The sequence below is a fragment of the Pleurodeles waltl genome, chromosome 11 (assembly GCF_031143425.1).
Source record: "Pleurodeles waltl isolate 20211129_DDA chromosome 11, aPleWal1.hap1.20221129, whole genome shotgun sequence".
NCBI classification, from domain to species: domain Eukaryota; kingdom Metazoa; phylum Chordata; class Amphibia; order Caudata; family Salamandridae; genus Pleurodeles; species Pleurodeles waltl.
Genome location: NC_090450.1, coordinates 27,579,450 through 27,690,141, shown reverse-complemented (window position 1 = coordinate 27,690,141; position 110,692 = coordinate 27,579,450). Strand labels below are relative to the sequence as shown.

General features: G+C 42.6%; 1 protein-coding gene across 1 annotated transcript; it reads right to left on the bottom strand.

The window, feature by feature from the left end:
- Nucleotides 1–28,935: 28,935 nt before the first annotated feature.
- CHRNG (cholinergic receptor nicotinic gamma subunit) lies at nt 28,936–84,307 on the bottom strand. Its single transcript, XM_069212884.1, has 12 exons — nt 84,031–84,307; nt 79,946–80,085; nt 63,596–63,640; nt 59,717–59,826; nt 56,434–56,589; nt 51,921–52,018; nt 44,053–44,253; nt 43,227–43,341; nt 39,359–39,473; nt 36,383–36,596; nt 29,815–29,948; nt 28,936–29,326 (listed from the first exon to the last, which is right to left on the bottom strand). The coding sequence occupies exons 1-12, from the start codon at nt 84,080–84,082 to the stop codon at nt 29,162–29,164; spliced, it is 1,545 nt and encodes a 514-aa protein (XP_069068985.1). The 5' UTR covers nt 84,083–84,307; the 3' UTR covers nt 28,936–29,161.
- Nucleotides 84,308–110,692: the final 26,385 nt, after the last annotated feature.

The window sequence follows — 110,692 nt, the reverse complement described above, 5'->3', positions numbered from 1 at the left end:
TTTAGCTGCCCTCTGGTATGCCAATGTTGATTACTTTTCACCCATCCTAAACAGCTCATTGTAACAAAGGTTGCGGTGTATCTGGTTTAGATCAACAAAGTCTTCCAAGGAGCACAGGAAGCCTCTTTGGCAGGTTGGGACTGGCCTACAGGGCAATCAGACAGTGCCTGAGGGACTGTTCTGATAGATCAGTTGTGGACCAGTTTTTTGGAGGTTTATGGGCCTGTTTTATGGCCTGGCAGGCCAGTTTTTACAGGTGACTTGGCTAATATCACCACAATTACTGCCTTTAGCAAGCACACATGCACAAAGTCTCTCATATCTTGCAAACCAGCTATACAAACAAACGGGACTTTAGAAGATCAAAACTGCCCTGTTTGTGAATGTAGGTCACTTTTTAGTTGTCTGATTTGCTGATGGGGGAGCTTTTATTTTAGCACCTGGGCCTATATTCTGTCCTACTCCGACCCTGCTCTTTGGGTACCACGACTGCCCTGAGCAAGTTAAAGCAGAGCAGCCTGTGGCCTGCAAGGGGTAACACTTCATCAAAGACAGAGGACAGAGGCATGGAAGTTTGCTTTCAGTTGTGACTAACGGATGAGCTGTGTGTTCATCTCTTGTATCCATTATTCACCTGTGACAAGAGAGATGAAGCCCAAAAACTAGCCACTGCATTATGCAATGTCGGCCATCACCATGGATTCTGGGATGCTGTGACCAGTAGGGGATTCCTAGGCTATTAACAAAAAAAGATACCCTTGAATTTTGTTTTCTCCCTCTTACAAGAGTGGCTCAAGATCTGAGGGGCTCAGTGGCCTAGTACCACCGCACTAACACTGGACATCAGCACTTGAGACTTAACACCTGGTACTTGAGGTCAGAATATGAGCTCATCTTGTGGCTGAGTACCTTTGAACTTCAGCATAGGAGAAAGGATTGGACCAGGAGCACGTCGCTGTCCCTCCCTAAGAATCGGGCATTGACTCTGGGACTAAGGAAGACAGTCCTGCGGATCTGGTGACCTGTGGGTACCTTCTGGGAGAACTAGGCCTGGAACAACTTTTGTCTACGATGGAGAAGTTCATGTCACTGCTGATACTTTGCATAATGTACAATTCCAGAAAGTACTTTACATGTTTGCAGACTTTTTGCACAAATACGAGAATTGTTCACAAGGAAAGCATCTTGCAAACAAACAATTTTTTCTCAAACCATTTTCCTGCCGTTGTCTCCAAAACATTTTTTTACCCAAATTGTGCAGTCACGTGAACAAGTCATTCAAGATACTGGCACATCACATTTTGCTGTGAAAATGTAATATTGTGATTTTTTAAATAGAAGTTTGTGAAATTTTAGAAGGAAACAGTGATGCGAAGTTACCCACCATTAGTGAGAAGCGAAACAGTCATATTTCTGCCTACTGCAAAGGGTTCCCTGCTCGGAGCTCTGCAGAGAGAGCTTACTGCCTGTGTCTGGGGTCATCCTGCAGCTGTAAAACAGAAGCCATGTTGTATGGTGTTTTTATAGAAAGATACCTGGATGGTCTCATACAACTAGGCACAAGTCAGCCTCCAGAACACTGTGAAGGTGATCAGATGTAATGGCGAACTTTACACCTCCAGATATTTGGTGGCAGAGGAAGGAGAACGAGGAAGCCGCCCATGTTTATCTGGGAAAAGCTGCCAACATTCCTGCATAAAGTTCTGTTTGGGGATCTCAGTACTAAAGGGGGCAATGAATGACTGTCACTGTGAGTCCGGGCATCTCTCTGGCTGTGAAGGTCTGAGGATAAAGGAATAAAAAAGGCACAAGGAACTGGACATGAGATGGGAAATTCCTTTAGAAGAAGATTAGATTTTTATACATTAGGACTAAGTCAGATACATTTTTCTGGATCAAGCCCCTGTTAACTTTGAGTTGCTATGAACAATGTTAGAGGAAAGATGATGGACCTGTCCTTGGCTAACCTCCAGGAAAAGGACTCCAGAATCCAAACAACTAGAAAAATAAATCTGGAAACTGCAATCCTTGCACCTATCAACTGCCTTAGACTGCGTGACAATAGGCAAAATAGAGAAGGATTTACAAGTCTGCAAGGCAAGGTGGCATGATAAACAAGTATTTGCAATGCAAAGGGTCTCACGTTTGCTCGAGATAGAGCTATGAGCATTGTAAACTCCTAACTGGACCTTTCTTGCCACATAAATTGAAAATGAAAAGTAAAACAGTTGACATAAGTGAGCCGATCCAAAGCGCCACAGCCGCCATGACCATGAGCGCAAAGGAGAGGCACAAACAATAAAAGAAGTTTGCTCGCAGCCATACGTATCGTATTGATGTAACAGGGTCAATAGCCAAGGGGGTAACAATACTGCCTAAAGGAGGGACAAACGTAAAGCATTTACCAATGATTCCAAACAATTTCTGAAAGGCAAGCCCATGAAAGAGTGTTAGTGATGGGTGTGCAGTGGGCGTGGTTAAAAGCCCACAGATAGTTTACAACACGTCAGAGCGCTTGAAGTCTTGGAAAGCTACCGACCGGAAAGAGTTCAAAGATAGTGAACAATTGTGAAGTGGTAGAAATTGGGTCTTTGGTTGGCAGTCAGGTTACCCCCTGTCTAAGCAAGGAGCCTCACTCTAGTCAGGGTAAAGGAGAATCACCCTTGGTTAACCCCCACTGCCCCTGTGGTAGCTTGGCACAAGCAGGCAGGCTTAACTTCAGAAGCAATGTGTAAAGTATTTGTACCAACAACACAGTAACTCAGTGAAAACACTACAAAGTGACACAACACAGATTTAGAAAAATAGGAAATATTTATCTAAACAAAACAAGAGCAAAACAACAAAAATCCAACATACACAAGTCAAGTTATGAATTTTTAAAGATTAAACTCAAAATAGCTCTTAGAAACACAAAATGCTTTGATGAGGTGATAACACGACGTTGTGACGGAGTCGTTCCCAGCAATCCGACACCAACGGCGCCTGGTATGGAGTCACGCAGACCCACAGGTACAGTACCTTAGTAAAGTGTGAGAAATAAGCTTGTGCGCAAAGTCGGGGATCACAGCATGGGTGGATCCGAGGCCGCATCGGTTCCGGTGTTGAGGGGCGAAGGAGCGGAGGCGTCTCGAACAGGCATCGGGTCCTTGTTGCGGAGCGGTGGAGGTGAGGCGGCGTCTGTGCGAAGCGTTGAATCCGCGCACTTTGGTCGGGGTCGGTCACAACGTGTTGCAGTGACTTCCACGGAGTTGCGGACTTTGGTGGGGCTGCAGCGATTTTGGGGCTGCGAGTGTTGTCACACTCTAGCGAGGACCACAGAGTCGGTTGCAGGCGGTGTCAAGGGATTTGGCAGCGGCGTCGGTCTGGAGTCGTTCAAAGTTAGTTTTCTTGGATTTTCACCAGCTTCTCCTTCCAAGGGCCCAGGGACTGGATACGGCACCACTTGTCAGGGCAGGAGTCTCAGCAGAGAGTCCAGGTGCTGGTAGGGGAAGTCTTTGATGACCCTGAGATTTCAGAACAGGGGACAAGCTCAGTCCAAGCCCTTGGAGATTCTTCTTAGGCAGGAATGCACAACAAAATCTAGTCTTTGTCCCCTTTCACAGGCAGAAGCAGCAACTGCAGGAGAGCTCCACAAAGCACAGTCACAGGCAGGGCAGCACTTCTCCTCAACTCTTCTCCTTGTAGAGGTTCCTCTTGATTCCAGAAGGGATCTAATTTTCAGGAGGTTTTTGTGCTCTTTTTATACCCCTTTCTGCCTTTGAAGTAGGTCTACTTCAAAGGGAAGTCTCTCTTGTTTGGGAAATTCTGCCTTGCCCAGGCCAGGCCCCAGACACACACCAGGGGGTTGGAGACTGCATTGTGTGAGGGCAGGCACAGCCCTTTCAGGTGTGAGTGACCACTCCTCCTCTCCCTCCTAGCACAGATGGCTCATCAGGATATGCAGGCTACATCCCAGCTCCCTGTCCCTGTCCCTGTCACTGTCTAGAGAGAGGTGCAAACAGCCCGACTGTCAAACTGACCCAGACAGGGAATTCACAAACAGGCAGAGTCACAGAATGTTTTAAGCAAGAAAATGCCTACTTTCTAAAAGTGGCATTTTCAAACACACAATCCAAAAATCAACTTCACTGAAAGATGTATTTTTAAATTGTGAGCTCAGAGACTCTAAACTCCATAATTCTATCTGGTCCCAAAGGGAATCTGTGCTTTAATAATATTTAAAGGCAGCCCCAATGTTAACCTATGAAAGAAATAGGCCTTGCGACAGTGAAAACCGAATTTGGCAGTAGTTCACTGTTAGGACATGTAAAACACTTAAGTACATGTCCCGACTTTAACATACACTGCACCCTGCTGATGGGGCTGCCTACGGCCCACCTTAGGGGTACCTTACTTGTATAAAAAGGGAAGGTTTAGGCCTGGCAAGTGGGTACACTTACCAAGTCGAATTGGCAGTTTAAAACTGCACACACACACACTGCAGTGGCAGGTCTGAGCCATGACTACAGGGCTACTTAAGTGGGTGGCACACTCAGTGCTGCAGGCCCACTAGTAGCATTTGATTTACAGGCCCTGGGCACTTCTAGTGAACTTTACTAGGGACTTACTAGTAAATCGAATATGCCAATCATGACTAAACCAATCAACAATACAATTTACACAGAGAGCATATGCACTTTAGCACTGGTTAGCAGTGGTAAGGTGCCTAGAGTCCTAAAGCCAACAACAACAGGCCAGAAACAAAATAGGAGGAAGGAGACAAAAAGATTGGGGATGACCCTGCAAAAAGGACCAACTGCAACATCATGGAAACTAAAAAACTAAATAAATTTGAATTATACTAAAAACATTACCATAATACCTGGTTGTGCCCTTCATAATTCAACCGCTGAGATGAAATAGGCTTTCTATTGTGTTTTAAGATATTCCAATAAGACACTTCTCAAATTACATGGTCATTGATCAGGGCTTGCTGCCATCAATCTGAGATTCGACTTTCAGAATATTTTTGGACTATTCAAATAAAAAAGGTGGGATCCCTAGTAGACTAGCCTCTGAGTACACAATCTCTTTGAAGATATTATTTAACCTACGGAAAATGGGGATTCCTATGTAAATTCAGCTGCCCAAGTCAGATTACCTGGTGAGGTCTACAACTTGCTCCGATGCCATGACTTGGCTGTCCGTATAGAGGACATTTCCCTGCCAATATGATTCCTATTTTCAACTACGATGGGATTCACCACCTGGTCTCCTTTACTCCACTAGAGCTTGCTGGGCAATGCACTCTGAAGACGTGCTTAACGTGCTTGCAGGGTACAGGAATCAGATCTTTGCAGTATGTGTTACTAACAGCCGTATGAATGTTGTCAGAGTTAAAGTATCTACGGGGTTCGGCATCGATGTCAAGTCTAAGGATCGAAATGAGCAAGATTTCTGCTGCCACCTGCATAGAGCTACACAACCTTTCTGAAATAAGGCTAGAGGTCACTAGAATCTACCAAGCTTTGTTGAGCTGGGAGATCTGGTCATGCAACAATCCAAACAAGCATGGAAGCCTTGGTTGGACAGGCTGTGAGATGCAGAGGTGGTTATCGCATGGTAAGAAACCTTGAAATTACTTCCTTCTGGTATGAAGTTAGGGAAAGTGAGAATTCACTCTTTCCTAGGAAACTTTTGCTTTGGATCCTTAAAAAAAGGTCTAAACCGAGAAACATCTGAAGAAATGAAAGACAATGCTCACCATACGTTGTAGAGGTTGAATATTCTACAGCTGCCGAATTTGCTGGATATTGCCTTGTTTTCTTGGGTCACACGCATGTCAGAAAAGGATGAATTCTCCAAGATATTGCACACAATACCATTCTGGGTGAGGGGAAGACTTCCTCTAGCTTCAAAGGCTCATTAGGATTATGTATGGGCAGGAGAGAAGCTGAGATTAAGAATAATAGGAAACACCAGGAAGGGGGCCTAGGAATACCTAACATCACCACATACGGCCACACATTTAAACTCAAGCACCTGACTGCTGATTGGATGAAAGAAGAAACAGGAACGGGGTGGCACATGCTGGATCACACATAGGCAAAGAGGCAGTTATGGGAGTTGCCCTGGATACGAAGCAACAAGGTCATGGAAATCTTTACATATCCCCTGTGCAAGCCACATTAATAAGAATAAGAGACCCTTTGAGTAAAAAGGTTGGGATCACTTCATACCCGTCATCGTTCACCCTGTAATGGGACTACGCTCCAGGAATACAACAGGGTTTATTTAAGAAATAGAAAGAGGCTGACTGTTTCTGACTGTGCGACATGTTCAATAAAGATCTGGTGAACATCTTTGAGGAACTACAGCAAGAATATGTGCTGGCGTAGAGGAAGCGCTTTATGTTCATACAGATCAGACCCTAGGTGCTGCAACAGCAGATAAAACGGGGGCAGCTATGATCCCCCTTGACACAGTGAACTGCCTAAGAAACCAAAACACCATTGAACACGCCATTACCAGCTCCAATCAGGTCTTGTAAGCGAAACACAGGATGCACAAAGCTACAGTTCAGATTGCTTAGAAATGGAAGCAGGCGTTCCACTCGATGCCAAGAGTAGAGGTGGGCGGAACTCATGGAGCTGGACTCCACATAATTCCGCGGAATTACATAAATACTCTGAGAGGTTCAGCAGAGTTCCACCTATGGGCAGAATTAGGCTTGTTGCACTACTTGCACTGTGATTTAGTGCCGGGAGAGTGTTCTGCACTGAAAAATCAGCATGGATGGCACCTCGCAGTGCACCAGAGGGCTCAGCTATTCGAATTGATTTTACTGTTGCTTAAATAGATTTTCTACTCGAGCGACAGCCATGTGACAACGAACGGTCACGACTGTCCGCAACTACCTGCGTTCGAAAAATCTCACAAGATGTCCACTTAGGGCCATATGTACGAACACATTTTCCCATTGACACAGAATGGGAAAAACCCTTTGCTACATCTGGCCCTTAATGACAGAAAATGATGCTAGGGGACACCAAATCTCACTCGCCAACTTACTGTTCTGAAGCAGTGTACGAGATAAAAAGTCATCCATTTGGCCAGAACTGTTTGTTACAAGAGTAACGTGTAGTCGCCAATATTCCACCAATTCCTCCCATGGAATGGAATATTTTGCCCACCCCTAGTCAGGACGTAGTCATTAGATACACGATTCATCAAAAACATGCCAAGAGTGGAGAATTCTCGTTCAAATCTTATAGTGGTGGCATTTAACACCCATCAAATTGCAACTGATAGATCCGTACAGAAAAGATAAGAGCATGGGGGCTTTGGGAGTACATCCCACATAACCCAAATATTATGGTACGGCCCCCACAATAGAAGATTTCTGGAAGAAAGGTCTAGGAACCACTGTAGAGGTCACTGTATTAAATGTCCCGGTGCCTAGCACCAAGGATGTGCAGTCCTGAATCCACCTGAGGCCTCCTTAATTCTCTGCCAGACTCTCCCTGCCCCTTCATCTCACTCTTGCATGTTCCTGTTCTATTCCTTGATGAGGGAGAAGCACTGATGGCTCCAGGTTACAATTTTATGACCTGTGGTAGCGGGTTGTTTGAAGCCGATGGCATAAAAGGACTAAAAAAATACAGAAAAAATCGAAGATCGATAGCAAGTGTATCCAATAAAATCTGAATCCCTAGAATCCCTCAGAGATGCAGCAGCCAATAAGGAAACAGGGGAGGCCGTACACACTTGCAGCCAAACACACCATAAACGCACGGGCCTGCCACAGCTGCCGTGCCACGGAAAAAGATCTGGGCTACGAAGATGGGAATATTCTGTCAATTGACTGGAGCTCCCAGCCGCCCACTGACAGTTCTTTCCGTCTTGGGAAAGTTTGAGTCTCCAAACCCCTCTTCCTCAGATAAATCACCAGGCCTGCTGCGCCGCACAAGCCCCATCTTTACGAGCAGGCCGTCTCGTGCGCCCATTGAGTCGAGGCCATCACTCCGCCGTGCATCATGGCGTGCTTGGCAGAGTGACAGAGAGCAAAGCCCGCCGCTGGTGCCAGCGCGAGCCTGACGCCATGTTTGTCTATCCTCTTCATCCGACTGGGGTTCGTCACGCGTCATTGTGCTAGTGTCCTGGATTCCGACGGCGTATCCTGGATGCAAACCATCACCATGGTGACCAAAAACACATCCCTGGAAGTACCCAGGGCCGACTGGGAACCGAAGGCAGCCCTGGCACATCGTGTCAGAGCGGCCCCCGCACTGCGGGCCTGACCACTGCCAGGAGGGGTTGGGAAGTCTCTCCATTCCGAAATTTTGGTAACAAATTGTAGAGCATGTTGCTTTTTAGAGCACAGTCGTGTTTATTCAAACCTTGTCCGATCATTGGATGGATGAAATGAGCTGGGAGACAGATCTGCGTGGCTCAGTGGCTGGATAATTGGATGGTGAGAAGTGGGTGGATGAATTAATTCAAAAATGGATGACAATGAATAAAGACTTTTAACTCACCAGAGCAAAAGGTTGTAATGCACTGACCAAGTGTGTGTGTGTTGGGGGGGGGGGGGAGGGGGAGATTGGGTCCTCGTAGCGTGGGTAAACACTGTCAGTTCCAGACAAGCACTATTCTTGTGAGGACCGGTGTGTTTTGAGGACCAGTTCCCGCATAGTGTTTAGGTAGTTTCAAACGAGTGCATCAAAAAACTGAAAGTGCAGTTATATTTGCCTTGGTCCACTTTGTAACCGTCCCTACTATCAAAGCGTGAGTGAAGTTAGAATAGTAAATACACACTTCATTGCGGTCAATCGCCGGTCCTCATAATTATCGATATGTCTTGGGTTTGTCCCCTCCAAACACTTTTATTACAAATCCATTTGAAACACTCATAGCCTGGTTGTATTTAACACACTGCACTGATTATGCGTCTGAAAGAGTTGAAATTAATGCTTTGCTCTACAGTGGAGTGGGAACCAGATTACCACATAGTGGCTGAGGTGCGGAAACACCTTGCATCAATCCTGACTTCCTCTTCACCACATTGTGTGATTCTAGGCAACAGCGCCTCCTTTTCCTTCATCATCACGAGAGCACTTTAAATATATCAGTTCGTTGTGTGCGTTTTACAAAAGCAAAATATTCCAAAGTTACTCCATCTACAGTAAGACACTAGGCCACGCGTAGTGGACAATAGACAACTTTCCTCAGGCTTCACTAACAGGATGCTCGTCATGGAATTTGGGGGTGGGAGCATGAATGTTTCTAAGTTCATGACCAGAATCTTTCACTTCTACCAACCCCAATAACAATTGTAACTCAATGTAATGGTGAAATGCCAAAAAGTGATGCAAAGATGACATTTTAGACATAACCTGGAATTTTGAAGACCGATTCACATTAGTCCTGGGCTCCCTGAGTCAGGCAGGTGCAGTCACTCCTCAACCTTCCTCTTTCACCGCCAAAGCCCTGTAGGTTAACGGTGATTCTGCTGACCCTGTAGGAGAGAGAAACAACCCAAATGCCAAAACAAACAGTTTTGACAATGTTGCAGACAGAAATTGCGACCGGCCAGTACACAGCAACACAACTGGCCCCAACTGGCATTGAAATCGCCCCCACCATGCAAGCACACCGGGAGGTGCATGGCAAAACGGTAAAGGGAAGCTTTGTGTCTGTCTGTCTTCCATGCCCAAGGAAACATCATTCATTCATTCATAATGTCATAGCTCACATACCATTTGGTCAAATTAAAAATAATGCAGTAATGTGGCTCCGTGCATTGATACTGTGTTTGACTGTATTCCAGGTTGTCATTTAGACCTTCTACCCAATGTTCTAATGTTTGTCCTTTTTGTTTTTTTTTGCAATTAATTTAGAAAATGGTCAATGGATCTGATGTTCTCAGTGCTTGAAATGGAAATACAAAAGTGCCAGTACTCACTATCCTATAGCACCTGTCTGCTCCTGAGAAATGCTGCTATGTCATCAGAGTATGACACAGCTGCCGAGAAATGCTGCTGTGCTCCCTTTTAGATTGAAGAAGGGCATCTTCACTGTACCTTTCAGTCTCCATCCCTACTCTTATGAGATAGGTTGCCTGGGATAAAGTGCATGTTAATGCCTCCCCTCAGCATTTCCCCTCATCTGTGACTTGGACCTTTAAATAAGGTGTAAACATATTGAATGGAAGGAGGAATGAAGGAGTAGAGTTGCACATGCAGGCTTACTTCCTTGAAAAAACTGGGTCAACAGGGAGTTCCACCTCCCTGCTACCGCGGGGTCCTTATCTCCAACCAAAGAATTACCTTGGTTTTGCAAAACTTTGAGAGTTTTACTGTCACTTTATTTTTCTTCCATTCAATACAAAATAGGTAGAGTCAGGGGCATTTATAGGCATCATCAGTCCTGGTGAAAGCCACTGCCCCTCGGGCATAGGTGTGCCTGAAACATGTTGACAATAGATGTTGGAATCAATGCTATTCCAGGACACCCTTTCAGTGATATATTTAATGTTACCAGGGACATCTTTAATAAAGATTCCTTTAGGTGATTCCCTGACAAATGTATGTACTCGTGTAGGAGGCTGGCCTGGCTTATAGTGGGTACCTGATGGTACTTACACCTTGTGCCAGGTCCAGTTATCCCTTATTATTAGATTAGAAGTGCTCTAGCAGCTTAGGCTGATAGAGGTAGCTATAGCAGAGCAGCTTAGGCTGAACTAGGAGAAATGCAAAGCTCCTACTATACCACTTATATCATATAGCACTATATCACAAGAATCACAATACTCAGAGTTACACATAATAAAGGCACTTTATTTTAGTGACAATGTGCCAAAAATATCTCAGAGGATATACTCCCTTAGGAGGTAAGTAAAATACACAAAATATATACACAAACCAAAATCAGGTAAGTAAACAGTCAAAAAAGTAGTGCAAACACCGTAGAATACAATAGGATGCAATAGGCCTAGGGGCAACACAAACCATATACTAAGAAAGTGGAATGCGAACCACTCAGGGGCCCCTGGCTTAGTGTAGTGTGTAGAGGGTCGCTGGGAGTGTAAGAAAACACTAAGGGTGTCCAAGATACCCCACACCAAGACCCTGAAAAGTAGGAGTAAAGTGACCTTACTTTCCCAGAAACACACTAAAGTCGTGATAGGAGATTCTGCAAAGACCACAACAGACTACAAAGCACTGAAGACAGATTCTTGGACCCGAGGACCTTTAAAGGAAGGGGACTAAGTCCAAGAGTCACGAAAGTGTCCAGGGGGGCAGGAGCCCACTAAACCCCAGATGAAGGTGCACAATGGCTGCCCCCGGGTGGAAGAAGCTAAAGATTCGGCAACAACAGAAGGTGCCAGGAACTTCTCCTTTGCACAGAAGATGTTCCATGGCGTGCTGGAGGATGCAGAGTTGTTTCCATGCAGAAAGACCATAAACAAGCCTTGCTAGCTGCAAAGGTCGCAGTGGAAGAAAAGGGGTGCTCCCCGGGCCCAGGAAGGACCAGGAGGTTGCCACGTGGATGAGGAGACAGAGGGGACACTCACCCACACAGAGAGCCCATGCAGAAGCAGGCAGCACCCGCAGAAGCACTTGAATACAGGTTCAAGAGAACTGAGCACAGTGGTTGTCTCAACACTACAAAGGAGGGTCCCACGAAGCTGGTGGTCAACTCAGCGAGTTGAGCAAAGCAGGACAGAGTGCTGGGGACCTGGGATGTGCCGTGCACAAATGATTCCTTGCAAAAGTGCACAGAAGCCCTAGCAGCTGAAGTTCACAGTACACAGGATTACTGTCTAGCGTGGGGAGGCAAGGACTTACATCCAACAAATTTGGACAGATGGACCACTGGACTGTTGGGGTCACTTGGATCCAGCTCCTGTGTTTCAGGGACCATGCTCATCACAACGAGAGGGGACCCAGAGGACTGGTGAAGCAGAAGTTTGGTGCCTGCGTTAGCAGGGGGAAGATTCTGTCGACCCACGGGAGATTTCTTCTTGGCTTCCAGTGAAGGCAGACAGCCCCCAGAGCATGTACCACCAGTCAAGAAAGCCAGCAGGATTAGACGCTACAATGTTGCTGGTAGTCTTCCTGCCAAATTTGTTGGGGTTTTGCAGGCGTCCTGGAGCAGTCAGCGGTCGATCCTTGGCAGAAGTCGAAGATGGACATGCAGAGGAACTCTGGTGAGCTCTTGCATTTGTTATCTGAAGAGAAACCCACAGGAGAGACCCTAAATAGCCCTCAAAGGAGAATTGGCCACCTAGTCAAGTAAGCACCAATCAGGAGGGGTCTCTGACGTCACCTGCTGGCACTTGCCACTCAGAGGCCTTCACTGTGCCCACACACCTCTGTATTCAAGATGGCAGAGGTCTGGGACACAGTGGAGCAGCTCTGGGCACCACCCCTGGGGTGGTGATGGACAGGGGAGTGGTCACTTCCCTATCCTTTGTCTAGTTTCACACCAGAGCAGGGGCTGTGGGATCCCTGAACTGGTGTAGACTGGTTTATGCAAGGAGGGCACCATATGTGCCTTTGAGAGCATTTCCAGAGGCCAGGAGAAGCTACTCCTCTCGGGCCCTTAACACCTATTTCCAAGAGGAGAGGGTGTAACACCCTCTCTTAGAGGAAATCCTTTGTTCTGGCTCCCTGGAACTGGGCTGCCCAGACCCCAGGAGGGCAGAAGCCTCTCTGTGGGTTGGCAGCAGCGGTAGCTGCAGTGAAAACCCCAGAGAGCTAGTTTGGCAGTACCAGGGGTCCATGCTGGAGCCCCGGGGATGCATGGGATTGGCACCCCAATACCAGATTTGGCATGGGGGGACAATTCCATGATCTTAGACATGTTACATGGCCATATTCAGAGTTACCATTGTGAAGCTACATATAGGTATTGACCTATATGTAGTGCACACGTGTAATGGTGTCCCCGCACTCACAAAGTCTGGGGAAATTGCCCTGAACTATGTGGGGGCACCTTGGCTAGTGCCAGGGTGCCCTCACAATTAGTAACTTTGCACCTAACCTTCACTAAGTGAGGGTTAGACATATAAGTGACTTATAAGTTACTTAAGTGCAGTGTAAAATGGCTGTGAAATAACGTGGACGTTATTTCACTCAGGCTGCTGTGGCAGTCCTGTGTAATATTGGTCTGAGCTCCCTATAGGTGGCAATAGAAATGCTGCAGCCCATAGGGATCTCCTGGAACCCCAATACCCTGGGTGCCTAGGAACTATATACTAGGGGATCATAAGGGTGTTCCGGTGTGCCAATCAGATTTGGAAAAAATGGTCACTAGCCTGCAGTGACAATTTTAAAATTAGAGAGAGCATAAGCACTGATGTTCTGGTTAGCAGAGCCTCAGTGACACAGTTAGGCACCACACAGGGAACACATTCAGGCCACAACTATGAGCACCGGGGTCCTGGCTAGCAGGATCCCAGTGAGACAGGCAAAAACAAACTGACACACAAGTAAAAATTGGGGGTAACATGTCAGGCAAGATGGTACTTTCCTACAACTTGATTCCAAGGAATTATTCTAAATCTACAATTTATAATCTCCCTGTTGGTGGTGAACCAGAGCAGGCGATATACAGTTCTGCAAGTGGACAGGGCCAGAGAATGAAGCAGGCCAGAAAATGTGGGTGAGGGACCTCTGCTCAAAGAACCAGATGATTAGGATTACTCATTGGTAGTATCATATGGTAAAGTATTAGTCCATCAAACTAAGATGTGGGCAGCAATTAACACCTCATATTAGTACCTATAGACCAGACAAATGGTAGTGTGTGATATAGAAGTGTAGTGGTTATTGAAATTCACTGACCTAAGTGGTAGCCCCTCACCTCCACCACACCTTCTGTTCGTCTGCCATGTGTTCAGAAATCTCCGCACATATAGGTCTCCATTTAATAGTAAATGTGGGAAGGGCTGTGGGAGAGACTGGAAAATGGGCAATGCTTACACCTAAATTGGAAGGATTTAAGAAGGGGAAGAAGTGGTTTTGGGGGGACATTGAAAAATAAATAGTCACCCAGAAAAGAGTAAGACTATTGCTATTTATAGTGTGCAATACAATACCCTAAAAGGTCACAAAACAAAAGTAAATGTACTCCAGCAGAGCCCTGGAGTAAGCCCAAGTGTACACTGTCACAGTAACAGCGCCACACTCTCATAAAACTTGTAAACTATTGTTAACAAGCTGTTAATAGGTAAATTAATTCTTTAGAAAACATTTAATGCATTTTAATATAACCTTGTAACCCTCCGTAACAGGCTACACTTGCCATTAATAGCCCGCTCCAGCTTTAAAGGCCCGAGTCGATCCCAGAGCACTCCATTATCTTCAATGGAGCTTCCAAAATTCCAATGTTCCAATTTATGTTAAATAAAAATTAAACATGTACAGCACATTTTATTTGATTAATTCTAGGTTGAAAAGATGTGTAAATATATACATACATATATATATATATATATATATATATATATATATATACACATATATAATATATATATATATATATATATTACATTTTTACATTGATAATATTTCTTAACATATTTTATTTGTATTTTATTTCAATGATGAATCAACTTTAATAATTTCCCACGTACTTTCCCAGATAGCGATCTCCGTCACAGTGGCGGAGGTCTGCACCAACCTGTCAGACGTTATGAGTAGTATCTTTACACTCATAAATCCTAACCATGGAGGGGTCACTGGTGTGGAGAAATGGAAGTCTGCACCTGGGACTAACTTTATTCTCCAAAATTGTGAACAGTCAAATGTAAAGTTAGTTCTGCGAGCAGTTGTAGATTTGGATGTGAATAGTCCCAATTAATTGCTTCTGTCAGAGAGGAGAAAGCTGGAAATTAATGTCCTGGAGCACGGCACTCGTTTGAGGGAGGAATCTCATTTCTGTAGGTTTTATGTGAATCATGGATTAAATTGTTTCAAAAATATAGAAAAAAATGAATCAACTCAAAGAAACGAAAACTTTACATTAAAGACCCTATAAAGAAAATACTGTATTAACGTAATGTACCCATTAACAACTTAGAGTACATAAACCATAGACATAAGATTCACATAACAGTTTGTCTCTTAAAAGCTCATTTTCTGTGATTGATCAATTTGTAAAACAATTTGGTGCAAACTATGTATGTGTAATGTTTAGTTTTCTGTAATCAAAATGATTTATTAAAATTGATGGTTGGTAAAATTAAAATGTATTAGGAGATATATTGCGAGGGGGCCCTGAAATTTTGACTACCCAGGGTCCTCCACAGGAGTGGTTCCCAACCCGTGGTTCGGGGACCCCTCGGGGTCCGCAAAGCCTCCTCAGGGGGTCCGCGACTGCTTTGAAAATTAAATAATATTAACAGACTAGATCTTCAGCTTTTGGTAATGACTCAGTGGGGGGGTCCCCGGATTCCAATAATAATTCAGTGGTGGTCCCTGCGTTCCAGTAATAATAAAGTGGGGGTCCACAGAAGTCAAAAGGTTGGGAACCACTGCTTCACAGGGTTTAATCCGGCACTGCTGCCAAGCACTGGGTCAGTTCTTAAAGCATTGCCAGGAACTGCCGAAACAATCCTTCCTGTCAGTGCTTTTTGAAGTTTGGACAACTCTGTCAACTTGAGGAAGCAGTGCACCAAACTGCTTTCTTTCGAGGCGGGATTTATGTTTTGAAAATACAAAAGAAAATGCTCCACTTCCCATGGGAGTCCTCTCCCATGATGAGGAGCGCACTCAGCTCTTTTCACTACACTTTAATACCAGGGATTTCCTGGCAGGGACAGACAGTGAAATATGACCTCTAAATCTGCTCATCTAAATCAGATCTGCCTCTGAGGGCCTTTTCTCTGTGGGCTGTTGGAGGGGTTTAATCATGGCGGAGACAGAGGGTCCATCCGCATCTACATCAGGTGGTCCGACAGACCACATTCTTGGCAGTACGCATACTTTGTAGTCGGTGCGCACACACATACACACACACAGACACAAATATATCTTAATATTAACTTGCATAGGTGTAATTAGTCAAACTCACCAACCCAATGGGGTGTGATGTGGTTGAGATAGTAACAATCAGTAGTAGTGTTCATGTGTTGCGCGCCACCATATGGCGGTGTCATTTTCAGATTTGTCTAATACAAGACAATGGAAGTGATGGGCATCGCTCCGCTCCCCAGAATCATGCTCTAGTGGGGACAGGAACACTGGGAGTCACAATAGGGGCACCACCACATGTGGCACTGGGGGATTCCTAAGAATGTCTGGCCAGAGGCCTGACCCTAGTGCCCTTCCCCCAGTAAATAATTCTCATATAATACCTATGATTGTAATGTTTTTTGCGTAGCGTATTCCAAGCATCTTGGGAGTCATTATGTGATTTCAGGGTGGTCTGAATGCAATATTTGCATAGCGCTTCTTGCCCCTCGCAAGGTTGTAAAGCGCTTCGAATTATATTATGTTCTTCACGCCCTTCGGAGTCAATGGTGAGCTTATTTTGTGGTACGCCCACATCCTTTCAAATGACAGAACTAATGGATATCATTACTCCATAAACTCATTTCACCGACTTTGGAAGAATGAAAGGTGGAGTAAGCCCTTTTAGATTTTGACCAGGCGTGTTAAACAGATATATCTCTGTTTCAGGTACTTAAAATGGGGAATTCATTTCGTAGCTGGCGGAAGTAGAGAAATGTTCAATGAAAGGGGAGGTGTACAGAGCTCAAGGGTTACGATTTCCTGCACTTGTGGGAACAAATCAAATAGATCATTGCATCTGTTCAAAGTTCTGCACTACAGCGGGGCCTGTGTGAGCTCAGCTCTCAGTCAATATAAACAGCCAGACTGAAAGGAAGGTCCCAGTGTGTCCACAGCTGGAGGCGACAGCCGAGGGGAGGGGGGCTGCAGAAGATGGATGTCTCCCCCTCTCAGACTTTACCCTCTGTTTGGTAACACTTTTCCAGGAAATTAAAAAAGTATTTTTGAGACTCGGCAAACTTCTCTGCAGGGCGGCACAATGACGAAGGCAAGGACGCATCAGAATCCAAATGTAAGCACAGTTTTGTGGTTTTTCACGTGGCCTTAGCGTACGTAGTAAACCCTTTTGCAAAATGACTATTCTTTCTTCACGATCTATCACCAAACTCTTGGAACATTTTATACATCCCTTGGGTGCAAGCTTTTGTATATACTCTCATCAGCACCAGTAATCTGCTGTTCATCATTGCTGCACCCTGGCTTCAGTCTGTCGCCAGCTGATGCTGACATAACATTTCTCCCTGAAACTATCAGACCAACGAGCCTTTCCACAAGGCACTCAGTAGCTATACAATATTAATTACAAATATGTACAAAATTATAGTTGTCAACTTAATTTAGAATCCCTCCTACAAGATTATCAATGTACAAATTCCTGTCCCCAGGATGTGATTGAGAGGCTCACCAAAATCCTTGCCTGTTACCGTAATCTGCCTCCGTGGAACAAAATCCACTGCTTTAAATGGAAATATAGAAGTGCAGGTACTCACTGTTTAGAGCATCTGTTTGCTCCCAAGAAGTGTAGGCACTCTTCCATTACATGTATTATAGCAGTGCTGAGAAGTGCCTGTTTTCTCCCATGAGTGATGAGAAGTGCCAGTAATCTCCCATTTAATGTATTACAGAAGTGATGAGAGGTGCAGGTTCTCTCCATTAAATGAATTATAGCAGTGCTGAGAAGTGCTGTACTCTCTCTTAACTGTATTTTAGCAGTGCTGAGAAGTGCCAGTACTCTCCCATTAAACATATTATAGCAGTGCTGAGAAGTTCCTGTGTTCTCCCATTAAATGTATTACAGTATTGCTGAGAAGTCCAGTATACTCCAATTAAATGTATTATAGCAGTGCTGAGAAGTGCCTGTATTCTCCCATTAGTGATGAGAAGTGGCAGTAATCTCCCATTTGATGTATTACAGAAGTGATGAGAGGTGCAGGTACTCTCCATTAAAGCATTATAGCAGTGCTGAGAAGTGCTGGTACTCTCCCATTAAACATATTAAAGCAGTGCTGAGAAGTTCCTGTGCTCTCCCATTAAATGTATTACAGCATTGCTGAGAAGTCCAGTATACTCCCATTAAATGTATTATAGCATTGCTGAGAAGTGCTAGTACTTTCTCATCAAATGTATTATAGCATTGCAGAGAAGTGCCTGTGCTCTTCCAATAAATGTGTTATAGCAGTGCTAAGAATTTCCGGTACTCTCCCATTAAATGTACTATAGCAGTGCTGAGAAGTGCCTGTGCTCTCCCATTAAATGTATTATAGCAGTGCTGAGAAGTCCAGTGTACTCTGATTAAATGTATTGTAGCAGTGCTGTGAAGTACTTGTTTTCTCCCATTAGTAATGTGCTGATATTCTCCCATTAATTGTATTATAGTAGTAGTGAGGAGTGTCTGTGCTCTCCCATTAAATGTATAATAGAAGTGCTGAGAATTGCTGGTGCTCTTCCATTAAATGTATTATAGCAGTGCTGAAAAGCACCTGTGCTCTCCCAATAAATGTATTATAGCAGTGATGAGAAGTGCAAGTACTCTCCCATTAAATGTATTATAGCAGTACTGAAAAGTGTTCCCCCATTAAATGTATTACAGCAGTGCTGAGAAGTTCTGGCACTCTCCCATTAAATATATTATAGCAGTGCTGAGAAGTTCCTGTGCTCTTCCATTAAATGTATTATAGCAGTGCTGAGAAGTTCCTGTGCTCTTCCATTAAATGTATTATAGCAGTGCTGAGAAGTGCCGTACTCTCCCATTAAATGTATTGTAGCGGTGCTGAGAAGTGCCGGTACTCTCCCATTAAATCTATTGTAGCAGTGCTGAGAAGTGCTGTTGCTCTCCCATTAAATGTATGATAGCGGTGCTGAAAAGGTCATGTGCTCTCCCAATAAATGTAATGCAACAGTGCTGACAATATATCATAGCAGTGCTGAGAAGTTCCTGTGCTCTCCCATTAAATGTATTATAGCAGTGCTGAGAAGTGCTGTACTCTCCCATTAAATGTATTGTAGCAGTGCTGAGAAGTGCCAGTACTCTCCCATTAAATGTATTGTAGCAGTGCTGAGAAGTGCTGTTGCTCTCCCATTAAATGTATGATAGCGGTGCTGAAAAGGTCCTGTGCTCTCCCAATAAATGTAATGCAACAGTGCTGACAAGTTCAGGGACTCTTCCTTTCAAATTGAAGAAGTTTGGGTACTCAGCAATGGACAGTACCTGTCCATTTAAAGCATCTGAAAATACCTGTCTGTAGGCTTTAGGACAGAGTAGTAACGATCCATCCATGGAAGGCTATTGCCTTTAACACATGCTTTTCAAAATAAGTAGGTCAGGCCTGCTGGCTTTGTCATAATTTTACTTAACAACAGACCTAACCTATGGGATCTGACATAACTCTTGGAGGTGAACCAACATGTTCTGCAAACTTCACCATTGGCTTATCACCAAAAACCAACGGTTTCCTCCTGAATTCCACATAAACCAGCAACCATCAGGGATGCAGTTATAAAATTACAAATATGTATACGATTACAGCTTCTTAAAAATATAAAATCCTTCTCAAAAAGGCCTAAAAAGGAGTACAGTGAAAATCTTCTACCACAATGGCTTGTCAAAGCGGGTGAACAACAATTAATCCATTGTCTACTGCGGAAATCTGTGTTTTTATGTTATAAAAAGCCCATAGCAAAGAGCACTAGTAATCTACTGTTAAAGGCCTATTGAATTTAACAAATGAATTTCACACTAAAGAAGTTAGGACCACTGTCTTTTTCATAACTTTTCATAAAAAAGAGATCACACCTGTGGCATTGGATGTAACCTTTTTCACAATAAATCATTCAGGCATCTAGCCTTTATAGCTGGCTTGTCACTACACTGAACTCAGGCATACTGTATTGAGTGTAGTTTTCCACAAAACAAATATCAGGCATGCAGTCATCAAATTAATTGTTTTACAAAATTACAGTACAAGAGATAAATACTATTTCTCCTAAGAGGGCCTAGCAAAGATAATCAGAGTGCAAATCTGTCCCCACAGTAATCCTCACCAACACCCTTACCTACTAAAGTAATCTATGAGATTCCCTATTACAAAATACCTCTCTATGGTGTTAGTTCGAGAATAATACAATTCATCCTTAAATGCCTTTTACCTTTAAAATATGGCTTTCATAATACATTTGTCAGTCCTACTGCCTTTATCATAACTTGATAGCCAGGATCCTTGGTCCCATAGCCAACACAGTCCTGCTGTACTGAGCATCATCTTTCCCACAAGCTAAAAAGTGCACCACAATCACTCTTTCTCTGTGGAGGCACACAATTCCTGCACAATCAAAAATTGTACTTAAAGAAATTAACATGCAAGCAGAGCCAAAGCCCCTCCCTTAGTACATCTGGAAAGGTATTTTTTTTCTGATGATCACATAAGGTCTGGTGGCAACTGTGCTGTCCAACCAGCATAATGAAATTCAGTTTCTCATTCTAAAGTTGAGGAAGCATATGGTCTATGTGATTTCTATAATTTAATGACCTATCTTTATGTGGGATGGGAACCATTCCCACTCTGTTTATCATATGTAATTACCATCCAGAAATCACATGGACTCAGTTTAGATATTGTATTAATTAACATTGGACAACACGTTTTCGAAGAAGGCGTGTGTTGTGTAGCTTTCACACTTATCCAGACTCTTGTAGGATTATTTCTAATTGACTTTAAAATTCTAATGTATCTGCAGTGTGGGAACGCTTTCCAGAGTCCCAGTGTGGTCAAGGGTTACTGTGTTTGGACTGTATCAAGCAGAGCCTTTTACCACTCTATGCTGTGGGGCTTTACCTCACCATTGGATCCAAAACTGGTCCATAAGTACACCTCTTAAGCACCTCACCCTAGAGTAACAAAACAGGGTAGTTCAAGGACCACTCGGGGAAGTGGTGTGGAGTGGAGACTCAGAGCTCAGGTAAACATGTGACACTATTTAATAATTCCTTCACCGGCTAGTGCTTTTACTTAAAAAGGAAAAACAAATCTAGTCAAGGCACTGAGGACCACTGCCTACTCTTAAAAAATGAAAAGAAAACTTTTAATTTTTATTTCTGAAACACATCCAATTTTCCTTTAAGGAAAACAAGCTTCATTAGAAAAAAAGATTGTTATATTTAAAGCAATCACAGACACGGCAGCCTGCAGTAGACCACTCTCCCTGTGATTTTTGCCATTAACAATGGGTCACAAATTGCGACCTTCCTCATGAATATTAATGTGGTAGGTCTATTTGCGACCCTCTGGATACCGCAAAAAGTGTTCAACACACTTCTGTACATATGTGTTTGCAGTTGCCAGATAGGGAATCACAAACATTTGCTATTTGGCAATCACAAACATACATTTTCGTGCATCTGGCCCTTAGTGAGCCAAATGTCTGGTAGGATTCAGGGTCCTTTCAATTTTTTTTCCCTCGAAGCAGTAGTTAGGATTAATTAGGCTAGGAAATTAATACATCTTTAGATGTTATCATTATAGCTATCCCAGCACTGATAAAAGTTATTTGTGGGCCCCACAATTCTTGGCTACCCTCTCTGCCTTAAAGTCTCTGGTATAAGGGGGCCTCCCACCTTTTGCAGTCGGCTGGGGTGAGCACTACACAATTGATGTGCACACTTCACTTGTTGAGGAGTAACATCACTTGATCTGCGCCCGGCCTATGGTCTCTTGTGGTATTGCCCTGCTGGTTCAGTTGTGCGTTCTCATGTACTTCTGATCCAAGAGCGGAGGGGCTGTCTAGCCACCAGTACACAGAAGTCACACTTATTTGTGCCAATGTGGGAAACAGCTTTTCCCTTCTGGGTCTTCATCAGACCTGAGTCTAAATCCAGCCAACAAAGAAATTTAAGAGTCCGCCGGAAGTTGCATTGGTGATTTTGATGGGGCTGTGTCTACAGGAGTCCAGTTATGATACTTCATCGGTGGAAAATAGGCTTTCTCTCCTGTTGATGAAACAACCTTTCAGGTTTACCAATTTTGCTTGTACCATGTTGTTACAGGTGCATTGCCTTTCAGTGACATAAGACCATTGATCGTGCTGGTAAACTTTACTAGCGTTAAGCCATCACAAGAGCTCCTTCTATGTGTGCTGTCTGTGGACTTCCCTCCTCTCTGGTTGCTCTTCTGTCACTCCTTCAGGACTGATCAAGGGGATTGAAGGGCCAAGTAATGATCTGGGGACAAGTGGTGCTCCAAGACATGATGCTAGGGACCCACGCCTTGCACATTTCTTTCATCAAAAAATTTACTACAAATATTACATTCATATTATCAACGATGTTACCAAAGATGTCATGAGTGTTGTAATTTGTGGTGTAATTAGCAGTGCATGGCGAGGGCGCGAGTTACAGTTACCTTAGGGCACGAGTTATAGTTACTTGTAACTGTAACTGGTGAATTTCTATGGTTTCGTACATTTAAAATGTGAGTCTAACTATAACCTTTTTTTAAATATTTTATTTCCTAACTATAATCTACCTGTAACCTTTGTGTTTTTGTCACTGAATTTCTATAGTTTCTGTAGCTTTTTTAATGTATAGTAATTTTCATTACTATGCATTAATCCAACCACTGCCGAGCACGGCCCTGAGGCCAACCCAGTGTAAGAACCCAACCTTGTACTCTGCACAGACTTTGCCCGTGCGCCGCAGAGGTCATCTGCAAGACCTGGCCTGCGCCCAGACCCTGCATCCAACCCCATAACCACCCAATCCCATGCTGTGCACATCCCTTTGACCGTGCGCGCTGGGAGTAGGCTGCATCCTCTGGGTGTGAGAATAGGTGTGAGAGAGTGTATCTGGGGGTGAGAGTGGTTGTTAGATTGTGTGTCATGGTCTGTGAGTGGGTGCATGAGGGTGCCAGTGGGTCTGTGAGTGGGTGTGTGAGAGTCTGAGCGGGACTGTGAGTGGGTTCATAACTGAGTGTGTCTGTGAGTGGGTGCATGAGGGTCTGAGTGGGGCTGTGAGTGGATGCACAAGGGTCTGAGTTGGTCTGTCAGTGGGTGCGTGAGTGTCTGAGTGGGTCTGTGAGTGGGTGCGTAAGTGTTTGAGTGGGTGTGTGAGTGGAAGAAAGAGTTTGAAAGAGAGAGAGAGTGAGAGGGAGGGAGCTAGTTTTTTTTTAGGCTTTGATGTATGCCATACTTAGAATGAGCTATTTCTGCACAATTTGGAAAGAAAAATGTATTTGTCATTTGAAAACACTAAGATCACCTTTCAGTATGAGCCTTAAACATTTAAATAAAACAAAAACAAAAATAAGGGAAGGAAACGACCAGGGACACACGTGGATTCAAACCCTCAACGCTCAGGGTGAAGGTCTGCGACCTTCCAACTTGAGCTATTTCTTTTTTTTCTTCTTATTTTTTTTAGCTCCTTATTGGCTATCTGGGACCATGGGGGGAGCCTCAAGGCCTCCCCCACGGCCCTGGACACTTTTTTTATTACCTGCCCTTACCAGGCTATCTGGGACCATGGGGGAAGCCTTAAGGCATCCCTGCGGCCCCATTGCTCCAGCAAGCAGCTAGCTGCTTTGAGCAGCTCTGTGCATGCTCAAACAAAGCTTTCATCTCTTTTCCCTGCACGCATATCTGCATGCAGGGAACAGAGATGAAAAGTCCGCTTTTTGACAGCGGGACCTGTTTGACAGATTCTGCTGTCAGAAAGCGGAGAGTTTGCCTCTGACTTGGCTGCAGCTTCAAAGCTGCTGCCAGGCTACAGCAAACAGCTATGTCCCGGTAGTGGGCACCCTGGGGTATAGCAGGGCCATCTGTGGCTCCTCGAGGGGGGCGGCATGGCTCCCTGCAATGAGAATAGCCCCGGGAAGGGGGTAGTGTGTCCCCATGGCCTGGGGGTCTGAAACGGACACCCCATCACTTTTTTATTATAGCCCCATTGAAGTGGTGATCCCCAAGGCTGCAGGAGGGGCGCTCAGCCCCCTCACACATGTTAAATGCCTGGGGAGCTGGTGGTCCCCGGGAAGGGGGGGGCATGCAGCCTCCCGTACACAATGAGATAAATGCCTCGGGGAGGTGGTGGTCCCCGGGGCTGTAGGAGAGGGCTGGGAGGCCCCCCCCACACTTAAAAAATGCCCATGGGAATTGGCTCACCCAGGTGCTTCCAAATGATGAAGCGCGGGAGCTTGCGCTTTGTTTTGCTGAAAGTTTTTTGGGAGTGGAATCACAAATCTGTCGCGATTCCACGGCAAACATTTAAAAAAATGCTTTTTAGCTTTGGGGGGTCCCTTCGTGACCCCAGCACCAGAGTTAAGGGGTCAGGGTGTCTGTACCCTGGCCCCTTTTGTAGTTTTTATTCTTTTTTTCTGGGACTCGGCTGAAGCCGAGTACCAACATGGCTGACAACACTTCTTTTTTGAAGTGTTGTCAGCCAATCAGATCTCAGCACGAGATCGGGAGGGGTCCCGAATCCTTTGCGTCCCTATATATACAAATTTAAATTTCCTTTAATGTATTAAAAACTGCTGTATGTATTTAAACCAAATGATAAAAAGGGCTCTTTCTGGACCAAGAGCTACCTTTCTGTCATATTTGGTGTATTTCTGTCCAGTAGTTTCGGCGCTATCGCTGTTCAAAATCCCTATGGAAAAATGAATGGGGAAAACGCATTTTGGGACCCTCCACCCTTTCTCTGCCCCGGTTGACGGATAACCCCAAACCTTTCCAGACAGCAGTTGAATTGAGGGTTAAAGTTTTTTAGAAACTTTCATGCACATTCGTCAAGCAGCACCAAAGATATTAGCAAACAAAAAGTGCCTTTTCTATAGAAACTAGGTCCTAACTATATCTATCTTCACACACTTATATACACACACATATATATGTGTAGATCAATAGACAGTTCAATAGATAGATAGATAGATAGATAGATAGATAGATAGATAGATAGATAGATAGATAGATAGATAGATAGATAGATAGATAGATAGATAGATAGTTGTTATACACATATGCTATAATATGTAAGAAAATCCTGCTTTGGAATTTTCTTTTTGAAATATAAAATGTTTGAAGTTTAATGTACAGCTCTGTCAAGTTGATGGAACCACCCATCAAACTTACAATGCTAGAGATGTCGTCAGGTGCAGCGGACATCTCTAAACCATGATTGGAGTACAGTACTCCCCATGGCAATGGTAATTACTGTGACCTCCAACTTTAAATTAGCCACTATGTTGCTTGCAAATTGTACAATCTGTGATAGTATTAGTAAATGTTTTTAATAATTTTAGCTGTTTATTTAATAATGTATTAGAGAATGCACTTTGGATCGTGTGCAGTACCTATGCCTTCCTCTTTACCTCTGGGTTCGCTATTGGCCAACTGTTTGAAGGCCTTTGGTCTAGTTAATAATTCTAGACAGAAATATATCAGAGACTAATGCTGCTCGGTTGTGAAGTCCAGTCCTCACCATTTAGGATTCAGTGCAAGTCTTTGAGAAAAATTGTCTACAATGAGTATCTCACTTCTTTTCTTTTGCCCCACGTATATTGCACCACGCAGGAAATCGCTTATTGCGTTGTGTAGGTCCTTGGAAGTGAGGCATTACTGCGAGATGCTAAGGTTTTTAAAACAAAACACCAAGGAGCTAGTTATTTATGCCATCTCATGTTATCTGCACTGGGCATGGAAGATAAGACCAAAAGTAGCCCCTAGTATTAATTTATAATTTCATGGCCTAGAGACTATCTTAAAGAAGACCATTGTTGTTATAAAATATTTGTTAACTAGAAAGGCTTGTAAAGAGCTGATTACCGTCATTAGGCACCCATTACTGGGAAGGGCTAAAATGGCAGTTGCCTAAAATATTAAATCAATTTTGTGCTTAAAACGTATCTGCCAAAGGCTTAACCTTCCATTGATGTTATAGGTAAATTTGTGTCTCTAACAGTATTTTTGTCAAAATTGATTTTATTATGTTTTAACTTTGCGGGAGCTTTGAATTTGCACAGCTGTACATATTTGTTTGAGACTTTTTAAATTTGCTACTAATATTGTGTATATAATATCTGCTATTTATTGTGTGTGATACTTTTATGGCTCTCAGCTGAAATAAAGTGTTATTGATTGATTGATTAAATATCTCACTTTTCTGATGGTGCGGTGGCAATCAATTGGCAATTCATTGTTTTAAGCAAAACAAGCAACTTTCTCACCCTCCCAGGTGAATCAACCAATATTTCAATTCTTGTTTCTTACAAAAGGGACTTCTCAGGACACTGCTGATGGCCTTGTAGTCACTGTAGCTATTATTTTTATAATTAAGAAAGACATATAAACACAGAAAATATTACCAAACACACAAGTCCCCAGATTACACATTTCTATTAGTACACATTGAGATATTTAAAAATACATGTTTCTTTTTAAACCAGTTTATTAGACAAAGTCAATTATTGCAAGAGTGTTTGCAATGTTTACATGTCGGAAAAGCAGTAAGAACTCAAACCCCTCCTGTGCGGTTTCAAAACAGGTATTAAGAAGAGTATGTTCAGTTCATTATAATGTGATATACAAAATATGCTGAAGGATATCCTTTATTAATAGTACACTAACCATTGTCAGCATCCTGATCCCGCCATCTTACTGGTTGTTCCTTAAAGTTCAGCCCACATTCAGTCTTATAAATAGCCCTGCAGCCTCTGCATTCAGCACCTTCAGAAAATACGCATCTGGACTATATAACCAGTTGTTAACTCTAGACAGCACTCTGGTCGACTTTTTACTATGGCCTTGTTTCTTCTCAGTGAATTCTCTCTGTAGCCTTCTCAAAGTTTACACAAGGATTGATGGCATCTAGGGTACAGTATCCAAAGTTAATTCATCTAGCCAGCAACCCACAAGGGAAGTTTCAGAATTATTTGATGGATCACAAATGGACCTTAGTCCCATGGAATCCACTGCATAATTTGTAAAAACAAGTTCAAGCTGTAGTAGCAAAATGTCTGGAAGTGTACACACAGTGGAGGTTGTCAGGGAGCTGGCCTCAGCATTGACCAGCAAAGGTTCAATTTTGCTTCTAAAAAACCTTACTTTCACTTAGAGTTTCACTTAGAGACTCCCCATAAAGCCAGGTGAAGCGCATCACCCCTGCCATGGTAAACAGAGGCTTGCTTACCACAAACCCCAGTTACACTGATTGCATCCATATTCATAATTTTCCTTCAATACATTCTAACAGAACTGTTTTGTTTTAATACATGTGTAGGGAATTTAATATTAATGTGTTTCTTTGTTAACAAAAAGTTCTGATGCATGCCTCCCAAGCATCTCATATTGGACGTGTGCAAGAAAATATGTACAAATAATAATAAAAAGTAAATAAAAATTCAAGTTAAGGAGCCTAGTCACATGGCAAGATAAATGTTTTGTGTCTAGGAGAATGTTCTTAGATTCCAAGGTAGCCAAGTGGCAATGCATGGGAAAGCAGTCAACAAAGCCTGCACTGTGATCACAGTCATCTCTGAGTAATGAAGTCAATGAAGGTAAAGAACTTTCTCTATGGTTCTCAGACTTAGCCGCAGTGGGGAATGCCATTCATGGTTGTCATAGTCAGCACTAGTGGTGGACGTCCTCCTTGATTGATAAAGTCTGCAGTGGTGGAGAAAGTTCTCAATATTTTACAACTTGGTGGAGAAAGAGTCCATGGGTCAACAACTCTGCAATAAACAAGAAGGGCTTCTGTGGCTTACAAACATTGCAGGAGAAAACATTTTACAAATGGAAGAATTGGCAGCAGTAGAGAATGGTTTCTTTATAGTTTGGAACGTCATCTAATACTGTTCATAAGATCACCACAATAATCTTAAAAGCCCTTTTGGATTGATACGGAAGAATGAAACTCTCTCCATTGATTATCACCATTGCTCAAGGGATTTTGTTTAAAAGTAGTTTATTCATATGTGGTGACATGGGCCCTGAAAGTTCTTTTGAAATTTACACCCAAGCTTAACTGACATACATTCTAAACAATATCATTGACTTTTTTATTTCGAATTCCATTCCTCTGTTTACTTTCAATGCAATTCATCCTACATTACATGTTTAAATGGGTGGTTTCAGGCCCTGGGCTGCCATTGGTAATGTAGGAGAAAAGTAGAGGTGGACAGTTTTAGAGGGTGTGCGGTATTTGAATTAACCAAGTATAAACACCTGTGACACTTAAGCTTACTTTCCCTTATGTTCTTCTGCTTTCATAAGGTGGTCACAATATGAAGTATCATCCTCAACTCTCAACTCAACTCTAACTAATTTAGTCACCTCAGCTGGAGGCTGACCACATTGCTGTGGGCTTCGGCCAACCTGCTACTGCCAGTATTGCCTAACCTGCATTTACAGCACACACAGGTAAGTGCATGGGGTTGTTGTGATCTTAGGTGACAGGTGAGATGCAAATGTTTAGCATTGGTGACTATTCCGCTCTAATTCCGTAGAAATCCCTTCTCATCAAGTTTAATTGAATGTGTTGATGGAAATTGTACAAGTGATTACATTCTTCCTGATGTGAGATAATGCACTTATGTGTATTCTTGAGACCATGTATTACTTTAACACTTGTAGCAAAATTGCAGTGGCCTCAATTCCATTAACAGAACGAAGTTGACTACAGCAAGTATTTAAGCATGGTATAGGCATAAATAACAGTTAATAATGTAATGTGGAACTAAGTATTTTTTTTTACTAAACTTTCTCTCTTTGTCATAGTCTTTGCACTCAAACGATGATAATGATGACACAGTTTAACTTCAGGTTGGAAATGGGCAAGGAAAGCAACTACATTTCCTCCAATTCCAGAAAATCTCCTTCTTTTGATGAATAATGATCAACAAGTTTTCTCTGCAACTCAGTGCACTGTGCCTCTGGTAGGCTCATCAAAGCCCATGTGATCATATCTTCTGAATTTAGCCTCTCTGTGAAGAGTTCTGCTATTTCCAGTCAAACAATGGCAGACTCACTGGAAGGCAATCTAGATCTTCAGCAAAGTGTTGTCTATGCACAACGGGCTTGCTCCAGACTATAGATAGTTTCATGGTTCTGCACAGCTACAGTTAAGGCAGGTAACGCTTGGGATCTCCTGGGAATGGCTGGGTTGGTGCCAGGTTAAAATGGGCAACCCAGAAGGTACCAAAGGTTGCAAACATGAAGAGGAGCAACATAATCCAGAAGCAGACCCGGTCAATCACCCGTCCAACAAGGATCCACTCCTCATTTTCCTGCAATGAAGAAAAGGGAAAATTATATGAAGGAGGGAGAATCATATTTTAGAGAATGGGAGATTTGGGGAGCAGAAAATGGAGGGAGAGAAGGTTTGAGAGAAGCCACCTATGCAAGGATGAAGGGAAACATTTACTTGTGATGAATGAGCAAGCTACTGATGATAGCTGCACCAGGCAAAGACTTTTGATTCTTTTAAATTGCTCTGCTTGCTCAGTACAGATCTGCATTAATACCTTTATGTACCCCAGAAGTGAAAGAAAATCATTCTGTATTTCTGATGAGGAAAATGTTGGCTTGAGACGGATTTTCTGGTCCCACCCTGTACATCAAAATCCTTTCCATATATATTTTAAAATGGGACCAAAGAATATAAACAACCTGAAATATCCTCAGTAGGTAAAGGTTGAGGGAGAGTCACTTTAGAGCCCATGCCTGGCTCTCCCCACCAGCAAGTTTACTCTCAAATCCAGTTACCAGAACTCACACTGTCAAAGTCGTTCTGATCCCGCATGTTCTGTGCAATGTAGTTGGAGGCATCCACGCAGGAGCGGACCTCAGGAGCAGCATGTATCAGGCTGTAGTAGAGATCCTGACTGGTGCCATTCTCCAACCCTTTACCTGAATGGAAGACAGTACAAAGCGCGGGTCGCAAGAGGTGAGGAGTGTGCGACTAATGGACATACTCCAGCAACACCATGCATCGGTCCTACAGAGCAAATGAACCCAACAATGAAACTCCAACATGGGATTGACAAACATGCCTGATTTTCTCTGAGACTCCTTGCATGAGATGCTGTTTTTATGTTCTCTCTGATATCACTTCAGTAAATGACAGAGAAAGATTGAACAATCCCCCAGTGCCTACCAAAATGTCTCCTTAAAGCACATACGTTTTGATACGTTTGTAGCAATCTATATTTTCAGGACTCGCACCTCAGTGCCTTATTTTTAGGGCTTTCGGGATTTTCTTGGCACCTAATTTCATACAAACAGCATTGGGAGTATTGTGCTCTTGCCCTCTTCTAGAGGCAAATTGGGACTTAGAATTACTGGAAATTTCTTTACGTTCTCTGAAAGGCTAGCTTATATGGATCTACTCAGGCAAATCAAAACGACAATCCGGTTGGAAAGTTGGATTTTCTCAAGATGATCTGACCTTCCTACTAGGACTCATGTTGTTCACAGACTGCAGCTTTAAACATTTGCCCTGGTCTTTTATACCATTATAAACTGTGGCTTATTTCTTTAATCATAGGTATTATATTGCATTGTAGGAGTTATAGAGCGCGGGAAAGGGACTCTTGGTTCCCATTTGCTAATTTGGGGGGCATGGCTTATCAGAGTATTTGTTGTAGTTAGATCTACATCAAAGCTGTTGAGTGAGGTGTATCTAAGCATGCCTTGGTGGCTTTACTGCACAGCACATGATGTGTTGAAGAAAAGTATGACAATAAACAGTGCTGCATGGGGGGTATCTAGACCTTTTGTCTAGGGGTTAACTAAATGGGTAGTAAAGTCAGATATTTTTTTTTGCAATATATTTTTATTGAATTTTTTATCAGATCTTACAGTGATACATCGCATATAATTCCCAACATTTCCATAACTGAGAACTTAAACTGATAACATCCAGTCACACCTTCTGTATCTTTCGGGTCCCTCCCGCCAAGATTAACCAACCAGTTGTGTAGCTGAACTATTTCCTCTGTATGAGTTATTCAGTCTGCCTGCTTTTATACTGTTAATTTATTAAATAAGCCTGTCACTCAATCACCTGCTTCCGTGTCTGTTTCCATGTCCCATCCTCCCTATATTTTTTTAGATTTTTTCATACAGCCTTGGCCCTTTATACTTCTTTTTCAATAATTCTGCAGCACTCCATTCCCGTCTCCCAGTTCTAGTGCGCAGAGATTGACCCTGATCCCCATCTCTAGCAATATCTCTTTTTGCCACCATACAGCCCAGATTGATAAGTATTCTTTGATATCGTGTCTGGTGCGAATTCTCCCATATGCCCAGCAATGCCAGTCGTGGCGTCAGAGCTGAGGGCACGCCTGTTGCTCTAACTAATGATTCTCCCACTCTTCCCCAGAACGTTTGCATGTGAGGGCAGTTCCATAGAACATGAAGAAAGGAGCCTGCTAGTCTGCAATGTCTCCTACACCCCACATCTGGTATCCAACCTAGTTTATACAGTAGGGTGGGTGTATAGTATATTCTACATTGTATTTGGAGCTGGATCAGTTGAAAGCTTGCTTTTATAGCCCTTTGCATTGGAAATGCTAGTGCTTCCCTCCAGTCATCTTCATCCAGGTCCCCTACATCTATTTCACATCTGTCTTGTAGTTTTCGCAGTGGGCTTTGCATATTTTGCATTACCGTGCCATATGTCTGGGATTCTAGTTTTGTCTCAACTCTCCCATCTAGCAATCTTATCTCCAGTGGAGAATCTTCCTGTGTCTCTTCATTGGGTGGAATACTCTTTTTAAGGGCGTGGGATAGTTGGCCATATTTAAGCCATTGTATGTTGGACATCTGGCATTCTTTCCACAGGTGTGAGAAGGGAACCACCCTGTTAGCATCCCACACATCTGCCAATGTGGATAATCCTATGGCATCCCATCCTATAATCCCCCACAATGAGGAAACCTCTTTTAGTCTAGCACCGTCCCATAGTGGGGTCCTCAGAGTTAGTCTGTTGTGCCAGCCCATTTCTCTTGTGAGTTTCCTCCAGATTTCTATCACCCTGAGTGTCACTGGGCAAGTGGGTTGGGGGAGACTGCCGCCACACAGTGCATGGAAATAACTATGCATCCACATCCCTGCTTTGTCCCTCCATAACGCTGGATTGTCCCCTCTGTGTATGCCCACTCATTCACCATGGTCGCCTGTGCCACTTCATAATATTTTTTTACATTAGTTAGGGCTATTCCCCCATGGAATTTGGATCTTTGCAGTGTTTTCAGAGAAATTCTTGGCTGACCTCCCACTCATATTAAGTTTTGTGTCAGGTTATCGACCTTAGTGAAGAACTTCTCCGGTACTCTGTATGGTGTACTATGTAATATATATACATATAACAGTTTGAAGAACACTATCATTTTAAACATCGCTGCCTTTCTTAGCAAGGAAAGAGGCAGCGATTTCCAGTACCCACCTCTTGTCTAAGGCACAGCAGCAGTGGTGCTAAATTAGCCCCATAATATTCGTCTGGGGAGTGGGATGTCCAGATCCCTAAATATTAAAACTTTGTTCACTCTGTTCGGAGTGGCAGTGTGAATTGAGTATCTGTCTGACTGTCGTCCAGTGGGATCAATAATGATTTGTCCCAATTTATAGCGAAGCTTGGATGTGCCCCGAATGTGTCAAATATATGTTGGAACCTGTCTAGTGTGTGTGCTGTGTTGGGTAAGTACAGCAAAATATCATTGGTGTATTGCGAGATATAGTTCCCCTCACAACCCGGCCAGCGCCACAATTGTGTGTCAGCTCTTATCCGTGCTGCCAGCGCTTCAATCGCTAATGCAAACAGCATCGGAGAAAGTAGGCAGCCCTGCCTAGTGCCCCTCTGGATGCTGAATGCTCTCAAGGTGTATCCATTCACCCTCACCCTGGATATAGGGCTGTCATATAGGAGTCTTACCCACCAAATGTATTTGGGGCCAAATCCCATCCCTTCCAATATTCCAAAGAGGTATAGGCCCATTCTACTGAGTCGAATGATTTATTTGTATCCAAAGAGACTATTGTTTTCCCCTCCAACAAGTCCCGGGCGAAGGCCAGATTGTTGTGTAAGGGTCAAACGACCCAGCATGAATCCATTCTGTTCCGCATGTACCAAATGTGTGATTACTGTTTTTAACCTATTTGCCAGTACTTTCGCTAGTATTTTAATGTCCGCTTTTATCAGTGATATGGGCCTATATGAGTCCCATTGATCGGGTGGTTTCCCTACCTTTGGGATCATTATCATTACTGCAGTGCGAATGGCATCCGATAACGTACGTAGATTGGCTAAGGTTGCATGCCTGCCTTTCCTGTTGTGTATCTCCCACGAAATTATCACACCTCTGATTGTGGCTTTATACGCCTCCCACAAAATAATTGTGCTCTGCACCCTATTATTGTTTTTGGCAAAGTAGTGTTTATAGGCCTTTTGGAGGTGTTCGACCTCCTGTTTATTGGTGAGACACCATGTTTCAATGCTCCACGTTTGTTTGAGTTTGTGGGTCAGGAGGTTTAGTGTTATCAGGATTGGAGAGTGATCACTCAGTTCCCGGGCTAATGAGTGCGCCTCAGTGAAACTCTTGATTGATTCCACGGTTGTGAAGAAGTAATCTAAACAGGAATGCATTGAATTGGCTCCACAATAAAATGAGAAATACTACATCTGTTTTTTGTCTATTTACTCTTTGAACCAGGCTCATCTTAATCTTATTCACCAGGCCATTGACATTCCAAGTTAATATTGTCATGTGTTTGCAGCCATGTAAAGCCAGGTTTTTAATGTTCTACGGAATAAAAGAGGTTTGCAACTTTTTTTTATTCTAGCTGGCAGTCAGTTCCCTATCCTAGCCATTTGAATTAAGAAGGAGCTTCCAGCTGTGTGATTATTTATAATAGAAGAGATGCTTAGGAGTGAAGCCAACACAGATGAAAGTGCCCTGTTTTGTTACAGGTCCAGAGTTTGTGTCAAAGTCATAAAAGAGATGAGCAGTTAATGGCATCATGAGCTATTCAAATTACAGTAGATGTAGCAGCAAGGAGGACAGGAGAAAAGCAAATCCCCATGAGAAGATTAAGGGTTTGTCTCAATGTAGGTTCGGGTTTCTCCGTATGTTCCTGAAAGAAATAGGGCCTCCTGAGGGAGGTGGTGTGGGCTAGTAACCTCAGCTCGCTGGTACTCAATAACAACATTGAATGAATCATTGTGAAGTCAGTGCTTTTTCATTTAGAAGTGAAAAATACTTTAATTAGACACCCACGACTAACAACTATGCATTACACTAAAAATATATACAACAAGGTAGATGGAAGTAGCTTCAGTAGCAAACTAATATCACATTAAACCCCTACTGGGTCCTTAACCCTATAACCATAATATCCCTCCCATATACCAAATATAATATCACAATAAAATAAGGCAGGCATACTGGCTTTGTTAGCGTGTCACAAAATCTATAAAAGTAAACACATTAGGGTCAGCATTACCATACCACTGAAATTAATGGGGATAAAGCCAGTCTTCAAAATAATTCATCATAACAGGAAACATTGCATTGTCGCTATCAATAAAATAGTCAAAATCGAAACGTGTTTCTCAGTTTTTCTTTTACTTTAATTAGGCCTCAAAATGCAGCCTTAGGACCAAGCACCAGAGGGCCATGCCCTTCCAAGCCATGTGCGAAAGCACAGGCTCAGGAAGACCTTTAAAAACAAGAAAACCCTTCATTGAGTTCAGGATTATCATGCTTTAGAAAAGTTAGGTCTGATTTTCAGTTGGGGGCATCTTGGGAGGTGGGGGCTGCCTAGCTACCTGCAGCCCCCAATTAATTATTAAAAAAGTGTTGGTGGTCTCTCTGCACCCTGAAGAGCACCATATCTTGACAATATGTACATTGTAATACCCTCAAAGGGGATTATAAGGCTCTTCACTCACCCAGCGGTGCATATTTAGGGAGCAGCTTCCCGCTTGCCCTGAGTGGGAAACCTCAACCTTGTTTTCCTTTTGTGTTTGATAGTGTTGGTTGCCCCATTGCCACCCAGAACACCCACAGCCTTTTGGATCATTGGGGGCTGGTGAAAGGGACCCACAGCCCAGTAGCTTCCCAGTGCACAATATCTTTCCTTTGGTGCTGCATGGGAGCTGGATTTTTTTTTTCTGGACTCCCAGTGCTACAGGAAGCAATTCTCACTTCTTGATTCCACCCCAAAGTGGGAGTGCCACAGTTTCCCCAATGCCCACGGGCAGGGAGATGGCAGACTTGCCCCTCGGACACATTAGGGGGCTATTTACCCAGCACAGTGATTCCTTGTAGTGCAAGGCAATAGATCCCTGGGATCTGCTCATGCCGCATTGAGGCCCCCTGAGGTTCGCTATATCCGAGGATGGGCCTGCATGCCAATTCCCCAAAGTGAGAATTATAAAAAATAGATGCATTGACCCTTCCACCCCGACCCTGGCACACCCTGGGACATTTTGAGAGCTGCTGTGTTTATCCCTGGAGACAGATTAACGTTGCTCAGTAGTGGGTACAAAGGCCTGGAAATTAATTCTGAGCTGAGACAGCAAAAAATGACAAATCCTAAACTGTGATAATAAGTGTAGATGTAATATTTGGGACTGTCAAAGTACACTTGAGTACATGTTGATACCATACTGGCACTTTCCTGGAACAAGTAGGCCTAAGTGGGTCAAAACTGTAGTTAAGTGTAGATTTTGCTTATAATGTGTGATTCACTGTAAGCGCCACAGTCGTTCAGTAAGCACTACAGACCTACACTATGAATGCCCACTCACATTATATGGTCTTCTCAAGGCCAGTACCCACCCTTGGAGTGTCCCTTCTGTGATAAGTTACTCTGCATAGATACCTGGCTGAACAAGGTGGTAGCCTTACAAGTGCAGCCTTCACACCATGCACAGATGGGAATGCTCAAGTGTTTATGTGTATCCTTCCGAGAGCCTCTTACTGCAGTGCTGGCCTTATCATAAAAGGTAACCACTGGCAGTTAGGAAGCTCAGCCCAATTACCATGAATTTAATGTAAGTAAGATATGTTGTGAGACTCACTCATAGTAAAAGTACAAAGATCAGTTTGGCAACTACAAAAAATGTAGGGCAGCTAAATACGCAGAACCTATTTCCTACAAACACCCCCACCAAGCCTGATTTTCCCCAATAAACTATGATTTTGACTTGGCCAAGGAGTGTGGCAACCTGTAAAAAACCTGTAAGTCTCTTTAATGTTGACTTTAAACATCTTTCAAGACCACAAAGTTATCGCTTGCTTGGCTGGAAAGCATGCAACTAACTTTGTAGGAAGACTTACCAATTTTTCCTAAAATGGCCTTCATAAGTCCGTCCCTCTCCTTCAGCTTCTCAAACATGAGTTCGCTGCGTGGCTTTCGCATCATGTACTCATCCGCCTTCGCGATGAGCCCCAGGGAGCTCCTCCGCCTGGGCATCTGGCTGCTCCAGGCATCCGACCAGGTAGGTGGCAGCAGGTGCATGTGCAGGTAGCGAGGCAGGCGTCTCAGGAACACCTGCGGAATCAGGAGGACTTGTTATTCATCACATCATAGCTGTTCTGGCTTTATCGGGGGCACCCAGTGTAGAGAAAAAACAGTTCTCTTTACCCAATCCTAATCTTGCATCTCAAACAATCACAGAGAATGGGCCTCCCATGATGCCTGCTTGGGTTTTGAGACCTACTGTGACATCATATACTGGATGACACCTTTAAAAGTGATTCCGGTCTTCTGACCAGGTATATTAAGTGAATTGAGATCGCTGCATGTGCATCTCAAGAACGTGGCTTTCAATAAATTGATACAGAGAACAATAAGGTCTTCTGTTGCAGAGGCTAAAAACAGGAAGAGTGTAGGATCCTCGTGAGTGCAGGGTTGGTCTATACACAAGAGGAATCTCTGATAACTCACTTTTGTAGTAAGAATGCATCAGATATTTCTCAAAATCTGCAGATCATTGCATGGGTTTTAGGGGTCAATATCTGCATCAGCAAAAGACTCTGGCCCTTCGATTTTTACACTCTGTTTCTAAAGCTTATTGCCATAGACCACACTCTGCCAGATATGTGATAACTGGTTTATTAAATTTATACAAGTACAGAGACCTTTTGCACAATTTTCCTTGCATACAGAGACACACTGTCCATAGAGCTAATGTTGTTCCTACCCAAGTCTATCACCTAACTCATCCTCTAACTGTGTCCTGGCTCATCACACACTCTACAGAACACTGTTAGATCACTTAGCCAAGACACACAAACATACGCAGCATTCACAGGGATCCCGGGCACCACAGACACACAGCTAACTACAACACAAGGGAATTAAAATACTGGCTTACTAAATCCTCCAATAAGCATCCAATAAAAGATGTATGACAACACCACGAGACAAGGAGTAGAAGGCACATCAAATCCATAGTCACACCAGGGAATGTATATTTTGTTTCCCTTCCCTGACATCCACAAATTCGCTCGTTTGAGGAAGATCCCTGATCCTACGATTTCAGGCACCAAACTGAGACAAACAGGCAAAAAAAAAAAAAAACAGACTCCACGGCTACCAGTCCCCAGGCCCTGAACCTCTGAGGCTCACTCGCCTTTTCAGCAAATCCTTTAGCTCAGGAACATTTTTGAGGTCTGGGCCTAGAGACAGCATTAGAAGTCTATCCAGACTATTGTTTGTAAGAAAAGAAAATTTATAATATTCATACATAGAGAGGCTTTCAGCTGGGTCTCTTCATCCATCGGTCTTGGGAAGTGTAATTCACAAATTGCTTATGCCCACCAGACAATACTGCATAGGCCAGTGAGTCAGCCCCCTTCAGCTATTGGCTCCTTTTACCACGAGTGATGGCATTTCGCGTCTGCACAGTTTGCTTGTTCTCCATACATGTTGTGTCATTCAGTGCACGGGGTAGTGGACCAACGTGTCCTCTTCTAATTAAACTCATTGTTACTATAAACTTATTTTTGGAGTTTCTTTCTGCAAAGGCGCAGTAGCTTCTCACTCATTCCCATTGGGCCTCTCGCTCCCTTTAAAAACTGTTTTTCATCCTTGCAGGCAACAAGGAAGATGGCTGGTGCTGCTTTGGAATGCACAACTTGAATGCATTTTAATACTGACCTCCAAAATGCTGGCAGAGACAGATCAAATAGAAAGGAGTTCTTTTTTTTTCATACCAATTTCAGAAAATTGCTTTTTATAGTGGTCACGCAAGTGATGCTGTGAAAATATTTAAATCAGGAATTTATAAGGTTTTTGAATTATTCAGAGAACTTTGACCAGAGAATTCATGCTTCTCCTCTGAACAATTAAACTTTTCAGTTTATGTATATTCATAGCCAGCTTGTTTTTCAGAAATTCTCTTCTATTAACATGGCTACACTGTAAACAAGGACTGCTGTGCCCCCAAAGCTCCCTGCAAATGTTTAATGATTTAATTAATCATGTCTGGTACCTATGGTTACACTGCAATCTTGAGGACTTTACTCCCTGGTTTAACTAAGAAAGCTATGCCTCTTTGTCAATTTCTATCATAGGGCCTACTGCTACAGGTGTCTTAGACCAGCTATGGCCATGCTCTTATGTGGCCATGCTCAATCCAGTTTTGGCATTTTCTTTTTGAAAATAAAAAAGAATACTGTTCGGTGCGGGGCTGCATCACTCTGATGCAACTGTGCACCAAACAGCTTGGAGGCCAGCTACAAAATTGTCAGTCGCGATCTCCACTAGGGCGATGGAGGTATTTACTCCATCGCCCTAGCAGAACAATGGCCAGATCACCTAAAAATAAATCTGGGTCTAAGGGCCTGTTTCATTTGTTTAGCGATTACTCTGTCACCCTGGCCCTGGCGGTGGTCATTTACAAAGCATTGGCCAGAACTGGGGTTCATGAGGCCCAAAGTTTTGGCATACAACTCAGAAATGTTGAACATTCATAAAAAAATGCATTGGTAAGGAAAAAATTATAGGGGAACTTCACATGAAATCGTGGCTGTTTAAGATGAATTTAGTATCATCTCACACCTACTCCTATGTAATGAACAGTATACAATGTTAACAATCACTGCTCTCAAAGGAAAGTTCATTGAACAAGCATGTAGATTCACACACACACACACACACAACGTGTACCTTAAACCAATGTGCTAACACCTGATGATGTTGGAAAGTCTGTATATGGAGACTTGGGCCACAGTGACTTTAGTCAACAACTAAATGTGTTTCCCTCCACTCCCTGTCTTCCTTTCTCTCTTGATAGTCTTTCATCCTACCTGGCGTACGGTCTCTGACATGGTGTGCGTGTTAGGTGTGCGCAGGGAGACGTTCAGAACGATCACAGCGTTGGTTACGATGATGCCAATTACCGTCATGAGGAAAGTCAGGTACCTAAGGTGACAAACAACAGAAGCAGCGAAGAGTCAGTGTTTTCAGCAATATAAACAAGATGGCCGCTCTCATTCTCACAATATCGATCCAGATAAAGTTTACAACACTCAGTAGTGCCGTCGCAACCTTAGCAGAACTTTACCAGCCTAGCTGATATTTTTATAGCAAGAAAGCCATGTAAAAAACAGGGGAATCAATAAAATATGCCTAATATAAATGTAAAAGGAGATAGGACAAGAGGGGCTGCCCAGCAAACCCAGACAATTCCAGACATTCCAAACTATTACTAACCACAACACTTCCAGGAGATTAAATAATAAGTGGTGAATACAAAAGAGCCTCTAATACAAATATACAATATAAAGTGTAAAACACAAAAGGAAGGCAATGGATCAAAAAAACAGAAATGGAAAGATCACAGTAGACCATACACAAAACACAATTGCTATTAATATCCAATCAGCCAAAGATACGTCAACAGCGTTTCAACCCCTCTGATTTGCTGGGTCATCATCAGGGCACGTCATTTTGGGAGCACATACACAAATATGAATTATTAAGTGGTCACCATCCTTTTTTGTTTTACACTTCATATTGTATATTTGTATTAGTGTAACATGTGGAGCCATTGTTAAATGTCTAATTGTCAAATAAGAATTATTTTTCATCATTGCGTGGATTGGCACTGATCTTATTCTTGGCTTTTGTGTCTTGACTGTTGTGGTTAATAATAATATGAATTTAATGCAACAAATACAAGATGATAAGAAGTCAAATTATTAATAAAGCACCCTACACTACTCCTAAATGATTTTAAAGCAAATAGGATTAGAATAACTGTGTCAATATAAAACACAGAGGATTTTCAACAATATAATTCAGAGTATCAGCTCTGAAGCATCTAGAACCCATGGAAGTTACTTAGGGGTTACCAGGAGCCTCAGATCCACCACTTGCTTTCTCCTTGTGCCGCATTTATTTGTAAAGTTTTCTTGAGGAGAACCCAATGAAACCCACTTAGAATAAGTCTGGCCCACTCACTCACTACCATTCAGGGCTAGTATTATGCTCCAGCACTTTCAAAGATGATTGCTATTTTAATCCTGCAGTTATAGCGGAACTTCACTGATGTCATCTATCATGATGTCATCAGGGCTATGGTCATATTACATGACTTACCACGAACATTGAATGAATGAATATCATTTGTAAAGGGCACATCTACCTCCAGGTTTTATTTAGAATCCTGGCATTAAATAAAACCTGTACTGTAGAGCTGAGACGAGTAAAGCTTTAGCATTCCGTGAAAAGGTGTGCTTTTTAGTGCTGCCATAGAAGCCTTCTCCATCTATAGATGTTGCAATGCTATAGGAGTAAACTCCAGTTTTGCTGCCAGATAGGAGACGTATCACCCTCCTAGCCTTTTCTTCTGTACCCTTGGGTTGTAGCGGAGTATAGCCCTACTAGGATAATATTTGTCAAATCTCCTTTGTAGATAACGAGTAAATGCAGGGTGGATGACGTCATATCCTCTACCATCCTGGCTGCCTTTACTCGGTTGTTCACCTTCAGCATTCCATGGCAGTGGGTATCACCCTTTCCTTGGTTTCTACCCATCTGCTTCTTCCTCCTGGCATCTTTGGCCTCTCTGACAGGAAAGGGCAGACAGAATCAAGGAAGGACTCCTAAAGGACGCTTTGCACTCATTTTCATACTTTGCTCAGCTTTTCCTCGCAACTGACTCAACATAAAGTACATCTGCATACAAAAAGTTTGTTAAAGTCCTAAATTTACATGTGCAAGCTGCCCTCAACCACAACTATGGGTCAATTTTGTGGTTTCCACAGTCTGGATAACTAGTAGTACTTTGAGGGAATAAAACTTTGCACCTCCTAAAATTCAAAACCATAAAAGGACAGCCTCTTTGTAGTATGAACTTTCCAAAACTTAATTTATGGGAAAACATTCACACAAGTCACTGATCATCAAGCTATCGTGTTGATATTTGCCAATCAAAAAGGTAAAAAAAGACAGGACCTCAGAATAAAAGATTATTGTGTTAACATTGACTATGGCCCTGGAAAGGATCAGAAAGGTCAGCTTTAGCACTAAAAAAACTGCCTATGTGCACACGTGTTCCACCCATGCTTGAAACATTTGGTGAATATGCACACTATTCCAAACTTATATATCAGTTTATTTATTTGTTTACATGTGTATATGTATTTTAGTTTCTTTATTTGTATGTATTTATATAATATATTTATGTTAATTTGTTCACATTTCAGTTGTTCAATTGCACTTATATTTCAGTTTGTTTCCTGATTTACTGTGCCAGTATCGAAGGGTATTTTTATTAAGTCAATGGTTGTTGTTCAGCCGCAGGTAATATATAGAAATAGACAGACCTTTGTGATGTTTTGATATTGTTTTGTTGTTTTGATTATATTTGTAGTAATGTTTTAGAGCAATATGTTTGGTTAATTGCATGGAAAGTTGGAAATACATTCAGGGCCTCATTGAGAAGCTGGCAGTCTTCAGACCGCCAGCCACACGGTGGCAGTCAGGACCAGCGATGCTATGGTAGCCCGACCTCTACATAAAGACCCTGGCGGCCAGACCGCCTGGGTTCCGCCAGCACCGCCGGGATGGCATGGAGGTGGCAGACTTCATAAACCACCAGGGCAGTGCTCGTTCTCCGCCAGCCTTTTCATAGCGGCTTCACTATCATGAAAAGGCTGGTGGAGAACAGGAGCCAGAGGGCACAGTTGGCATCGGCAGTGCAGGGGTCCCCCTGCCCAGCACTGGCTGGTGCACCCTGCAGGCGACAGCATTGCCGCTGGCTCAATTACGAGCCAGAAACAAAGCTGCCGCCTCTTTTCTGCTAGGTGGCATGCAGAAACCAAGGTTTCTGCCTGCCGGTCTAGCGGGAAACACCTAATGGGTCCGACAGGGTGGTCGCCACTAGGGCCACAGCCACCCAGTCAGGAGTTTAACAGACATGCTTTCCTATCCATCAAACTCGGAATGAGAGCCTAAATCTTTACTACAATGACATTTTACATTATTATTGTTGATACGTTTCCCAGGTGAAATCTGTCCTCATAGAGAACCCCTAGTCACAATATATTTTCCAGACCATTGGCAGAAGTTCTTGTTATTCCAAATTTTAAAAAAAATTGGTTTTCCTGAAAAGACAAGTCTAACAAAAGATAACAGGTCAAAAACACATGTTACATTTAAGTGGGTATTCCCGTAGTACATAGAATGTGCTGTTTTTTAAAAATGTTTCACTAGGTGTACATGCGTAACCCTACAACATCCTGCATTTGAGGATTTGTCGGACTGTGTAAAATATGTAAATATGAATGTTGACTAAAAATGGACACATTTTTGCCCAACAAAAATTAGCACAGGTGGACAACACCGGTCCTGGCAGGCAGAATCTAGTATGCCACATTTTCAGCATAACCACTTACCAGGTAAATGAGGTCCATTTAGATTGATTGTAGGTACATATTGTTGAATGGAGCTGTGCCAAAAATAAATTTATTTTATGTGAATATCATTTAAACTTGGCATGGATCCAGCCCTCCTGGGCCAACACTGGACAGTGGTGAAGTAGTGGATTTCTCCATAAGCATACTTGAAATCTTATGATCAGGTTTTGTGAAGTGGCTTGAAAGGATATACTTTTTGTTCCAGAGGAATTCCTGACAGATAGGACAAGCAATATTTCAAGGTAAGTCTTACTTTACAATGAGCGGTACGGCTTGTGAAGTTTCTGGAACCTTCTGCGCGATCAGGAAAAGGAAAACAGTCTGCGCTAGAAGAATGTTGATGGAGACGGTACACTTCTGACCTCCAGCTGTTAGGGGAAAAAGAAACATGATTCTTGTGACTACAATATATCAGTGCATGCAGTTATTTCTGGGGTCTTTCATATACCATATGTGGGTTGTGTTGTGTCTCAACTCTGTTACCAAGCCGAAGAGCTGAGAAATCCCTATTGGATTAACAATAAAATGATTTTGATTGTGGCACACATACCTTCTTTAGTAGTTTCAACTCCTTAATCATGATTAATTTCCACCATGCATCCATTGACTTTAGAATCTTTAATTATTTAGTTAAAAAAAAGAGCTGCATGGAAATGTCAATGTATACATGTACACCACCCCTCATAAGCATCAATATACCTTTGGCTCTCATAGAACGTATACAAAGTAGAATCACATTCCCTTCGTACAACACCACATGCACAGCAAAAGACCCAATGCACCTTTAATATAAATTAAAAAGATAATATTTCATTCCTAATCCATCACACCCACAACACCCATTGCATTTTTGTCTGGCATAAAATCTACTGGGCATACATACACATTCCAGACCATGTCCCAACCCCAACATGTAGTAATGTAGCTGGAGGTGGGTGATGATGTACGGAAGTAAGTACACATCCCTCATCACACCTACACTTTTACATGTATTTTCTATGTGCCATTACCTTGCAGAGGACAAAGATGAAATAGACCCACTTCCAATGCCTATTCAATGGCCACAAGACTCCACATACCTTTTGCTGGCAGGAAATACACCACGACACCCACCGAGGAAAGTAGGACACAAGGAACAATTATGTTAATGACGTAGAAAAGTGGCTTCCTCTGGATAATTAGGAAGAATACGATCTCCTGGTATTCTAGATCATCAGGGGAGAAGTGATCATTGATGACTTCCTTGGCTGGACGGTGCTTGATCGCCCACTCCCCGTTCTCTGTCAGGGTCAAATAAGAGAATATGAAAGAACATAAATACAGGATAGCCAAAAACAAAGCGAAAACATTGTGGGTATAGAAGTGACTGTCAGTTCATAGGATAAATCAAAATACAATTAATACGTTTCTTGATAAGTGCTAATCATGTCCTATGAAAATTGTTTATCAATTAAAGTGCTGTCATGTAGATTATTTTAGTGGTGAATATTTTTTTCAGACAAGTAAGGCTGCTATGTTGAATAGTATGTCAAAATAAGGAGGTCATTTGTATTGATCTATAAAAATAGTGAATCCTTGGTATTGACCACCACTATATCGACAAATTTAATTCATGTGAGGAAATATTGAAGAACCTTTAGAATATAGCGGAGTAGACACTGTATATTTAACATTTTTGTAGACTGAAATGTCACTGATGATATAGTGACCCCTCCAACAGATACTGAACATTATTTGGATATACTGTAGGTTGAGGGAACCGCAATGAGTTCAATTTAACGTCAGCTTGCCATCTTGGATATTCAGTGTGCCTCTCATTCTTGTGCTTCTCATTAGGTTTATTATTTTTATCCTCCTGCATGCTAGTCTCATTTTTTTTCTTCCTCTTAGAATGAGATAGGAATAGTAGTCTGTGTCACCAGCTTCAAATGCTTGCAAATGCTATTGTGTGAAGGACTTGTGGGACGTCCATCCTACCGTCAAATTAGGTTTAATTATTTGGGTTTCATTGGAGATATGTCTTGTATTTTTTTTATTGTGGGAATATTTATATGGTGCAACTCAAAGCTCTAGGGGTGGCAGACCACTGTGAATAACAGTTGGGATTATATGCAGTCACAATCAGGCCTCATAAGCATGCTGGATGTTTAAAAAACAATAAGAAGGCATGCATCACTACTAGTGGATGAGAGGTAGGGTAATAGCTGTCTTCTGTGTTTTCAGAATGTATAAGCGTAGAGTCGTGAGGCTTTGTACATGTTTACAGTGGCTGATGTTCACACTTAATGCACGTCTGCTGTGGCATTTGTTGATGGGGGCATCTGTGAGTAAACAATGCATTGAAAAGAGCAGAACTTTAAGCTTCTCCTTGAAGATTTGTGAGAATGGCAACCTCAAGTAGGGGTGGAGATGTTACAGAGGGAGTGTGTGAAAGCAGAGAATTCATGGTTTCTGGTTACTCTCTTCTTTGTTTTGAGGACTATGGAGATGAGTTTATTAGGGCTAAGAGTAGAATGCATACAGATGGCAAAGGAGTTTGCTGCTAGGCAGTCAGGCTTTTGTATGTGAATGGTTTTGTGAATGATCCACAAGAAAATACAATTGATTGTATTAATGTTTTGATCAGAGAAGGGGCTGAGACTGAATGGATTATAGCTTTCTGTCTGCAATGTCAAGGAAATCAACAGTATAAAATGGCCCAGCAGTCAATTAAACAAGCCCACAAGCAGCCAAAAAACTGGCCCACATACTGACTGAGGAGAGCAGCCTTTTCTGCACTGACGGATTACCCAATAGTCAAGAATCTATGGGGGTACCCATTAATCACTGCATCCCTGGGGTGTTCTTGATGATTACTTTGATTGGCCAATCAAAGCCTGGAAGTGTGGAAGGCAGCTTTCAAGTGGAGTGTGTGTGGTGTTTGGAGGGTGCGGGCATCAAACATGCATTACCTCATTGATGTAGGAAAGGGCAAGTACTAGTATGGTCGTGTAGAGAAATGCTCTTATCTTTACTATAGGGTTTTTGAACATTCTTATTGATGCGGTCCATGATGAGAGTCAATGCAGAAAATCAGAGATTTGTCACTGCAGGACAAAGAGGAAGAGAAAACATTTCTTGATCTCTGATCAGCCCCTCCGTTATCTAGCTGGGCACCTTAAGAAGAGGACGTTAGAGCCTTTAAGAGAGAAATTGTAGCACAACACCTATGTAAATTATGACGTTGGGTAGGTATTTTAAAGCATCTGCATACCAACAAATCTCTGATGAAGGAAATTGCGAGATACAGGATGCAAGTATCCAGATCACCTTCAGATTAAATATACTTTTTTCTGCACTTGGTATCTACTTCCAGAAACCTGTTGCAACCTTCAGTGTCAAACCTTACAAGGGCTTGCAGTCAATTTCACTCGTCTATCCTGATAATTTTTTATCATTAATATTTATAATTTTGTGTAGTTTAGTTCATGGTGTAGTAAAATATAATAAATCATTTCTCTTCTTTAGTTGTATGCAACTGTGTACACCAATATTGTAATATACAGTTGTTTTCATTTGACAATTCACTTTAGTCACTTGTCAGCCTATTACAGATAGATTTTACACAAGCATTTGCCGAGTAAATAAGTCTCACCTATGCAAGAGCTTTGCCAATGTGTTTTAGCCATGTTGTACATCAGCGTGGCTGCTGTTCAGTATTGCTAAAAGTTAATGGCGTAGAGAACAGTGGTGTGGAGTGTCGTAGAGTAGAATGGCGATGAGTGGAGTAGAATGTCATGGGGGGCTGACATAATGTATGTAATGAAATGACAGAGTGGAGTCATATACGGTGGTGTACAGTAGGGTGGCATTCAGTGGAGTGGTGTAGAGTAGAGTGTATTGGTGTAGTGTGGATTGGCATGGAGTGTTGCAGACTATAGTGACGTACAGTGCAGTGGCATAGATTCCGCACCATACAGCGTGCAGTGTAGAATTCACAGTAGATTGGCGTAGAGTGCAGTGGTGCAAAGTAGAGTGACACAGAGTGCAGTGGCATAGAGTGGTGCAGAGTGGAGTGGTATAAAGAGGTGTAAAGCACAATTTAGTGCTGCCGAGTACAATGGCATAGAGTGCAGCCTCAAAGAGAAGAGTGCTGCAGAGTGCAGTAGCGTGGAGACGAGGGATGCATAGCAGAGTGGCATAGAGTGCAATGCATAAAACGCATTGGTATAGAATACAAAGCAGCGTGGTGGCATAGAGTGTGTTGTTACAGAGTACAGTGTTGTTAAGTACAGTAGTGTACAGTAGTGTGGGGTAGAGTACAGCAGTGCAGGGTAGAGTACTTTGGCATAGAGTTGTGCAGAGTAGAGTGCAGTGGTGTAGAGTAGAGTGTAAATGTAATAAAGAACAAATTGCAATAATTGGAAAGGCTAACACTCGTCATATCTCAGGCTTATCATAATCACAGACATTTACTGAGAAAAGCCAAATTCAATTATTGGTAGGAGGAAAAATCAATATAAACAAGAGATGTATGTTTATGAAACATTTAATATTAAGAAGAATCTCTCAATGTGCATTGGGAAGAAAGGGCATATTTTGAGAAAAATTTAATGGACAGAAAAATTGAAATCGTCAAACAGGTAAGAACAGTTTATTTAGAATATCCTTCACACTTGTCTCCTAATATAAAACTGGATTTGTTAACTTATCTTTTAGACAGTGTTCAAATCTGCTTTTCTTGAATGCAGTTAAGAATGGCCTCAAGGCAACAAAAAAATCAAACAAAAAATCAAACTCACTCATCTTAACAATAAGCACCATAGTGGAATCTCGATTCAAAGTTACATTTTTTATAGGCATTGGTTGTAAAGACATGACATGTTTTGAAAAAAATATGTCAATCGAGAATATATGGGTAATATCAAAAGTTGCTGACCCACAACATGTCTATATCGCACTATTGTTAAAAACATTGCCAATTAAACCTGAATGCTCCACCACTAATTCATTTCAACTTCTTCAGATTCTTAGAACCTACACTGAGAACTGTCTGACATACTTTGTAAATACTGAAACACTTTATTGTCACCTAACCAGTTATTTATGTTAATAAGGTTATATTATCTATACACATTTTCAATGTGCTAGTTTATGCTTAACCCATTCCTGAAATTATGAAGCAAGCATTTAACTTCTTTGGGAATGTCCCATTTGTTAGACTTTACAGCTAGGATACAAAGCCATTATCAGATGCATGGTCAGGTAGATCTCTTAAGTCTCAGATTCTCCACATGACAAAGCCTGCCAGCAGATTGAAGGTTCTTTTTATGCATTGTCTAAATTTAGTGACAAATAAAATCTGATTGCACATATATAAGTTATTAATTTTAGCTCCAGCTGTGTCATTTGAAATATTGCATTTAAGGGCTTTCCCAAAAATTGTTTCAGTGATGCTCTTGCCACTCTTTTCTAATCCTGTCTTTCATACAAATTCAACATCAGCAGAACACAATGCTAGTGTAATCCTAAAGTCAACAAAGCAGTAGCATAATTGACTGACCTGCTCTGTCACTTTCTGGGCAGGAGCCCAAGAGGGACACACAATGATCAATTAGAGGTTACTCACATCAAAAGTCTCCTTGTTCATATGTGCAAATGGTGTGCAGGCAAAATATAGAGTTTAAAATATCAGGAGACATAAATATAGGAAAATAAATATAGTGAAACACAAAGATCGTGATGCAAAAACTTTGTTGACAGGAATATTGTTTTTTAGGTAAGTAGCATCATATTAAAGAATGTAGATCTTTTTAATACAATGTTAAAAATATGTTTTTTAAATTATTTTAATGTGTTTCAGGTTGATATATTAATTGTATGTTATTATTGTTTATGTAAACGTTTTTTTTTTAATATAGCTTGTAATTGTCTGTAATTTAGATTTTCTTTAGGAAATTATTACTAGTAATTTAAAGTGTCACAGCAGTTTGTTGGGTTTGTAGAGGGATAGGGTGGGAACTTAATTAGGTAATAGTTAATTATGAATATTTAATAGTAGTTATGTCATTATATGATTGATATTTATTATGTAAATTATGCAATGCTGATTTATTTCCATTACATAATATTTGCGGTCTTATAGGGTTATAGGGTGTGAAGTTAATTAAGTAATAATTCGCAATTTTTTATTCCAAATTAATTATTTAATTGATTCTTACTTATGGAATTTATAGAACACCTACTCATTTTACTTATATTTGTGTTGCAGACATCTAGGTAAGTAGGGGGTCTAGGGTGGGAAGATAATTTAGTAATAGTTAATTACCAATGTATTATTAATTGATAATTAATTATTTAATTAATATTCTATTATGTGAAATATGGAATACAGATTCATTTTACTTATATTTTAGTTGAGGTATCCTAGGTTTGTAATGGTCTAGCGTGAGAAGGTAATTAAATGTTAATTAACAATTAATAATTAATTGTAAATTATTAATTTAATTGATTTCTATCATGTAAATAAAGGAATACTCATTTATTTCACTTATATATTCATTTGCAAGATGCTAGGTATGTAGGAATCTATGGGGGAAGTTAATTAAGTATTTATTCATTAACTATTCATTATTATTTGTAAATTAATTTTTTATTGAATTTCAAATGTGTAAGTTATGGAATACCTACTTATTTTACTTGTATTTTAGTTGTGGGCTGCTAGGTTCATAGGGGTCTTGGGTGGAAGTTACTTAGTAATATTTAATTAACAATTAATTCCTAATTGTTAATTAATTATTTAATTGAATAGTAGTTATGTAAATTGATTAATTGTTTTTCATTTATTTAATAGTTATATAAATGTGTTTATGGTAATTCATATTTTTTATTGTAAAAGTTTATAATTTTTTCTACATTCATTGGGTTACTCATACATGTAATGTGTTTGAAGATTAGTACTTTCCCAACTCTTGCTTAGATTGCAGTAGGAATATTAAAATTAACCTGTTTGCAGTTCCCCATACCCAACACTGTCCCCACTGTTACGTCTGTTGGAATGGGAATATTTAATTTAACCGCTTTGAAATCCTACTCTTTTCCTGCTGTTGCACAGACTGGAATAAGGAAAAGTAAATTTTACACCTCAGGAGTCTAACACTTTCCCTACTATTGTAGGGACAGGACTGGGATTAGAAAAACTGTGCCCTCCAAAGTACAATACTTTTCTTACTATTGCATAAACTAGAGTGGAAATAGTATATTTAATATTCTTAGACATCAATAGTTTTCATATTATTGTTTAAAAAGATTTTAGATCATTAATTGTTTGTGTCTTATATTTTCTACTATTTGTTTTCAATTTTAAAATGATTCTAATGGTCATAGTATTTTTAGTCAATATGTTTTTTAAGGTTTTACATTTTTTATATTTTATATGTTGGCTAAATTAATTAATATATTTTACGTTAGTGAATTGTTTATATTTGTATGGTTTTAATGTGTATGTATTTTAAATATATCTATACATAAATATAACAGTAGTAAATTTAAAATATTAAAAAGATGAAATAAAATCAGATTTTTATGAATCATGTTACTCTATATATATATATATATACACACACACACACACACACACACACGCATATATATATACACACATGTTTGTGTGTTTATATAAGCATATATTTATATAAAGTATTAAATATTAGTGGAATTTATTTAATTTACATTACATTAAATTTAAATATTACAATATTTAAAGTATACTAATACAACATCTATTTATGTATAAAGTTGATTTTTTTTATATTCTTGGACGATATTACTGTCAACAATATTTTTTTCATATTTTAGTACTTAGCATTATAAGTATAGGAGCACAATATTGTAACAAATTATACTTTGACACAATATTTTTGTCAATGATTTTGTTGTGTATCAAGTAGGGACCCAGGAGAAAATGTATCTATGAGAGCCCACAACCACCGGGGTAAACAAAGTGAAGTAGTTAGTATCCTTTTAAAGTTAGGAAGGTTCTACCTCTCATAGTTGCTCTGAACTGCAAAGAGATCACTTTCCTCAGCCATCACTACATAAACATGAACACATTTACTAAATTGTCCCACCGGGTGTTATGCTTCAACAGACAACTGTGCAGAAAACATTTTTTTCACATTTTTAAATTTTTAAAAAAACATATTTTTGGGAGAATCAAATAGATTTATTATGAAGAAGAATTCTCAACAAACCCAAGACTTTAAATACCGATGCATGCACCCAGCTGACACTGCTAATGCCTAAATGCCTACACGTACGTCAGTCAACTAGTCATCCGACTACATTTGCTCACTCAGTAGTACCGAATCCCTACATATGCTCGATAGCTGATTAGTTTATGAAGACCATTTGTTTGGGTATAATGCAAACATCTGTGTAAAACCTCTTACAATAAACTGGAATGTAAAGGCCAGTTTATACTCTTTATCCCCTTTCTAAGAGCTCCTGATTTTGGCCAATAAGAGTTATGGCCTAGTGAGACTGGGTTCACACCATGTCATTCGGTGAGGCTGCTAGGATAACCACTTAGTTCTACTAGGTCTTGCCCGCTGGTATTTAGATCACAGCTCCTCTTGCTTATGGTCATACCGCAATAAGGTCACAAATCTATTGTCTAGCAACCCAAGCCAGATGATTATGAGATATTGGGGAAAACATTTCTTCTTTCATCCATTGAGAAAACTCTAGTTATCCCATACAAACAAAATATCGAATGGCCAGTTGCTACTATACTAAGTGGGGAAATGTTCTTCAGGACCTCTGTGCCTACATATACAAAAGTACAATGCCAATGGTAAATCAATGTGTTTTACCTCTAACTAAGATAGTTAACCATAAGCATCCGATTCAGGTACGGAATATTCACATGTCTGAGCTCAAGATGGGAAAGGAAATCGCATAGCCTCACCTGTGAACGCTTCTGGGTCAATCTCAATCCACTCAATGGTGGTGCCCTCTTCCACTGTCAGCATCATCCTGATTTCATTGGCACTGTATGTCTGAGACCTGAATAATAAAGGAGAACACAGTTTAAGCAAAGCTATTTTATGATACAATTAAGCAGATGTCTCAAATTCATATCTCTTTCATTGCCATCTAGGCATTGGTATTGGCCAGAACCATGTTTGAAGGGAGGGATGTCTTGTAGAAGGTGTCCTGGTTTCATCATTCCATTGCATCATATGCAGGACCCACGTTTGGTACTAGCAAGTTATGCGTTAAGGGACATAAGTATAAGGCCAATGTTTAAGAGTCTACAAAGTATAATGTGAACAGCCTTGAGTGGCCAGTATGTGTAGCAACGTATCGCCTTATGTGTCCTTTGCCACTGAGTCAGAGGGAGAACCTCATTAGGCTGAGAACTAGAGAAATGATCTTTGATCCTGAGGAGCAGTGATCACATTTAGGGCCTCCTTGAGATCTCAGCGGTTTGAATACTGTGCCACTAACGTGACAGATATCCCGCCTGCTGTATCACAACCTCCATAGGATATTATGGAATTGTAATACAGTGGACAGGATATTCCCTCTGCAAAGTTCTAAATCAAGCCCTAACTCTGTCAAATCTCTAAAACGCCAAAACCACTTCGGTATTCAGGTGCCTGGGCAACAACATATGTGATAAAGACCACCCTTTGGAGAGTAAAGGTCTTGGGATCAGCACAGTTTGTTTCCTCTTAACGTAAAAAATTTTGTTTTCTAATATTATGATGTGGCAGGAGAGGCTGCCAGGAGACTGATTCATTCGTTTGACTAATCCTTTCAACTAAATGCTGGGAAGATGCACAGCCTACTGACATGAACACTGTGATGAAAAACTTTTCAAACTTCATTTGTTGTTCTCTTTTGGATTCTCTTTAACAATGAAATAGGACTGGAGCAGCCTTTCACGTGGAAACCTTTATTACATAAATCATTACTTAGGAGTTTGGCTGACTCACTGATGCTTTTCACGGTTTTACTTACGCAGTATTAAGAATAAAGCTGCTACTCTACCCGTTGCATATGCAGAATAAACAGAAGATTATACAGCCCCTCTGCTGGTGAATTTTAACAGTCATCAGAGTTAATTTCTGCCAAAATTATCTTACGCCCACCAAGTCTTCCCAAAAAAAATAGTGCCAGTCATGGATCAGTTACTTTGCGAGGCTTTCAGGAAAGGTTTTTCATCTACCATAAATCTCAAATTAATTTGCAATTTTGGCAACTGACTCAAGACTTCCTTAAGCAGCCGCCTTTAAAATATATTCCCACCAAATCAAGTATGCAAAAGTAGATCCTATGAAATTCTTCTTCCACTCAATTACTCCGGAATGCTACAAATCCTCAACCCCTGGGTCACATATTTAGATCTCACAATCAGAAAGAGGACATCAATACAGTTTGGGGAAACACTCCCGCAAAAGCTATCCTTAAGGCTCTTCAAAAAACCTCAGAGCATATTTACAAGCCCCATGCACTTCCGGTGTGTCAGTGTTTGTGGCGCATTGGTGGGGCATAGTGCACATGCATATCTACAAGGCCACGCAAAGCCACTTTGCGTGGCTTTTGAATGGTCTCATAGATGTGCTGTAAGGCAATGCAGCGCAAGTTGCTATGTTGCCTTACAATGCGTCAGGGAGGTGTTCCAGGGGGGTTGTGGTTGGTGTTTTGATGCATTCCCAGATTTACAAGGATCTGGAAACCTGGGAATGCGTCAAAACTGTACGCATCTCCAGGGGAGGCGCAACAAAGAAAAATGGCTCTATTGTTCTTCGCTGTTTCCTCTTTCTATGCGTGCTTCATTGTGCAGCCCACACAGAAAGAATAAAAAAAGCCTCTTGGGATTGTTTTTGTGCAGGAAGGTGTCGCTTCCAGCACCAACACAATCCTGCTGCAAACGCAGACACGCTGGCACCATGATGTAAGGATGCCTGCGTTGACGCTAGGCATGAATTTGTGCGCCAGCTCAGGGGGGAAAGACAGAAATGCACATTATTTTGTAAGTACGGTACATTTCTGCCCTTTTGGATTGGCATCGGGCAGGGCACTTAAAATACTTGCGGTGCTGCCCTACGTCAAATCCTTGAAAATATGCCCCTCTGCTTAGCTCTGGTCCTGAGATCCAGCTGAATACCTGCAATCCAGACACGCCCCTCGCGCTCACAATTCATAGCAACACTATTGAAAAGAACCACTCAGTAAGGCGCAGAGTCATGACATCATCAGAACGTGTTTCATCCTCCTGATTAAAGAGTCCAGATGGCAGTGAACAGCAGCATTGCAGACTCTTTAATTATAAGCATGAACCAATATTGCATCTTTCATGGCGCTGCCCTGGGGCGAAGGCACTGAGACAAAAACATTCCTTATATATAATGGAACTTCGGTGCAGTGAAGCATTGAAAAACTGGATACATCGAAAATTTCAGAAATGTCATTTACAGACATTTTTTCATGTTTTTTTAAAACTGGCTCTCGTTTTATCTAATGAGCAAAAATACTCAGTTATGCAATGATTATAGTTCAGTGTTCAAATGCATGTTAAGTCTACAGTCAAGACATAAGTATGAAAATATTGCTCTAACTGTCCTTCTATACATCTATATATGCGACTGAGGTTTGAACCCCAATGTTCTTCCAAGGTGAAGTAGGAATTTGGGGCTTGCTAATTTTTTATTTCATAATGATTTTAATTAATCAAACACAATTAGATGTATCTAATGTGAAATGTGAAAATGCATATGTGGTGCTTAATTTGTATAAAAATAAGAACAGGCGCCCATTTTTTTCTTAGGGTCCTGCTGCTGGCGCTGCAAACTGCTGAGGTTGCTGAACACCAAAGCTGCTTAATCTTGAATCCATCTCCCAACTCTTTCCTTCATCACCCACACAGTCCTGTCTCTTTATTTAAATGTTCTTTATCAACCCTGCTTTCTTCCTGCCACTGTTTTCCTTCTTTGTCCCTTTTTTGCCACTCTCTCTCTCTCTCTTGCTCGGTTTCAAAGTCTAAGGATGAAAAATAAGTTGTGGTCCCCAATAATAAACGTCCCCGGCACAAATTAAGCCCTCAATTTAAAGAAGAAACGTGTAATTCCTTCTCTGATAGTTTAGGTTAAATGTCAATGTGAGACCATCTCATAAGTGCTTCAGTGGGATTGGCGGTACCTGAGGGTGAAACTGTGGAGCTGCAATTACAAGTTAGAATACTCTTTGTCGAAATAGTAAAGTTGTCAGGGTATCTGCCAGTCATAGGAATAGAAAGCACATGTTCAGGTCATGAAAATGAAATATGCTGTTGATGTTGATTGAGCCCCATCAGCCATCCAGTATGCTTTCAGCAGCACCAATGTTCATCACTTCCAAGCAGGCTCAGTGCCCCACCTTTAAATACATTGGGCCTGATTACAGGTTGCAAGGTTCTAGAGTAATTGAAATTCGCATGCAGTTTTACTGTTACCATGTCTCAATCCCACACCAGTGCTGTGCAATCATGAGTACAACTTCATGGATTGGGGAACAAACAAGCAGGGGCTATTTTTCCAGTTGTTAAACCACAGAAAATTCGCAGTTGCATGGGGTTTAACTCATACATCTACCACCTGCTCTGAGCAGTTGTTAAATGTATTCAGGGACGTGTGAGTGAAGTGGGGGGGCCAGTGAAGTGGGTGGGGGGAGTAAGGCAGGGAGAGGAAGGTTTTTCTTCTGGCAAGAGGAGCATTGTATGCTAAACTTAAACAAGCATTTTCAATGCAAAGGGTCTCGCATTTGCTCGAGTTAGCGCCATTAGCGTTGTAAACTCCTAACCGGACTTTTATTCCCACACAAATTAAAAGAAAAAAAAAATGCAATGTGATCGCACTATGTAAAATGCAGCGTGATCGTGCTGAAATTGAAAATGGAAAAACGGAGCGTGCTCGCGCTATGTTAACCCCCACGTGATCACGCTTCATGGAAAATAAACAAATAACGTAGTCAGGAAACCATGTTGAAAACATCGAGCCTCTTATGTTTTTAGTAGTTTACCGGTGCTGTGTAGGCGGGCTAAACACCGGAAAAGGCATGACGCATGCATGTCTTTCACAAATGAAAGCAAGCAGATTTTAAAAGGCAAGCCCACAAACCAATGAAAGTGACTGACGTGACATGGGCGTGGTTGGAAGCCCAAAGAGAGATTACTACAGTGGACGGAGCGCTTTGCGCTCATCCCTAAAAAAGGCAACGTGGGTAGGTTGCTGCCGCAGAGAAAGCCTTATGCGATTATTCCATCCAGAATTTCCCACCGATCGATTATGGTTCTCCCACACTAGGAAAAACTGTCTGTGGAAAAACCTGCCAATTCTCAATCAGACGGACGGAAATTTCATGCGGTAATTTTCCTACGCCTTTGACTCTAGTTAAACATTCCTCTCACTCCTTTCTTGCTGAGTTATGAGGCTTACCGGAACACCATGGTGCAGTTCTGCCAATCAAAAGGAAAATAGGTGACCTCAACGGAGCAGGCGCTGCGGTAGATAGCTGGGGGAAGCCAATACACCCAGCCAGTATTGGACACAAGGGTGTTGCAGTAGAAAGTTATTTCAAACTTGCCGTCAATGCTGCAAGAGAGTGACATGTAAGAAAGTGAGATACAAAACAACCTTTTACCTGTAACACTGTTTACTACATGGACACTGTGGTCCGAATCTGTCTCCGCATCCCAGTTGCTTTCCCCTGATCATTCAAGCTTGGTCATTTTTCATTTTAGTTTTTCCTTTAGTTTTGCCAAAATCTTCTAGTGACTTTATTTCACTTGATTCTTCTGCTCCCCTTTCCTTTGACATTTCCCGCTGTAGATCTCTCACTTTCTTTCTCATAGATCACATCTACCATTAATGGACGACATTGGGCCTGATTTAGAACTCAGCGGATGGGTTACTCCGTCACAACGCTGATGGATATCCCATCCGTCAAAATCGAAATCCCATGGGTTATAACAGGATTTAGATTTCGCCGGATGTGATATCCGTCACCGTTGTGATGGAATAGCCCATCCGCTGAGGTATAAATCAGGCCCATTGTCAGTTATCTTCTATACACTTTCTGTCTGTTCTGTGACAGGTACGCGGGGAATTGTGAATAGTTTGTTTGTCATATGATGATGTACCTGTATACGATCTGTTTCTTTCTTTCATTTAAGCTGGTGTTTCTGCATTTATACTCTATATTTTGTGCATTATCTATCTCATAATTTAGTAAAAAGATTGCAACAGCAACATCTTCACTGAGTTGAGTGAAGGACATTGGAAAATGTAGAGAAAATTTAAAAAAAGTTAAAATAGAAAATACGTGAAGATAAAAAATTGGGACTTGGAATGACATCATGGATGTGAAGGCAGTGTGCTGTGTCTGGACTGTGATCTTCTCTTGCGTGAGCACTAAGGCCCATATTTACAAGTGGTCTGAGCTGCCGGTGCTTTACTTTTTGTGACGCACCGTCTGTTCAGGATGCACACCCATACCTACAAGGCCACGCAAAGCTACTATGCATGGCTTCATATGGCCTTATAGATATTCTGTAAGTCAATGCAACGCAAGTTGCTGCGTTGCCTTACTTTGCATCAGGGAGGCATTTCCATGGGGTTGTGTGGGTGTTCCCATGCAACACCCATGGATTTTGACACATTCACAGATTTACAAGGTTTTGTATACCTCGGAATGCATCAAACGCTTATGCCTCTCCAGGAGTGGCATAAGAGTATCGCAACAGGGAGAAATATGTTTATTTCTACCTGTTTTTTCCTCTTTCTATGTGGGCTGCATTCTGCAGCCCACATAGAAGGAGGAAATCACCTCCATTGTTTGTTTTTGTGCAGGAAGGTGTCCTTTCATACATACAATCATCCCAACATCGCAGGCATCATTGCACGATGGTGCAAGGGTGTCGGCATTGGCACATGGCAGCAATTGGTGCACCAGCGGAGGGGGACAAGACTTAAATGCACTGTATCTTGTAGATATGGCACATTTCTGCCATTTCCCAGTGGCACAGGGTGGCACAGCAAGGCATTTGCTGCATCACCCTGTGCCATGGGCCTCGTAAATGAGGCCCTTAGTATGTTCATAGGTTTGGGCTGAACCAAGTGATGATGTTTATAAGATGCTGCCAAAGGTCCCAGGCTGCTGTTTCCAGTAGAACTATAATATCCCTTCCAAATACAACAGCAAATAAAATCTCATGCAAGCAACTTCCATTGATATTCCTTGGGCAGGCGGGAGGGTAAAAATATAACAGAGATTAAGATGTTCTGTAAATGCACCAACAGGTTTGTTTCCTTCCCAGGATTCAAGTACAACTATCCACAAATCTAAAGTACATTTTGTATTACTGATTCAAGAAGGTCGAAGTTGACCTTCATTCTCCTGGCCTAAGCATATGTATATTCCATTTTAGTAGGTGTTGAGTGAGTTTGTTTTAGGTTCTGCATCACTGCATGTTCTGTAGCTTTCTTATACATTCATGCATACAAGAGGGGGTTCTCTTTCCCCACAAGCTCCCATGTTCTCTGTACAATGCAGCATTCGGTATTAGATTTCTACCTCTACACTGCAGTGTCAAGAAGCAAATGGCCCCTCATCTGAAAAGTAGGAGACCATAAATCAGATCTTACATTTATAAAGATCTGTGCCTTTCATGTCTTATAAAGATGTGCAGATGCTATGGGCATCCTAAATGTGATGCCCCCAAATCATCCGCCTGGTAAGGCTAAGAAGAGACAACACCATGTCACACTTGAAGTGTCTTTACACTTTTTGACAGAAGAAAATGCTCCTTAATCAAGTGGCCAGAATGAACTTGAGGGTCCATGGCCAGACTAAACAAGCCACAAAAGTTGTCCATTGTCTTTCAGTAGAAGCAAGTCTTCTGCATAGTACATGATGGCTACTGGAGTAGAAGCTCTGTGTATCTTTAAAACTAACTGTTACTATGTACCCAACAGCGGCGCTTAATTTGAGTGTATGGTTTCTGGTGCTCAGAGGCAAAAAAATCTTCTCTGAGTTCTAAAACCATGTTCTAGCGCAGCCAGCACCACTGGGATTCAAACCAGGGTATTAGGTTGGGTAAAAATAACATTTACTGTTTGGCTCCAATTTGGTATTTGCTCCATAAACATGACAATTGTTATTATTATTATTATTATTATTGTTATTATTATTATTATTATTATTATTATTACTAGTAGCAGTAACAGCTTTTCTATTAATATTCTATCATTATTATTTCAATTATTATTATTGTTATTATTATCATTTTTATTTTATTAATTATTAGTATATTATTATTGTCAATTTAATGTTATTATTATTAATAATATTATTGTGGTCTTTATTAATATTCATATTGATCTTATTAGTATTACGTTTTCTATTCATATGATATCATTATTATTGTGATTATTATTGTTATTATTATAGTGTTCATTACATGAATTATTATTATATTATTATTGCCAATTTTATGTTACTCGTATTATTAAAATCATTATTATTATTATTACTATTATTATTGCTGTGATGATTATTATTATTGTTATTATCAATATTGCAATCATTATTTATGCCACAGTCATTACTTTTATTACCACAATATTATTGTTTTATTATTTTGCACTGTTATAGTAATGGGTACTTCCCCATCTAACCTGCCCACCTGCCCCTTAAATGATAAAAAAAGGTCCCGCTCACTTGTTCTCCAGCACGATGTCCGGCAGCCACATCATCTTAGAGGGAATGACCATCTTCTTAATGCCGTCGTAGTCCTTGGGGTCCCACTGCAAGCGATAGTCAAACCATTGCTGTAACACAACAGGAAGTGGGAGTTATAAACAAACAACTTGGCTTCTTGCTGTACAATGTAAGGATCCCCATTCCAAAATTGGACATAGAACTCAGGCCTATATTTATACTTTTTTTGCGCCGCATTTGCGTCGTTTTTTTATGAAAAACGGCACAAACTTACAAAATACAATTGTATTTTGTAAGCTTGCGCCACTTTTGCATTAAAAAATGGCGCAAATGCGGCGCTAAAAAAGTATAAATATGGGCCTCAGAGTCACTGGTAGGAGCTAATGCCACGGATTCCCAGACGTGATTCCATGAAGGGCTCGGCCACCACAGATTCACAGACATTTGATTCCATCGGGGGTGGCTTGGGTGCCACAGATTCACAGACATTTGATTCCATCGGGGTTGGCTTGGGTGCCACAGATTTACAGACATTGGATTCCATGGGGGGGTGGCTCAGCCCCTACAGATTCACAGACATGTGATTCCAAGGGGGTGGCTTGCCCCCCCCCCAGATTCACAGACATGTGATTCCATAGGAAGTGGCTTGGCCCCCAAAGATTCACAGACATGTGGTTCCATGGGGGGGCAGTTCAGGCCCTACAGATTCACAGACATGTGATTCCATGGGGGGCAGCTCGGCCCCTACAGATTCACAGACATGTGATGCCGTAGGAAGTGGCTTGGACCCCAGAGATTCACAGACGTGCTTCCATGAAGAGTGGCTTGGACCCCACAGATTCACAGATGTGATTCCATGGGGGATGGCTTGGCCCCTACAGATTCACAAATGTGATTCCTTGGGGGGGGGGCGACTTGGCCACCACAGATTCACAGACATGTGATTCCATAGGGGACATTTTACTCCAGATATAACTGCCCTGCCATATGAAATTATTCTAGAATTTTTAAAATATTTGTTTCTTCCCCTTTTTATTTATCTCATATAGCTTGAATCTTGGCCCCACTGTTTCTTTCTTTATTTAATCTTGTTTTTTAATTTATGGATCAAAACTTTGTATTATGTTTAGTGAGTAACAGCCCTCGTCGCCTACAACTCAGAAACCAGTGTAAAAAAGGAGTCCCTAACACTCAACACGTCTTGTGTGCTGGACCATTATGATATCAATGGTAATGTACTTAGAACACAGGTTGTTGGGGGCAGTTAGAGTGAAGCTATTGTGGTGAGAGTAATGATGTCCATGTTTGAGAATAAAGGTGCTTGAATTTTGTCCAACGGCTATGTGACATGTGTGTAATGAACATAAACCTGGCAATGAATGGACAGATTTCATTAACCTAACTCTGCTTGTAACCAATTCAGCAGAATATCTTCGGTTAGCTTTGGTGGAAGTTTTGAATACTCAAACCGACTGCTTACAATCAGGTATGGACTCTCCAGTTGTTACGGTGCAGGAATGTAATTCTACTGTGTAGAAATGGAGCTGCGTCCTGGTCTTCTGCAGTTTATGCTCCATGACCTGCGCAGACTCCATTTTGAAAGACCACAATGATTCTTCTGGGGCTAAAGTGACTAAAAGGGATGCCAGAACAACCTATTACAATTTAAATGAGGGTTTCAAAACCCCTGCCTTCGAGATGAGATTTCCAACATTACCTCGTAATGTTGAGCCTCAACTTTGAGGTAACGGAATGTTGTCTGGTAAATTTACTGTGAATGTGTCTTTTCAAAACCAAGAAATTCTTCAATTTCAAAGTGAAGTATACCTCATATCTTCATTGTAGGAAATGGATTTTATGTTACAAATTCCATCTTAAGTACTGTTTAAGGAAAAAAAAGGACTGGCATAAATTCAAACACTTTGAAAAAGTTTTCCTCCCATTCTATACTAAGTTATTTTTCAGTTACTAGGATAATAACACCTGTTGATTTAGTACTATTCCAGGCAATCCTTAACAAGTTACTTTATTGCACTAATGTATAATGTTCCGATTGATGCATATAAATATTCAGAATGTGCAGCTCAATCTTCTACCTTAACCCCTTTTCTGGAGTTCCTTTCAGGGCCTGGAGAGTCACGCATGAAAACGGAGGAGAGGAAACTGTATTTTTAAACTAAATGTCTACAATTGAATATGAAACTTTCATGCCAGAGAAATAGAACATCTTACCATGATCCCTAGGGCCATAAGAGAAAAGTCATTATTGTCAAATTGAAATAATTAGGCGACCAGGAGTGGAAGATGCGTTCAGTAATGCCCTGCATGACTTAGACACATACTTTGACCCACAGTTTGTAGATAAAATGTATTTCCTAGGAAAGAGTCCAGTTATGGAATCAATGGATGATTATGTTGCTGCACTACAAACACTGGCAACAATATGCTACTTTGGGAACTCACAAGACGAACTATTCAGATATCAACATATAATGCTTATGAAGAATCCCACATTTCAAGAAAGGCTAGGGGTAGATAGGAATGTACCACTGAAACCTATGGTTGATATTTACTTTAGTAAGTGCATTTCTTTGGTCTGCTATGGTGTGTGAGTATTTAGGGATACGTAGATGTTGCAAATCTGCATGCGGAGAAAAACAAATGTTTGCAGGAGTTTTCTGGGTGTATCCCAAAGTACTGAGGTTTTCCTGTTATGAAACATTAGGTCTAAGATACTTAGAAGACCGCGTTAAACTAGTCCAGCTTTTAATATTTACATTGATCTGGGTAAACACCGCCACAGAATTATATCAGAAAATTATCAATGATTGCATGAGGTTGGATGGCTACCTAAAACAATCCTTGTTCAAACATACAAATAAGCCCTATACCGACTGGAGGAGACCTGATCACTAAGAATTAAAGAAATCCTCAGTACGATCTTACCTAATATTAAAAACAAAGTAGGATATAGGACCATATTTAACACTTTGTTTCACGTTTCTAGGAGTATTGGCTGGATACAACGTAGAATGGGTAGTATACATTTTATGCTGTCTCTTAGGTGGCACTATTTGACCATAATATTCCCTGTTCATGTGATTATTATTGAATACAAAGATAAATACATATTATTTTTACATTTTATAATATTGCTCAACAGAAGTATCCCATTGCCATGTTGAGATCTAGTGTTGTATGAGGAGTAATCACCTTTTTTACACCTACAATTGATGCAGTGCCCCTGGGCCTGCTAATCCGTGAGATGTTTATAGTTGTAACCGCTTTGTTATCTTTTAATGTATTAATGAATCATATGTATAGGTACATAATTACGTTATCCATCTGCTTCAAAGAAATGTGCTCTTTTAGTGTAGTTAATTAATTAGATAATTTACTGTCTTTTCTAATATTAAATAATGTTTTATTTGATGCTCGTTTTTTTTTTTATTCCGTTTCTATGGTTTCAATCAACCTAAATTAGCTAACTACTTTTATTATCATCATTATTAGTTATTATTATGATTATTATTATTATTATTACATAATTCAACGATCTGTTCACCCTTCACTGAAAGTCAATGGAAATATGAGCATTTCTTATCCTCCAGTGGAAACCCAATGGTCTCGCCTTCCCATTTCAGAAATATCAAGGGAACTCACCCCACCTCGCAAACCTCAATAATTAAAGGCAATATCAAATGCCAAGGGGGTCAGGACTGAGTTCTTTCAATTCTGACACAATAGGTAAACACTCCCAAAACTTCACACATATTCAACAGAAAAGTGTTCTTTTTACAACATCTCAAATTGCGTCCTAGTCCTACCTGAAGCAAAACATGATCATGTATGATTAAACCTGAAGCCGCGTCTCCTTACCATTTCAATCCAGACGTTTGTGGTGAGGGTCTCCTCTCTTTCATTCTGTAAGGGAAACATAAACTCATCATTACTCACATTGTAAGTCAAAGGGAGAGTTTGCTTTCTGATTTGTAGTTTTATAGAAGCTGTTGCACAGATCAGATGCAATCAGGGCAAGTAAGCAACGCAACATGCTTCTCTCGGACACTGCCAATGCAGGCGTTCCCCTTTGTGCTCACCTAGGGCAGTATTATGGATACAGTGCACTGTCCCAACACCTTTAACTCTGTGCTCCATCACAGACTGAGAGCGCATCTCTGTTCAGAGAATGGCCTGACTTGACAGCACAGCTGTCGTCAGGCAATTAGGTGATATTTAGCAGGAGAGTGGGTTTTAGCCCGCCCACCTTATGGGAACCAGGAATACATGTTTTGATTGGGCATATGCTGTGTGCTTCCACAAAAAAGGGGTTGTCCTCCACACAGCTGTGATGGTTTTGTTTATTTATCCAGCTGCCTGAACTTGAACTTTCAGGGGCACACACATGGCATTGTAATGCTATTTAAGTGTCCTACATAACTAGATAATATATGGTGTTTTTCTGTGTTAGCAGCACAGATGGAGAATGGCAGTCAATTACCCACATTGAATTTAAGTCTCAATTTGTCAGCGCAGCTATCACCTGCCTTTTTAGCCTACATTGCTATTATTATACAGTTCTTTGCTTCCACACAAATACATATCCGTTTCCTATCTATTTGTAATGTTTCACATTACCATACAACATTTCATTAAAAACCTATTAGCATTGCCAGTGCTTGTTTTACATTTCTTGTGGACCTGTTGAGAAAATACAGATTACACACCTGGTGAAGACCTACTTGTGACTGGCTTTGTATTCTCCTTGTAGGTTCTCCTTCTACAACATTTTAAAAACATGACGTTTGTATTCAACACATTCATCAAATTCCCCATTCATGCCTAAAATATGGGTACCAAGGGGATATCATTACTGGTTTACCAAAGAGATCCAGGGCATGGATGGATGCCTTACAGAAGTTGTGTTTGAGAGTTGTGGTCAAAAGATATGCTAAGGAGCTCAAGTATCTGACTCTCTCTTTTGGAGAATGGAAGTTGATGGAAAGGGACAGAGTGATCCAAACTTGGAACCGGAGTCCAGTGGAGTAAAGTCCACTCTTCCAGGTGTTGGGTTAACTTTTCTATGTTTTTACTCCATTTATCTGCATTGTGAGATGAGTCAAGCAAATATTTTATTGGTAAGGGGAAAGGACTATAAGATCTGAGAAAAGCAACAAGCAGAACATGAAACAAAGTAGTAGGTAATGCATAAGTCCATTCATAAAGCTGCACAGGGACCACTGCCCGTCATAAAATACTCCTTAGTCTGTTGTAACGGGTCTTGGCACAATAAGGACGATCTCTTTGACCTAAATTCAGTGCAAGCTGACGGAGAAGACTGGTTTAGGAACAAGTATCGCTTGGACAAAATAATGGCAGGTAAACATTTTAAAAGGAATGCCAGAACCATTTCCCCAGGCCCAAAGAATTTGCCCAAAAGTATTGCGGTGCGGCCTATGGAGCTGGTAAACCCTGTAAGACTGTTATGACTGAATTTGATAAAACTTGGATGGAATGAAGAACTAGAGTGCTCAGACTGGTGGGAAGAGTGGAAACCCTTCATTGTTGCTACCATTGGCTCTTCTGACATTGACTCAAGAAGCAAGATTGTTTCTTAGTTATCGCAGGGCTGTCATTAAGGTTACAGACAGCGTGTTACCAGAACGGAGGGAGCAGGTTTGTGTCATGAGTGTCATGAATAGAGAAGGAGAACGACCTCTCTGACATACCCCACTCTTGCTCTGAACATATTGAGTCTTGGCTCCTCTCACGCCATCAAAATCAGTACCATCTTTGGGGGGAAAGTTGGGAAACATTTTGCTAGGGTTTGATTTTGCTATCCGGCTCCATGCTCATTTTAGGTGAATTTGAAATCATTGCCTCCACTGCCTGAAAGCAGAGATCCTGTGTGGAGGATATAATTTTAGACATCGTACGGGTGGAGGGGGCTCAAAACCAAGGTGAGATGAGCCAGCAAAGAACTGTGGAAATCCTTTCTGGAAACTTGTTAAAAAGCCATTGATTCAAAAAGGCACATTAAGAGGTCCATTGAACAGTGCTCTGCCCACCTGTCTGTTTGATAATGTCCTTATTCTCTGCACACATTTTTTAATTTTTAATTTATATTTAGTAATGTTGATGAAAGCACAGCATTAGTGTATCCATGGACACTGGCTGAGGGCAGGCTACTCTGGGCTCCTGATGACAGTAACGTCCCATGGTTGCCCCTTATGTGTTAAAAGGTACCTCCAGTGTGCCAATGCCAGCATTTTGCCATGAGTACCCCCCTTTTGCCAGGAATTACTTACAATATGCCAATACCGGAATGTTGCCACGGACACTGCCCTTATCCTGTGGGTGACTCATATATCACAAATTACCACCAGTACATCCGTGCCAGCATTTTAATGATAGTGATCCCTCCTTGTGCTCTGATGTTTAACCAAAAAGTACAAATGTTTGTTGTTTCACTGTACAACTAACGAGAATCCTCTGTCCATGGAGACACGATGCGGGCATAACTCCCACAATTACACAATACTACAGCTGAATTATGCAAGATTATGCAGAATTATGCGAGAACTGTAACCCTGTGTTTAGCTCTAATTTGTTAGTGGAAAATGCACCCTCGAATCTAAAATGGACGCCAGGATACATTTTGCTGTAAGGAAATAGCGCTAAATGCAACACAAACAGAAGCAACCAACAGCCACCTGCACTCTTTTCCTATGCTCTTGCAGTAGGTATTTTCCCCGAATTACTCCAAAATACAGAAGCGGGCGTAAGCATGTAATTTACGGTAATTAACTACCAGATGAGTAATGCAAAATTATCAAAATGACTCAGATTTCTCAGTGTAATTAAAATTTCACCCAGGCCTGCTCTTGATATACAACAAGCTTTCGCTTAGAGGGGTGTAGTCCCCCAGTGCACCTCACAATGGTGCTGCAATTAGTCTACTTTGTCTTTTTAGCATAATGTTGAGTCAGTAAAGTACAAAGCTAAAGAAATACAATATTGTGAATCTTTTGATTGCTTTGATGGTGTACTGTATACCCTTCAAGGGATTGCTTGCAGGGGAGCCAGCATTTATTTTCTCATGATTTGCTTCTCCCAACCCGCCTCCCCACCACCAGTATACTATGGTTGTCCTCTTTGAGCCCAAGAAATACCTACAAAATACTAGCAATTTTCCAAGAATGAATTACAATATGTCATAGTCTTTATTTTTCACTGGGTGCCTTAACTTATCCCTTCTGCCAACAATTGCCCCCATAGGCCAACAATTATCTTGAGTATGCCATGGCCATTGACATACTCAATGAAGATAGAGTTGCCATCTCTCTGGAGCTCTAAATGTATGGTTGTCAATTTGCTGCTCTTCACTAAAAATGAAAAACTTGGTCTTTTGAATGTATGAAAGGAGCTCTGCTAAGGCAGACTTTGAGCGCAAAACCACCAGTAAATTGGCATTTTGCAACCAGATGGTTGATAAAATAATTAAACACATTTTTAGAAGTTTCTATCATTTATTGTTTCCAAATTAAAATTGGTAAATTATGCGTTTTGGTGGAATTTGCTAACAAAATCATTCTTGCAGTAAAATGTAGTCGACACAAACAACTTAAAAACATAATATATCAGTAAAACACAGAAATTACGAGTTTATCCTAACAAAACCAGTGGAATAATATGTCACTTGTCCAGTCACAATATAATATGTTTTGTAAAACAGGTAAAACAGAAGAAACAGAGAGAAATTGTCAATGGTCTGATAATCCTCAATTATATCTTAAATGTTGATAATATTATCATTGTGATGTAAAGAACCCAAACGAACCTCTTATTTACTCACACTATCTCACTCTCTCTCACTCACACGTATTCACTAGTTCATTCACTTTCTCTCCCCCTCACTCACATATTCTCACTTTTCATTCTCACTCTTACTCACTCCCACATTGTCACTCTCCCACAAATGTTTTCACACTCATTGATTTTCACTTCCTTTCACAATCACACTGTTCCTCACTCAATGGCTCTCACTCACAACTGCTGGTGCACAAGGGGACTCATTTGCACTTCTGGTGTACAGGTGCGCTGCTTGAATAGTTAGGGTTAAGTGGTCCCTTTGGCATTTGGGTCCAGGTATAACAGCAGCTCCTGAACCACTGATAGCTATGCCCCTGAGTCACTCCTGCTCCTTCCCATCCTCATTCACTTAGTCACTCACTAACTCACTCATTCTAACTCACACTCTTCCACCAACTTACTCACACTCATGTTCACACCTCAACCACTCACTGATCTGATTCTCACTTACTTTTACTCTTATCAACTCTCACACACACTCAACTCACTCTCTGCCAACCTCACTCAAGCTGATTCATTCTCAGTCACTCACGAATACTCACTCACACATGCAAGAGAAGCTACTCTGGATATCTTTTTATTTACCTGCCTCTTTTGCTGGTAACTCCGTTCCAGCAGCAGCCACAGAATCCGGAACTTCTCTCAGCTGCTTTTAAGTCTTTTTGTGATTATATGACCTCTTGCACCCAGCTAAAGCTTTACCTAGCCATATTAGTATTAACTTCAGGAGCCGCATTTTGCGATGCTATGTGATTGGCTGCCATCAAAGGGATGTTGATCTGCGAGGGACAGCAGACCACCATCCCTATTACAGCATTCCAAAATGGAAAAGTTCTATTTTTTCAAAGAAGCCTGTGTTCTTTTAAGGAACCAAGGATCCCCTTTTAAAAAGTTCTGTATTAGAATATTTCAGGCGGAGCAAGTAGGGACCTCTTTGTCTGTGTGAATCACTTACCACCTCTACTCGTATTTCAGTAACTTATCAATGGCTTGAAACTACAATTACGGTCGTAAACCATTGATACGTTCCTTTTCGAATTAGAGAAACGAAGCGGGGTTGTCCCCTTCATGCCCTCTCCTATTTGCCATTCAGAAAGGATAGCAAAAGCCCTTTTAAGAGCTGGACAAAAAACTTCTGACTTGTAAAAGGGCTTTTGTACATAAAGAAAATGTTGTTTTGGGCACAAATCCTGTAATTGTGCGAATCACATGTTTCTTGATCTCAAAAGGACTTTGTACATGACGTTCATAGTTCTCAGTATAAAACCCTTTACTATTGTATTTACCAGACACTTCACAGTATAAAACCCATTCCTATTGTATTTGTCAGGTTCTGCTATCATCTGGACTACTCAAACATGCACTGGACATGGCCACGGGATGTGATCGCAAGGGAATAGATGCCACATGTATGTGGAACTTTACATAAGTGGGGTATGCAGGCATCACATTCTGGCTGAATCAGAAACAAAGGTCTATTGAGAACTATGATCCAAATAAATGTTTGCATGCATCACCGCTTTATGTCACCAAGCAGGGGCACTGACTGTAGGCACTTGTTGAGCTAGAGGGTCCGCTTGGTGTAACCCCCGCAGTTCACAGAACTGGTTCTGGGTCACAGAATCATCATGGACAGGTATAGTGAAAAGCTTGCAGGTTTCTTTGATAGCTTGGTAAAAAGGAAAGTGAGAATATCAGTTTCACATGCATTCGGGTTACTCAGGACCGGGGTACATTCCTGTCCCAACATCCTCGCTACCCTAAGACTCAAGTGAGGAAAGGTCATACTTGGCTCAGTTTGTCAAGCCATAGTATGAGAGACTCAAACAGCACACCAGAGGTGTGACCCAAGAGCCACCACTTGGCCTGTGGTCCACTGAACAGGGTGCAACACTTTCCTACTCTGTTTGTTAGAGGGTTCAAAATGTAAAAACCCTTCCTACTGTGTTTGTCACTGGGCCACATTTTACAAACCTTGTTTCCTCAATTTTAGACATTTGGGCCCTTGTTACGACTTCGGCGGTCTTTTTTAAAGACCGCTGATGCAGCCAGCAGACCGTCAGTGTTGGCAGTCTGCTGACTGCCATATTACAACTCCTGAAAGGACTTCTGCCTGTTTATAGGTGGAAATCCGACTCCATCTGCCTTGCTGACGGAGTTGAAGAGGCAGTTCCACCACCAGTACCGCCATGCAAACAAGACTCCGTCCGCCGTATTACGATACGTAATATGGTGTGGCGGAGTCTTGTATCCATCCCCTCCCAGACGACCACCACACTGGAAAAGGTAAGTTGATCGTCCGAAAGGTGGGGTGGCGGGTGTTGGGTGCATGTGTCTGGTGTGTACGTGTATGTTGCCTGAATGGGTGTGCGTGAGTGCATGTCTGTGTGTGTGGAGGGGGTGTGGGTGTGTGCATGTGTGTGAATGAAGGGGAGGGGTGTGGATGAGTGTTGATGAAGGGTGGATGTGTGGATGAGTGTGGATGAAGGGGTGGGGGGTGTGTGCATGTGTGTGGAAGGAGGGAGTTTGTGTGCATGTATGCTGACGAGTGGGGGGCGGTGCATATGTGTGTATGTGCCGGCGACAGGAATGGGGATTCCTGTTGCCTGGTACATGATCGTGAGGCTTTTCGTGGTGGGGCGACTGCCGTGAAAAGCCTGGCGGTATGCTGCCTCGAAATGCGGTCAGCGGGTTGAGGCCTGCCACCGGCCCGGAGAAGCACACCACCGGCCGTGTCAGTGTGACTGCACCGGTGGGCCAGGCGGCATTGTGGTGGTTTGGCTATGATCAAACCCCACAAGTCGTAATGCGGCGGTCTTTACCGCCGGGTCCGCAGCGGTAAGACCGCCATTACGTGGCTTGTGGTCTGATGACCGCCAACCTTGTAATGAGGGTCTTGGTCTACATTAACTGTATCTCTATCAGTAATGAGCTGGGGCCTATTTGATAGGCAGACTAATACAACTTCTGTACACTCAAATGCTTATCAATGTGATCACCAAAGGGGCGGAGTCAAAGACTCTATCTGTATACTGTTTTAGAGTTAGACTGGTTGGAAGCTCTGGCTGATAGCTAAAGAGTTCTTTCTCCTGGCTTAAATCATGCACTCAAAAACATGAAGGTGGTCTTTGCATGGAGCTGAACAATGAAACTGCACAGCACCGGCTAAAAGAAATTTGTCTGGTCTTACTTTGAAATTGCAGTAGAAAATGCAGTGGAACCTATTAGAATTTTGCGAAAAATAATGATTTTCACAGTTGCTAGAAGAAATTTGATTTTTAAATGGAAAAATGAATTTGGAAAAGTTATATCTGTATTAGATTTACTGTGCATGAGCATGCCTATAACTGGAAGAAGTAATCCTTTATTTTTTAAAGGAATCAAAACTTGGTGTTGCAATCAGAAAAATGCCTCCTTAGATATCTCGTAATGAACTTTCTATAGAACAATAAATCAGAATGGTCCAGCAATGAAAACAAAAATTCATTTTATGTTTCTTCAAATTCATCAGTATTGAAAACATTCATCATAAGGTATATAATGGAGGCATTAACCGTACACATATTGGGCAAAATGTGAACAAACCATCATCTGTGCATAAGCTGTGTGCAGTAAGTGTACATAAGAGACACATAAAGATATGCATTCAAATACATTCCAGACATATTTCCCATAATACATCCATTAAATTGCTATAGGAATTCCAGTCCACATGCAGCTCATTTGGAAATGGAACAGACCCTTTTCTTGACACAGTTCAACTGTTCATATGGCCTTGTATGTCTCAGGGTGATGAGTAAAGCAAGTATACCCCTTAAATGCTCAGTACACCCACTTTGCTTCATAAAGTTTTGCCTGGGCACCCATGTGATAATGTTGATATGTGTTAACCCGTAACGTCTTCAGGGTCTTCATGGGACTACGACCTTGAATATCTTTCAGAAGTTGATAACTTTATTTAACCTTATGCCCCTTATGTTATGGCTTCTCACGTGTGCAAGTAGGATGACTCCTGTATGTAAAAAAATAGGACAGGAGAATACCATTGAGAGGAAAGTTGCATCCTAGTGAGTGGTGTTTTTTGGAAAAGTGAATTGTTCCAAAGGAAGATGCAAATATTTGGCCGCTAGGCTTGTGGAGGGTAGCATCTCTCTGAGGTCCCTCAGAGATGCCTTCACAGATGTTCTCCATGCTGACACTGGGGCCGTACACCCCATTTTATAAGTAAAAATACATTATTCAAAAATTCTCTGAGAGAATGTCTACCAAAAAATCCATAAATCTTACTGCTTCAGATGCCCTTCACAAATCAACATTATAAACTTGCTACCAGTATTGGATCGGATCGTGTCAAAGTGGCTGCAGTGAAGAAGAAATGCACTTCTCATGGGGCTTTGATGATTACTTTGGAAGCTTGGATTTTGAATCATCCATCCTTTTGGGATTAATTAGATTATAATATTGTGAGGTCAGGTCTACTGTTTTTCACGTTGATTTCTGAAAGGGATCTGAGTGAGTTAGGCACAAATGGCAACATTTTAAATAAGCCCTGAAGAAGCAGTTACATTGCGAAACATGTATTGGGTGGATATGAATTTGTAGTAAGTATAACTCTGAAATTACCCATAGAGCTGCAAGTATATTTCATTTAATGGTGACCTAAGGTGCATGTTTGTTAGTGCATAGAAAGTTTTGATAAATAATTTGACTGTGACACAGGCTAGTCCATGCATTCGGAGGGACCAGTGGTCACTCTGCATATTTTATGGCACCGATGGTGGAGTGACCAGTGGAGATGAAGCAACTCCTACTTGTGCTGTGTTAAAGCATTGGACAAAGGTCTTGCAACAATGCGCAGCACCAGGTAAATGGGAACATTTTTCCTCCGGAGTAAGTGAGGCAGCTCTGGAAGAAAAAAGTGACATATTTGGGTGCATAGCAGCACAACTTGCATGTGAGACAGCCTCACCGGTGTATTGGATTCCAAAGCAGGGTGTCAGAGTGGAGGTGTAGGCTACGTAGACTTTGCCATCATCAAGGAGCATAGTAGGCTGATGTCTGAGACATGACTGGGTGTGTTGAAGAAAGACTACCTAAAACCTCATGGTTGATTTAGGTAGAGAACTAGGACTATCTCCAGCCGCACTATAGATAGAAATGAGACTGTGTTGTTTGAGGATATATTGTGTCCTGCAGGTTTTCTGAGGTTATGGAAAATTGAAACATTGCTTGTGTTGCATTTCTTCAATTGCAATGTTGAAACATGAGATGCAGTTAATTATTTAGTGGTTTTTTTCATGGAGTTCAAATATTCTCTGTGCTTCTGTTGCTGGTAAATGTTATGTAGGTTTAGTAAGCCTCCATTGAATTTGATTCATATTCTTTGGGAATTACAGTTTATGTTAATAGTTATGGTGTGCTTAATGCTTAGTTTTGCAAGTCAAGTTGGGAAATTTAAATTACCCATCTGTAGCTTGTATAAGAAGTAAGGAGTGAGGACTCACACTCCGCTCTTGAAGGAGGCAACTTAGCAGTTTGGGGAAGAGGGTTTGTTACCCAGCTGCATGTTGTTGTGTCGATGCATGCTGGGTATTTGTTTCTAGGTTTTACAGATAAGAAAAGTAGTACCCGTTGTGAAAGAAAGGAGTGTTGTACACTTGTCTGTGTTGGTGTGAATTGGGAAAATAGTTCTAGACTGTCATTAGAGGTTGGAAGCGGGGAGTATCCATGGTATGGGAAGGTGGAGAAGAGTAGCCCCCTGTTGCTAGAGAATGTATGCAAGGAGTATTCCCATGGTATGTAAAGCTATAAAAGTGTAGTGCACTGTTGTGAGAAACTGCATTGTGGAGCACCCTGTGGTGTGCTAAGTTGGGGAAAAGTAGAACTCTGTTATAAAAAGTTGCATGTTGGAGTATCCCGTTGTGTGTTGGGAAAGAGTTGTACCCTGTATGAAAAGTTGCATGAGGAGTACCCCATGTGATATGAGAGAAGAGAAAACACCATGCAGTGAGAGGTTGTTTGGGGAAGTACCTTATGGAGTGAAGATATCGAGAAGTGTTCTACCGCATGGTGGTGTGGGAGATAGTAACACTTTTCAGCTGCACATGCTATGGGACCAGTTATCACCATGTACAATGGGCAGGTCTGGCAGGCGTGTGGCCCTGGAGACAGATTACATTTCTGATTGTCTTATGGTCCATACTATTCTTTTTTTACTGTAACAGATTCTGTCAGTGTTGGGTTTGAATGGTAGTGTTTGATGTAGCGCTAGTGTGTTATAGGAGAGTACATTTTTACTTCGGTGGTTGTATTGCTGGACTACTCTAGTGTTTGATTGTTGAGCTGTGTTAATTATTTTGCAGTATGCATCTACTGAAGAGCATCATCACTGTGTTCAGAAGATGTCCCAATGTTTTCTGCTGCAGGTTCTAGGTGATGCTTTCTTTACAGTGGCACTTAGTGATGTCGGGGGTGCTGCAGTGCTGAATTGCACTTTTGAGTGTGTGTGTGGTGGACAATGTTTTCTTTCTGGATTTCGGTGTGTTGCTTGTGGAAAATAGAGAAAGTGTTAGGATTTATTGTGTCTGTGTAAACTGAATAGTTTAGGAGCGTGATTTGGTAGCCAGTTGACTTTGTGCTTGAATGCTGTTGTGAGGACAGAATTTGCATTCCGGTCAAAGGATATTTGAGTTAAGGTGATATAGCTAAATTTTCCATTTTTTTGTTTTGTTCCAGGAAAGTGTAGACTTAGGGATGACCTGAAAACCGTTTGCCGTGCAAAACCTGTGATTTCTGTCTCTTGGCTCTCTTTAGGCTCAACGTCGTGTCCTGCGTGAATAAATGTTGCATGGTGTTGTGGTGATAGTGCAGGCATGTGCGGAAGGCCCTTGTGTCTGAGGAGGACAAAGTAGCTAAATTCTTCGAATGTAAAATTCTTAACATCTACTCTAGCTTTATATCGGACAAGGAACAAAGAAACTCTCCTCCCTGGTTAGCTGAGCCTCTGCGCCCTGTGCTGACACCCAATGGGTCGCCAGATAAGCCATTTCTACTTTCTAGGTTTAAAGTGCCATCTCAAGAGGTCATATGTAAGCTACTTCTGGAATGTAAATCAGGTTCCCCTATGGATCCCTGCCCCCCTGCCATCCTTCAATTAGTACCAGAGCTAGCGGCATCTATGCTGGCCCCTATTATTCAGGAAGTCCTTATAACGGGTTTGTATCCTAAGGCATGGAAAGAAACTACTATTATTCCCTTAAAAAAGAAGGAAACTGGCAAACCCGATGATCTGACTAATCTACGCCCAATAGCCCTTCTTCCCTATGCAGCCAAAATTCTGGAAAAACATCTTAATAAAGAACTGGTTGATTTCCTGTCAGCCTCAAAGGGCCTAGACAGCTCGCAACATGGTTTCCGGAAATCCCATAGCACTGAATCAGCTCTCATTGCATCATCCGATACCATACGCAGATTGGTTGATGAGGGGCAGGGGGTCTTTCTGGTTCTATTGGACCTGTCGGCAGCATTTGACACCATTGCCCCCCACATTCTGCTAGACCGTTTACATCAGGTAGGCATCAGAGATCAGGCTCTCAAGCTGATCGAATCCTTTTTATCAGATAAGTGGGCCACAGTTAGCAGTGGTGATTTTAGATCCCCAGCCTACCTCTTACCGTGTGGGGTCCCTCAGGGCTCTTCCCTCAGCCCTACGCTATTTAATGTGTATGTGGCACCGCTGGCAGAGCTAATTCGCTCTTTCGGCTTTATTCCAACTTCTTATGCAGACGACACTCAGATTATCATCCCTATTAAAAAGATATGGAGGAAGTGGGCATCCGCTTCAACGCTTGCATGACAGCAGTGAATAACTGGATGAAGGCCAATTGGCTAAAACTTAATTGTGAAAAAACTGAGATTCTGTGCTTTGGGATTAAGAGGGAACACTGGTCTTCCATCTGGTGGCCTGAAGAGTGTGGCACTCTCCCTATACCAGGGTCTACCTCGAGAAATTTAGGATTACTGTTTGACGATCAATTGTCATTCAAACCTCAGGTCAACCAGATAATCAAGACCTGTATGTGGACTCTGAAGAAATTAAAGAAAGTATTTCCTTTTATTCCACAATCCTGCAGAACTACTACCACTCTGGCTCTAGTCATTTCCAGATTGGATTACGGGAATGCGCTTCTGCTCAACTTGGATAAAGAATCGCTGAATAAGCTGCAGGTGATGCAGAACACTGCTGCTAGGCTCTTACTGAAACTGCTCCGCGGGGCCTCTGCCAAGAGGTGCCTTAGAAGTCTACACTGGCTTCCGGTAGCCCAGCGGCTCTCTTTCAAGGCTCTCTGTATCACTCACAAGGCTGTCCATGGGATTGGGCCTAAGGCTCTAACCTCCAAACTGCAATGGTATAGGCCGAATAGGCTGTTGCGATCTGCCTCTGCCTATCGAATCCAAACTTCCCGCACCAAGAAGGCGAAGTGGGGAGATAAAGTGTTTACCATTGCGGCTGCTAAAATCTGGAACTCACTCCCTTTGGATCTAAGGCAAGAACACAACTATCTAACATTTAGGAGACTGGTCAAGACTTGGCTCTTCCCGCAATAAGTCTGGGGGCCTCCTGTTAGTAGACCCTGCCTCACCCAGTTAGCGCTTCGATGCCCTCGGGCCGGAATGCGCTTTATAAATACTCAATACATACATACATACATACTTCCACATCTTGGACCATTAGGCAATGGTTGTATAGTTGTTGTCTAATGTCTTCATTTGACATATGGTGTGGAGAACCTCCTGTCTTGGCACATCACACAATTTCTGTGACTACTATTTGTTGTCTTTGTTTGTCTAGAGGGGTATTGAATAATTTTACAGGTTATAAGTTGTAGTATAGAGATGTGACAGAATGAGGGAATGTGAATGATTGTCCCTCCTCTTTATATACAAGTAAATGGCTGTTCTTTGTTTTGCTGTTTGTAAGAAAGGGTGGTGTGTACTATTCTGGTTGGCCCCATTTCCTGTGACTGAGCTGTTTTTTAGAATGCTGAGAGAGAGTGACGTAATAGAATGTTGGTGTGCAGTGGAAATTAGGAGATAGAGAGTTCGGAGGGAGAATGAAGCTCTGAAAATACCCCCCTGCCCTTACTGTATCCTAAGGGTCAATCACAAAATAAAGAAGTAACCTCCTACCGAGTGGCTTCAGACGCATGTATGAAGGCCCTGCCGCCCAGCTACAACACTGCCACTCCCAAAGAAGATGGGACTCAATCACACAACAAGTGTGGCTGTAGTCGCAGTCGTGACCTATTTGTATACAGGCCCTTGGGCATCTCTCTACGGCCAAGCTTCAGGATGCACGTGAATACAACCTGTAAGCATGTGAAGTAGCACACATTTAGCCTCCATCCTTTACATGTCAATCATTGTGTAATTATACCTTTAAATTTGACATTATATTTACTGTGTGTTTTAATAATATTAACATGTGTGCGTACGTTGACGCATTAGTGAAATTTAACCACTGAAAACTGAAGCTTTATGAAGGTGCACACTCATGTTCATTTAAAATGCTTTTGTGTATTCATTACTTACGTTTTACATTTACACTTTAAGTTGTATTAGTTGAAGTAAAATGTATTTCTCTTCTTCAGGTTTGTATTTTTTATGAAACGTTGAGAGTGCATATGTATAACCATGTATGTGAAATGCACATTTAGGTGTTCATTTTGACATTGGTGGTAAAAAACACCTACTGCTGTGGTGACGGCCGCCAAAAAACCGCCACTGCGGCTACCATCCGTCCACCTTATTATGAGCACTGCCGGACTTCCGCCACAAGTAGGGCGGAAATCCGGCAGTGTTCATGGTGGCAGATGGTGGTAAGGGGGCACTGCTACCCCCAGAACTGCCGCGCCAGTAGGACACCACCAGTTGTATTATGACAAGTAATACGGCCTGGCGGTGTTCTGCTGGCGGGGCGCTGGTGGTGGTAGCAATGCCCCTTCCTTTTCCTTGGCGGAAGACCTCCTCACTTAAGGTAAGTCGAACGTCTGACAGAGGAGTGTGGTGGGAGGGTGGGGGGTGTTGTGTGTGTGTGTCTGAGTATGTGCATGAATGTGTGGGTGTGTGGGTGTGAATGCGTCTGTGTGTGTTGTGTTGTTTGCGTGGTTGTATGCGTGTGAGTGAATGCATGTAAGAATAGTGAAGTGAGTGCGTGTCTGCATGTCAGTGTGATTGTGTGTAAGAATGTGCGCAAGCATGTCTGGAAGTATGTGTGTATGAATGCGTGTATGCCAGTGTGAGTCTGTTGGCGGTACTACCGCCACATTAACACTTACCGCCGGGGTCATAATGACCCTCTTAATGCTTAGTTAGGCATAGCATGGCTAAAGGCCTTAATTCTGAAACTAATTTTTGTTTGGTTAACATGTTCTTTTTGCAGGTGCGTTTCAAGGCTTCGTTAGCTAGTGGAAAGGAGAATAGCTTGTATCTTTGTTTTACTGATGGTTAGGCCTGAGAAGAGAAAATCTTGGCATGAGATTTAATGAGCAGTCTCCTATTCATTGTGTACCAGGAATGTGGGACGTTCAAAGTTGCTGAGACTATTTGAGTTCCATGGGATGAGAAATCTAGGTGATGTTACAATTTATTAGATGGCTAAAAAGCCCTTCGGTTCATGAAAAGGTGGGGAACATTCAAATGATGTTGAAGGTTCTGTTTGTTTTGATTAATGCTTACGCTGTTAGAAGTTAGCCAGATTCCCTTAAACTTCAAGGGGTACAGATCTCTTTGTTTCCTTTATTCCTGCAAGTGTGAGGATTTATGGTAAACACTTATTCCAATTGTTGAACACCTCTACTGAAGTCTTCACTATGCTGACACCTTCTCGCATTCACAAATTGCCTTAAGCAACTTTCCAACCATCCTTAAGATTTATTTCCAAACCATCCTCATTTCTTACCTAGAACTCTGATTAGAGGACTTTAGAATAATTTCATGTTTATGAAAGAGAACAGGAGTTTCTTTATGTAACACCTATTTCTAATTCCCAGTTTCTGTATTTGTGTTATTGTAATTGCTCTCTATCTAAATTTATTGAAACCGAATCAATTGCGATATTCTTAGCTTGCCAGCTCTAATCCTGTATCTTTTTAATATTTTATGATAAGCATATATATTCAATTGATTATAGATTAGGAAAAAATCATCTTAACTTCAGTCATCGATTATTGGTCCTTATGTGGGGCCAAATGGGTTTCACAGAAAATGTAATTGTTTATTGTTGTTAACTCCCTTGTGTGTCTCAAGCAACATAAGGTTCTTTGGATGAGATTGTAAAATCATGCCCCTGCATGCTCTTGGATGCTACTGGCCACTATGATAATATTTGCAAATGTAGATGCTTGCAACACTTGGAAAGGTGGGCCAGGGGCCCCACATGAAAGAGGTGGGAGGAGGGTCTCTGGAATCATTAATGTTCCTTACCAAAAGCTGACATCCTCTGAGGTTTATTAAAAATCTGTCACCTCATGGCTGCCAAGTATTCAGTGCATCTTCCGGCAACAACTTTTCCCCTGTGGATGCTTTTGCAGTGGGAGCATGTGCAGAGGAAAACGTGATACCCTCATTTGCAAATAAAGCAGCACTGCTAGAACTGTGGCTTCTTGATCACTGTACCTGGGAACAGGATATGCCAGATGGGGATCATGGAAATACTAATCTTACAAATTTTCAGCATCATCAAAAATCAAGGTAAGATCTGCATTATCATTGAGAATTTAGATAACATCTCCATCATCAATAAGAATCAAGAAAAACCTCCATCATCGTTAAGAATCGAGGTAAGACACCTATCATCATTAGGAATCAAGGTAAGACCTCTATCATCATTAAGAATCAAGGTAAGACATCTATAATCATTAAGAATCAAGGTAAGACCTCCATCATCATTAAGAATCAAGGTAAGACATATATAATCATTAAGAATCAAGGTAAGACCTCCATCATCATTAAGAATCAAGGTGAGACCTCCATCATCATTAAGAATCAAGGTGAGACCTCCATCATCATTAAGAATCGAGGTAAGGTCTTTATGATCCTTAGTAGTCTCACTTTAAGGGGAAGCGGGCAGTGAAGGCAGGATTGGTATTCAGAGACGAACTGGTCCTATTATGGCCCCATATTACACCAAGTGAGCAAGGTGAGAATGTATCATCAAACAAAGAAACCTTCTTGTAGAATATGGTCACTTTTACCAAACCATTTCCAAGGATATGCAGAGGGAGAGAGAGAGAGGGGGAGGAGAGAGAGAGAGTGAGAGGGGAGTAAGCCAAGTTATATAGGAAAGTGAAACATTACCAGGGAAATGAGGTTGGTCAGGGTGAGTTTTATGATGACATCGATGATGTCTCCGTCTTTCTCCGCTGGACGCAGGTTCCTGTTGTAGTTCTCCATCAGGTCTCTCAGCAGCTTCTCCTCCAGGTTCCGACAAAGAACAGCTGGAATGAAGACAGAACAGGGTGAAAATACAGGGATGAAACCTTTTTTTAAATGTAATATTTTAAAGTTCAAGAATTGGCCTCATGCTCAATGTCCTGGCACTGACCACTTGTGGCTACAACACAGTTGGTCACTTCTGAGACCCTCTCAAGTTCTAAGGTCTTCCTTGCTTCAGTAGCTGCTGGGGTTTGCTTGAGATGTTGGTCTTTTATTTATCTGGTGCTAATGCCTGAATTGATCTCCCTTTACATACCTGTTTGGTCCACAATTACCTTGCCTTTGGAAAATTTGAGAGACCTTTTTATTTTGTTGATTGTGTCCTAAACTTTTACCACAGGCAGGTGGGTTTATTGTCCTGTTAGTGCCAAGAAGCCATTGCTTTGAATACTTTTCTGTATAAGTCAATTGGTTTCACATCAAATTAAATTGTTTATTGTTGTTAACTCCCTTGTGTATCTTAAGCAACATAGAAAGGTCCATCAGACAAGAGTGTACAATCACGCTCCTGTGCTCTCTTACATGCTACTGGCCACCATGATTAGATTTGCAAATGTAGATGCTTGCAACACTTGGGAAGGTGACCAAGGATCCCCACATGGAAGAGGTGGAAGGAGGGTCTCGGGAATCATCTATGTCCCTTACCAAAAGCTGACATCCTCTGAGGTTTATTAAATATCTGTCAACCCATGGCTGCCACGCATTCAGTGCATCTTCCAGGAACATCATCCAAAACATGATGAAAGAAATCTAAGACATCAGCACTCCAGCACTCCAACAGCTAGCCCCCCTCCTGCCTGCACGTGGATCTCTTCCAAACCCACAAATGCCAATTGAGTTACACTCTTAACTTGCCAAGGTCAGACCCAGGTCCTTCTTTCAACTTCCTGGAGTTTAAAGATCCTGTGTGAGGTCTTCCAAGTCACTCTTGCAAGAGAATGCAATATGATTGTAGCCCCTTTTGGGACACATTTTCATTAATGTGATTTTTGCTGCTGCTGTTTTAGGACTGCATCCATCCATGTACTCACTCATGTAATTATCCATTCATGCAATCACCCATTCATCCATACATCAATACACTCAGCCATCCACACCACCATACAAATTCTACAAATTATAATAACTATCTGATGGAGAGTGAGGCCAACACAATACTTATCGAATGGGGAATTATTTCCCGCACACTGACTATCTGATGGGAATGAATACTGTTATAACAACTATCTAATAGAGAGTTATCTCTGCACAATACGTATTGAATGGGGAAATATTTCTGGCACACTGACTATCTGATGGTAATGAATACTGTTATACTAACTATCTGATGGAGAGTTATCTCTACACAATACTTATCGCATGGGGAATTATTCCTTGCACACTGAGTATCTGATGGGAATGAATACTGTTATAATAACTATCTGATGGAGAGTTATCTCTACACAATACTTATCGAATAGGGATTTTTTCTGGCACACTAACTATCTGATGGGAATGATTATTGGCACAAAAACAAATTTATGGGGAATTATTACAGGCAATATAACTATTTGATGAGAATGAATACTGTCACAGTAACTATCTATGGGGAATGATTATTAGCACAATAGCCTTCGGATGGGAATGAATACTGGCCCAAAAATGGATGCGGAATGATCACTGATAGAAACAATAACTGATGATGAATGATAATTGGCACAATAAATCTGATGAGGCATGATCAATGTCATAATAACCATAATTGGGACCGGCCACTGGCGCAACGCTGGATTTCAGTGACTACTGACTCAGTAAGTGTCTGATTGGAATGAGTGCTGGCAGGTCACCTTGGCCGCCTCAGCATTGGAAAGATACGCTGTGCTCATAAGTCCGAAGGCCTTGCTGTCAGCGGATTGATTTCAAAATATGTGTCCTCCATACTTCAACTCAACTTGGTAAAATCCAAAAGCCATTCTCTAGACTCATATTTATACTTGAAGGTTAATGACCTCATCTTGTGCTTTGGGGATATCTCTCAACATCTGCAAACATCAGTGGTAGATCACTTGAGCAAGAACCCCAACAATTCTATATAGGGGTCATCCACATCTTGCCAATACCGCTGGGCTTTGAGGTCTGACCAAGAGAGATGCATTAAATCTTCTTCATCCATCCACAGAGACCAAATCTCCCAGTTATTTCGGAGAACAGCCTTTAAGTTTCTTCGGGTGTGCTATGGTTGGTCCTTGTGTCAGTCACCGAAGGTCACACGTGTGGTCTCTTTACATAGATGTGACCGATATCACTTCCACCTTTTCTTCATGGTTACCCAGCCTCCCCTTGATGGCTCCTCTAGGTAGGGCAGGCTACATCCTGTCCCATCTCTGCATAGGTATGGTGACCTCTCAACTAGTGGCATTATTACTAAGAATAATTATATGATGGGAAGCTTTGACTGGAGCAAGACTTCCCTCGAGAGTCATGGACTTTACAAGGATGTGTGTATCACAAACAGCGTTTCAATAACGTAGGCACAATGCAGTGTGTCATTTACACTGAAAAAAGGATTATTGCATTTGTTCACCTTAATTTAACGTGCTAAATATGCCAGGGGTCTGAGCACCCTCTGCAGCAATTTGTTTTGAACCTGTTCATTGATCGTTTTCTATTGTAGGAGGGCCAATTTGGCAATTCATCCTTCCAAAGTCAATGAGTGCCACTAAGTAGCAATGAATACTGTAATAATAATAACTAAGGCTCCTGGTTTTAGGGTATTTATTTTTTAAACCTTTCTGTTTGTATTCATCCAACTTTATTTTTTGCTCATTCTATTAGTATTTATTTAAGCCATTTTTATGGTGCTTTGTGAAAAAATTGAAGCCACAATTGGTACACTTCCTGTTTCCTCTGATAATGGTGCACTCACACGTTGATATCGGATGGTGATCAGTAATACATGAGGACATGTACAATGCAACACTCGTACGCAGCTCACGTGACATCAAAAGCTTCACAGTGTAAACCCATTCACAGCTGCGGTTTTTAAAGTTTAGTAGAAAACATTGACCTTTTATAATATTCCTATCTGTCGTTAGGCTCACCTATGGCGCGGTAGGCATGCTACCTTGAAAATGAGCCATTCGCCGTTTTTTCCCACTTTTAAGAATAAAAAGAAACGCGTGGTTTTCTGCCTGCTTTAACGTATGAAAATCAGTAAAAAAAATGGCCAACTGTGAGCTTTGTGTATAAAACGTCTTGCTGGCTTTACTAACACATGGCGCGGGAGTTTTAAAGACTGGAAACACTGACTCAGCATTTTATCTGACGGGTCATCTGGGGCCACCGGGATGTACAGATACAGCTCACACTCGTGACACAGGTGCCTCGTAGCACTTTCTCCTGTGTTGTTCGGAAAGCAGGGGCCGTGGTCCTATGGGTGAAGACACCTGGGTGGAGGGTGTCCTGTAGGGGAAGAGGAGGGTGTCATAGGTCAGGGCAGACCGCGTGGCGGCAAAGTTGGCGCTACGGGGAAGCGTCGGCGTGGGGGTGCCCCTGAAAGATGCATTATGGAGTATTTCGGACGTTCGGTTGCACATCACATGCTCCAATTCCAGCCTTGCAGCATCCTCCACGATGCTTAGGCTTAATAATTAAAACAATTATGTTAATAATAGTACTGAGTCTTTCTGTAGCGCATGCTTCTTCACTTTTGAGATTTCAAGGCGCTGTAAACAACAACCGCCATTATTACCCAACTATGACACACCCTCAATCGACATCGGAAGAATTGAACTTTTAGCAGGAAGGGCGTCATTTACCGAGCAACGTTAACGACACAAAAAAAGTTGTATGAAAGCGCCGAAGGGTGGGCAGGTTGGCGCTATGTAACTGAAATAAATGGTGAGGTACAGCTACTTTTATCGCCCTGCCCCGCGCAGGGAGGAAGCTCCTGTGTTAAATGTTGTTACCTGGGATGGCGAGTGACAGTAAGAGGGCCAGCGGCGCCATGGTCCGACCCATCCTCCCGGTGTCTCCAGCTCGTAGCGCCTCGTGTCCTGCCTCTGGGGCTGTGAGCCGGAGTGGTCAGGGCGCGGTCCGGGCGCAGGCTGGCTGCAGCTGTCCCGTCAACAGGTGATGGCGGGGAGGGAGCACAATGGGAGGGTCTGGTTACCCTCCTGGACGGGTGGGTATGAGAGGCCGCCAGCTGCTGCCAGCCCCACCGGGCACTTGGACCATCCGCCCGGCCCGTGGGAACAGCCTGCGGCTCCTTCCCATAGAAGGGCATCTTTTTATAGCATGACATCCAAGGCCAGCGCGATTCTTGGCAGAAAAACGAAATCAACGTGATTATTTCTATATATAAGTAAATACCAATCAATCACTGTCTGCCGTTTAGGTATCTGAGGCCATATCACATGTTTCATCCAAGATCACGCAGTACGTCAGGTGGGGAGTCGATTCCAGAATGGACTTTGCTGCGGGTTCCGCCGCTCAGGATGACAACAAACACTGGCAATGCCAATAGGCGTGGCTTTAAAGGAATGTTGTATGCAGCGGTCGAAGTGCACAAAGAAAAGCATGGGAATTGTGATGCTGAATACAAAAGGGGCGTGGCCGGCGAGTGTAGGGCCGGTGTCAGAGACGTAGCTATAAGATCAAAATATTCTATAAATATTTTGTTGTCTCTGATTACCAGGTAACTGCTTATAAAATAAAACGCGCCCGCCTCAAATGAAACATAAATGTAACTTCAATTCGTCTGTGGGAAATGCATCTTTCTGGCAGGACAGTTTGGTTAGTTAATCGGGGTCCAGGGGATGTCCAGGATGAGCAGCCAGGCTCATCCTCGACATCCTCCGACAGGGCCACATCTCCTCCCATCTCAAAGTCCTACACTGGCTCCCAGTCAATAAACGCATCACTTACAAGCTTCTGACACACACCTACAAGGCACTACGCAACACAGGACTGGCCTACCACACAACTGCCTCACCTTCTACGCACCCAACAGCCAACCCCGTTCTTCCCAACTTGCCCTCACTGCCATTCCCAGAATCCAAAAAAGCACAGGAGAGGGAACATCATTCTCCTACCTCGCATCCCGGACACAGAACACGCTAGCACTCAAACTCAGGCAGCCCGCATCACTGAAGCAGTTCAGGAAAGACCTCAAGACCTGGCTCTTCGAGTGAGCAGCACGCCCACAGCAGCGCCTTGAGACCCTACGGGTGATAGGCCGCGGTATAGAAGTAGTGATGGGTTGATAATCTGATCACTTCAGACAACCGTGAGTGTAAACAAACGTCACTGATTTGAATCCCGGTTGGGGCCTTGTGGAAATTATGACGTATTGATAGTGCTAAGACGTCCACGCCTGTGACAGAAAGCATAGTGAATTAAGTAAGTCATTACATTAAAGCTTGTCAATATAAGACCCAATGCTCACAGGCTGGCCCAAAATGTGCAAAAAAGATGCTGTTTCAGTGCTTTCAAAAGTTGTTTTTAGAAATCAGGAAAATGCGTTTACAGTTCTTCTTTAAATTGACAAATTCCAAACTCTATCAGCCAGTTAAAACTTATACTGGCTCCCAAGAAGACTTGAGATTTACCATTTAACCAACTGCAAACATTGACAGCTTGCTCAGGTAGCAGGTACCTGAGAGAAAAGGCTTGTTTTTTCTTTACCTGCAGGTTTCTGTCTCTCACTTCCTCAGTAAATTAGATAATTCTTCTCCCTTTCAACCTGCGCCAACTCAACCGTTCAGGAACAGATATTTTTAGCTAATAGATATGGGAACTCCTTTGATAAAATTGGCAATGTTTGGGAATGTGGTTCCCCCGTTACTCCTAGGTGTGGGTGGGGAACTCTGCTCTGCTTGCACAGTTTGTTGAGTTTTTCTCCAGTGGCAGAAAAGAAGCAACGCCCTCTTGTGCTGTGCGTGGTGCCATTTGCATTGATTTTACAGAGTGGGACAAAACATCTGGCACTAAAAAATTGTGTGAATGGCGCAAACTAACACAGTCCGCCATTTGTGGAACTCCGCGTAGCGTGGCCAAGTTTTTGGGGCCCTTTACGAAGTTCCACGTAGTGGAGCTGTATGAACTCCACCCAGGCCTAGTTACCCCTTGCCCACTTCGACTTCTGGTTGCATAGTTATGAGAAGCACCACAAGACAATAGCATGAAATGGGTATGTATTTGTTTGGAAGCAAAGAACTGTAGAGTAATATTGATGCAGGTTAAAAGGTCATATGACAGTTGCACTGTAAAGCCAGAGCTAAACATCCCTGTAGGTTAACGACTCCCCCCTTCCTATCGGTGCCACTACCACGGAAAAACATCTTAACTTATCTAATAAAGACATCTTAATAGCATTACATTGTCAATTGTGTGCCCCTGAAAGTTCAAGCTCAGGCAGCTGGACAAGTAAAATGATCACATCTGTGTGCTTTTTGTGGAAGCACACAACGTCTATCCAATCAAAACATGTACTCCTGGTCCCAGCATGTGGGTGGAGCCAAAGCCCCTCTCCAGTGATGCTCACATAATTGTCTGGTGACAGTTGTACTGTCAAGCTAGATCAGAAAAAAGAACCTGCTTGGCATCATTTTGTGCTGAAAATCAATGTGGACAAATGATGAGCATTGATTACTGCTGCTGCAATATAGCACTGACATCCGCAAAAATAAATGGAATAAATAAGAACATTCTAAACACAAGCATCAGCAAAGGCAAAAGATATGGTGGTGGCTGCCAGCCTTCTGGCTTTGTCAATGCTTATTTTGTTTTGAGATGGATTTTGCAAAACTTTGTCAGAGGAGCTGCTGGGCCTTACCGATATAAATAAAAAATGCAGTGAAAAACAAAAATATCTTTTGGTCTCAAGAAGCAGACATGGCGATTACTTAATACTGGTGTCCATGTAGGCATAAATATTGGAGTCAATTTTTTAAAAAATGTCAGACATTTAATCCATTGAGTACTTCTGCTTTTGAAGTAAAATTAAGGCTTTTTTGTGTTAGTGTTAGAATTTTTCTATTCATTTTCATTTTCTCATATGCATAATGCAAAATGCTTAAATACTTCACAATAGTGAAATTGCAGTTTTTTTCTCCATTGGGAACATATTTTCATCGTTCTGAATCCCCTTCCCTCAAACACCACCAGTTTTCATATTGTTCTCTTTACAAACCCACCCTGATTACAAATTTACTCCTGCTCCTGACAGGAGCAAATTTACAACCATATTAAGTATGAGAATGTATTTTGCTACAGTTTGTCACTACTCGTAAACTCGAATGCCTTTTTGTATTTGCCTACATGCCAATAATTGTCCACTTCTCATGAGCAGATTTACTCACACATAACATTGGTGTAATATTAAATGTGAGTAAATTGATTTGCGAGGTAAATTCCATCACAAAAGAAAAATAACACACAAATTTACATTTGTAAAACAAGCCATCTCTCTAATTGGTTCAGGAGCTCACATCAATTTGTGAGCGGGACACTCAGCAGAGGTGGAAGTGGGCGGGATTTATTGGAAACGACTTTCACAAGTTTTGATAATTTACCAAAACAACTGTTCCTGGGCCTAGAGATACAACAGGATGAGAGGTAAATATAGGACCTACTTTACAGTGGAACAGGGGAAAGGATGGACAGATACAGAAGAAACAAACCTCCTTTCAGGGTGCCTGCTATGTGAATACCTGCAATCTTTTAATCAGAAATTATAAAAGCTGCTCGGGAGCAAGTACAGACTTTAATTCATAGAATTATTTGAAGCTTCTTGGAGACAAAGTGTTATTCTGTTACTGCAGTAGAGACTGTTAGGATCTTAGCAGTTCTGAAATGAATCCTTTTAATTGAAACCTATAAAATTGTTTGCAATAGGGGCTGTCTCATTGTGTATTAAGAAAAATATAAGTTTTGGAAGCACCGTAAGTACTTAAACAACAAATCTTTTTGCAGAATTGGTGGCAATTTATCTTATTGCGGGTGTGTCTAACACTATTTTAAACTGTGGTAGGCTATCCTACACTGGGTGTAACACATTCAAATCTAATGACTTACAGTATGTAAGTGTTTTCCTTCAGTGGCTGGGTCCACATAGCGCTATAAATACACATGCCGCTATTTCCCAGTGCACCAGCTTGGATCCAAATAGGTGACCCGATTACACTCACAGACATCTGAACTCATTGCATTAACCAACTAAGCGTTCTCTACTAGAACAATGCAAGGTTTTGGCGCAAACCCAAGTTTACATGGTTTTGTAAATCCAGGGATGTGTCAAAATCCATGGGTGTTGTGAGGGAAAATCCACTGCAACGCCCATGGAACGCCCCCCTGGGCAACGAATCACCTTCCGCTGCCTTGCCTTGCTCCATATGTAGGAGGCCATGAAAAACCATGCAAAGTTGCTTTGCGTGGCCTCCTAGATATGATTGAAAAGTTTGCGCAGCCGGAACTTCACAAGAAGTGAGAAAACTGTAGCACAAGCCTCTCATAAATATGTCCCATATTTCCTAAACTCCAAAGGCAAGATTGATAGTCACGTACAAACATTGAAAAACAGTATTGTTAATGACAGATGTTATAATTACCCAGCCCCAGAGGGTAAAATGCTAAATCCGTTCCATGAGGACAATTGTGCCCTGATAGTTACGCACAGAGTTGTACAGCACTTATGCTAACTCACTCATCATGCTAGGAACATGTAATACTTGGGGATCGAAGTACCAGCTTCATCCATCGCATCTCAATAAAAGCAGCGCTGAAGTGCCTTTTGGTACAGATGCAATGGGGATTTACTACCACTAGGGGGAACCATTGCATGGGAATGAAGCTACTGAGCTCATTGTTTGTAAGTTTAATTTAGGAAACAATGAAAAGCTTTGCCCTGGTACTCTTCTAGCATATGCAACATTTTAGGGAAAAAAACTATTTGGCACTGATGATGTTCATAAAAAATAATGCATTTATAGCGATTTTCATAACGCATAATGCACCCTCGTGCCCAAAACGGACACGCGGTTGCATTTTGCGTTAAGAAATAGCGCTAAGTGCAGCAGAGCGCGAATAGTGAGTGCAGGCAGTAGCTCACACTTGCTCAATGTGCTCTCACTGTAGATTTTTTCCACCAAATTACTTTTAATTACGCGAGTGGCTGTAATTATGTTGCTACTGGTAATTCTAAGAAAGAGAGTAACGTTAAATTACTCCAATTACTGCAGCATAATTTGGGTTCCACCCCGGCCTTGGTCTCTCTTGTGTAACCCACCTGCGATAATAGTATCAAACACCAATCCATGTATTTGTTTGACCTTCACCATTGTTATATAAACATCAAAGAAGTCGCTACTTAATTCTTATATTGTAACACCATGAAGCCATTTAGTGACAAACTGTATCAAACAGCAGTTCGCATTTCTCTTCTGATAAACAGAAAGTGAAGGGACTGCTGATTGTTACACTGTTACTTCGTTTAAAATTCTAATCTCCCTCTTCAGGTCTGTGTGACTGTTTAAATAATCCGAATGAAAGGGAAACAGAGGCATGCTCCTTATTTCAGCGTATCCTTCTAGGCGCTTGGGTCTCCCTGGTATCTGTCTGCTTCTAGTCAAAACACCGTTTCTATGTTCATTCTGCAGATTGCTACCACAACTTAATATCTAGCAGTGGCCAATATTTAATAAACTTAAGTTTCAGGTTCTCATGGGCGCTCATTTTCGTCAAACGTGTTTTTATAACTAGTGGTTATTAGATCATATTCCTTTTTTTCTACATAAAATGAATCCAAGTGTTAGGCCTTCTTGTTCAAGATGTATTTCGAACTTGGTTAAAAATTGGTCACATTTGTTGTTCTTGGTCCAGAGCTAAAAGATTTTTGAAAGAAGATTTTTGAGGCTTTGCCCCTAGCACTTAATAGAAAGTTAGAAATTAATCCAATAAATGCACTTTTTTGGATGTCTCCCTGACATAGAAGATACACAAATATTTCTAGCCACACTAGTTGCAAGATTACGAATCATGGCCAACTGAACGTCATCCAGACCACCGATCTGCGAAGACTGGCTTGTGAAAGTTAACAAAAGTAAGCCGTGCGAACTGACCTACTCTGAAAGAATTCGTACAGTGAAGAAATATCATCAAAAATGGAACTTGTGGGGCTCACAAAAACTGAATATTTAATTTTTGTACAACAAATAATTTATACATGTTTGTAAGATTGGGGTAAGAAAATACACCTTCCTACAGCAAAAATAGGAGAAGTGGAAAAGTGTAAAATGTTTGCATAGGACTTTTTGCAAGTTCACCCTATAACTAACTCAAAGTATACACCTCCGCCTGCTTTTTGTACCTTTCTTTCAGCTTGTTGGTGTGTGTAGGAAATCCACCTTTTCTATATATTCACCTCTGATATTTCACCTTTTGCTGGACCCTATATTTTTGCTGATTTTATAACTCTGTGCACTTTTTCCCTGCTATAAATTGCCTGTGCACCTCCTTTTAACACTGAGACCATATATTTTTGCCAACTTTAAAACTCTGTGCACTTTACCCCTTCTAACAAGTAGTAAAGTGCCTGTGCACCCCCTTTTAACATAGTCAAATTGACATACTCCTAACTGATATATTTAACTTGCCTAAAAGTCCGTAGTATATGGTACAAAATGTACCCAGGTCCTGGGCTTTAAAAGCCACTAGTGGACTACAGCACCTATTGTGCCATCTACTATAGTGGCAGAGCAGACGTGGCTTCACATGTATCATTGTAGTCTGACTGCAGTGAAAACAATTGCAATTTGACCTGTCATAACCCTAATTAGGTTTGGTAGCCCTCAAGGCATGGTATTTAAAAGTGCAGCATGCAGAAATGTAATATTTACATGTCCTTAACGTGACAAGCGCCCAAACACAATTCTCACCATAGAAAGGCTGGCTAGCACACAGAAAAACACTGGGAAGTGTTATTAAATACCAATAATGTATCTCTGGAATTGGAGAAGCCAGGAAAATAAATGCTAATAATTACTATATTTAATAGTTATTAAAATTCATTTTCTATTGTGAAGTAATTTTTTAAAAAAAGTATTGAGGATAAGTAACTTTAATAAAGTTCCCTTTTTCTTGCCTGAGATTTCTGGAGGCTAGCTTGCGTTGGCTCTCTGACTCCTCTGAGCCAGTCATCAGCCTTGTGGAGATGTGAAAATGGTAAAATGTCTCACAGGAGCAAACAATAGGGTGAATGGGCAGATATGCCCCCTCTGAACACCACAGCATATGCAGGGTGGGGTCTGTGGGCCTCCTTTTGACTGCCCATCATCAAATCCTGGTGGGCAGGTCTGTTGATCCACATAAAACACTGGGGTGTACTTGAAAGGGAGAGAACATGATGACATGACAATTCCTCTGGATCATTTGAGTGGTTTCTTAATGACCCTGTTTCTGTCGTGCCAGATTTCTTTCTTCTGGTTTACATTATAACACTTGGGAACACTTGAACGGGAGAAAACAGGATGCCAAGATGGTTCTTGGTATTTACTGTCTGGTTGCTGAAGGACACTGTTTTTGTCCTACAACACTTCAACCTACAACTGGATTTTAGTGTTAGCTGTCATGGATTACCATAGTGTACTCCCAACACACACATCCAACCCCCATAGCACAGGTTGAGTGTGGTCAAAAGCTTTCTTCATCTTGAAAATGTCCAAAATGAATCTGTTTTACAGGGGAAAGTTTACTCCATTGGTGAGGCCATGCCCAGTATTAATTCCAGCTCACTAGCAAGTGCCAGGAATAAATATGAAACCTCCAGACATCTACTTCAGAACATTTATGGACCTTTGGAAGATCAGAAGATGGATGGACCTGCTATCTGTGATCTGAGAAGAGCCATGGAGGGCTGGACCTACTCCCTCCTGTACCAAGGGCAAGGAGGTGGAGGGGGGGTGCACAGCTTGTGTAAACTGTTGAAGTGTACTTACATGAAATGATATGAAAATTCTACTAGATTATACAGATCTTTGCACAGAGCGTAACTCAGCATGTAAAGCTATTTTCTTGGAACAAAATTAACCTTGCCTCAAAATGAACACTAGGCTGCATCTTGCAGAAAAAATGTGCTTAATGCAACAGAAATGAATAGCAGCAGTTAGGAGTGTCTCACACTCCAGTCCTGTGTTTTTTTTTGTTAGACATTTTTGCCCCAACTTACTTTGAATTATGTGAGTGGCCATAATCACATATTTTTCTGTAATTTTGTGTCACAATAGTAATGCAAAATGACTGCAATTACTCTGGTGTAATTTAAATTTTGCCCAGACCTGCAAAGAAGCAGACTTCACTGGTCAGTTGGCTCACCTCCTGTGTGGTTATAGGAAGACAACAAGTTTCAAGGCCTGGAACCAATCAGCTGACCAGTGGCAACGGGACCCAGGACTTCGCCCTGCTGTTTGCCTCTACCACACACTCTATGAGATTCTTAGTGCCTCACCCGGAGGTCCTGGGGGCTTTTAGGAGTACATGTCGGTGGTGGGAACTAAATGGCTGAGGGCCTGATTTAGAGTTTGAAGGATGAGTTACTCTGTCACAAATGTGAAGGATATATCCTGTCCGCAGTATGACGATTCCCATAGGATATATTGGGACCGTAATAAGGCGGACGGATATCTCTCACATTTTTGATGGAGTGACCCCATCCACCAAACTCTAAATCAGGCCCAAAGTCAGAAGATACATTCCTCGACTAGGACAAACCTTGTTGGTGTTTCTGATAATCGAAGATCACATTTTGAGATGAAACACGGAAGTCTGCAAGTGTGAATTACTGGGTCAAGGCTATTAATGGTGATGTGCATAGTGGAAAGCCATGGTATCTGAATATTATGCCCACAGTATTTTCAAACAAAAATATTTTTTCTAAATTTTGTCTACATAATTATCTCACTAATACAGAAATCTACACATTATCTGGAGCAATATTTTTGTAAATAATAATTAGGACACAATTTTTATGTCAAAATTGTTTTTTTGGGTGTGGATGTACTCTCACAGATCCACAGCACTGTGTTATGATGAGGGTAGGTCGCTCCCCCTGCCGCTGCAGCTCCTCCAGCTCCTCCAGGTTCCTGAGTTCCTGAGACCCACCTCACAGTAAGTACCCCCCACCTCCTAGCCCCTCGTCCTGCCCCGCGCTACTCACCCTCTCTCCTGCTCCTGCTTCTTTTCTTCTTTTCTTCTTCTCTGTTCTTCCTCCTCGCTCCTCGCCTGTAATCTTCTTCTGTACTCTTCTTCTCCCCGTCTTCTCTCTTCTTCTGTGTGCTTCTCTGCCTCTCCTGTCGCCTCTCTTCTTCTTCATCTTCTTCTGAGGTCTTCTGCCTCTCTTCTGCCTTCTTTTCTTCGTATCTTCATCTGTGATTTTCTGCTCTTCTGTGAACTTCCGCTCTTCTGAGTTCTTCTGGACTCCTGTTCTTCGGTTCTCCTGTTCTTCTGTTCTTCTGTTCTTCCGGTCTTCTGTTCTTCTGTCTTCTGTTCTTCTCTTCTGTTCTTCTGTCTTCTGTTCTTCTGTCTTCTGTTCTTCTGTCTTCTATTTTCTGTCTTCGGCTCCTCTGCCCCCTCCGTCTTCTTCTCCCCACACCTGCCCTCCTGCTCCTGCCTCATCCCCCACCCTCACTCGCCTCCCCCTCTCTATCACCCCTATTTTACCCATTCGCTATCTACCTCCCTCTCTCCTCCTATCCACCTATCTCTCTATCTCTCTATCTCACTATCTAACTCCCTCACTCCCCACCTCCTCCTATCCACCTATCTCTCTATCTATCTATTTCTCTATCTATCGATTTCTCTATCTATCCATTTTCTCTATCTATTTCTCTATCTCTCCCCCCTTCCCGCCACCCCCTCTATTACGTATTCTTCCTATCCTCTCACTCTACCTCTCACCCTCACCCACCTCTACAACCCCCCCCTATCTTCAAAACCCAACTCCTATCTCTCCTCCTAATCTCCCAAACCTCCTAACACTCTCCCCCCTCCACCCTTAAACCCCCTCCCCCAGCTCTTCTCACTCTACCTGTCCCCCCCTCCCTCGCGCTTTCCCGCCGCGACCTCCTGCTCGCCCCGCCCCCCCAGCTCCCATTCGCCCCCAGCTGACCCCCCCCCTCCTACCTCATATGGCGGCCGCTGCGCGACAGTGGTAGCGACCCTTGACCCAAGGGTAGGTCGCTGCCGCTGCAGCTCCTCCAGCTCCTCCAGGTTCCTGAGTTCCTGAGACCCACCTCACAGTAAGTAGCCCCCACCTCCCAACCCCTCGCCCTGCCCCGCGCTACTCACCCTCTCTCCTGCTTCTTTTCTTCTTTTCTTCTTCTCTGTTCTTCCTCCTCGCTCCTCGCCTGTAATCTTCTTCTGTACTCTTCTTCTCCCCGTCTTCTCTCTTTTTCTGTGTGCTTCTCTGCCTCTCCTGTCGCCTCTCTTCTTCTTCATCTTCTTCTGAGGTCTTCTGCCTGTCTTCTGCCTTCTGTTCTTCGTATCTTCATCTGTGATCTTCTGCTCTTCTGTGAACTTCCGCTCTTCTGAGTTCTTCTGGACACCTGTTCTTCGGTTCTCCTGTTCTTCTGTTCTTCTGTTCGTCCGGTCTTCTGTTCTTCTGTCTTCTGTTCTTCTCTTCTGTTCTTCTGTCTTCTGTTCTTCTGTCTTCTGTTCTTCTGTCTTCTGTTCTTCTGTCTTCTATCTTCTGTCTTCGGCTCCTCTGCCCCCTCCGTCTTCTTCTCCCGCACCTGCCCTCCTGCTCCTGCCTCATCCCCCTCCCTCACTCGCCTCCCCCTCTCTATCACCCCTTTCTTACCCATTCGCTATCTACCTCCCTCTCTCCTCCTATCCACCTATCTCTCTATCTCTCTATCTCACTATCTAACTCCCTCACTCCCCACCTCCTCCTATCCACCTATCTCTCTATCTATCTATTTCTCTATCTATCGATTTCTCTATCTGTCCATTTTCTCTATCTATTTCTCTATCTCTCCCCCCCTTCCCGCCACCCCCTCTATTACCTATTCTTCCTATCCTCTCACTCTACCTCTCACCCTCACCCACCTCTACAACCCCCCCTTCCCCTATCTTCAAAACCCAACTCCTATCTCTCCTCCTAATCTCCCAAACCTCCTAACACTCTCCCTCCTCCACCCTTAAACCCCCCTCCCCCAGCTCTTCTCACTCTACCTGTCCCCCCCCCCCTCGCGCTTTCCCGCCGTGACCTCCTGCTCGCCCCAGCCCCCCCCCAGCTCCCATTCGCCCCCAGCTGACCCCTCCCCCCCCTCCTACCTCATATGATCCGCGCTGCTAAAAAGACCTTTTTCACCGACAGACTGGACAAAAAAAGCCACAACAGCAAAGAACTCTTCAGCATCGTCAAGGAGTTCTCCAACCCCAACGCCAACGCCGTCACGCCCTCACAGGATTTGTGCGAATCCCTCGCCACTTTCTTCCATCGCAAGATCAGCGACCTCCACAACAGCTTCGGACACCAGACCCAACATAACACCACCGAACCCGCACCCCCGGCCATCACCCTCAACAACTGGACCCACATTAACACTGAAGAAACCAAATCCATCATGAACTCTATCCACTCCGGCGCCCCTTCGGACCCCTGCCCTCACTTCATCTTTAACAAAGCCGACGACATCATCGCCCCGCACCTCCAGACCGTCATCAACTCTTCTTTTTCTTCTGCTACCTTCCCCGAATGCTGGAAACACGCCGAAGTCAACGCCCTACTAAAGAAACCTACGGCTGACCCGAGCGACCTGAAAAACTTCCACCCCATCTCTCTTCTGCCTTTCCCAGCCAAGGTAATAGAGAAGACTGTCAACAAACAGCTGACCACCTTCCTGGAAAACAACAACCTGCTCGACCCTTCACAAACCGGGTTCCGAACCAACCACAGCACGGAAACCGCCCTCATCTCAGTCACTGATGACATCAGAACCCTGATGGACAACGGTGAAACAGTCGCCCTCATTCTCCTCGACCTCTCGGCTGCCTTCGACACCGTCTGTCACCGCACCCTAATCACCCGCCTCCGCTCCACCGGGATCCAAGGCCAGGCCCTGGACTGGATCGCCTCCTTCCTCTCAAACCGTTCCCAAAGAGTTTACCTCCCTCCGTTTCGCTCAGAACCCACCGAGATCATCTGCGGCGTACCTCAAGGCTCATCGCTCAGCCCGACACTCTTCAATGTCTACATGAGCCCCCTCGCCAACATCGTTCGCAAGCACGACATCATCATCACCTCCTACGCCGACGACACCCAACTTATACTCTCCCTCACCAAGGACCCCGCCAGTGCCAAGACCAACCTACAAGAGGGTATGAAGGACGTCGCAGATTGGATGAGGCTCAGCCGCCTAAAGCTGAACTCTGAAAAAACGGAAGTCCTCATCCTCGGCAACACCCCGTCCGCCTGGGACGACTCCTCGTGGCCCACGGCCCTCGGCACCGCACCGACCCCCACAAACCACGCCCGCAACCTCGGCTTCATCTTGGACCCTCTTCTCACCATGACCAAGCAAGTCAACGCCGTGTCCTCCGCCTGCTTCCTCACCCTCCGTATGCTCTGCAAGATCTTCCGCTGGATCCCCGCCGACACTAGAAAAACCGTGACCCACGCCCTCGTCACGAGCTGCCTGGACTACGGCAACACCCTCTACGCCGGGACCACAGCCAAACTCCAAAATCGCCTGCAACGCATTCAAAATGCATCGGCACACCTCATCCTAGACGTACCCCGCAACAGCCACATCTCCGCACACCTGAGACACCTGCATTGGCTCCCAGTCAGCAAAAGGATCACCTTTCGACTTCTCACCCACGCACACAAAGCCCTCCACAACAAGGGACCGGAATACCTCAACCGACGCCTCAGCTTCTACGTCCCCACCCGCCTCCTCCGTTCCTCTGGTCTCGCACTCACTGCCGTCCCTCGCATCCGCTGCTCCACAGCGGGTGGGAGATCTTTCTCCTTCCTGGCGGCCAAGACCTGGAACTCCCTCCCCACCAGCCTCAGGACCACCCAGGACCACTCCGCTTTCCGGAGACTCCTAAAAACCTGGCTATTCGAGCAGCAGTAACCCCCCCCTTTCCCCTAGCGCCTTGAGACCCGCACGGGTGAGTAGCGCGCTTTATAAATGTTAATGATTTGATTTGATTTGATTTGATTTGATTTGATTTGATTTGAGATGTGTTGCAGAGGCCAAAAGACACTGCCTCTGGATGAGGAGCAGTACTAAAACATTTTAAAGACCCAGGTAGAGTCTACTGCATCAGTCAATCACGGAAGGCCCAAGCAGAGACCACTGCATGCATCAGTCCCTCAAGTTCCAAGTAGAGTGCATTGCACGAATCAGTCACTGAAGGCCCATTTAGACTCCACTACATGAGTTAATCACTAAAGGCCCAAATAAAGTCAACTGCATGTGTCAATCACTGTAAGCCCGAGTACAGTCAATTGCATGAGTCAACCAGTGAAATGCCAAGTAGAGTCAGTCACTGAACCTCCAAGTAGTATACATTGTATGACTCAATTACTGAAGGCCCAATAGGTGGTCAATGTGTGTGTCTCCCAGTGTAGGAGAACCCACTGGTTTGTAAACCACTAAAGCTCCAAGTGAAGTCTATTTTATGACTCAATCATGGAAGGCCCAAGTAAAGGTCATTGCATTAGTCAACCACTGAAGCAGAATCCACTGCATGTGTCAACCACTGAAGCTCCAAGTGCAGTCAATCACAAAGGACCAAGTGGAGTCCATGGCATGGCTCAATCACTGAAGGCCCAAGCAGAGTTGATTACATGAGTCAACTACTGAAGACCCTAATAGAGTTCACTTCTGCAGTAACACACTGAAGGTCCAAGCAATCTCTATTACATGTGTCAATCACTGAAGGCTGGAGTAGAGTCCATTACATTGAATCACAAAGACCCACATAAAGTTATTTGCATGAGTCAATCACTAAAGCTCCAAGTAGAGCCCATTACATGCATCATTTACTGAAGGCCCGAGAAGAGTCCATGGCACGGCTCAACCACTGAAGGCTCAAGTAGCGTCCTTTGTTACAGTCAATCACTGAAGGCTCAAGTAGGGTCTATTACATGAATCTATCATTAAGACGCAAGTAGAGCCCTACTGCATGAGCCAATCCGTGATCTCACAACAGGATATGACAAGACCCGGGTAGAACTGTTACATTTGCAAATGAATTTTCTGTTCACGGTGACGGGATGTTACCATTGCACGTACTTGTGCAGCAAGCCAAAGGCTTTTTTCTAGCATAACTCCTGGGGTGTGTTGTGTCATTACTGGATCAGGCAACGGAGAAAAGGGGCAATATGCCTGCACAGAGTAGTCACAGCATCTCATTTATAAATGGTGAGGTGCTTTAATTCTAAGGCCTGTGCATAGAGGAGGTCTTGTGAGAACAAGGGACATGAGGGTGCACAATGGGCAGAGAAAGAGCCTGGAAAGGCAATTGTTTTAAAAATAGTATTGCCACCCCTAGCCTTTGGAGGATTATAGCACAAAGATGATTTTACAAACACCATACAAGCTACGCAATAAATTACACTGACAACTCTTTTGTGGATATAAATGTGCTTCAAGTTAATTGATTACATGTGGGGTTATGGGTGATGGAGGTGTCAGTGGTGCGTTCGCTGGCAGCTGACACCCATCCTGAGAAAGATGGCGCTGTCCTGTTGGTACCAGCACCAGTGCCCTTCACTCATTTACAGCTCATTCACTTGACCTGGGTTGCCACACTCTCCTTTTTTAAGCACCATGCTTCTGACAAGTCAGAGAGAGACCATGGGCGGTCCCCACAGTTACTCAGGAGTCCGAAGGTCTCTCCATCACATCATCTCAGCTCCCACCATAATGACTCCCAGTGACCAGAGGAATTTAATTTTGGCTCCAAGATCCGCTATCTTGAGGTCTTTGTCACTGTATAAAGCTTTAGGATTGCCCTGTATCTCCGCCAAGCCTTGGGAGTGGCACTTTGTGAAACCTGAGGCTTCCCACCTGTGCTAGCTCCTCCTTAATAAATATATCGGGCCCCTCCATGGCCTCCTGACATTAAGCAACAGAATGGCTATTTCATATGCGAGTACATGCACCTCATCTGATACTGAGGACCTATTTACGAGTCTAGCGGTCCTGGGACCGCAAGAGTCGCGGTGGTGGTCTGTCCGCCACCAAAGCAACAGTCAGACCGCCACATTATGACCGTGGCGGTTTGTCCACAGTCTGACCGCCAGCACCGCCACTTTTCGGACACCCGATGGCCTGGTGGTGCTAGTGGATTACGACCCCTCTCTCTGCCGGTGTTTACATGGCGGTTTGACTGTCAATGCACTTGGCATGGGCATTGCTGGGGCCACCCTGGCCAGACCTGTCACGAAAATCACTGCCTGCTTTGCAGACAGTAATTTGCGTGATGGGTGATGGTGCACCTGATGCACAACAGCATTGCCACCGGCCGAATTACGAGCCAGCGTCAATGTTGTGCGTTTCCTGCTGGACGGGAAACTCATCATAGGGCCAGCGGGAAGGAGACTGCACTGGCGGTCTCCTGTACGTGGGAGTTTTGCTGGCAGCCTTTTCAGGCTGCCAAACTCGTAATGAGGCCCTGAGTTTCCACCATGAACCTACCCTGAAGACTCTGGAACAAAGTCAAAACCCATTCTGCTTCATAAACATCTGTCTATTGAGATTAATCGCCCACCTAGCCAACCCAATGTGACTTGGTCCCAACCATTATCCCTTTATGCAATGATTTCTGTCTAGGTTATTTCAGAATGCCTCCACAGAGCTGCTGAATTCCTCTGAGTTTTTTCGTGTTTACTGCAGGGCACGCATCGCATAGGATGAACATTTTTCCCTCTAGCTGTATGTCGGATTCTTGCAGATTGCCCATTAACAGCTGGGGCACTTAGGATTCCAGCATGGACCACTATAATACAATTTCTATAGGTTGCCACCATTCTAAGTATGATAGTACGCCTCGCCCCCCAAGTGAGTGCGTGTTCTGATAAGTATCTCCTTCTATTTCTAGTCCTAGATATTACCCAACAAGCTATGATGCCACTTGGTGGCTTTGTAAAAATCCTAACTAGCAACGGTTCTGTAAGTCTGCATCTTGTAATGAAACCTGTTTTATGGTAAAGCACTCCAACACCTTTGGGTGTTGTCCGCGCTATATGAAACACATAAATGAATGAATGAATGAATGAATGAATGTATGAGAAAGAAGGAAGGGGCAGCATGCCACCTAGGCTTGCAGGAGTTAAACAAAACAAAAACTGGAGAATACACTTAAACCTGGGGGTGCTTTAATTCTAATGTCTGTGCGCGGGGGAGGTCGTGTGAGTAGAAGGAACGTGAGTTCAGAGGAGGCGTGCGGAAGGCCATGTGTTCAGACATGCCAAAGGCCTGCATCAGCCCAGGACTTGAAGGGGCTATGGATGGAGCTATGTATAGACCTTGGCAGGCCGCACACTGTGTCCCTCCGCTATTCTTATCCAGAGCCAGGAAACGTCCAAGGCCTCTGGAGAGTTGGTGGCCTCCTCTCCTGGCGCCCCAGTGACCAGCCCTCCACCAGAGGCACGCGCGCGGACCTTCTTACCAGAAGTACCCTTTGAGGGTGACTTCATCCGTCCATCCTAAGAAACCAAAAGCTCGGCCTCCCCTCCTGGTGAATGATGCCAGCAGGCCCCCGTGCATCCGTGGCTGCCACGTGCACACGGCCTGACACCGGCAGAGGTCAGGCAAGGGTCAGTGGCTCTGGGATTCCTCCGCGCCACAGGCAGCTCAGCGCAGGGACACATCAAAGCGACGCATTCCGGCGGCTGTGGCTGTCTGCTCTGAGCACTGTGGGCTAGGGGGGCGTGCAACAACAGGTGCCCCCTGTCACCACACAATCTGCTGCCAGCACCTGCCGCATTCCTAAAACATGAGATGGCACGCAGCTCCCTGACCCCATGGCGCAATTCAGGTGAAACAGTTGCTTGAAATCAGTGGTGTGAATGAGGGTTCCCAGGAGCAAGAAACGCGCTCCCACTGACTGCTGTGAGGGTGGTAAATCACAGTTATCAGGTTCAGTGAAAACCCAGTCGCCTGAGTCCCGGTGCCAATGCACCTGCTGCACCGTTCATAGCTGCATCTCCTGTTAAACTTCCGCTACCAAAAACTGTGTCTACCATGCAGTTTACAAACCCTAAAGGGGATGATGCAGCCTTTCATCCTTATCTGATAGATATAAACTGCAATAAGGGCCAACATTAGGACCATGAGTTTTGCAGCTCGCAATTTGAGAGTCGCAAAACTAATGTACAACAGTGTATCTCACTGTTCGCAATTCCCGATGGGGTCGCAAATGACCTACCTCATGAATATTCATGAGGCAGGTCGCAATTTGCGACCCCATTGGGAATGGCCGCCCTCACAGGGATGGTGGCCTGCTGGGGACAGCAGACCACCGTGTCTGTGACTGCTTTTAATTTAAAAACAGCATTTTTTTTAATGCAGTCTATTTTCCTTAAAGGAAAACAGGCTGCATTTCAAACAAAAAAAATAAAAGTTTTCTATTCGTTTTTTCAGAGCGGGCAGGAGTCCGTGGGACCACTGTCTTCTCTGAAAAAATATTTTTGTTTTCATTCAAAAGGGGAAGGGGTTCCGTGGGGACCCCTTCCCGGTTGCGAACGGGTGACCACCAATTTGAAATTGGTGTTAACTGCGATTGTTCAGCGAAAGCAATTGTGGTCACAAAACAATCATACATCCCCCCGCGATTCGCAATTAGGGAGGTATGCCCTCCGGTCGCCCCTTTCTAATTGCGACTCGCAGATGCCTATTTTGCGAGTCAGTAATTGAGACTGACTCACAAAATAGAGATGGTACAGCCTACCTGCCCAGTTTGCAGTCACAAATGGCGATTTTCGCTGCTTGCGAAACCAAAAAGGCGGTCATACATCTGGCCCTAAGTGTATTTGAAAACTGATGTTCTCCTTCGTACTTTCGGCCATAAGTACAAAGCATTTCGGCCAGTTTTCAACTAGAAAAATGCTTTTGGGAATGTGAAAATCCCAAATTGTGAGTCAGTAACTTGTTAAGGGGTGGCTCCTCCGCAGTGGTGGAGGGGCGTTGCCCCCCCTGGATGAGCCAGCAGATGAAAAATAAAACAATAACTTGCTGTTGTTTTATTTTTCATTTTCAGCAGGTGCAGGGAGGGGTGGGGCTGGGCCACAGGGAGGTAGGAGGGGGGAGGAGGGGAGAGTGCACCAAGTGCGCATGTGTGTTTGGTCAGCCATCTCAGACTGGCCAAACACACATGCGCACTTATGTGTATACACAGCCGGGGTGGAGAAACAGCACAGACCCCAGGCTTGTGTCTGAGCGGCAGTGACTGCAGCTCAGACCAATGCTGACGCTGCTTAAATGCTTTGTAAGCAGCTGCTGGGCAGGGGCCCGAAAAGGTGTTCCTGAAGCATGCTCCCATTGATTAATGTGTGACTATAAGGGGCATCACCCCCACCCCAGACCAGGGGCTAGTTGCCCTTAAAGTTAACGGTACCTCCAGATTTGAGTAAATACTCAGGTAGGCCTTGAGTGTGTTGCATTTAAGCCTACACTCACTAGCAATCTCAGGCCCTGAAGAATGGCCCAGACCAGTTATGGCATCACATATGGGCAGAAACTTGTTGATCGTTAGGATTATAGCAACGTAATGAGTCATTATACTCAAAAACCGTCCCTATCTTGGTTTTAATTTACAAGCAGACACCACTATTAAAGGTGTGATTTACACTGGTGATCTGTTAGGTAATTTTAATCAAACGACTGGATCCCTGTTCTACCCAGAAAACATCATTTAAGTACTCCATCTCGGTTCATTTAATCACAAGGTTGTGTCAGCCCAGGTGGCACTGCCCTACCTGGGTGGGGGTAGGTGGCAAAATGATGAAACATGGCACTATTATGTGCATGAGACCACCTATTCCACAAGCAGGGACCCCTAAAATAGGTCCCAAACATGGTTTTCACAACCAGGCTTGATTAGACTGGATCATGACAAGAGTGGTTCTACCACAGGTTCGTCAGATCTTGTTTTTCTCCCCTCATACTTCTTGTGTTCACGGTCTTGATTTTGGAAGGTAGTATGGGGGTCATAACCTTCCTTGCCACTCTTCATGTGTAAAAAACAAATCTTCACAAAACATTCCAAAAAATAGTTCATCCACCTCAGCTCCTGCCTGGAAAGTTTGAGGGTGCTCTGTCTAGTGGGGGTCAAGAAAAAAGTGGGTTGTCCCGAAACATAAAATCTCCACACTTTTTTCATAGACCTCTTTAGACAGAGCTACAGCACAAACTGCTGAGCGGAGTTGCATCAAATTCTAGCAGGAAGCTAGATCTTGGTACACAGATTGGATTTTTGTGACTTGGTGTAAATCTGTTCAATAGTTTTTGAGAAATTAAGAATCTAAAATAATTGTACATTTTGACAGTTGGGCTCGCGAGAATCTCACGGGCCTCTCACTAGATGGCAAATTAAACAAGCATTTACAATGCAACGGGTCTCGCGTTTGCTCATGTTAGAGCTGATCGCGTTGTAAACTCCTAACCCGACTTTTCACCTGTCGGGCAAAAGTGCATTTATGTACATAACCCGAAAAAGTGAAATTAACTATGTAAAGCGCTCGACTTCTGCCAAGCGAGATCGCGCTCGTAAATTAGAGAAAAAGAAGTCCACGAGCCCGATGGAAAACAGCGAGCCTCGCATGTTTTCTGTACTTGGTTGCTGTGCTCGAGGAGGGCTAGCCACCGGAAAAGGCATGACGTATGTGTGCCTTCGACTAATGAAAGCAAGCAGATTTTATTAGGCAAGCCCACAAACCAATAAAAAACACTGACATGAAGTTGACAGAGCTCCGAGCCCTTTTCTAAATACTAAAGCGTCTCGCTGCGATACGCATCCGTGAGCGCATGCAACCCAGGCTCGACCCTAAAAATGGAGCCCTGTGATTGGGAGACAATCCCGACTATCCAGTGATCTTTCATGTTCTCATCTGAGCGAGAGGCTCCTGCAAGTCTTGCAAGAGAGAGTGCTCTGATTGTCTGACTGCAGGAATGTTAGAAATGAAATGACTGCCCTTACTGTTTACTGTGAAAATTTGAGGTGTTGTGGAAATGAAGTAACAAAACTATGTAAGGGCGCAGCAGAAAGGCATGCTGTCCCCCTAGATTTAGAGAGGAGGAGCCAGATGTGCAAGGCCTGTTTGCATTTCTTAACGGTCCGAATCGGTATTTTGGGCCGTTAAGAAATGCAAACTGGGCTTTCCTAATGTACAAAGCCCTTTAAGGAATCACAAATAGGGATTTCTACCCTGTAGAAATCACAGTTTGCGATTCCCAGAATAGGAAATGCAAATAGAGATTTCCTATTCGCATTCCCTATTGTGATGTACATGCATTTCCAAAATGCGATTTGGGCATTTTGGAGATGCAATTACCCCCAGGTGCAATTTAAAAAAAAACTCCCTAAGGTGCTTTTTTGAATTGAAATTGCAATAGAGCACACACACAAGCCCCTTAGGCATATCTGTGCTCTAAAGGTGCACCCCTATTTCTGGAGTGCACCAAGGTGGGCCTTTTTTCCATTGCCATCCCTGGTTTTGCATTTCCTAAATAGTACTTTCTTAATAAGAAATTGCTATTTAGGAAATACAAAACCAGCCCATTGACTAAAATGCAATGGGATTTCATAATACCTACTTTGTAGGAATCGCTATTAGGAAATCGGTCTCTCTGTTCATAGCATTTTGCATTTCTCAAATAGCGATTTCTATGAAGTCGCTATTTAAGAAATGCAAAATTGCATTTCTGTACATCTGCCCGAGGTGTATAAGGGATAACTACTGTGATAAAAAATGTATACTGGTTTAACTAATTTTTATGATCGATGCGATAATGAATAGTAAAAAAGCCTGTAGTATGCACACTTGGATACTGTAGGAAGGAGTATTACTGGAGATGGTGTTTGTCAAAGTGCACTATTTACACCCATTGACTTTGTAAGAGTTCAGAGTAGGGTATAGTCTCTTCCTATACCCTACTATGCATATCCACTATCAGAGAGAGGGGTATTAGCAGGGAGGACGGTCCCTAGACAGAGTATACATGCACACCTGTCTCAGCAAAGAGGCCAGTCTCTCTCCACACACCCTAGTATGCACACCCATCCGAGACATAGCCATGACAGTAGAGTCCGGTACATGCACATAGCTTAATACGCAAACTTGTCATCTAAGAGAGCTCTGACAGGAGTGGCTAGTCCATGCGCATCTCCTACTATGCACAGTCATCATCTGAGACAGCGGTCTGACAGAAGAGGCTACTCCATGGGTATATACCCTACTAACCATAACCATCATCCATCATCGGAGACAGAGGTCAACCCGAGAGGTCAGTCTTTCTCCATTCAACCTACTACGAACAATCTTCATCTGGGAGAGAGGTCTGGAAGGCGAGGGTAACCCATGTATACTCACTACTATGCACAGCCATAACCTGAGACAGAGGTCTTATAGAAGTGACCAGTCCACCCTAATACGTGCACCTGCCATCTGAGAGAGGGGACTTAGTGGAGAGGCAGTCTCTCTCCATTCACCCTACTATGCAAACCTGTCATCTGAGAGAGAGGTCTGGAAGGACAGTCCATGTTCATACCTTACTACGCACTCACGTTATCTAAGAAAGAGGTGTGGAAAGAGAGGGCCGTCCATGCAGACACTCGCCTACACACACCCAGCATCCAAGAGAGGGGTCTCACTGTAGAGGTTAGTCCCTCCATAACACACTACTACATACTTGTGCCATCTGAGACAGAGGTATGTGTGGAGTGGCCAATCTCTCCCCACACCCTACTGCACACACCTGTTATGTAGGACATAGGTCTCATTGGAGAGGATACTCAGTCCTATAGACTACCATTTCCCTACAATTATGTTGTGATTCCGTAAGACTCCAGGAAGAGTAGCTCACAAGCTTCAGGGAGTGAAGCTTGCTGCATGGACATGTGCGATCTCGCAACAGGCTCGTGAGCACTGAGGGAAAATTTGTGTCCCTTCCACAAGGTGTTTTACTATCCTGCAAGCCTCTCATGAGACCCACATGGAAAATTACTGGGCGTGCCATGAGGTGTTTTACAATCTTGCGAGAGTCCAGTGAGATCATATGGGAGGAAGTTAAAAAAAATAAGGCCAAGTCTCAACCGGTAGTTATCATTTGTATTGCATGGTTGAAGAAATGCTGTGATTAGGGGTGGGCGGTAAACTTCACTTCGCTCACGGAGTTTGCAGAGTTTTTCCTACTCAGCACTCTCCTTAGAGAGCAGAGTTCCGAAAAACACTCCGTAGCTGGGTTTTTTCCCTCATTTGCAATTGCCAAATTAAAGTTGGTGAGCAAGAAAAATCTTACTCAGACCACCTCCCAGCGAGAAATTTCTCAATGCGGGCGGTTAGTCGCTACCACTCACATTGAGAAACCTTCCGTTCATGTTGAGGGAGGTGCCGGTTGAGTAGAAAATCGACTTGAGTGCCAGAGAAGAAGCAGCACCCTCTTGCACTGTTCATGGTGCCATTTGCACTGATTTCTCAGTGTCAGAAAAACACCTGGTGCTAAAAATCCGTGTGAACAGCGTGACCTAATGCACTTCACAGCTTGCGGAACTCTGCGTAGCGCAGCAGAGGTTTTTGTCTCTTCACGGAGTTCTGTGTACCTGAACTCTACCCAGACCTATCTGTGATGTGGCTGGGTGCAGAGCCAGGGATAACTCAGATTGTTCTTGGTGATTTGGAGGAGAAGGAACCATGTTGCACAGCAGAAGTGACTGACTTTGGAACCGAGACAGACAGGTGTCTTCAGCTGTATATAAGAAACTGCTCTAAGTTCAGGTAATAAGAAATATACTTGATGAACTGTGTTGAGAAGTGTCAGTAAGTGCACTACTGTTGATAACTTGGTTATATACAAGGTTTAGTGAGTCAAAAACTGATTGCAGAGATGCAGGTTTATTATTATAGGTTTTGAGAGGTAGACTTTCCAAAGTGGAGAGATATGACCACGTATTGGATGCTATGTTAAGAAAATTAAATATTCACTCTTTGTGTAGTTGTAAGTAAAAGAGGCAGTGTTTTTGAAATTATAAAACAAAGCATCTACTGTCTGTTAATACATGGCCAAGGTTGTCGATGAACCTTACTGTGTACATATTGTACCCCTATGAGACGTCTGAGTGGAGATATTGTCATTTGTAGAGTAAAACACTGTGCTCACTGTTAGGAAAGGTATGTAAAGAGGAATACATTACTTACAACTTGTTATGGAACCACGTTTGAAGGCATGTTATAACTTAATAGTGAAAAAATGCACTGTTGAGAATGTCAAATTCTTTAATAGAAAGCAATGAAGATAATGGCACGGTAATACCGATGTGATTGTGGGTAAAAAATGCAAAAAAAAAACCTTAGTGTATATAGTGATGTATCACTCTTAGCAATTATTGATCAGCAATTAACTTTTTTGATTTTATTGTCTTTTTATGAGGTCGAAAATGTAAAATAGAAGTATTGAAAAACAGAATTATCAAGTCACAAAATACATGGAGGAGAAAAACTAAATGTGTTCACTCTGGAAGAAAGAGGGAAGAGTAACTGTGCGGAAATCAGGGAAAACAAATAATTACACAACTGATGTTGGTATTGCCTGCGGTGATATTTGTACCCTTGAAGAAGCTTGTTTTTTCTAGCTCCAATTGTTTTTGATGACAAAATGATTTGCTTGAACAGCAAAAAAAGTGCTTTATTTAGAAAAGGAAGGGCTGTTATCTGCTTGAGCGGGCGTAGATTCCTGTAATGGTGTAACACACTAGTTGTTTCTAATTTCTCAGTTAACTCCAGGTTGCAAATCCTATTTTATTTTATTTTAAGTGAATCTTTTGCCACCAAGCCTGCCAGAAAATAAGACTATTAAACAAGATACTGTTTGGCAGCTAATGTAGCTTAAGAAAAGAAAAAGAGGATCTACGTACATCAAAATCTACTGGGGAAATGAAGCAAAAGAGGATGAGATGTTGGTGCCAGAGTGAGGAAAAAATGTTCAACTAACATACATGGTATTTCATTATTCTGAGTAGATATTGGTTTCTGATTGTCCCTGTCCATGTCTATCATTCATTATTTCTTGGCATTCAGGAAATAGTTTGGCTCAGTTGTTAATAGAGTTTCTTCTAGTTAACTACTTTCTTGCAGAACCTGGCTATGTGTACACCCTCTTGCCCCCCTTTTCTGAATGGTCGCTGTGATCCTCTTCAATGATCAGAAGTAGTACTTTTGATCTCTGCTTTCTTTGATGAGTAATCATGATCAGCATTGCTGACTCTATACAGGCTTGTTTAATGTTGCATTGCATGTTTTCTTGAACTGCAGAGCATAGAATGCTGTATGTAGGGGTGGGCGGTGAGCTCCACTCCGCTGGTGGAGCTAACGGAGTTGTTAGCACTACAAGCGCCACTTGGAGCGCGGAGTTCAACCAAAAACTCTGTTGCCTATTGCCCTTTCCTGAATGCGCCCGATCTCGTAAGCACTAAGCAGGGTCAGGCCTGGTTAACCAGACTCGACCCTGCTGAGCGCATCCGAGATCGGGCGCATTCATGACAGGGTGCCACTAGGGCAGGCGGCCCTTGGCCGCTCACGGAACCCCATGGAATTCCACAGAGTTTTAAATCAACTCTGCAGAATTCCATGGCAGGGCACTCCGTGAGCTCTTCCCACCCCTGGCTGTATGTACATATGTATGTGGTATTTCTATATCACAAATCTAGCCAAAAGGCAGCAGTCGCTTTACATCTTCAAAGACAAGCACAAGAATAAAGTCAACCAGTGATAGTTGAGACAGCGGTATTGGGGATGGTTAATGGATTGTGTTGCAAAGAAGAAGTGCGTCTTCAACTCTTTCCTAAATTGGAGCTACGTTGATGCGGTCGAGATGGATATTGTTCCAGATCTGGGGTGCATAGATGGGAAATACTGCTGTCTTTTTTTTTTACACTTCTTCATCTGCAGTCTGATAGTGTCCTTGCTGTGGGTGTGCTGAGAACCATTAGAGATGGTAAGCTTGTCTGAAAGATAAGAGAGAAGAGGGGATGCTGACAGTGATGGCTGTGATTCTGAATGCAAAGTGTTCTTTCCACTTGGATTATTCTTCAACATCCTCATCCCTGTGAAAATCCCTAATCAATTCAGCACAGGAGGATGGGTGATCTAGTTTATCCTTCAGTTTCAAATTCATTACCATCACTGAAGGTGACTTGTCTACACAAAATGCAGTCTCAATCTCAGAAGTTTTTATTGCTTTATTTTTTTTTAAATGCAAACTCAGAATAGCACATAAAGCCCTTCATTTATGAACACCATGTGATTAACTGTGTTTAAAGCTGCTGACAAGTCCAAAAGGACCAGTGCTGGTTTCCACCATTGTCAACTATTGTTCTGATTTCTCAGTTGCTACGATCAGGGCAGATTTGGTATCGTGATCTAAGAAAACAGAGAGTTTTATGTTAAATAGCTTTTTTCACTATTTTTGCTCTCATGGAAAGAAGAGATGGGATGATAGTTGCTTACATCATGAAGTGTAAGGGAGGGGTTTGTTACTAATGGTAAGACAGAAAAACGTTTTGGACTTTTGGAAAGTGTTCAGAGTCATTCACACTATTAAGGAGCGTGGTAAGATGTACTGCCACTGTCTCAGAAACGCAAAGTAAGATTCTGTGGGGATTGGCGGGCATGGGTCTGTAGGAGCTCCTGACTTGGTGGAATCAGTTAGGTTTAGTTACCACCTCCATTCTCAGAAGGGTAAGCATATTAAAAGACCTGGTTGTCATGCTAGGGCATTCATTCATAGAGTCACTTAGGCTTCTTTTTATGTTGGAGGTGAACTCTCAATAGACTTACTTGACCTGCAATTGAAAGAAATCTGCCAGATTGTTGGAGAAGGATTGATTAAGATCAATTGTATTTTTGTTGTTGAAGTTTACAAGAGTATTAACCTTTTTGAAGTATTCTTTGGCCGAGCTTATAACAGTTGTAGCTTTTTCAGTGTAATCATTTGATTCTTCAGTTACAATCGTGGTCATGTAATCTTTAATGCATTGTTTATATTTGTCTCTTTCGCCTAAGCTGCATTTTTCTCAAAATTTTGTTCCTGTCCTTTAAACATTTGTTTTTATAATCTTTATTTAAGAGAATGTCAAGGAGCTGAGGGTTTACTTCTAAGATTTCTTATGGATTCTTAGGGGGGGCTAGCCGATTTACCACTGCATCTATCCAATTTGTATAATTTGTCCTGATCATTCTCAAGAGTTGGTTGCTTGTCTAATAAGATTTAGTTCATCTTTTTTTGTCAATTACTACTGCTTTATGGTCTGACCAAATTAGTGGCAAGACGGACTCAAATGAGAGGGCAGCGTTACTGGTAAAAATGATGTCAAGATTGTGACCAGCTAAACGGATTGCCATAT

Bases quoted from the DNA above. Each gene is read 5' to 3' on its own strand.
- CHRNG (XM_069212884.1), bottom strand. From the start codon at position 84,082: ATGGGTCGGACCATGGCGCCGCTGGCCCTCTTACTGTCACTCGCCATC. The intron at 63,641-79,945 runs GTAATGTTTCAC...TTTCCCTTACAG, and splicing joins TGACCAACCTCATTTCCCTG to AATGAAAGAGAGGAGACCCT. The intron at 29,949-36,382 runs GTAAGTCTTCCT...TCTTCCATTCAG, and splicing joins GGCCATTTTAGGAAAAATTG to GTAAAGGGTTGGAGAATGGC.